This window comes from Sinohyriopsis cumingii, chromosome 15, assembly GCF_028554795.1.
Source record: "Sinohyriopsis cumingii isolate HCF-2022 chromosome 15, ASM2855479v2, whole genome shotgun sequence".
Lineage (NCBI taxonomy): Eukaryota > Metazoa > Mollusca > Bivalvia > Unionida > Unionidae > Sinohyriopsis > Sinohyriopsis cumingii.
The window spans coordinates 102,486,560-102,590,232 of NC_142975.1; the positions used below are offsets into that span (position 1 = coordinate 102,486,560).

The following is a 103,673-nucleotide window of genomic DNA, read 5'->3' on the forward strand; positions in this document are numbered from 1 at the left end:
GGGAATACTCTACATCAGTGAAGTAAGTAGACAACTAAGTGGCAGTAGGTTCTACTAAAAACTAGACCATGGTCCAACACTGGAATATGCAAACACCATCACCAGTATTATTGACGAGGTGTACCAAATCGGGCACATATACCAGCAAACAAGAAACTACTTAAACCCAGGAAAACCAAGGGCAGGTAAATTTTATCTTCTACCTAAAATCCACAAACAAGGAAACCCGGACAGACCTATATTCTCCGCTAACGGTCATCTTACAGAAACGATATTATAATAGTTGGATCATTTTATGAGACTACATGTCCACAAGTTACCATCATTTCTTCAGGACACGACCGATTACCTCATAAAAAGCAAAGCAAGCTAACCATTGCAGTCAAACACATTGTATGTTTCCTTAAACCTCACATCTTTGTATACTAACATACTGCACAACAAAGGGATACAGGCGTGCGGAGAACCATGGGAAGCTAGAACTATAGACAATCCACCCACACACGTCCTAATACAACTCACGGAGCTTGTCCTACGACTCAACAACTTTGAATTTAATGAAGAAAACTACCTCCAAATTAATGGAACCGCAATGGGTACAAAAATGGCCCCTTCGTAATCTAATATTTTTATGAGAAAACTGGAGGGTCAACTTTTAGCATTGATGGAACTTACACGGAGAACATAATTGAAGAAAAAAACCAAATTCTAGATGAAATTTAATGTAGAACAGCATTAGTTGTACAATACAAACGTGCATGTCTTGTCGCCAGTGCAAGTTGTGGAATCGTATTGGCAAAAACAGTTGGTCTGGATTTGGATATAATTGCATCCGCCAATTAAAATTGTTGTCGGGCCAATATTGTCTGTAATTGGTGTTGCAACTTGTGCTGAAACATCATTTCGATACCATTACAATCACAAGTGTGGGTCTTTTCAGCACTTCTCGCGGCAGCAGAAAGTAGTCTCAGGACGGTTAACTTATTAGTATCTCCGAGCTCGACACTACATTGTTGAATATGGAAAAGCGCTACTTCTTCATTCTTAGTACAGTTGAATAACAATCCAGAATTTATCAAATATAACAGTATTTCATAAATGTATGATATTAATGAAAAGCAATTGGTACAATGTTACTATTTTTAATGTGATTACAATTTACTGAAAGGTCTGAAAATCATTGACAAGTATATTAATGGACCTCCAATATTTTAACCATCTTATATCAAGTCTTTTATTCTTTTTCACTGGATGGAGATACCCAAATCACCATTACAAAACTGCTTAATTGGAAATCGGCTTTAGCGTTAAGTTTTGTGGGGAGTGATATTGGAATTTCATGATTTGACATTGCAAAACTTTGCATCGTATAGACATGTCCCCTGTGCGAACAGAAAATAAAATATTATCTGAAAAATCTTGCTTTGTAACAGCTCAAATGATTTTCTCAAATTTATTAAGTGAACTCTCATGACCTGAAATTATAGTATTAGCGTTTTTTGCGTTAATTTAATATATGACTCATCCTGTTAACAATACCTTACAGAGCAGTACGTACATTCTTCTTTGAATGCACATTTCTGAAGAACAACTCTAGATTACATATACATATACTTAACACTTTTAAACAATGTCATATACACCATAAGCCCCGATTTTACGAACATGTTTATATGGGAAATCTTCAATACTTTTCTAATAATGTATATGACTTTATATGTATATGACTTTATGGAGTGCACTAGTAACCATTCTCCGTACCTACATAGCTGGCATGAGTGCTAAAGATGCTAATCAACCCGCACCGACCCTAGATGAAAGATACATGTATTTATCAACAGGCATATTAAAATAAATACCAAATTAGTTTAAGTAGTGATGAAAGTAAGGCCCTAAGAAAATGAAGAACAGAACTCCACTCAAACAAAACAATATACATACCTATCCCAATAAACAGCTGCTGCATACACACAAGTAAACAACCGAGCACCAAATTATGCATCCTTTAGAAATAAAATATTGCTAAAATAAAATAAAGAGTTCCTATTAATTTTATTTAATTTTTTTGTCATCCGTATATAAAATACACACTTACTTCCACGTCTTTTTATCGAACGATATGATGGCATCTTCTTCTTTAATTATAAAGGATTTACAAGAATCTTGAACATGTATAATTTTGTTAAGCAATAATAAATATTGTTTCATTGTTGCTGACAAAATATTCCTTATTGTGAAATATTACTGACGAAATATTTCTGATCTGTAATAGACGGAAGCATGTAAAGTCAATACATGGAGGAGTTAGAGGTTTGTTTGTATCTATATATGCTGAGAACAAGTACAAATGTGGCTCAAAAGTTCATATATAATGTTACTAACTTACCTGGACTGATTACACATTTATTGTTTTAACTTATGCCGACGCTTTGGTTAGATACTGCAAGTAATTGGATTATGTTATGTTCCTAAAGCTGAATTATATCAAGAAATCAAATTGCCATTGCACCTTTTAAATTCAGCAAAGCTCATTATCCACAAACATATGTACCAAAATTTAGTATGAAACAAAACAGACCGATGAAAAGGTACTTCCTAACCACTGATTTCTCCCCTACTCGACAGGTTTTCTTGCATTTTCAAACTGAACTTATGAAGATATTAATACAAGCAATTCAAATAAAATGTTCACAATGATATTTAGAAAGAAATTTCACTTTCAGTTCATGAAACGCAGCCAAATATTTGCATCTTAATATTTTCAATTTTGAAACGCAAGATGGCATGTGCTCATTATGAACTGTTTACTTTTGGAAATAAAATTATAATCGTGCTGCAAGTTATGTAAGTCTATATTCATCCGTTGCGAATTTCAGACCATACTATACCTTGTTCTGTCCAGGTATACGTTCGTGACTCAAAAGTATTCTCTTCAACTGCAATTCTATGTAGAAAACACGCAAAGCCACGTGGCTGTTAAATTTAGTAGAATGATCAGTCTTAAACAATAATATGTCCGCTTCTGAAGCGGCACAGATGAATTTACAAAGACAATGTTGAATAAAACAATGACAGAAGTCTTTTGCTCTGTGTATATATTCTGCAAATTCACATAGCAAAGCAAGCTCTCATGAGTCTAAATATAATATATATTTGTTTATCTCTATGTATGAAACCATGTGAGTTCCAAATTATGTTGCTGAATCCGGTTAACGTTTCATGTGTCACTTGGGTCGGAAATCATAAATGCAATTTCATACATGATGCAGACACCTTGGATATGTTTGACTGCCATTGTCTTTGCAAGTAAGTCAAATATGGGCAATGTGTGCCAACGTAGAGGCCACTACTTTATACCACATCCGCTAGGGAGCCCTTGCCTCCAATAAATGGATAATTAAAGATCTTAATGCTTTATCTTACTGCCCGCCTCCCATGCCGTTATCTTAAACCATCCGGTACGAATTTTAGACCGCTCCTTTTGTAACCAATAGAGGGGCCGCCAAAACAGTTCTGTAATATTGTTAGAAATGGAAGTTTACCAACTTAGAATGTTATCGTGGCGACAATCTAAGAGTTATCACGTGGCTTTGGCGTTTGTATGTTTCAAAATGATGTGCATGCGTTGGTGCCACCCTTAATCGGATAGTCCGAAATAACTTCCCTTTGCAAAGTATCGAATGAATTTATGGAAGCTGCAAGTTTTTTTCTTGTTAGATGTCGGATTCGCATCACATTTGTATGCAGATATGAAAATTTATTTAAAATAATAGAAGTTCAGTTACGAATTATATGAGATGTCTACAGTTACATTAATGATGCCTTGCCAAATATATCACTTACAAAGAGCTTGTTTAAGTGTGTTACTAAACAGTGGATGATCGTTTGGATACACGCTGTATCAAACTCATTTCGAGTTATGTCCCCCCACCACCAATATCGGCTTATTCTTTATTCAGGACAATATACATTAGCAACGAAATTTACAAGACTTGTACTTACAAGACAGCATAAATAAGTTTTGTCAGGTTTACTTTTCACTTTTGAAAAGACACGGCATTGCGTCCGCCATCGAAGATCTTTTGAAATTCGAAATTCGGGTTACATCTTGAAATACTTAGCGGGGTGAAATTGTGAATGTACTCAGTAGATATATGCATATCCGTGGGATTGAGAGCTATTGGAAGATGCTTTTCTTTTAAAATCTGTCGATCTAAAAAGCACATCAACCGAGTCCGGACCAAGATTCAGTAATAGTGATTCAGGTTTCACGTCGCATTAGGCTACATTATTGCAACATCCAACATATAACCTGTTTAAGGAAGCGGAAACGTTAAAAAGTTCAAAGGACGAAAAGGTAATGAATGGTACTTTCTGTTGTCATTGCACTGCTGTAAGTTTTTAGGATGCTTGTACCAGGTTCATGCTTAATAGTATGTAGTGGCTTTCCAGTGATATCATCTCAAAGAAGGTTACTCTCATCAAATATATATAAAGTTCGTTATATATGCGTACAGCGCCTGCATGAAAAACTCATATCGTTGCACTATGTCTCTATATAATTTGTTGGAGGTTTGTTATTTACACGTAATGGTATAACGTGTTTGAACTGAAAACAGTAATAAATCACCATTGAGTTGCTTATCGATTGCCGAAATGGCTGCGGACATTTATCCACGCCAATGCATTACCAGCCATGGCAGGATTATGTCGTACAAACGTACTGATATCGGTAATTAGTATGGCTATGTTGATGCTACGTACAAATATGACCTATACCTTCAATGTGGATCTGTTTCATCGCTCGCAGTATTCAATTCAGACAAAACTGCCCTTTCAAAACATAGATCGTCATCCTTTTGATATTTAATATAGAAAGCCGTGGTATATATTATGTCGTCGATATATAACTTGACTAACGAATGAGATATACACAGCTGAACATCGTACTTACGTTTAAAATCCTTCCTGACCCTACTTTGGCGAATATTTCCAACGTTTCAATAACCATTGCGAACGCTTTGTTTAGTTCGTCGTCAGGGTTATCTTTAAATGAGCTACATTTATCTTGTTCATGCGTACATAGATAGTTGTCTAATTGAGAACTTTTTGTGTTATAGCCTTTTACGTTAGCGAGTTAGGAAACCTAAACCGTTTAAATCGTGGTCAATTTTTCATTAACATCTGATGACTGTACCAACCCAGATATGCCTTTAGATTTGTCAACGTCTTCATCAATTATAAACGTTTTAGATTGTCTGTAACTGTGTTTGAGTTGTAGGGATCGGAAATGGATCCTTAATATCCCATTGGGACGCAATTATATTAATATTGATTGTATCTTTCTAAATGAGATATTCAGCATCTTGGATGCCAACTTGCTCACTGGCGACTCGGCTAACATCAGTAGCTTGAAGTTGTATTGTACTATGTAGAATAATGATCTATTTTATATTATAGTCTGCACAACGCTTATGTTGTTGTTCCTGCAAGACAATTTCAGAGGCAATTACTTTATCGAGATTTTCCGGATACAAGTTTGAAAACAACATCAATATATTTTGTATAATGCAACATACGCAATAATCAAATCAATCACATGTCTATCATTGTATTTAGCTGGACCATAGCGCATGCCTAAAACGTAAATGAGAAAGAAACAATGCTTGAAAAGAAGCAATTGACGAGAAAATTCTCCATATCACAATACAATATTATAGGTACGCCATTACGAATTACTATTCCATGACTTATTTTAGACATGTCGATACATGACTCCGTGTAATTGTAATCTAGCCATAGCCTCTCAATGATGTGTTACAACTTTCATCAGCTCGTAATTCGAGCAGCACTTAACTATGGCAAGAACTGATTTTGTCTCTCTCATGTGTAAGGACAACATATTTGGTTTTCATATATCTGTGATACAACTAAAGCGCTATATACCTGGTACCGAATTGTTTCATTTTGATAACTTACTGAAAAAAGCATGAAGATTAGGTAATCATATCGCATATAGAAAAACCACAAAACCACAGACTTGTTGCTGAAAGTACAGGAAAATATTATTGACTTTAATCACAAGGTAAATGACCTGTATCTACATATTTGGCAACATTTATGTTCGACAAGGTGTCCAGTCTGTTGAAAAGTTGTTTTTTTTTCTTCGGACTTTCAGTACTTTTAATGACCGATGCCAAAACGTATCCTTGGTTCATTATGTTTCGTTCTTTTAATTTACACACACACGATACTGGATTAAGTTCAAGAGATTGTTTAGTTTGCTTAATGATATGTGTAAAATATGAATTTTCTGAAAAGGTATGGCTATCGGGAAGGTGGCTGTTGTTTACATATGCCTACCACCATGCAATACAAAAAATGTGGGCTTGTCAATTTTAGTGGGATAAAAACAGTTCTGGCATGGAACCATAACTCCAGGATTCACTCCCTTAATTATTATGTTAACACGTATATTCCGATTTTAATGACGATTTTCTGCTGCAATTATTTATTTTGTATATCTTTTAAAAACGGTTTTGAAGTACCAGTGCTAAATATATCAAATTGATGAACACATTCGTCATTGAGTGGTAAGTCGATGCGCCTACGTCTTGTACAACTCGTAATATTGATAATAGTTCAATAATGTTGAATGACACATCAGCATATGATACTCATTGTTTGGCATATACAGTTGCACTGAAGTGTGTTCCAAAATGACACGTTATGTAGCAGACACCCCGACTGGTCTGAGTAGATATGAACACAAAACCTTTTATCTTTATGAGTATAACCTACTAATCCTAGATACACCACTTCTCTTTAAAGTGAGGTCATTCAAAACTATTTATCGATTTTACCTATCTGAAAATTACTGTCTAGCACTCCACTAAAGAGTGACAGATTTGATAAAATACCGTGCAAAGATTAAGCCCTTGCATTTTACCCTCGGTATTTCACACTGCTAATAAGGCTCTGAAAAATGTAAATGAAATACTACATGCATTTGTCCAAATTACCAGCATGCTTAATTTGTCTCCTGACTGTGCTATGATTGATGCCAAAAAGAATGCAAATTGGCAATACCATAAATCATTATCTAAATATTACTATTGTTGCAAATGATCGTTCAAAACATTACTTAGAAACCATTACTCACTATGTTCATGGCTATTGAACACTAAACATTATTTAAAAGCTTGAAACTCAGATGATTAAAGACAACTTTAAATTATCTGGAAGTGGATGTAGGCAAGTATGTTATTATACAGTAACCACGTGCCCATGGAGACAGCGAACGCATTCGCTAGTGGCAGAACAATCCATGGGAGACATATTTCAAAGTATCAATCCGCATTTGACAATGCATTACTTGTGTATAGAAAATGCTCCTTAAACATTACCATTAAATACCGTTTTAAAGGTCTATAACGGGTAAGGATTTAAGGGATTTTAATTTTGAGTGGACATTACCTAATAGAGCCTTAATCATGAAGCCATCCATGTTAGTATAGAAAGATTTTGTAACAAACAGCTGCATAGTTAGATCAGTTAGTTAATTGTTCAATAACTTGTCTGTATTTAAAAATAATCTTATAATGAGTTTGCGTCATATTAGAGACATATTTGCCCTAATCTTGTCCAGTTTACTCAAACATTCCACTGCACCGTGCGGGGCCCCGAGTGGTCTAAAGCGTTCTCAGTTACGGATGACTGCCATCTCATCTCTTTCTGCGTGGATTCGAGTCTCGGATTCGGCCATTGTGGGTACGTGAGAAAGCTTGCCAATATCTTCTCGAGGGTCGGTGGTTCTTTCCGGGGATTTCCCCGGTTCTTCCTCCACCATTACTGGCGGCAATGTATAGCCTATCATTTCAAGAAAATGGTGTTTAACCCTACAACAACAACCACTGCACCGTGCTGGTGATTGTACTGGCCATATACTAACTTCATGCTGAAAAAAATCTTCATGGCTTTTAAAAAGGAACTAATAAAGGAAATTGTAAAAAGTCTTGTGGACGAATCCTTATATGGTCGAAGGATTGGGTAGGCTTCAAAGCAAACCAAATTGCTTAAAAATATTCATCTTCAGATTTGCACATAACTATCTAGTGCTGCCCATCCTATTCAATCAAGAAAATGATATTGTCAATTACTGAGTCTCTAAAGTTGTTGTTGACATTGCGAATAACCAGTTCACTCGTTTTCTCGTTTGAGTTACTTTTATGTCTCAGGTAACTAGTCCACATTGTTAACTTTATCATCTCTACTTTCAAATGGACCAAACAGCTTTTTTATTTCATCCACAAAAAAATCTAATAAACCAAAAGCTAAAGTATGTATTAAAAGAGAGTATATTGTTTACAAAACAGTTCCTAATACGATACAATGTGTAAATGCAGTTGTCGTGTAGTATGAAAAAATAGGGAGAAAAATATTGCACTTGTCTGGCAATGTAATTTTAATGGAAAAAGAAATTGGTGTATACTTAAAACCAGTTATTTAATATTGCTCCTCATAAATGTAAAAGTTATTTTTGTGGACAGACGTTGACGTATACACATCTCTCTGGAATACAAACTTGTTATTAAATTATATCACTCATACATACCTATTATTATTTGGACTAGTTATACCATCTATGAGCATAACCATGTCATTCGTTCACCTAAACATGCCACCAATGAATACGTGCATGTCATTATAGGAACTAGTCATGTCACTATTGTAATAGCCTTAGTATGGTCGGCATACGCATAACCATATTATTAGTTACAGCTAGGCATTACAGATTACGCACGTTTCGCCTTTTCTTGGTGTCTGTTTCAGGGTAAGCTTGTCTAACGTGTGTAAGTGAGCAAGCTTGCTAGTAGCATTATGAGTGTCGGCTGTTCCTACCGGGGTTGTCCCATGTTCTCCCTCCATCAAATGTACAGTTTGGCATGTATATCCAATAATGTGCTCACAAATGGATTTAAACGCCACTAAATCAAATAAAACTAATTTGTTTTAACTTTGTAATGGATACAAAAATGTTCGTTTGCAAGAGTTAAGGTTGTGGCCAAACATGCTTACTGTTCTAAGATTTAAAAAAAGAAAAAAAAAACATAACTTTGACAGACAATCGCACATTGGTGTCACGTTTGCTAAGCCCCAGTCATGTATAAATTATAATCCACCTATATTGGGAATATTTAACCGGTGCGTTACGTTTGGTCTATATAGATTGTTGAGGGATTAGTTTTGAACTCTTACTCATGGTTACCATGACCAGTCAGAGACCGGAAACTTGAGCTGGAAAGGCGACCAATTGCATCACTTAACAATGGCTTGCCGTATCACACCTATATGATAAACGTTTATTCAAAGATCAAACGAATGAATGTCCGCGGGGTGAACGAGGTGTGTTCTTGTCTGTCCTCAGGTTTACAGAGAGCAAGATGGATATTGTCCGCTAAGTTTGATTCGATCGATCTACAGAGACATCCAATACAAAATTGAGATGTATGGCGTGATTTCACTTCAGCCACGAAATGATAACTTTCATCTTGTAAGGAAACATTTGGTATTGGCCTAGGAAGACTGCTCATCAACAAGGTTACTTCGACAAGAAATCTCTCGTAATCTGTCTGTTAAATTTAGAAGTATATTCTAGGGAAAGACAAAGCTGTAAAAAGGTCAGTAAGTTATTTCCTCGATTTTTGCAGAATATTATGGCATCATAATTGTAATTACATGTAGTATGTATACTTAATCACTAGGATATTTTACTATGTAGAATTACCTTTGTAGAGTTTCATTTGCATGCGTATTTGACAAATGAGCTTGAGCCTACATAGAAAATTATTAGATACGAGGCTAAATTATATAGATTGTTAGCTTGGGGGTCATAATGAATTTTGTAATTCGCTATTAGGTTATTTCTTAGTAAACAACTGGATTTCTTAATGTGTTATGTTAGAATTTAAACTGTTTGAATTATGAATTTGGAAAAACTTTGAATCGTGTAAGATTAGTTACTATGGAGGTTTGCATATATCCGAGCATGGATATTTGACTATTTGTTTACTTTGTATTAGTGTACGGTAAAGAAATGCATCTGATTATTTGTGATATTGTTTAGTATAACAGGATTAGGAATATTTACTGATGTGACTTATGTATTGATGTATGTGTAAGAAGTAATGGGTACCGTGCTGTATTATGACGTTAGTTTTACCATATTTGAACGTATGTATATCTCGTTGTGAATGAATGCGTGATCCAAGAAATTTAATAATAGTTATATGTTGACAGGCTGTGCATGGTGTGAGATCAGAAGGCTAAGGGAAAATATTCTACCGTCCTAGTGTTTTCAATGGATGCATATTATGGGACAGAGAACTTCCGGGTCCATTAAGTCCAGTCTTAAAGAGGTGTAGATGGACTTGAAATTTGCCGAAATTGTCGAAGTCCACAGAAGTGCAGTCTTGAAGAAGAAAGTGGAGGAAGAGCAGAAGGAGTCTAGAGAAGGTCAAGGAGGAGTAGCAGAAGGAGTCTAGAGAAAGTCGAGGATGTTAAATAATTGGGAGGAATGTCGGGAGGAAGAGAAGGAATTGGGAGAAATAGGAGAGAGAAAGGATACAACAGATGAGTAGACATACAAGGACAGGTGGAAATCAAATATCAAACTGCTAATAGGGGCCCCGAGTGGCCGAGTGGTCTAAAGCGTTCTCCGTTACGGATCACTTCCATTTCACCTCTGTCTGCGCCGGTTCGAGTCTCGGATTCAGCCAATGTGGATATGTGAGAAAGCTTGCGAGTAGCTTCTCGTGGGTCGTGGTTCTTTCTGGGGTTTTCCTCCACCATCGTGTGCTGATAAATGTCGTCAAACCCATCATCAACAGCAACATCAAATTGAATATTTACTCTAAACTCTAACTTTCATGCTATCACTTTGTGCAGTTTTATGCAATATATACCGTCCCTTTTTAATACCTTTTCATCATTTTTCATTAACATACAACATTTACATCCCCCGTTGATTGGGAAGCTTTATTTTGCACCATTACCATCTTACCGTTTTAATTTCAACTATTTGTTTTCTTTATATCACTGGTCGATATGAGACTTTTTATAATTTTTAAAAGATTATACATATAACATTTTGTTTGGCGTTAAAAAGCCTAACAGTGCTGGGGCGCCGTTAAGATAAAATCAGTCAATCAATCAAACAAATTGCTAATCAAGTGATGTAATAAGCTTATTAAAGAGTCGAGCGTAAGGAGTGTAACTGGAAAGTTGAATCACGTGATTATTGTATTATATTAAATTGTTATTAATTGAATTTGTTGTTGTATAGTTAACCATCTAACCGTCGGCATTGCTGACTAGGGGCTCTAAGCTTTAAATAGGTATTTTGCTAATCTAACTTCCAACAAAATAGAGCCTGGGTGGGACGTCCATAATAGTTTAAATAAAATAATGGAAGCACCCCACCCCAACCATAACAATTGTCACAATTGACCATACAAATTCTCAAATAGTGTTACATTATCTTGTTAATAGTTTGTGTATCGACATATACTACCAAACAAATACCGTAAAGTGATAAAAATTAAAGACCGCAAGGTCTCCTTGACAAAATATTGTCATTGAATGAAATTCAATAGTCTTTGTAAAAACGTAAAAGTGTTTTTTCCATTAATTATTTTGAATAGAAAGCAGGTTATAATGGAATAATATTGTTAATTCTAGAGCTGCAGAAAAGTCAAAACCATAAATTATAGATTCGTATGATACATCTGTTAAAAATATGTATCAATGTTTTATTTTTTGTCACAAATTATTGCATCTCCTTCTAATGGTTGCATGTAAAGTTCAACCAACATATGACTACCACTTAAGTTTTGCCATTGTACAGACATTCTCCTGTGACTTTATTTCAGTTTTCCGTACCATATAATTTTGTTGCAAATTAAATTGCAATCATTATGTTTATTATAATAGATTATTGAAACGTTCAATCTTTGAGTATGGTAAAATATGGTTCACGATTATCGCATAACATTGGTCTATAATAAATCCATATGCATAAATGGATTTAGTGTAATTTGGATTCCATTGTAACAGTGCACATACACTGATTCATTCATTTTAAATCTCTTGGGTACACTCTAATTTAATTGTGCTATTTGTTCTTATAAATAAAAAATTAGCTACCAGGATTACGCTGTTTATGATTCACATCTCAATGATATAAATCATTCACATATAATCCTCACATTGCATTCCCTGTAAAATTTCATATTCAATTGAAAACAATCCGTTGTGTCACACGCTATGATACAGCCATTCAAGATATTGCATACACGTGCACGTACATCAATGAATACTAAATAAACGGCTATAAACAGTACTCATCAGAACCGTTACCAGCCAAATCTGGCAAGAGAAGCTTGTAAATTAATTGACCACAATTAGGAAAAGGAACATTGTTTTAATGGAAATAAAGAATATTTACCAGGCATTTAAAGCATATTTATGTCACGTTCATATTTTGTTGTATTGATTTAAAGTAAGTGTGGTGGCATGTGGAGTACTTATAAAAATATATGTATATATCAACTGTTCGAGAAATTAAAAGTTTAGTTTTATATATCATGACAGTCACATGATGTATATCACTATCAGAAAATTGGCAGTATGAATTCGTTGTAAGAGTGAGAACAATGAGACTACGCGTGTTGGAGGTATAACGTAACTTTACAGATGGGGATTACACATGGGCTAGGTCAGATGCAATATTAGGCTGGACAAAGTCATCTAAATATAGTATATTGGACATATTATTATATTTCATTCTGGATGAAATGGATAGCTGGTGAAGGTTACATTTCAAAGGGAGTTGGGCGCAGACATTCATGCTGTAAGGATTATCCGAGAAAGCCTGTTTTTGTAACGTTCTTGAAATTTCTCTAGTAGATACTGAGACCAGTAAAATAAAATATGAATACATTATAACAGCCCAGTCTTGATCGCACCAAGGAACACACAAGTGGTGTATTGACAACAACCAAAACGAAAATTGAGAATGCAGCTAATGCCTCTTAGTTTTAGATATGATAGTTTAATGAGAGAGTAAGGCCTACGTTTCTTACTGACTTTCAATTTAATGTTGTTATTAGTGATATTTATTATCTGATATAAAGGATGTCAATAAGAAAGTCATCAGAATGGCTTCAGTTTATCGAATTCTTCTAAATCCTGCTACTTGTCATCCATGACTCGTATCGTATATGTACCTATCTACGTCTTGCATGGTAGCCTAAACTTCAGTTGCGCAGCTAGATTTTTGTGTTAAGGGTCATCAGCGTACCGTTGGCCAGACACCTGGTGCCGATCTATGGCACTTGAGAGCGACTGCGTGTATACCACGAAGAAAACAGGGCCGAGATCAGAGCCGTGTAAGACGTCTATAAATATTGGACGATTATCCTTGAATGTTTTCCATTTACGTTCACAATTTGTATCCATTTCACTAAGTAGGATTTGAACCATGTAAGGTTGTAATGTAAGTAGAAGACTGTGGAGACTGTGAAATAATATATTTTGACATGTTGTGTTAAAGCCTGCAGACAGGTCAAGTAGGGTGAGGACTGTAATCTTTCCAATAGCCAAAGCCGAATGAAGATCGTTAACTCCTCTTATTAAGTTAGTCTCAGTATTATAGCAAGGGCGATATGCAGACTATACATATCAAAAAAGACTATTCGAATTAGATGAGATACAAGTCTGGTTTTCTAAAAACTTTGTCTTGACTGAATGGTTAGAAATACGGCAGTATATCAAATTTGCAATTGTTTTCATCAATATCCAGCTGCATACCACAAACTTGGTTAAATTCTAATATATATTTATGAACATATTGCATGGAAATAAAATTGTATAGTAATTTATGGACTCGCTGCATGGAAATAAATGTAATAGCAATGCATGAAGCTACTGCATAGAAATAAAATGATAATTTCCAACAAATAGGGAGAAAGGCTAATACAATTCCATGACGGTCTCTTCAACATCAAGCTGCCAAATACATCTGGTTGAAGTTAAAACTGAATGGAATCTCTCTACATAAAAAGCAGATGAGTTTGATCTCTTTAATGCTTTCTTTGTGTTTCTTTATTTCCTCATGTTTTATTAAATTTATTAATCTAAGCATATTATTTAAAACTAAAAAGTCCAATGGATGACCTACCCTCCATCAGCCTTTTTCTACCACTGTGTGTACTCATAAGGTATGAGATTAATTGACCAAAAATGAAACAAAGGGATGACAGGAAGCATCTGTCTACAACGAAAACATATGATGATTATTTACAATGTGACCAGTTCCAACTAATGGTCTGAATATCACAGTCCAAGAAGACTTCAAAATCAAATGTAATGGTATGAAAATAAGATCAGATTAGAGGAGCAACAATTAATGCCCCATGGGTTACAGGAAGCAACTACCCATTACAGTTACTTGATCATAATGACTGGTATGAGGTAGAAATGAGAAACAACATGTCGTGGGAATCACCAAGTAAACTTGAGACAGCAAAGATTGATGAGTCATTATTTAACAACTACGGACAAGGTGTTTTCTCTGTAAACATCTCACATTGATTATAACAAGGATACCATTAGCTATCCTAATGTACAAAGAAAATATGCAACAAAAGTAATGTAATTATGATAGTTTATATGCACTTTCTGGAGATCAAGTGAAATAGGAATAGGTTTTCATTTCCACTTGTGTACAATGTTAATATGTATGTTAACACATGGCCATGTCTTTGCGAAAGAAAGATGTCAATGTATATGCTGTTAGTGGTTTATACCATATTAAAAGGGAGGCATATTTGTGATAAATGTTTACATATGGTCAATACATAACTTCCCATATCCAGGCAATACATTATCCAATGTATAAAACACTTGCAGCTTTAAAACACAAGTTGTTACAAGTTTGTATATAGAAGTTAAGCCCAACAGGCCAGACATTACACAGAAAATGAAGGTGAAATCAGATTTTAATAATGAATTGGTAAATGATGTGGACTGAATACGTGTGAAAAACATTACTGTTAGGACCCTAAATCTTATACAAAGTGACAGAAAGTAGTGAAAGCCAACGACGTTTGTAAATATTCAACAAATAATTGATTCCATTATAATACAAAGTGAAAACATAATAAAATAATCCTAGGCATTCTAATACAAGTCCTAATCAATAACGTTCTGAATAGAATAAACTTCAGTGGTATCCCAAATTATTTCCAATACTGAAGGTGTTGATGTGCCTGTTGTGGCCGGTACTCTCCAATGTACTAATGTATTAATGACTTCAATTGTAGTGATGTGCCAACAGTCTTTTGTTGAATCACACTAGTATAATCAAAGGTTTCCTTGTTTGATTTATAATTCCCAGTTGATATTTCTCTCAAGAATATAACTGAGCACTTTGTATTTCCAGAGAACAATAAATAATATCACCTAAATCAAAATACCCATAGAAAAATATGATTTCTGCCCTGCAGTTCTGTTATTGCAGTAATACAATTTTTGCATTAAACAAGGTATTACAGAACAAAACTGAGTCACAAAATATAAACAGGATGAGGACCAAAGTTCATTGTTAAAAAATTCTGAGTTATATTTAGAAAGACAGTTACTAAAATTATGTATCTAAACACAACTACCTTGAGTTAGACCAACATAAATATGTTTACCTCTATTGATAATGATCCTGATATAAAAGCCCCACTCTTTGTAAAAAAAAGAAAATCTAACGGTGAATTAGCTGTTTAAAAAAAAATCAAAAAGTCTGGTAAGGTAAATACTGAACTTGATTTCGGACAAGGTTTGCTACGAAATACAATCTGACATAACCAACAGCAGAAAATAAATAAAAAACTTGCAAATCATGTAAATTATATAAACATAACATTTACAGTATCATATGGAAGATATTAGCTTTTCAAGTTGAAAGAGTACAACTTTTTCATGACCTACAGAAGTTTGTGGTTACCTTTCTTAGCTAGAACTAACAAGACAGAATAAGCCAACATAAGTGAATAACAAAAACTGTAACAGATGAAGTAATGTGCACAATACATTTACTGAAACTGAAGTTTGCGGTGAATGGAATTTAATTTAAAATACCATTTGAAATGTATATACTAGTAGATGATGACTGACTGTATCGATATGCTTTAGCAGGGGATTTCATGTTAAAATTACACTCGAATAGTATATGCTAGTAGATCATGACTGATTATAACCGTTTGCATTTAGCCAGAATTTAATTAATGGTAAATAATGATAACATGATCTTCCATATTTATACGCCAAGTATTTGAGCAGAAGTCAACAACTTTGAATGATGACAAGCTTGTTGAAACTATATATAGTTTTGAACCATAGTTCTGAACACATGCGATGTAATCTCTTAAGAAAGGACACAATCCCATGAATGTATTTAATAACTTTATGAGATCACAATTTCAGGAAATTAAAGTCTGACTTTTAGTGATCCATTTCGAACATATTCAATGACAGCTATCAATATTCCAGATTTTATGAATCATTACAAACTTGAAACATTAAAACCTTCCCAGTTATCGCGTTCAAAAAATAATGCATTGAGAAATTGTTAGAGCTTGATCAAATTTTACTAAAAAGCCCAAATCTAAATGCAAAGAATGATTAAACTGTCGTTTACATATATGGATTCCCAATGAACAAGGGCTGAGACAAGCAATGTTTATGTCATTCTAAAAACTAAATACAGAATTACTATACAAGTGATTACAATAATAAACATGCCGCAAATCAAAAAAAATGTCATTTCATGAAGGAACTCCCATGCATTCAAGTGAACAATGCATTCAAGTGAACAATTTAGAAGGTCTTTATGCTCTCAACAAATAATGAAAGAGACGTTTCAATAGTATTGATAAATATTTTGCCAAAGTAAGTCCAGGTTCAAATTTAGCTCAATTGCATATTCATTTAATAGGACATTTGCATTTGTGACTGGTTATGTTGTTTATAGTGAGCTGTAGACTATCACAATAAATAAGTTAACTGTCATGCTATGATAGTAAACGATCTCTGATTGAAAGTCGTAACACATCATTTGTACCTGAGCAACTCACTGTGAACAAATAAATTACTTAAAGTCATTCAAATACAGCTTATCTATTGCTGAGAAAATATCCTGAATGATATCAGCCCAATAGGAAATGTGAACATCACTCAATATTTAAAACTTATAAATAGTGTTAAACATGTTTTTGTTGAGAACTTACTTAGTAGCGGAACAAATGAAGAATTTTACAGAAGAACATAGGTTTCTACAATATTTATGATTAGGCTCAAGAGAATGTATTATATTATCCAGTCAATATTGAAAAAAAAAATGTAAATGTTATAAAAAATAAAGATAAAGTAATTCAAAATGAGATTGTATTATATGTGCAGACAGCACATGTAAAAGCGAAAACACCCATAAAGCATGAGAAAAGGGCTTAATAATAACATCATGGAAACAGTGAAACTATCTTACATATTTGGGGGTGCTAAACATGATCCATAGATGTGGATTACTAGCGTGGAAAGAGGCCGGTATTGTAGTTGATGAAATTAAGAACTTAATGAAAAACCAATAATGTATGGAGTTGTTCATTTTGGGAGTGCTAATAACTTGTCTACTACCTAAGGAGTAAACCATTGCGGAACCAAGAGACTACATTGCAGCTCATACAGGAGCACCCGACAAAACCTTATCATTTGAAAACTTGTGAAGTTTCGTTCTGTGAATACGGTTGCCAAATATTAAGTAATGCATTAATGACATCTGTATATATGGGACGTGGTTAGAAGATGAATTCAATCGCTGTAATCAACAAATATAACACTTTATGTTTTTAGACGCAAATATTGTAGAGAGCACAATATACGATTTAACTCCCTAGAGAGGCAAAAGTGACTTACAAATAAGGCTGAGAAAAGACAAATGAGATGATCACAAAGATGCTTAACCATATTTTTCAAGTGCATTGCTCTAATCTCAAAGTTTCAGGAGGCTTATTTTTTAACCCTTAAATTTATACATTGTTAAATATCAACATTCTAGTTGTCCTGCTGGGGAAATAATTGTATAGTAGCAACACTTGGTATCCTTATCAAGTTATGCATTATACTCTGCCTGTGCCATTATCTACAGAAAGCCAGTATTCAAATGTTTAGCATTTAATTCGGAAATATCTTTTAGATGCTTCACAAACTGAATACTTAGATTTGTCACAACTAATCTTAGATTAGTTGTCTGATACAACTGTTGTACAATTAGAGTTTTGTTAACGTAGTCTACCATATTGATACAATTCTTGGTGCAATTTTTGAATTTGCAAACACTACTAAGCTTCACTTTACACAATCTTTATTATCATTATTATTATTATAAGTAGTAGTAGTAGTAGTAGTAGTTGTTGTAGTATTTAATTGTATCACTCCTGACTGAGCGAATGTACTTACCATGTGCATTTGTTGGATATGCCAACAATGCCGAACTAAACAATTCAGTTTGTATTTTACTAATGTGAACGATTTTAATTTCAAGGTCAGTCGCTATTCGAATAACTGTGCATTATGACTTAATCGATTAGCATTACATTATATTTTAATATAAGCCCAAAAATTCATACATGCCAAATCATCTGAACAATACTGAACCTTTAAATATATTGGTCATAAAATTGTTAGGTTTCGCTAAAACCAAACAATATTGACATTTAATCATTAATTAGCCATGTAATTCCTCCCTTGAACTGAGAAACCCTGATATTTTTTGCATGTGTAAGAATTAAATTGAAGTTGATGGACGACATCTGTAGGTCAACTGATTTATGTAGAAAGCTGGTACACAAGATCCAATGACATCGCCTTTGCAAGCGTCTTCAGCCCAAATTCTCCTTTCAAAATATTTATGCACCACATCTGATCACTAATATTCAGACTGAGTCTTATTTCTATTTAATGCAGGCTTTTTTCGTCTAAGATCCACTTAAAAAATCGGGCATGTCTCTCTTCATTCCCTTTTGAATATGGGCCACTTGAGAATGTTATTATTAATTTACTCACTAATCAAATTTTTCGAATGTGTCAGATCACTACTTAAGAACACTCTCGAAATAAACGGAATTACGAGTGACTTATGTGATGGAATTAATGGGTTGTACCATTTAATTTGAAATTGAATAACGTTTAAATCTAACATCTTGGGTATTTCAAAGAAAGTGTCATGTCAAAGAGCTTTTTAATAAATCATTTCCTTCCTGACAAATATGAGTTAATTGGAAGAATTAAATTTATGATAAACTGCGGCATTGGGGCATTAATAGCTGACTAATTACTATCTTATATATATGGTAGATGTAATTATTTACTTGCATATTTCAGAAATGAAAAAGAAAGAATCATTCATTTCAATAGTGACTTAACTGGAAGTCCCTATTGTTATACTACTGCAAGATGATATAGGTATACATTTTCGAGTTACCTCGCTTAGACTGAGAACTTATTAACATTTCTTAAGGGAGCTTATGCACATACAGCAGGGAAATACTGTTACGAGTCTATGCTCTTATAATAAATAATAGAAAAGAGTGAAAAGCAACAAGCTTTGTAAAATCCAACAAAGACTTTATATCTTTAGAATAATAAGTGAAAATGAAAAAAAAAATAACTGAGGTACTGCAAATTAAAATATATAATCATAAAATTACAGACACAAGTCCTAATAGTTTAAAGTTCTCAATGAACTTTAGAGAAATCAAAATTAAATCCAGTGCTGAAGTGTTGATGTGCCTGTAATGACCTGTATAATCAGCCAACAGTCTTTTGTTGAAACACATACTTATTTTAATTCAGGTTTTACTTCACTATAAATCCCAGTGACTGTCTCTGTACACGAATACTATTTTGTATAAGCACTCCGTATTTCCAGAAAAAAATATTCACTGAGTTAAATCAATGGAAGAAAGAAGAAATAAATTCAAGCTCAAATGAGCACTAAATACAACAATGACCCATATTGGCTCTGCATGAGTGAATAATATTTCCAGTGACAAGATTGTATAGTCCTCTACTTGACAATTAGCATTTTCTAAACACACATGCACACAACAAACAAAACTAATGGAAAATAACCCTCTAGAAAGCTCTTAAAGTTTAAGAAATTAAATGTTTATTAGTATTATTATTATCAGAAAGTATGCTACTAAAATTATAATGCATCACCTAGACAAGTTAGATGCGCCGGATACAATTTCCGGGAACCCAAATAATAGACCCAGACTGAAAGAATAGACATATTTACTTCCATTAATAATGATCATGTTAATAAACCCATATACATGGGAATATTTAGTTATGTATTAGTTCTTTACAAGATAAAATAATAAAAGAAACAAAAATTCATGTTAAGTAAAAAATAAACTTGATTTTGGACAAGGTTAAGTCCAACATACAAAATTACATTACAATAGCATATGATGAAATTACAAGACATTTATATTTAAAAAATAACTTACTGACAAACAATGCAAATTAAATATACATAACAATATAGAATACAATTTATACTGTTATGTGATTATGAATATGAATTCTAGCAAAAATTCTAGATAAATGTCATACACTTTGCAAAAGCTTCATGTCATCACACAACTGGAATATAAGACTTTTGAGAGCTGTAACTATTTGGGAGATTACTTTTGATTCACCATAAAATTCATCATTTCTTTCTTTGGTGATGTCATTTTTATAAACCTGATAAATAAATAACAAACTCAACAATTCCTACGACTATTGCTGCCAGATCCCTCGTAAGTTTGCACTGGACGGAGCAGTGTCCACTCCACACACCCTCATTTGAAAACTAAAATTATGGCTAGAATATGCAAAATAGTGCAACCCTACTCATATTGCCCATCACCTTGTACAACAATCTTGGTTACTAATGATGATATGGAGATGGTAGGATGTTAACGATAAAGACAGCGATGGCAATGGTGATGATGATGATCATTAGTATTTCCTTTGATTAGCCAGTAATGTCCATCTTTTCTCAGTTATACATTTAAACAAAAAATTATGTATGGGAGAAAAAAATACAGGAAGAATACGGCCTTCATTAAGTTCTGGTCATAGTCATGCTCGGCAATTTAATTTTATATGTACTGTTTGCAAGACTGTTGGTCTAATAAACTCTTAGTAATGCTGTTTTCCATGACCCGATAGAGAGAGAGAGAGAGAGAGAGAAGAAGGAAGTTCAAGCTCTCTTGAAAGAGGTGTCACTTTGACGGCATATATATGGCTGCATCAGGGGAATATGGCGATGTGGAGGTATGGGAATCACTGTAACGATACAATTCTCTTTGAATGGACTTTTTTATTGAAATATTCAACATATAAAATTACATTCCAATATCAAACTACATAAACTTAAATTACGGGTATAAGAGATACATATAAAACTATGCTATTCCTTCACTTACCGACATCATACATTTGTATAATTTCTGCCTTTTAGAATATAATACAGAAAATTAAATATCAAATAAATTCCCGATAGCTAAAGAATCTAAAATTCAATATTTCAGACAAATAATGCAATCAATATAATGTATTGAATTTAATCTAAAATGTCATCATATTAAACTCTATTACTTAAGAATATTTTATATCTAAATTAACCATTACTGAGTATGAAGTTTGTAGAGAAAGTTATTTTTTTCCGTAATCAGTAATATTATTACAAGCAAATATAACTTCTTTAAACAATTAAACTTTCCAATGCATTATATTAAAGAATAATAAAGAACTTTTAACATAATCCAATGTTGCAACGTACCGATCTTAGATTAACATGTTAACACTAAAAATCCCTATACTATATAAAAAAAATTGTACACAGACGACAATCTTACCTGTAATGATACAAGCCTCTTTAAGATTCTGATGAGTGGACTAGTTCGCCACAAATCCTGATGCTTTTTATACACAGTTTCTCAGGACACAGCCAAATATGGTCATACACCTAGTTATTGCGTTTTGCCAGAATCTCAAAGTGAGGCTCCGTCGTTTATTACATACTATCGTCTGGGTCTATGTACGTCATTAGACAAACAATTCTGCCACGTCAGCTCATTTACCAATTTAGAGGAAATCTTTGGTATTTAGAACCTGTAGATATGCTATGCATCATTGCTGATTATAGGCTTTTATAATTTGGCTGCTCTTTGAGAATTAATGTTAATAAACATCCCATCACCTAATTCCTAGCCCTATCACCCAAATAATCCCTTTCTGGTATTAATTATGACTTAATCTAGGACAGCCATTATTTCAGTACATGCCATGCCCTAACTATTTGTGATTGAAATTTGATGAGTCAAAGTTGGCAGCTTTGTGGAACATTTTATCTGATTTCATGCCCTGATTCTAGTATTCATACTGTAATATTACCCAATGCATAGCCTGGTTGATTTGGTTTGGTGGGTTTGGTCAGCATGTGATACTTGGTAGAGAATATTGTTTGGTGAAGGAAGAACCTGGGAACAACCAACCACCAACCAATATGAAGCTGCTGGCAAGATTTCTCATATACCCACAGTGGCTGAGATGAGGCTCAAACCCATGTGGACAGAAGGAAAGAGATACAAATGTCAGGGATCTGTAAAAGCATGTGCCTCAGACGACTTTGCCACCCTGGTTCAAGTACATAAGTAATGGCCAAGAAAAATCGCACTGTGATGCATTGCAAACCACATTATAGTTTTGCAATATTAGTAGAATAGAAACAATATCCTATCCACTCACACTAAGTGGAATATATATATATATATATATATACACATACATACATACATTTCATAAGAGAATGTATAAATATTGTATTATTACAACATTACAAAATAGCTCTTTCATTTTTATTTGAAAGAAAAAATACAAAAATAAAATACAAAACCTTAAAATTTTCAGATGTAATACAACGGCAGCAATTATTATCCTGCAAAATGTTTCAATTTCTATTCACTAGGTAACACAGCTATGACTGAGTATGATAATAGTATTGAAGATCGACTGTTTAATATATTAACTGTACTGGATTTTGTATCATTCAGTAAATCATGTAGTTTTAATAAATGATTAAAAACTGTTTAATTGTTTAATAGTTCTTTGTATTATGATTGTATCTGTAACTAAGATAGAAAGAGTATGACAGGAGTATTTTTATCTGAAATATTACGTCCTTTATTTGGCTTTAAAGTTCAAATTAGTGCATGTCCTTCCTTGATATTAGACCATGCATGTCTTGCCTTGATGTCCTTCCTTGATACTGTACCATGCATGTCTTTCCTTGATGTCCTTCCTTGATATAGGACCATGCATGTCCTTCCTTGATGTCCTTACTTGATATTAGACCATGCATGTCTTTCCTTGATACTGGACCATGCATGTCTTTCCTTGATATCCTTCCTTGATATTGAACCATGCATGTCTTTCCTTGATGTCCTTCCTTGATATTAGACCATGCATGTCCTTCCTTGATGTCCTTCCTTGATATTGGACCATGCTTGTCTTTCCTTGATATCCTTCCTTGATATTGGACCATGCATGTCTTTCCTTGATGTCCTTCCTTGATATTGGACCATGCATGTCCTTCCTTGATGTCCTTCCTTGATATTGAACCATGCATGTCCTTCCTTGATGTCCTTCCTTGATATTAGACCATGCATGTCCTTCCTTGATATTGGACCATTCATATCTTTCCTTGATGTCCTTCCTTGATATTGGACCAAGAATGTCCTTCCTTGATGTCCTTCCTTGATATTGGACCATGCATGTCTTTCCTTGATGTCCATCCTTGATATTAGACCAAGAATGTCCTTCCTTGATGTCCTTCCTTGATATTGGACAATGCTTGTCTTTCCTTGATATCCTTCCTTGATATTGGAGCATGCATTTTACCAACTTATTTGTACCTCAATGGTGTTTTATCTCACCGCAGTGGAAAATGGATACAACTACAGATATATTCACAGAGCCATTCCTCAAAAACTATATTGAGGCAAATAACTGCTGCTAAAAGTAGATGTCTTCCTCAAAAAGGAAAGAAAAAATGATCTTGGATTTTTATAGAATGCAAACATAGAAACTATTTTAGATTACCATTCATGGTTACCGTGTGTAAAAACATTTGACGCTTAATATAAAATTTGTAGACATAATTCTGTACATAAATATTAAATTGGTACAAATAAAATAAAAACTACTATATTTATAAATAAATCCTTAAACAGCATGCCTCTATTGTTATGTATATCTTATATACCTAACTCCTGTCCATTTCTTTTTTAAGTTGTATTTTAAATAATGTGAACAGTATGTTTACATAGCTCAATTTTGTCCATGAGTGTAAGTTGTAAATATAATGTTTACATAGCATTTACATTTGGAACATTCTAGGCTCGATCTTGTTTACAATTAAACTGGAATGTTTCACTTTATTTTGTGTCCTAGGTCAAGTGTGTATAAATAGGAAGCTGATAGAAACATAATTAAATTCCCGTTTAGATCAGACTCTTAGAATATGTTTGTGACTAGAGTTTATAGTTGTGCTTTTGGAATAAAAAATAATTGGAGTGAAGTTATTTATTTATTTAATTTATTCACTGGATTACTAAAGTGCTCATTGACTTTTGGATTAAAGCATTACTTTAGATTTTTTATAGCTCAAAGACATTTTTGACTGGAAACTATTCGAATTTATTCAGAGCATTCTATAATTTGACTTTTTATATCTCAAAGACATTTTGGACTGGAAACTATTGGAATTCATTTAGAGCATTCTATAATTTGGACTTTTATAGCTCAAAGACATTTTGGACTGGAAACTACTGGAGTTCATTCAGAGCATTCTATAATTTGGACTTGTTATAGCTCAAAGACATTTTGGACTGGAAACTATTGGAATTCTTTCAAAGCATTCTATAATTTGGAAACTATTGGAATTCATTCAGAGCATTCTATAATTTGGGCTTGTGTCAGGACATTTAGGATTAATAGGAAATTTAGTTCATAAAACTATTTTAAATTTTCATTTTACGGAAATAAATAACATACTGACTTTTAATTATATTGTTGGTTTCACTTCCTTTCTGGTTTTAGTTATTATGTCAATGACCTGGTTATCATAACAGTGATCTGTTTATTATACCAGTGATCTGATTATTATGCCAGTGATCTGGTTAATATTAGGCCAATGATCTTGTTTTTTACGAATGTATTGATATGTCAGAACTATACTCAATAAATATAAGTAATCTTAATGGTACTATTTGTGAAAGAGATTTTAAAATATTTGCCTTCTGCAATAATCCATGTGAGAAAAGGTTTAACAATATATGAGCAACGTGGCAAAAACACAAAATTTAAAAGATCTCAAATATTGCAATAGCATTGTCAATGAAAACCCATTATGTTCTTATTTCAACATTATCTGTATACAGTAACAACTACATATCTTGATACAAATATATATTCCAATGATGCTAATGAGGCTATAAACTTGAAACAATAGCTTCTGAAGCTCTCCGTTGAATTTTAATGGTACTAATTAGTTGTGTCATTTCTTTGTATCCAAGTATTTTCATATTTTTCATCAGAATCTGTAAGTAACCAGAAAAAGTATATTAATAAATGACTACAAATATCTTTGTATGCATCTGAATAAATAATTTATAAAAAGATTTTAAAAATTATATGAAACAAAAATCTCAGTCATAGTCTCCACAAGCTAGGAACTAGTTCTGAAAAGAAAAAAAAACACTGTTGTCTTCTGCTGCCTCTGACAGAGTTGTTATAAAATAAAAAAGCAGATATATAACAAAAAGAAATTGAATCATAAAGCATCTTAAGGTCTCTCTAACTCTGATAACACACCATATACAATATTTGGAGAAAGACAGACAGACACATGCACATAAAGTTTAATTGGTTGGTATTCTGCTGGAAACTACACACATGTTGAATTTTATCCTACCTGCAACTCAGCAAATTTTTAGGTAAGCATCATTAAATGTAGGTAAAAGTATATAATTCTTCAAACTTTGTCAAACACTTCCAACCAGCCCCAGTTGAATCAAACATACCCAACCAGCCCCAGTTGAATCGAATACTTCCAACCAGCCCTAGTTGAACCAAACACTACCAGCCAGTTCATTCAACTTCCAACCAGCCCCAGTTGAATCAAACATTTCCAACCAGCCCCAGCTGAATCAAACACTTCCAACCAGCCCCAGTTGAATCAAATACTTCCAACCAGACCCAGTTGTATCAAACACTTCCAACCAGGCTCAGTTGAATCAGGCACTTCCATCCAGCCCCAGTTGAATCAAACACTTCCAATCAGTCCCAGTTGAATAAAACACTTATAACCAGCCCCAGTTGAATCAAACACTTCCAACCAGTCCCAGTTGAATAAAATACTTATAACCAGCCCCAGTTGAATCAAAAACTTCCAACCAGCCCCAATTCAATCAAACACTTCCAAACAGCCCCAGCTCAATCAAACACTTCCAACCAGCCAACAAAATAACTCTTTTCAGAATCTGAACTGAAGAAATTTAAAAGTTATCTGTATACAAGATATTAATTTCTTATTTACGTTAACTGGGCACCCTTCTATCCTCATTAACATAATCATAAAAATTTAGTGCATGTTTACAAAATAAACGCACACGGCTCAAGACGCACATGATGATAAACATGTAACATGTAATAAGTATAAACTGGGTTTTTTTCTTGATTATTTGCATTTGTTTTAAGAGCAGTATATATAGCTAGATTCTACTTCATTACTGGCATCTTTTCTAAGAGCAGTATATATAGCTAGATTTTACTTGATTATTGGCATCTTTTCTAAAAGCAGTATACGTAGCTAGATTAGACTTGATTATTGGCATCTTTTCTAAGAGCAGTATATATAGCTAGATTTTACTTGATTATTGGCATCTTTTCTAAAAGCAGTATCTATAGCTAGATTCTACTTGATTACTGGCATCTTTTTCTAAGAGCAGTATCTATAGCTAGATTCTACTTGATTACTGGCATCTTTTTCTAAGAGCAGTATCTATAGCTAGATTCTACTTGATTACTGGCATCTTTTCTAAGAGCAGTATATATAGCTAGATTTTACTTGATTATTGGCATCTTTTCTAAAAGCAGTATCTATAGCTAGATTCTACTTGATAACTGGAATCTTTTTCTAAGAGCAGTATATATAGCTAGATTCTACTTGATCACTGGCATCTTTTCTAAAAGCAGTATCTATAGCTAGATTCTACTTGATTACTGGCATCTTTTTCTAAGAGCAGTATATATAGCTAGATTCTACTTGATTACTGGCATCTTTTCTAAAAGGAGTATATATAGCTAGATTTTACTTGATTATTGGCATCTTTTCTAAAAGCAGTATCTATAGCTAGATTCTACTTGATTACTGGCATCTTTTTCTAAGAGCAGTATATATAGCTAGATTTTACTTGATTATTGGCATCTTTTCTAAAAGCTGTATCTATAGCTAGATTCTACTTGATTACTGGCATCTTTTTCTAAGAGCAGTATATATAGCTAGATTTTACTTGATTATTGGCATCTTTTCTAAAAGCAGTATATGTAGCTAGATTCTACTTGATTACTGGCATCTTTTCTAAGAGCAGTATATATAGCTAGATTTTACTTGATTATTGACATCTTTTCTAAAAGCAGTATACGTACCTAGATTAGACTTGATTATTGGCATCTTTTCTAAAAGCAGTATATATAGCTAGATTCTACTTGATTATTGGCATCTTTTTCTAAGAGCAGTATATATAGCTAGATTCTACTTGATTATTGGCATCTTTTCTAAGAGCAGCATATATAACTAGATTCTACTTGATAACTGGCATCTTTTCTAAGAGCAGCATATATAACTAGATTCTACTTGATTACTGGCATCTTTTCTAAGAGCAATATATATAGCTAGATTCTACTTGATTACTGGCATCTTTTCTAAGAGCAGTATATATAGCTAGATTCTACTTGATTACTGGCATCTTTTCTACGAGCAGTATACATAGCTAGATTCTACTTGATTACTGGCATCTTTTCTAAGAGCAGTATACATAGCTAGATTCTACTTGATTACTGGCATCTTTTCTAAGAGCAGTATATATAGCTAGATTCTACTTGATTACTGGCATCTTTTTCTAAGAGCAGTATATATAGCTAGATTCTACTTGATTACTGGCATCTTTTCTAAGAGCAGTATATATAGCTAGATTTTACTTGATTATTGGCATCTTTTCTAAAAGCAGTATCTATAGCTAGATTCTACTTGATTACTGGCATCTTTTTCTAAGAGCAGTATATATAGCTAGATTTTACTTGATTATTGGCATCTTTTCTAAAAGCAGTATCTATAGCTAGATTCTACTTGATTACTGGCATCTTTTTCTAAGAGCAGTATCTATAGCTAGATTCTACTTGATTACTGGCATCTTTTCTAAGAGCAGTATATATAGCTAGATTTTACTTGATTATTGGCATCTTTTCTAAAAGCAGTATCTATAGCTAGATTCTACTTGATTACTGGCATCTTTTTCTAAGAGCAGTATATATAGCTAGATTTTACTTGATTATTGGCATCTTTTCTAAAAGCAGTATCTATAGCTAGATTCTACTTGATTACTGGCATCTTTTTCTAAGAGCAGTATATATAGCTAGATTCTACTTGATTACTGGCATCTTTTCTAAGAGCAGTATATATAGCTAGATTTTACTTGATTATTGGCATCTTTTCTAAAAGCAGTATCTATAGCTAGATTCTACTTGATTACTGGCATCTTTTTCTAAGAGCAGTATATATAGCTAGATTTTACTTGATTATTGGCATCTTTTCTAAAAGCAGTATCTATAGCTAGATTCTACTTGATTACTGGCATCTTTTTCTAAGAGCAGTATATATAGCTAGATTCTACCTGATTACTGGCATCTTTTCTAAAAGGAGTATATATAGCTAGATTTTTCTTGATTATTGGCATCTTTTCTAAAAGCAGTATCTATAGCTAGATTCTACTTGATTACTGGCATCTTTTTCTAAGAGCAGTATATATAGCTAGATTTTACTTGATTATTGGCATCTTTTCTAAAAGCAGTATCTATAGCTAGATTCTACTTGATTACTGGCATCTTTTTCTAAGAGCAGTATATATAGCTAGATTCTACTTGATTACTGGCATCTTTTCTAAAAGGAGTATATATAGCTAGATTTTACTTGATTATTGGCATCTTTTCTAAAAGCAGTATCTATAGCTAGATTCTACTTGATTACTGGCATCTTTTTCTAAGAGCAGTATATATAGCTAGATTTTACTTGATTATTGGCATCTTTTCTAAAAGCAGTATCTATAGCTAGATTCTACTTGATTACTGGCATCTTTTTCTAAGAGCAGTATATATAGCTAGATTCTACTTGATTACTGGCATCTTTTCTAAGAGCAGTATATATAGCTAGATTTTACTTGATTATTGGCATCTTTTCTAAAAGCAGTATACGTAGCTAGATTAGACTTGATTATTGGCATCTTTTCTAAAAGCAGTATCTATAGCTAGATTCTACTTGATTATTGGCATCTTTTTCTAAGAGCAGTATATATAGCTAGATTCTACTTGATTATTGGCATCTTTTCTAAGAGCAGCATATATAACTAGATTCTACTTGATTACTGGCATCTTTTCTAAGAGCAGCATATATAACTAGATTCTACTTGATTACTGGCATCTTTTCTAAGAGCAATATATATAGCTAGATTCTACTTGATTACTGGCATCTTTTCTAAGAGCAGTATATATAGCTAGATTCTACTTGATTACTGGCATCTTTTCTAAGAGCAGTATACATAGCTAGATTCTACTTGATTACTGGCATCTTTTCTAAGAGCAGTATATATAGCTAGATTCTACTTGATTACTGGCATCTTTTTCTAAGAGCAGTATATATAGCTAGATTCTACTTGATTACTGGCATCTTTTCTAAGAGCAGTATATATAGCTAGATTTTACTTGATTATTGGCATCTTTTCTAAAAGCAGTATCTATAGCTAGATTCTACTTGATTACTGGCATCTTTTTCTAAGAGCAGTATCTATAGCTAGATTCTACTTGATTACTGGCATCTTTTTCTAAGAGCAGTATCTATAGCTAGATTCTACTTGATTACTGGCATCTTTTCTAAGAGCAGTATATATAGCTAGATTTTACTTGATTATTGGCATCTTTTCTAAAAGCAGTATCTATAGCTAGATTCTACTTGATAACTGGAATCTTTTTCTAAGAGCAGTATATATAGCTAGATTCTACTTGATTACTGGCATCTTTTCTAAAAGCAGTATCTATAGCTAGATTCTACTTGATTACTGGCATCTTTTTCTAAGAGCAGTATATATAGCTAGATTCTACTTGATTACTGGCATCTTTTCTAAAAGGAGTATATATAGCTAGATTTTACTTGATTATTGGCATCTTTTCTAAAAGCAGTATCTATAGCTAGATTCTACTTGATTACTGGCATCTTTTTCTAAGAGCAGTATATATAGCTAGATTTTACTTGATTATTGGCATCTTTTCTAAAAGCTGTATCTATAGCTAGATTCTACTTGATTACTGGCATCTTTTTCTAAGAGCAGTATATATAGCTAGATTTTACTTGATTATTGGCATCTTTTCTAAAAGCAGTATATGTAGCTAGATTCTACTTGATTACTGGCATCTTTTCTAAGAGCAGTATATATAGCTAGATTTTACTTGATTATTGACATCTTTTCTAAAAGCAGTATACGTAGCTAGATTAGACTTGATTATTGGCATCTTTTCTAAAAGCAGTATATATAGCTAGATTCTACTTGATTATTGGCATCTTTTTCTAAGAGCAGTATATATAGCTACATTCTACTTGATTATTGGCATCTTTTCTAAGAGCAGCATATATAACTAGATTCTACTTGATTACTGGCATCTTTTCTAAGAGCAGCATATATAACTAGATTCTACTTGATTACTGGCATCTTTTCTAAGAGCAATATATATAGCTAGATTCTACTTGATTACTGGCATCTTTTCTAAGAGCAGTATATATAGCTAGATTCTACTTGATTACTGGCATCTTTTCTAAGAGCAGTATACATAGCTAGATTCTACTTGATTACTGGCATCTTTTCTAAGAGCAGTATACATAGCTAGATTCTACTTGATTACTGGCATCTTTTCTAAGAGCAGTATATATAGCTAGATTCTACTTGATTACTGGCATCTTTTTCTAAGAGCAGTATATATAGCTAGATTCTACTTGATTACTGGCATCTTTTCTAAGAGCAGTATATATAGCTAGATTTTACTTGATTATTGGCATCTTTTCTAAAAGCAGTATCTATAGCTAGATTCTACTTGATTACTGGCATCTTTTTCTAAGAGCAGTATATATAGCTAGATTTTACTTGATTATTGGCATCTTTTCTAAAAGCAGTATCTATAGCTAGATTCTACTTGATTACTGGCATCTTTTTCTAAGAGCAGTATCTATAGCTAGATTCTACTTGATTACTGGCATCTTTTCTAAGAGCAGTATATATAGCTAGATTTTACTTGATTATTGGCATCTTTTCTAAAAGCAGTATCTATAGCTAGATTCTACTTGATTACTGGCATCTTTTTCTAAGAGCAGTATATATAGCTAGATTTTACTTGATTATTGGCATCTTTTCTAAAAGCAGTATCTATAGCTAGATTCTACTTGATTACTGGCATCTTTTTCTAAGAGCAGTATATATAGCTAGATTTTACTTGATTATTGGCATCTTTTCTAAAAGCAGTATCTATAGCTAGATTCTACTTGATTACTGGCATCTTTTTCTAAGAGCAGTATCTATAGCTAGATTCTACTTGATTACTGGCATCTTTTCTAAGAGCAGTATATATAGCTAGATTTTACTTGATTATTGGCATCTTTTCTAAAAGCAGTATCTATAGCTAGATTCTACTTGATTACTGGCATCTTTTTCTAAGAGCAGTATATATAGCTAGATTTTACTTGATTATTGGCATCTTTTCTAAAAGCAGTATCTATAGCTAGATTCTACTTGATTACTGGCATCTTTTTCTAAGAGCAGTATATATAGCTAGATTTTACTTGATTATTGGCATCTTTTCTAAAAGCAGTATCTATAGCTAGATTCTACTTGATTACTGGCATCTTTTTCTAAGAGCAGTATATATAGCTAGATTCTACTTGATTACTGGCATCTTTTCTAAGAGCAGTATATATAGCTAGATTTTACTTGATTATTGGCATCTTTTCTAAAAGCAGTATACGTAGCTAGATTAGACTTGATTATTGGCATCTTTTCTAAAAGCAGTATCTATAGCTAGATTCTACTTGATTATTGGCATCTTTTTCTAAGAGCAGTATATATAGCTAGATTCTACTTGATTATTGGCATCTTTTCTAAGAGCAGCATATATAACTAGATTCTACTTGATTACTGGCATCTTTTCTAAGAGCAGCATATATAACTAGATTCTACTTGATTACTGGCATCTTTTCTAAGAGCAATATATATAGCTAGATTCTACTTGATTACTGGCATCTTTTCTAAGAGCAGTATATATAGCTAGATTCTACTTGATTACTGGCATCTTTTCTAAGAGCAGTATACATAGCTAGATTCTACTTGATTACTGGCATCTTTTCTAAGAGCAGTATACATAGCTAGATTCTACTTGATTACTGGCATCTTTTCTAAGAGCAGTATATATAGCTAGATTCTACTTGATTACTGGCATCTTTTTCTAAGAGCAGTATATATAGCTAGATTCTACTTGATTACTGGCATCTTTTCTAAGAGCAGTATATATAGCTAGATTTTACTTGATTATTGGCATCTTTTCTAAAAGCAGTATCTATAGCTAGATTCTACTTGATTACTGGCATCTTTTTCTAAGAGCAGTATATATAGCTAGATTTTACTTGATTATTGGCATCTTTTCTAAAAGCAGTATCTATAGCTAGATTCTACTTGATTACTGGCATCTTTTTCTAAGAGCAGTATCTATAGCTAGATTCTACTTGATTACTGGCATCTTTTCTAAGAGCAGTATATATAGCTAGATTTTACTTGATTATTGGCATCTTTTCTAAAAGCAGTATCTATAGCTAGATTCTACTTGATTACTGGCATCTTTTTCTAAGAGCAGTATATATAGCTAGATTTTAATTGATTATTGGCATCTTTTCTAAAAGCAGTATCTATAGCTAGATTCTACTTGATTACTGGCATCTTTTTCTAAGAGCAGTATATATAGCTAGATTCTACCTGATTACTGGCATCTTTTCTAAAAGGAGTATATATAGCTAGATTTTACTTGATTATTGGCATCTTTTCTAAAAGCAGTATCTATAGCTAGATTCTACTTGATTACTGGCATCTTTTTCTAAGAGCAGTATATATAGCTAGATTTTACTTGATTATTGGCATCTTTTCTAAAAGCAGTATCTATAGCTAGATTCTACTTGATTACTGGCATCTTTTTCTAAGAGCAGTATATATAGCTAGATTCTACTTGATTACTGGCATCTTTTCTAAAAGGAGTATATATAGCTAGATTTTACTTGATTATTGGCATCTTTTCTAAAAGCAGTATCTATAGCTAGATTCTACTTGATTACTGGCATCTTTTTCTAAGAGCAGTATATATAGCTAGATTTTACTTGATTATTGGCATCTTTTCTAAAAGCAGTATCTATAGCTAGATTCTACTTGATTACTGGCATCTTTTTCTAAGAGCAGTATATATGGCTAGATTCTACTTGATTACTGGCATCTTTTCTAAAAGGAGTATATATAGCTAGATTTTACTTGATTATTGGCATCTTTTCTAAAAGCAGTATCTATAGCTAGATTCTACTTGATTATTGGCATCTTTTTCTAAGAGCAGTATATATAGCTAGATTTTACTTGATTATTGGCATCTTTTCTAAAAGCAGTATACGTAGCTAGATTCTACTTGATTACTGGCATCTTTTCTAAAAGGAGTATATATAGCTAGATTCTACTTGATTACTGGCATCTTTTCTAAGAGCAGTATATATAGCTAGATTTTACTTGATTATTGGCGTCTTTTCTAAAAGCAGTATATGTAGCTAGATTAGACTTGATTATTGGCATCTTTTCTAAAAGCAGTATATATAGCTAGATTCTACTTGATTATTGGCATATTTTCTAAGAGCAGTATATATAGCTAGATTCTACTTGATTACTGGCATCTTTTCTAAGAGCAGTATATATAGCTAGATTCTACTTGATTATTGGCATCTTTTCTAAGAGCAGCATATATAAGTAAATTCTACTTGATTACTGGCATCTTTTCTAAGAGCAGTATATATAACTAGATTCTACTTGATTACTGGCATCTTTTCTAAGAGCAATATATATAGCTAGATTCTACTTGATTACTGGCATCTTTTCTAAGAGCAGTATATATAGCTAGATTATACTTGATTACTGGCATCTTTTCTAAGAGCAGTATACATAGCTAGATTCTACTTGATTACTGGCATCTTTTCTAAGAGCAGTATATATAACTAGATTCTACTTGATTACTGGCATCTTTTCTAAGAGCAATATATATATAGCTAGATTCTACTTGATTACTGGCATCTTTTCTAAGAGCAGTATATATAGCTAGATTCTACTTGATTACTGGCATCTTTTCTAAGAGCAGTATATATAACTAGATTCTACTTGATTACTGGCATCTTTTCTAAGAGCAATATATATAGCTAGATTCTACTTGATTACTGGCATCTTTTCTAAGAGCAGTATATATAGCTAGATTTTACTTGATTATTGGCATCTTTTCTAAAAGCAGTATCTATAGCTAGATTCTACTTGATTACTGGCATCTTTTTCTAAGAGCAGTATATATAGCTAGATTTTACTTGATTATTGGCATCTTTTCTAAAAGCAGTATCTATAGCTAGATTCTACTTGATTACTGGCATCTTTTTCTAAGAGCAGTATATATAGCTAGATTCTACCTGATTACTGGCATCTTTTCTAAAAGGAGTATATATAGCTAGATTTTACTTGATTATTGGCATCTTTTCTAAAAGCAGTATCTATAGCTAGATTCTACTTGATTACTGGCATCTTTTTCTAAGAGCAGTATATATAGCTAGATTTTACTTGATTATTGGCATCTTTTCTAAAAGCAGTATCTATAGCTAGATTCTACTTGATTACTGGCATCTTTTTCTAAGAGCAGTATATATAGCTAGATTCTACTTGATTACTGGCATCTTTTCTAAAAGGAGTATATATAGCTAGATTTTACTTGATTATTGGCATCTTTTCTAAAAGCAGTATCTATAGCTAGATTCTACTTGATTACTGGCATCTTTTTCTAAGAGCAGTATATATAGCTAGATTTTACTTGATTATTGGCATCTTTTCTAAAAGCAGTATCTATAGCTAGATTCTACTTGATTACTGGCATCTTTTTCTAAGAGCAGTATATATAGCTAGATTCTACTTGATTACTGGCATCTTTTCTAAGAGCAGTATATATAGCTAGATTTTACTTGATTATTGGCATCTTTTCTAAAAGCAGTATACGTAGCTAGATTAGACTTGATTATTGGCATCTTTTCTAAAAGCAGTATCTATAGCTAGATTCTACTTGATTATTGGCATCTTTTTCTAAGAGCAGTATATATAGCTAGATTCTACTTGATTATTGGCATCTTTTCTAAGAGCAGCATATATAACTAGATTCTACTTGATTACTGGCATCTTTTCTAAGAGCAGCATATATAACTAGATTCTACTTGATTACTGGCATCTTTTCTAAGAGCAATATATATAGCTAGATTCTACTTGATTACTGGCATCTTTTCTAAGAGCAGTATATATAGCTAGATTCTACTTGATTACTGGCATCTTTTCTAAGAGCAGTATACATAGCTAGATTCTACTTGATTACTGGCATCTTTTCTAAGAGCAGTATACATAGCTAGATTCTACTTGATTACTGGCATCTTTTCTAAGAGCAGTATATATAGCTAGATTCTACTTGATTACTGGCATCTTTTTCTAAGAGCAGTATATATAGCTAGATTCTACTTGATTACTGGCATCTTTTCTAAGAGCAGTATCTATAGCTAGATTTTACTTGATTATTGGCATCTTTTCTAAAAGCAGTATCTATAGCTAGATTCTACTTGATTACTGGCATCTTTTTCTAAGAGCAGTATATATAGCTAGATTTTACTTGATTATTGGCATCTTTTCTAAAAGCAGTATCTATAGCTAGATTCTACTTGATTACTGGCATCTTTTTCTAAGAGCAGTATCTATAGCTAGATTCTACTTGATTACTGGCATCTTTTCTAAGAGCAGTATATATAGCTAGATTTTACTTGATTATTGGCATCTTTTCTAAAAGCAGTATCTATAGCTAGATTCTACTTGATTACTGGCATCTTTTTCTAAGAGCAGTATATATAGCTAGATTTTACTTGATTATTGGCATCTTTTCTAAAAGCAGTATCTATAGCTAGATTCTACTTGATTACTGGCATCTTTTTCTAAGAGCAGTATATATAGCTAGATTCTACCTGATTACTGGCATCTTTTCTAAAAGGAGTATATATAGCTAGATTTTACTTGATTATTGGCATCTTTTCTAAAAGCAGTATCTATAGCTAGATTCTACTTGATTACTGGCATCTTTTTCTAAGAGCAGTATATATAGCTAGATTTTACTTGATTATTGGCATCTTTTCTAAAAGCAGTATCTATAGCTAGATTCTACTTGATTACTGGCATCTTTTTCTAAGAGCAGTATATATAGCTAGATTCTACTTGATTACTGGCATCTTTTCTAAAAGGAGTATATATAGCTAGATTTTACTTGATTATTGGCATCTTTTCTAAAAGCAGTATCTATAGCTAGATTCTACTTGATTACTGGCATCTTTTTCTAAGAGCAGTATATATAGCTAGATTTTACTTGATTATTGGCATCTTTTCTAAAAGCAGTATCTATAGCTAGATTCTACTTGATTACTGGCATCTTTTTCTAAGAGCAGTATATATAGCTAGATTCTACTTGATTACTGGCATCTTTTCTAAAAGGAGTATATATAGCTAGATTTTACTTGATTATTGGCATCTTTTCTAAAAGCAGTATCTATAGCTAGATTCTACTTGATTATTGGCATCTTTTTCTAAGAGCAGTATATATAGCTAGATTTTACTTGATTATTGGCATCTTTTCTAAAAGCAGTATACGTAGCTAGATTCTACTTGATTACTGGCATCTTTTCTAAAAGGAGTATATATAGCTAGATTCTACTTGATTACTGGCATCTTTTCTAAGAGCAGTATATATAGCTAGATTTTACTTGATTATTGGTGTCTTTTCTAAAAGCAGTATATGTAGCTAGATTAGACTTGATTATTGGCATCTTTTCTAAAAGCAGTATATATAGCTAGGTTCTACTTGATTATTGGCATATTTTCTAAGAGCAGTATATATAGCTAGATTCTACTTGATTACTGGCATCTTTTCTAAGAGCAGTATATATAGCTAGATTCTACTTGATTATTGGCATCTTTTCTAAGAGCAGCATATATAAGTAAATTCTACTTGATTACTGGCATCTTTTCTAAGAGCAGTATATATAACTAGATTCTACTTGATTACTGGCATCTTTTCTAAGAGCAATATATATAGCTAGATTCTACTTGATTACTGGCATCTTTTCTAAGAGCAGTATATATAGCTAGATTATACTTGATTACTGGCATCTTTTCTAAGAGCAGTATACATAGCTAGATTCTACTTGATTACTGGCATCTTTTCTAAGAGCAGTATATATAACTAGATTCTACTTGATTACTGGCATCTTTTCTAAGAGCAATATATATATAGCTAGATTCTACTTGATTACTGGCATCTTTTCTAAGAGCAGTATATATAGCTAGATTCTACTTGATTACTGGCATCTTTTCTAAGAGCAGTATATATAACTAGATTCTACTTGATTACTGGCATCTTTTCTAAGAGCAATATATATAGCTAGATTCTACTTGATTACTGGCATCTTTTCTAAGAGCAGTATATATAGCTAGATTATACTTGATTACTGGCATCTTTTCTAAGAGCAGTATACATAGCTAGATTCTACTTGATTACTGGCATCTTTTCTAAGAGCAGTATATATAACTAGATTCTACTTGATTACTGGCATCTTTTCTAAGAGCAATATATATAGCTAGATTCTACTTGATTACTGGCATCTTTTCTAAGAGCAGTATATATAGCTAGATTCTACTTGATTACTGGCATCTTTTCTAAGAGCAGTATATATAGCTAGATTCTACTTGATTACTGGCATCTTTTCTAAGAGCAGTATATATAGAGAGATTCTACTTGATTACTGGCATCTTTTCTAAGAGCAGTATACGTAGCTAGATTCTACTTGATTATTGGCATCTTTTCTGAGAGCAGTATATATAGCTAAATTCAACTTGATTACTGGCATCTTTTCTAAGAGCAGTATATATAGCTAGATTCTACTTGATTGCTGGCATCTACTCTAAAAGCAGTACATGTATATATAGCTAGATTCTACTTAGATAATTATTCAGATTTTCATAAGAGTGCAAAACCTGATGACCATTATACAGTGTGAGTGACAATAACAATTCCTGATGAATACTGTGATCTGAACTATATTCAAAACGTGCAATATCAATGAAAAAAAAATGGGTATGAAAAATAATCTTTGTTGGTGTTTGAACCAAGACAAGGAAATCCCAGTAACAGGGTTGCAGACACCCCCCTTTGCAGAGCCACATGTGGAAACAAATAATATAACTCTTTGACAGGGATTTCCTTGTCTTGGTCAAAAGGCCTACAAATAATATAACCCCTTGAGAGGGATTTCCTTGTCTTGGTCAAAAGGCCTACAAATAATATAACCCCTTGAAGGGATTTCCTTGTCTTGATCATAAGGCCTACAAATAATATAACCCCTTCCTAGTCTTGGTCAAAAGGTCAAGAAATAGTATTAATTATCTTAATCACATGATTTGGATTTACTCATTTTAATTTCTGAGTAAGTACAGTTCAAGAAAATGAAAATAAATTTCTGATGACCTTACCTTTGGATGTTTGGGGAATCTTCAGTGAGCTATACATCTGGATGTCATTATTTTCATACGGGTGCAATTTTTCATAGGAGTCATTTTCTGGAGACCTTAAATCAGAAATTGCAATAATTACTGGATATGTCAATACTGCTGACAATTAACAGTTAAATAGAAGTACTTGAATGTAAAGTTCACTATATTTTGTTAAAAATTGGTTCAGCAACTGATTACTTCTTGCCAATGATTATACTCCAGTGGCATATGTACACGTATAGGTTTTATACTCCAGTGGCATATGCACATGTATAGGTTTTATACTCCAGTGGCGTATTTACATGTATAGGTTTTATACTCCAGTGGCATATGTACATGTATAGGTTTTATACTCCAGTGGCATATGCACATGTATAGGTTTTATATTCCAGTGGCATATGTACATGTATAGGTTTTATACTCCAGTGGCGCATGTACATGTATAGGTTTTATACTCCAGTGATGTATGTACATGTATAGATTTTATACTCCAGTGGCATATGTACATGTATAGGTTTTATACTCCAGTGATGTATGTACATGTATATGTTTTATACTCCAGTGGTGTATGTGCATGTATAGGTTTTATACTCCAGTGGCATATGTACATGTATAGGTTTTATATTCCAGTGGCATATGTACATGTATAGGTTTTACATTCCAGTGGCACATGTATATGTATAGATTTTATACTCCAGTGGCACATGTATATGTATAGGTTTTATACTCCAGTGGCACATGTACATTTATAGGTTTTATGCTCCAGTGATGTATGTACATGTATAGGTTTTAAAGGTTTTATACTCCATTGGCCTATGTACCTGTATATGTTTTATACTCCAGTGGCGTATGTACTTATATCGGTTTTATACTTCAGTGGCATATGTCCATGTATAGATTTTATACTCCAGTGACGTATGTGTATGTACAGGTTTTATACTCCAGTGACGTATGTACATGAATAGGTTTTATACTTCAATGACATATGTACATGCATAGGTTTTATACTTCAGTGACGTATGTACATGAATAGGTTTTATACTTCAGTGACGTATGTACATGAATAGGTTTTATACTTCAATGACATATGTACATGCATAGGTTTTATACTCCAGTGGCATATGTACCTGAATAGGTTTTATACTCCAGTGGCCTATGTACATGTATAGGTTTTATACTCCAGTGGCATATGTACATGTATAGGTTTTATACTCCAGTGGCATATGTACATGTATAGGTTTTAGGGCAACATTAAATGAAATGAAACAAAACTGATTTGTTGATTTCTTATTTGAATATTTTATTTATATTATCAGTAATACACTTAGTGGATTAAAATTAAATAATTGTAAATATCACTGTATTACATTTTATTCAATATTCTTATCAAGCACCTGTACCTTAAATTGGCATTTCTGTTCTCTTCCAATGCAATATCTGGTGAAAAATGAAAAGTGCAGGATACAGCATTATAAAATAATTAAAATACTATAAAAATTAGAAAATTGATTTCTTGATCGGAAATTTGATTTATTTCATTTGTAAATACATGTAATACACAATGATGAAAATAAATATATTCATGTAAATATCAATTAATGATGATTTATTACATATTCACATATTTCTGTACATTATATTGGGGTTTCTATTCCCTTCAAACATGATATATGGGGTTTCATTGCCCTTCCAACATTATATATGGGGTTTCTATTCCCTTCTAATTTGATATATAGGTTTTCTATTCTCTTTTAATGTGATATCTGGGGTTTCTATTCCCTTCAAAAATGATATCTGAGTTTTCTGTTCCCTTCTAATGTGATATCTGCATTTTTATTATTTCCAACATGATATGTGGGGTTTATATTCCCTTCTAATGTGATATAAGGGGTTTCTATTCCCTTCAAACATAATATGTGGGGTTTCTATTCCCTTCAAACATGATATCTGGGTTTCTATTCCCTTCAAACATGATATCTGGGGTTTCTATTCCCTTCTAATGCGATATCTGGGGGAAAATTAAATGTGCAAGATACATCATCTTAAATAATTGAAAAGCTGCAAGTTAGCCAATATTCCTGACCTAAAATAAAATTTTAAAGAAATGGAAATGAACTGTCAATGACACATCTTCCCATTCTAGCAAAATAATTACAATTTTGCATATATATATATATATATATATATATATATATATATATATACATGCTTTAGTTAATAGGATAAGCACTCTTTTGATAAATAAATTTTGCTTCGTGTGTGGAAACGTGAACTGCAAAGCATCCCTGTAAATTTAAGGTAAACGATGAAAGCCTTACTTTTTAAATACATACTAGTTGTATTTTTACTGTTTCGAATGCTGCCTTCTTAAAAGAAGTATTTTGATTTGTTATTAGTTCACAACTTCTAACATATTTGCATTATATCTGAAAATAAAAAGTAAATAAAAGAGAACAAATGAAAATAATTGCATTTGCTTGTGGCTGTAACCATTTGTTAGCTCTTGAATCTGAACTGATACAAAGTCCTACTGCATCTTGCCATACTGCATGTCTATATCAATAAAATATACCAGAGAGACATGCAGTCATATATTGCTAATGGAGCTCTTTTACGATCATGTAAACATAGCATGAAATACTGTTCCATATTTTTATTTTCATTGAACTAGAATACTATCCAATTGACTATTACAAGTACAGACTTAAATTCTAAGTTGATCTTAGAGATCATCCTGTTTAATTTTCAAGCATATTTCAAGGTACAATTGAAACTTTTACTTGATAAGTCAATTGTTCAAAAAGACAAGCTGAAGTAATAACCACTTGGGAGGTTTAACAGCACACTCAGACACAATAATAACATACTACCACAGATGGGATTAATTCTCTGACAACTAAATGATCCAATTTCTTGTCTTCTTTTCCGAGGTTTCTTCTAACTGTTGATTTAACTAAATTAACAAAGTACAAGACCCTATGTCTTCACTTCAAGTAATCACCATTTTCAAATTAATCTGTACATGTTTGGTAAGATGTTCCATTTTATACCCACTATTAAATCTTTAATGATCCGAAGCATTACTAGCTATGAAAGATTAATTTGGTCCCTGAATCTTTCCTAAAATTAAAATTCTTACTGTCACAGCCTAGGCATTGGTCATGTGAAGTAAGGGGAGAAGAACTAGAATTCTTTGGCACTGGTTATGTGTAATTTAATGTATCTATGAGAATGAAAGCATACATACACACATAATTTTGCCAAATATATGGACATAACTGAATGTAGAGGAGAGACATTGGTCATGTGAAATAAGGGGAACAGAACTAGAATTATTTGGAACAGGTTAATTTCAAAGAGTGAGTATCTATGAGAATGAAAGCATACAAACACACATAAATTTGGTACATACTGAATATATGGACATAATTGAATCATTAACTTTATATAGCCATCTTATTAAAATATCATTCAAAACATACAAGTTAAAATGACACTGTAGACTTATAAAATATATTGCAAGAAATAAAAGTTAATTTACCATTAAGTTCTAGGTACTGGCTTGCTTCAGTTTCTCTGAAATGGAGTCCTTCATACACTTTTTCACTTGCTGCATCTTGTTTGACAGAATTGGCTTTTATTTGACTTCTACTCATGATTGATATGGAATAAAATATTGTCTTGAGAAATCAAATGTCTTTTGATGTGTAAAATAAAACACGTTTCTAGCTTTGACTAATAACATGTTATGATACTAAACAGTTTTTTGCACAAACTCTTTAATACACAAGCAATCCACAAGTTATACACAAGCAATCCACAAGTTATATATTTGTATCATAATTGTATGGAAATACTTAATGATGGATTTCAAATAAATAAATAAATATATCACTTGTACTGGTAGCACTTTTTTTACAGTATTGCAATTTTGTCATGTCTATAACTGATTTGTGTCCTGTCTGATGTGTGGCCAAAATTTAACCAACCATCAACCATTTACATCAGATAGTATCTCTAATTTATTTGAATATTTTTGTTTCACTGCAACATGTAAATATTTGTTATGTACATGGGTCAGTCCTTTTTTGTATGTCTTTATGCATGTGATTTAGAGTACCCCAATGAAGATCTCTTTAGTTCACTGCATAGGGAAACTTTGTGAATTTTCTCCCTTAACTTTTTAAACAATTTTGGATAATAGTCATGCTTTGCTTTGCATTAAAATTTATTTTGAAGTCCAGTGACTATTCAAGCAATATAACTAAACATGTAGGTATGTTTCTTCTTCCATTCCATTATGTTGTCTATGGCTCAACATTTTGCATTTGTTTAAAAAGTTGTGAAACATAAATGCTCCCCAGAATTGGCTGCCTATGATAAATTAACAAGCAAACTAATTATTGCACATCTATTTAGAACACAACTGAAAGAGGGTGAGACCATTTCTATCTGAAAGGAGAAAGCAAACATACACCTGGATGTCAAAAAGTACATGTTAATGAGAAATAATGATTTTGGTAGAGGGCAAAATCTTGTTATTCCAACATTGATGTATGGGGATATTAGGGTACCACCACCTACAACACTGAAGTATGGGGATATTATGGTACCACCACAAATAACATTGAAGTATGGGGATATTAGGGTATCACCATATATAGCACTGAAGTATGAGGATATTAGGAGCACCACTTACAACACTGAAGTAGGAGGATATCATGGTACCACCACCTACACCACTGAAGTATGGGAATATTAGGATACCATCACCTACAACACTGAAGTATGTGGATATTATGATAGCACCACTTACAACACTGAAGTATGGGGATATTAGGGTACCACCACCCACAACACTGAAGTATGGGGATATTAGGGTACCACCACCTACAACACTGAAGTATGGGGATATTAGGGTACCACCACCTACAACACTGAAGTATGGGGATATTAGGGTACCACCACCCACAACACTGAAGTATGGGGATATTAGGGTACCTGACCACCTACAATCCATCAGACTGCCCAACCATATTCATACCTCCTTCTTATCCTGAATTTATGATTCCCAGGTTTGAAACAAAGCAGCTCTTTTGTCCACAAGTTTATATATATATATATATATATATATATATATATATATATATATATATATATATATGCACTTACTGATAGGTATAATAATCACATTTTATTTATGTTAAGTAACTTTGTTTGGCTAATGTCAGCACAGAATAGACATGTAGTTTACTGGTTCCCAATCTAAAATACCAGTAAGAATTTTTTGTGTGCAAAAGTAAGCAAAGTCACTTTAGAAATTTGATATCCAGCAAAATGAGAGAGAGAGAGTTAGTTTGGCTGGTACACCTGGAAATGCAGTTGAGTAATGACTAATCCATTCATTTTATTAGCTTGTGTTTAAGTTTAAGTATTACAGTATTTCAATATCATTTATTATAAAGAGCACTGAACCATTAAATCATTATAGCTATTTACTTATAGCAAATCAAAAGTATATCTGAAACAAAATGACAACCATGTGTATATCTGAAACTTAAGATTAAATTTATAAATATTATTCAATAATTTATGTCAATGAATGAAAATAAATGTTTCTTATTACCATTTTGTGGTATTTTGATGAGGGCAACTATCAAGGTGGTACAGCTGTAAATTCGGGAGCTGCTTGTTGTGTGGATAAATATAAAAGTTTTTGTATTTAAGTCTTTATCTATTTTAAGTTTGTATTTGCAAAATATTCATACCATTATTACCTGCTGGACTGAACTGGGTCAATCAAAGGTATCATGACTTAATCTTAAGTATTGTGTATGGATGAGTCAAATGTCTACAAATTCCATTCTTCACAGTCAACATGTTATTGTAGGATGGCAATGCTGTACTGACTTGACTTGGAAAAACAGTGGCAATGTAACTAATTTCTAGTTTTGTATTCACCCAAGTCAATTACCTATGCCTTCTATTCTGCATTGTCCATATATTCTTGTAAGTATTGCTTTCTTTTACATTTGTGTTGATCCTTGGAGATGTTGGTTGTGGAGGAAAATTTAGTTACAAACAGTGTAGTGAAGAGGATCAAAACAAATGCAGAGTGAAGAAGCTTATATTAATGAATATAATGTTTAGGGTTAAAAGTCACTATTAGTACATACTAGGTCATGCATGTCAGTACTGCAGTATAGTACGTTGACAGCCATGTTTACTCCTATATCCCGAAGAATATGTCTGAATTTCATGATGTCTAGATGTTAAACACCGATACAAATAGGACAACAAAAACAACATATATCAAAGACATGGGATTAGGGATAACATTCATTTAAATTATTTATGTTTTGTCAATTTAAAGCTGAAAAGGAACCTTTTATTTAATTTCATAGCATATAGTATATTTACAATATCTTTTATGGTTTAATTGTAAGACCAGAGGAGCTAGAATCTAGTCTGATTTCTAGTAAGTCATGCATGCAAAGGCTGACCCTGTTAAAAATAATCACTGTATAGACACCTAATAAAAGTTTTAATTTATTATTATTATATACCCATAGAATATTTTAATTTATTATTATATACCTATACAATATTTTTAATGTATTATTATATACCCATACAATATTTTTTAATTTATTATTATATACCCATACAATATTTTTAATGTAGTATTATATACCCATACAATATTTTTAATTTATTATTATATACCCATATAATATTTTTAATGTATTATTATATACCTATACAATATTTTGTAAAATGTTCTTATCAATATTTAATCAGACTCTTAGGCCCTCTGAATGTCATTCCTTTATAACACTGATTTTCATCATACATTACTGTATCCAATGCAAAATAATCTATAATATACAAAATATACAATACTAATGAGTCTGATTCAAACAAATTGACAGGCTGGGGATTGTTATGCACTGCCAGTGTGCCCTTAATAATTTATGCCAATATTATTCTGTAATCGAGTCTTGTAATACTGAAATGTGTTGTCTTCATAATTTATGCCAAAATCATGCTGTCTTCGAGTCTTGTATTACTGAAATGTGTTGTCCTTCATAATTCATGCCAATATCATTCTGTTTTTGAGTCTTTTAATACTGAAATGCGTTGTCTTCATAATTTATGCCAGTATCATTCTGTCTTCAAGTCTTGTAATACTGAAATGTGTTGTCTTCATCACAATTAATGTTCAAACATTGTGGATCCATTTGGGTCGAATTGTGTTCAGGGTAAACTGATGGCACTTTAACTTGGTGGATCTATTTGAGTCAAACTGTGTTCAGGGCATACTGATGGCACTTTAACTTGGTTCCAGAGTTATGCATGGCATGTGAGTACTTGGTATTTACTCATGACTTTTGTATAATGATATTTCTGCCAATAATTTATTGCATGTACACAGTTATTATTTCTTTTTACTTATGAGCTGTTGTCAAATGCTATCCTAGTTTGCAATGGATTACCTCCTTGGTCATGCAAGGAGAAGAAAGGCATATTTATTTAAATGGAAATACCTAGAAATTAGTTTTCATTATGCCATATTCTTTGTGGACAGAAGTAGTGGATTATAGTAAATGCCAAGAAGGCATCATCTCCATTTACCCATATTCTTAGTGGACAAAAGTAATTGCCAAATATTTTTTTTTAATCTTGAATATAATTTGTAATTAAATTTTATCTTTCCAATTTAACATATTGGTGTGATGTTTGACACTCTATTATTTATAAATTGTTTATGATAGAATGACAATATTAAAAAGAAAATAATTAAAATATACCACATCTTACAATAAAACATTGGAAAATCTAGACTGACAAGATTAAAATGAAATAATTAAGATAAATGATCAAAATAATGCAAATTTGACATTCAAATCATATATTTAAAATTGTATCGCAGGACTCCAGGGTAACAAAGACCGTAAAGACATACACAACAATAGAATGCTCAACCAAATGAATTAAGGATGTAGATGCGCACAAACATCTTGGTGTTTTCTCTCAAATGACTGCTCATGGCGCAAACAAATGAACTTTATATAGGAAAAGACATAGTGAAGAGTTAATGTAATGCGTAAACTCAAATTCCATCTTGACAGGAAATTGTCAGAAATTATATTTACGTCTTTTATACCATCCATTCTGTAATATGGAAATGTCATTTGGAACAACTGAACATTACTCGAAAACAAAGAATTACAACAATATAAAATGAGGCAGACTGAAGAAAAATTAATATCTAATGAAGCACTACATCGAGATATATGATGGGAAGGTCTTGAATCCAGACAACAAAAGAGAAACTTACATTCTTGTTTAAAATGACAAATGGTTCAAGCCCAATAACGTTAGTTGAATTTAGAAGAAAAGAAATAACAGTATTTAATTATTTATTATTATTATCAGCCATGAAAATGAAGTCATGTTTAAAATTGTTGAAAGAACAAATGATCTGTAAAATATTTAATGACTCAAAAAATTGATCTTAGAATAAATGTGTACATAATTATGATAGTGCATTAAATCAGAAAGATAGGTTTTAGTCCAAGTTTTGTCTGACCCTTGCCACCCTATTTTTGATATTTGGACATTTTATGTTGGGGTGTAGGATCATGAATCATGAACTAAATCCTGACGATTTCTTGAGGGTATATCTCAAGGAAAAGTCATTAAAATTTGCTATGCTGGCTACCCTATGCTGACACCATTTGGTGTCGACAAATTCCACTTTTTTGATAGGCGGTTGACGCTGACCCGAAACCCCACCATAAATGTCCAAATATCGAAAATGGGGTGGTAAGGGTCATAGGAAACTTGGACCATTACTGCTTCAGTATACTCATGAAAAGCTATATTACTTTATTCATTTTCTTTAAGTTCAGCATTTTATAATTTAAAAAATTGTACTAGCATGCCGTATTATCATGTGTTTGTCCAAAATTGCATCTGCATTCTACTTTTAGAAACAAGGTAGCGATGTGATGGCCACTGTTTACCCTTGCAAACCCTGATAGTATATGCCCTTCAATATGGGTATAAATTTATGTACCATATTAAAATGATTAATGCTCATGCAAGTTGTAAGTTGATATTAAATAGTACTTAAACAGGATTTCTTTTATTTGCTACCTGAAAAGGAGGTATGGCATCCATCATATTGATCCCATGCTCTATTTCACCTGTTTCATACGAATTTGCAAATATGCAAGCATCAGTGTTCTATTAAGTTTATAAAGGATGTCATGTCACATAATTAAAATAAATGTGGATACATGTATTTTGTCCCAAGTAATCAATTTCCATCTCTAGCAAATGACATGGAATGAATTGGATATTATTTGACAACTTTGCACTTTTTTAAAATTTAGGGTTGAAACAAGTAAAGATGGAAATTCACAATCACCAAAACCACCAAAACAGCTAAGCAAATAGCAACAAAATAGACCACCAGATGGCAACACCAAAACAGACTAAGACGGTAACACCAGAAAAGTCCAAGAAGATGGAGACTGTGTGGGCTGTTGTAGAGGAGAGATTGCCGGTGTTGTGACAGGAGAACCCATCTGTGAGGTACAGACCTAAATCAATCGATCCACAGTGCAAAAGAGATTCTGAATGGCAGTGCCTGGAAATAAAATTCTTTCTGGTCTAGACATAAACTGAGATATTTGTGCTGTGCAAGAAAACATCAGGATGTGCAAGTGAGCATCCTAAAGGTAGATGGAGATGGCCCCAATCAAATGGATGAAGAGTGCTCCAGCTGAGGAGGTTGTCTCCATTGTGATGGATTCTTCCAACATAAACTGGTTGAGCAGAGAGAGTTCCATTAAGATTCAAGATTTCTTGCATTGCTTGGTAACCAGGAAAATTGGAAAGCAAGAGGACTGATCGTTCCAGACCCCCTCGACTAAAACTTTCGGTCAGCATGCTAAAGATGTAGCTGGGAATAGGTTGTCATGCAAAACCTAGGTTACAAGTATCTAGGTTTTCTGCTCTAAGGCATCAATTGTTTCGATAAGAAGGCGTGACAAGGCTCCCATATAAATACCCACTTTGGTTACATTGGTATCGAAAGAAGGACATTTGATAGATCACATCGGGGAATGTATCTACTAGCTAGAATATGAAACAAGGGTCTCAATGTTGAGGAAGGAACAGACCATCTTCTATGTTTTCCAGCTATATTTGGCCATGATAAAACTTCAGTGATAATTCCTCAATCGTGGATGAATGTGGGAGAAGTAAGAGGCCTGGTTGAGCTGGTATCCCAGAAATCTTTTCCGAAATAGAAATAATCCTTATAGACTGTGTGCCCAATGGTTTGGGCTAAAGTCCAGGGGTAACAGCTGGTAAACCTCATTTACCATATTAGCAAAGGACCAAAACTCTACTTTGTCATCCTTATGGATGAATGGGTGGGCCTGACAAAAGGTGTTATTTCCGCAGCTTCTGTCTAGGACTAGCTAGAATCAATGAGGATAGAGAGTGCATCATCATAATCATAGTCAATGACATTCTGAGTTGTAGAGTGGCTGGACATCACTGTGTCTCTTGATGGAAGGGGTATAGGGACACTCTGCACCATGGTCTCTGGTTCATCATGAATTACAAAGGGGCAATTATAACTTATGTGTACCCTAGATGATGAAACACCTTTAGCCTTCTGAAAGGACGCCACCTGGTGATGAGGTGATGGTGGGACACAAGCCAAAGCATCACCTCAACTGTGATAGAAAGATTTACTTGCCCATGGGTGCATAATGAAATAATTGCCCTGAGCTGGAAGGCCCCACATCCCGTAAGGGTTCATAGGTATAAATGGGAACAGGGGAATACCAATGCGGTCCCCATGACCAGCCTGAGACCTGTGTATGGATTGCAAAATTCTACACAGGGTGGGATGGTAGATGGGGGAAGCGGGCAAAGCTCGGTCTATTCCTCTATCCCCAAATTGAGAGGTTGATGAGTGACAGAGAAGACCTAGTCTTCAACTTATCTGTCACTGTGTGCATCATGGGTATGGTGTTTTGACTCCTGAACAGAAATGGGCAACACATGTATTGCGGTGGTCTATCTGCCTCATGGGAGCAACCTGCTGATGGGAAGCCCTTAAAAGAACTAAGTTTTAATGGGGAAAAGGCTACAATATGTTTTTTCAGAAAATGGAGCAGACAGTTGAAACACTGTGACTAATTAAAACTTGCAGAAGAACACTACTTTATGTGGTAAGTTGCCACAGGCATAATTTCTCAGCTGACCATTCTGGCAGACATCTATGTATGGTGTCATTGTAAAAGAAAAGTAATATCTACTATCTGCGCATAATCATGTGACACGGAGAGTGGTGTGTAAAAAAGTAATTATGACTTTTCTATACTCTGTGGGAGGATGTATTCACATCGAACTGACGGCAAGTTTTTGGCATGAAAATAAATGAGCTACACAATATCAGCAGGACAAGTAATTACTGCTATTGAAGAAGTAATCACTGACATTAATATTAAACAAGTAATTACTGCTATTAAACTACCAAACTTAAAGTACACAATGTAGTGTGAACTAAATATGTGTCATAACATGTGTTAACTTTTAAAGCTAATTATGTCCGAACACTACCATTTAAGAAGTTATTAATATTGTCAGTATTTTGTACATATTTTAAGTAAATATATATTTATGCAAATGCAAAAATGACATGCCAAATGTTCTTTAATGTTATTACAAATCATAAATGAAGGATAACGTGAAAAACTGAACAGTGCAAACACAAATTATTGAATAGAAAACAGAACATTGTAAAGAATATTAAAATATTTACATGCAAGAAAGATAAACATTCCTTCACTAATAATGTGACATGAGTGTGAATGGTAAAGGTAATGGGTCAAATATCAAATCGGATATGTTACGAATGCAAAGCTATAAATTTATTGACTTTTGTGATTGATGATTAAGTTTTAGTATAACTGATGGTATAATTGATAATGATTTTAATTAGACCATTTTATTCCCTGAACTTAATTTGACTTATATGGGTCAGAACAAAACTGAAATTGTTTTCATTGGTTGAAAACAAGATAAATAATAGCTAGTGAAAACATATAAAAAGATGACATCATGCCATATAAAAGAAAATATTAGTTTTTCTCAATGTAATATTTTTAATAATTAATGCTTTTCAAGAAAAACGAATGTGAGCAGGATGGTCTAGACAAAACTTACTAATTTTATGTTACAATTGAAAGAAACACCATTAAAATAATATCAGCTTGAAGACTATTGTGGATTCCAAGATATTATTTCCAGCTAGGATAATGTCAGCCCTGTTAAGGTACTCTTGTTTGTTAAATAATTATTTCTTTTCTTTTCATTGCTATATCTGAAATACTGTCAAACCTACCACAGCATCCACAAAGGATATCAAGCTAAAATGTATAATAATTATGAACCATCTTCTTTAGTTTCCATCCTTATCTCTTCTCTTTATAAAACTACATGTCAATAAACAAAATGTAGTGCCTAGTGTAGCATTTATAAATAGGCGTTGCTGTATTTATTTGTACATGTGTAGATATTCCAGGGCACCAAAATGATTAGTTTCTGTACCAATCATTTAACTTTCAATAATTAAAGATAACACTACAAATAAAACCTACCTCTCTTGAAGCTCTCCATCAATATCATCTGAAATAAACAGATTAGAAAAAGGTCAAGAATTAGATATATACACAGATGAGGAGATGGAAATCAGTTTCATAAAACTGTCTTCATCTGAATTTAGTACAATATTGTGTAAATTAGTGCACTATGGAAGTGGAAGTGTCAATCAACTTTCAGTCACAAGAAAACAGTATTGCAGACCCTCTCCTACTCGGCCTGTGGCAATCAATCAGCTTTCAGTCACAAGAAAACAGTATAATTGTAGACCCTCTCCTACTCTGCCTGTGGCAATCAATCAGCTTTCAGTCACAAGAAAACAGTATAATTGTGGACCCTCTCCTACTCAGCCAGTGGCAATCAATCAGCTTTCAGTCACAAGAAACCAGTGTAATTGTGGACCCTCTCCTACTCAGCCTGTGACAATCAATCAGCTTTCAGTCACAAGAAAACAGTATTGCAGACCCTCTCCTACTTAGCCTGTGACAATCAATCAGCTTTCAGTCACAAGAAAACAGTATAATTGTGGACCCTCTCCTACTCAGCCAGTGGCAATCAATCAGCTTTCAGTCACAAGAAAACAGTATAACTGTAGACCCTCTCTTACTCAGCCTGTGACAATCAATCAGCTTTCAGTCACAAGAAAACAGTATAATTGTAGACAATCTCCTACTCAACCTGTGACAATCAATCAGCTTTCAGTCACAAGAAAACAGTATAATTGTAGACCCTCTCCTACTCAGCCAGTGGCAATCAATCATCTTTCAGTCACAAGAAAACAGTATAATTGTAGACCCTCTCCTACTCAGCCTGTGACAATCAATCAGCTTTCAGCCACAAGAAAACAGTATCATTGTAGACCCTCTCCTACTCAGCCTGTGGCAATCAATCAGCTTCCATTTTATTAGCTCGAATGTGGTGTAAATGCAGTATTGTCAAGTATGATATATTTTTAAATGACTCAATTCCTCATCCATCTTGCCTTAACATGCATCAGCTCAAATATTAATATCATTTCTCTTTTGAATGTAGACTGAATGACGAGTAGAAAAATGTAACTTTTTTCTTTAAAATCTCAGTCCTCAAAACTAATTTGAACCTCTCAACTCTTTTGTTAGAAAATAAATCTTGTACTGTTAAGCAATATCTCTTTGCTGACAGAAATACAAAAATGCCTTATAAAACAACAATCCTCACTCTAACATAGCTTACTTTGTATGTTTCCATTTTCCACTTAATATGTATAGTGTAATTGCTAATTTCATAATGGTAATTAGTTACATCATCAACATGGTTTTCATATATGTGTACATTTCTCTCATATGCACATACTCTTGTCATTAGTTAATAAGGTCAAGGAATGCATGTTGAGTCCACAAAGAAAGCAATGGTGTGAAACATGTTACCATAAAGTTGAAAGGACTGAGTAAGAGTGTTGCAGAATTAACTGTCTTAGCATCAACAATATCCATCAATGGGTTTAGAAAATATAAGCTAATGAAATCAGAGATAAATTGACAACTGCATAGCTCACCTCTGCTTTCGGAAGTCTTCAGTAGAAATTATCACGCAGAAATAATTTAAAGAAACAAATAATATTGGAGCCTTGTTCAAAGAGGGTTTCAAATGCAAACTTTTGTTCATTTTAATAGAACTTTTCATTATTTGAAAATTTGAAATTTAAACATGGAACTTGCTCTATACGGCCATTATTGTGATGATATACTTGTAGTATTAAAACACATACCGACCTACATACCCACCCACCCACAACCCACCCACCTACCGACTCCAGAACAGTATAGAAGACATATTAAAAGAACAAAATGAACATTCTTTTCTAACTTACATCAAAGTTGAGGTAATAAGTTGATAATACATAAAAAAAAATATTAGTTAAAAATATATTTTGTTTAAATCAAGTTTCTTAGATTCTGCTTGAAAAGCCATTATCATTGTCCACTAAAAGTCACCCATGACTATAGTGTGGTAGTAATGTATACAATCGCCTAATTTGATGGTTCTAGTGAAAACAGTGCTTGAGACTCAAACTAAGGCATTAAAGCACGAAACATGGTCACAGTGACCTCCTTTTGTGCACAGCATTTATTACTCATCAAATAATATTTCCTATTCGAATAACAGTATGAATATTGGGTGCTAATATATATTTTGCATTAAACCCCAAAAACAAATCAAGGGTAATAAAATGTGAAATGTTGGACACAGTAACATTCCTTTATGTCAATAATGTGGTAGTGAAGAGATACATATAATTTTCAGTTTGATGATTCTAGCATCAAGAGAGCTTGATAAATAAACTTAAAACATACTTTAACAATGTCAACAAAGCATGAGTATAGTATATAGTTTACACTTACAAGTTCTTCTAGAAGATGCAGTTGCTCACCAAGTTTCACGACTAAATGCACACATTTAATGATTATATAGCAGTATGGCCTGCTATGAGAGACCACCTCTCTTGAGAAGCCATATATTTTTGGCAAAAGCGGTGGTCTCTCAAGACAGGTTCTACTGCATGCATATATATATATATATATATATATATATATATATATATATATATATATATATATATATATATATTTATATATATATTGTTACATATATTAAAGTTATATTTGATTTGATCTGATTGTTTGTGGGTTTAGGAATGTAATGTAATTTTGTTTAGTAGGAACTCAATATTTTCCAGAAAATTCAGTTTAACCTGAGTTTTCCTTAGATACGTGATAATAGAAAAAAATTGTTTTTATTTTTGACAGTTCCTGGCCTTGATTGAGCGTCAAGTAAACAACTCTTTCTATGAATAAAATGATTGGTTCTTATCAAGGACATACAGGAGCTATGCGACTTTTACATGTAAGCATGATCACGTCATCCTCTATTTCGCAATATATTTTGCAATTAGGCATTTCCAAAATTGTGAAATACTTAGTATTAACAATGACGTTTAGAGAGAGGAGCAAGTCCAGGGCTTTTAAACACTTGATGTCAAGTTGTTTTCTTTTATTGTGACCAGAAATGAACTTTTAAGTTTTGAGTTATTAGTTAATTTTTGTCTAAAGCATTTTGACTCTCAAAGATTAATTGGTTTCTCTGGAAATATTATTGTATTCATGCAAAATTCTTGAACAGCGACATTTATTGAAAATTCTATTTTGATTTCCAAGAACGAAGGATAAATTATTGTGCTTATACAAGGAACTGTAGACGTCAACACAGGAAATCTCAATGCCTTCCATCTTGGATTATTCGTCGGTACTCAAACTTGAAATAATTAGAACATTTCAATATTATGACTGCAAAAACTTTATTAGTGGGTTCTTCTTGTAATAATTTTGGATTAGATTCTGGAAACCACAAGTCCTCATATTTTTCATTTTTACAGTATTTTTCCAGGGAAATAAATTATTTGTTATATTTTTAAAAGCTTGTTGTTTTCATTCTTTCTTGTATTACACTGGTCAACAGTGAAATCATTACTGACTTGAAAAGGCCCTAATCTGTAGTATTTTGGTGTGCCGAACACGAATATAACCGTGAAAAATTTGTATTGGCTCTCGTTTTGAAGATATTCATATACCTCATTTTCTATGTTTCACTGTGTAAATTTCTCCAGTAGGACTGCAGCAACATCCGGAATAATGATGTAACATTGCATAATACCATCATGCTCACATCATCCACAGTTGATTGCATCATTTTCTGATGCAATGCAATACTAATGCCATGCGGCTGCTGAAGTAAGTTGACGTCAGCAGTGTACTATACATGTGTAGGCCTATTATACTAATGCCAGGCGGCTGCTGAAGCTGACGTAAGCAGTGTACTATATAAAGCCCAATCAGATAGGTTCAGCATTTAAAATATTTTAGACGTTGTGCGAGACAGTTCAAGCTACTGTTACATAAAACTTATTATTTTATCCATTTACGTACAATAAAGAACAGTAATGCCTCGAAAGTGTGTTAATACCGCGGACAATTTTTGCTATATTTGTGGGGAAGTGACATTTGCCAACCAGAAGAAAAGTATCAATTCTCAAGTGAAGAAGGCATATCATCTTTACTTCGGATGCAAGGTTGGTGACCAAGACAAGCCTTGGGCTCCGCATATATGCTGTGCTACATGTACAACAGCAGCAGAGGGGCTGTACAGACCGAAACTTTTTGCACAATAAACCCCTCCAGGAAACTATTCCTCGATAGAGGGCTTATTTCGACGAAATAAACCCTTCTATTCAGAATACAGGACAAAAAAAAATGTCCCCCGAAAACTCGAAGAGTTTCCAGGGACAAACTCGTTGAGTTTGCACTGACAACTTGGGTTACTTCAATAAATCTGAAACAGTTTCCGTGGCGGGGTCGTTATTGAAAAATCCATGGGTCGGGTCCATCCCCTCTGCTGCTCTGGGAAATGAGTTTCCAAGGAAAAACATTTTTATGTTAGCGGAATTAAATCATTGACAAATAAATAATGGCAAATATTGGAGAAGCACATACGACTAGATTAGCTCGAGAACGTCTCGAAGCAATTCAGAAATTTCTTCCTGTCCGTGATAGTGTCAGACAAAAATTACAACTAAGACAGCAAGCACGGGAAGGCTTTGCAGAGACTACGGAGGAATTATTTAAACCCGTGACCAAAGCTACTGAAAAATCCGCAGCTGTTACCAAAGAGGCTTTAATAGAGCAAAGGAAAATTTTACAGGATATTTCAGCTGGACTTAAACCCCCGCCTCCACCCGATGAAGTTGTTGTGTCAGTACCTGCTGGTAAGCGAGTAACAGGGAGAATTACTGACCCCGCCAAAAGATTTACGCCGGATTATATTGAACTTCTTAAAAATGTACCAGAAGAGAAATTACCTGAGACAATACTGTTAGGATTGATTAGAAGAGATGTGTCTTTAAACCCAGAACACGGTTCTATGACAGATGATAATTTTATCAAATATTCGTATCGTATACGTGAAAATAAAAAACAAATCAGCAGGGACGATACAAAATACGATAGACTTGTAGATGCTATACGTAAACTTGAAATTCCACCATCGCAACCTCAAGAAGAAAAATCACCGTTGCAACACACAGAACGACAACAATATCCTTCACGGCGAAGAGCAATAGATCCTGACCTAACTCCGTTAAGTGAATACGAGGCTGCATCTGAAGGAAGTCCGCGGGGCCAAAAATTCAAACAAACTAGGTCGCCGATAATTAGCTTAACAACATCTTCTGAAAGTTTGCCTCAAGACATTTTATCCCCAAGAATTGTACCATCAACAGGGGAGGGTTTAGGATCCGGTTTTATTGCCTGCCCTAATAATATCATCGATGATGTATCACGGTTGGAAGTTCTCATCGGAGGAAGACGTGCCGGAAACAATTCTCCGGAAATTATAAATGAAGCCGCAGATATCTGTCAGAGACTATTTCAGCGTGGCATCATGGATATCAGCATCTACCAGGGGCTCATTGATGAACTCGCAGACGGTTACCACAGCGACTAATAATTAAATTTGCTAGCAAATTCAGTTAGATAAACAATAATTAAATAAAATGATACTACACGATTCTTTTCGCAGACCAAGAAGTGTCAGAGTAGTAAACTCACGATTACCAGTATACGAGGTTGTTTACGGAGATGGAGTCGGTGATGTTGTTAGGGATTTAGTCACAAGAATCGCTCCGAAAGCTGGACCGTTAGCAAAACAATTCGCGATGAAAGCCGCTGATGTTGTCAAGGATAAAGCCATTGGCACTGTTGGTAGTCTTGCCGGGAAAGCATTTCAATCAATCAAGGATCGACTAGCACAGCTGATACGAAAAAAAAACCCAGTCGAGAGGTTGGTGCCAGTAAAACTACCATCCACTGAAGCTATGCCGGCAAATGTTAGTAGCGTAGTAAATAAGGCCGTAAATCAGAAATTAGCTGAGATCGCAACAGCAGGAATTACCTCCAAAGCGTTGCAAGATAGTGTAACTGCTAATTTGATAGCTGGTAGTGGTTTCCGGTGACGATAACATTTTAATTAGATCATCACAAATAATAATAATGTTTGCACGAAAATCCAATGACGCGTTTGATATGTCCAAACCAGTACTTAAAGATGATTCTGTACGTGATTTTCAATATTATTCTTATGAAGCACGTGATCCTAACCAACGCGGAAGAATTGAACTACAGGTCCAGGATACAAGTAGATACGTCTTGCCCGCTGAGGCCTTCATCGAAGTTGAAGGTAGGCTTTTAAAGAATGATAACACTAACTACGGAATCGGCGACCGAGTTGGATTTGTTAACAACGGCATCATGGCGTTATTTAAATCCGCTATTTACATGATAGATGGAAAAGAAATTGAAACAATTCATGATAACGTCGACGTTGCCACAACAATTCTCGGGTTGGCGAGATACTCGGATGATTACACCAGATCAGCCGGACCATCAATGATGTTTGCAAAGGATATAACCGACAGCCCCGAGAACAGGAATGTAACAATGAATAATGCCGGTGACGCAGTTGCATCGATGAACGAAAATTTTAATTTGGGTTTTGCAACACGTAGATCGATGTTAAGTGGAGATGAAGAGTTCTCAGGTGTGATTCCATTGTCTCACATCTTTGGATTCTGCAGAGATGTCCACAAGGTCATATTCGGTGCCAAACACACAGTTGTACTTGTGCGAAAACCTGATGATAATGACGCTATCTGGCGAGATGCTGCTGTTGCCCCTGGTCAGGTAATACTAACTAAACTGTGGTTGTGGATGCCAGTGTTGTCTCCGTCAATCACCGAAGAACAACGACTGTTGTCTTTCATGGACACGGGCGGTAAATCACTGCTATCCTGGAAAACAACAACCACAGACGTTATTCAGGGTGATAATGGTGGGTTGTTTACATGGCATATATCATCGCAACAAGGAGTATCAGCACCACGACATATTTTCATTGCATTTCAATACCGTGCTAGAACAGATAGCCAGGAAAGAAATCCAATGGTATTTGATACACTTGGAGTTTCTGAAGTTTCGTTGAGAATAAATGGGCATCAGGAGCCATCTGAGGATATATTAATAGATTTCGAACATCATCGTGTCGCACGCGCGTATCATCGTCTGATGTCATTTATGGGGCGCGACCTTAATGTAGACACTGGCCTGCAAATATCACAGCGAGACTTTATGAGTTTATATCCGATTTATTACTTTTCGCTGGAACATCTTGATCTGGTTAAACAATCTGTTGTCGACCTACATTTCCGAGCTCGTGTAGGTGTTCCTGCTGGTGGTTACAGAGCGATTGCTGTCATACTCTCCGATAAAGCAATGCTGCTTGAAGGTGTTGGCGGACGAATGAGGGTCATCGACGCTCCAATCGAGAATATGTAACGCAATTAAAATCAAACTTAGGATATAATGTCATACAGTCATGTTAATGTCACCTTGACTTCCGGTCAAACGAAGAAATTGCAATCAAAGAACGCAAGCACGTGCGGGACATCAATAACACTAAAACAAGATCAGATTACTGGTGGTCCAAACAAATTGTCGTTGACTAATACTCAGCTTAAACATTTTAATAAGGCACTAACAGCAAAAACCGGTGTCCGACTTGATTTCTCTGCTGCAGCTATCAAGGACATGACTAAAACCGGTGGAATATTTCCTCTTCTCGCAGCAATACCGGCGTTGATTGCCGCGGCAGCACCAGCCGTAGCAAAAGCCGCAGCACTCGGTGCAGTTGGAACTGCAGCTGGAATGGCACTAAAAAAGGCAACGGGAAAAGGATACAAGAAAAAAAAGGGACGCGGTCTAAGACTACCAGGAACTCCACCATCATGGTATCCAAAAAAATTCTAACGCCGTTGAGCAATTTTGATTTACTCGATGCTGTTAAAAAATTGCGTGTAAAACATTTCAGAGGCGTATTTATGCGAGATCAATTACCGCAACGACCGAATAATCTAGAAACTGGCATTATCAATCTCGACAACAAAGATGGTCCGGGAACTCACTGGGTTGCTTACGCGATCGATCCACGTGGAATTATCTATTTTGATTCGTACGGTTTAGCACCGCCAGTTGAGTTTCTCAAGTATGTCAGCAGATTTTCTAATGTTCCAGTGTGGCAGTCGACGTTACCAACACAAACATTAATTGATCCGCCCATTTGTGGGAGGGAGGTTTTAAATGTTCTTGATGCAATCTCAAGAAATCCAGCAACTCCTCCTCATAAAGTAGTGTATGAATATACCGCATCGAGAAATGCTAGCATTTGAAAAACAGCAATAAGAATAATGGTGGATATTTACGGAAGACCTTTCACACGAGGAGGTAAACCAAGCACAGATGCTGATCTCTCAAAATATGCGACCAAAGATGAAGTCGATAATCTTTTGAATATAGCTGGAGTTGACCCAGATGAAGTTGCTATTTTCCAAGACAGGCAAGGAAAACTAAGAACGAGCAACATTAAGTGGAATGATATAATTCGCAGAGTTCTTGGAGCTACCAAGGATAACTTCGTTGCATTTAGTGATGGCGGCCGGATCAAGGACTCGAATATATCAATCGCAAGCATCAAAGACAGTATTGATAAAGGTGTTGATAAATGTATGAAAAAAGCCGGTGACACGATGACAGGCGAACTCAGCATGAGCGGCAACAAAATAACCGCGTTAGCGAATCCCGAATCCGACCAGGATGCGTCAAACAAACAATACGTGGACATCGTCAACGGTAAACTAAATACGCTGCGTGCAGAGCATGATGTTCACGTGGGCGCGTTTACAAGATTTCGAAGAAACTTCGTAAAAACTGATGAGGTCGTGGATAAGTTCTTTGGGACTCCTCCAGTCGTCGATGTAAAACTCGCTGATGTAAAGACCGACATTAACACGATCAAACAAACACAGCAGGATATCGTATCGGGTATTCCTGATATCGTTAACAAAACCAGTTTGATTAAAGTTCCCACTGGAGTTACTCCGGGGCATATCACCAACATCGTATTCACGGTATCATCGGGATTCGCAACATGGTCACGACAAAATAACACTATCAAATATACAGCAACAGCCACCGGTGTTTACAGGTTGTCTGTGTTTTCAGCCGCTAAATTTGAAATCTTCACAACATATCCTTGGAGACATTCCACCGATAAGTATTCCGGGGTTTGCACTGTAATACTAAACAGCGGAACCGAGGAAACATTTATGCTTGAAGCCGAGGACGATAGTTTAACAGCAACATCTTACTGGTTTTGTTTGGAATTCGTCGCTGCAACGCCTCAATTGGTTACCGCGTAATTGAATAATGTCAACGACGCCAGATGCTCAACAATATCGATACAATCAAGTCCGTGAGTGGCAATCTGAGTTAAAAACTGTCATCGAAGTAACTAGTCAAAAAGTAAAAAAATACAAGCGCCGCATAACAGTGCTGGATATTATGGTTTATTCAGTATCTGCCGTTGTTGCATCTGCCGGAGCAATACTGTCAGCGGTCACTCCGGTAACTGCAGCAGTCGCCGCCACGATCTGTGTTTCCGCGGCCACAACAACAGCTGGAGTTTTCGGCATCATAGCAAAAAAAATATCATCATGTGCTAACACAAAATTACACGATTACACGACAAAATTAAATACAGCCACGACCGCATATCAGAAATTATCATCGCTGATATCATCATCGTTAGACGTGCAAAGTAGCGACGCTACGATATCAGATTCTGAATTCAAACTAATGTCAGATGCGTACAATGACTATTTGAAAACTAAACAAATAAATAATGTCAATAGAACTGCTTCAACAAATAGTCACAAACACAACACCGGTAAGGACCACAATGATCTCAGTGTCCTCGACGACACCAGAATTCGGTATTAATTTTCGAACTCCAATTCCAGTGAGTGAAATCGTGTTAGCAAAGCTCAGTGTGTATCACAGCTGGCCCAATGTTAGGTCGGCATCATTTGGTGGTCTGCAGCCAAATAATTCATTCGTGTTCGGGAAAAGCAAAGCCGACTCCGGCGAACAGGGTGAACTTGACTGGAATACAATTACACTTCCCACTGGGAGTTATCAGATCGAAGAAATCAATAATGAGATACAACGCCAAATAAAACGAATCACCGGCAAGGAAGCCAAAATATCTATAACAGCTCATGAACCAACGCTGTCTGCGGTCATTGAAATCTCAACGCCAGGATACGCCGTGGATATTTATAACAGCTCAATCCGAACATTAATAGGATGGCCAAAGGCCCCCGAGGTTAAACCTCGTCCACCAAAACCTGAAAAATCGGATTTTATGACCTATAAAGAAGCACTACACGACCTCGAGTACAATTATTATTTACTCCTTGCAGATCAATTACTAGCAAGAAAAAGTACTTTAATGCCCGATACTTGGAGTATAGAAGCTCCACGTGTTAAGGGGGGGCAGGAGCTCCGTGTTTACCGTCTAGATGATATAGAATCTGAATTATTTATTCCGATCAATCTAGTACATAAACAACAGCTACAATTCCTGCGAGTATATTTCCAAGATTATATTTCTGATTTAACAAGTCCGCGTGATAATATTATCACAACCATAGAAAAACTAAACAAACTCGCATCGGCCATGGAAACTATAAATCTAAGAATAATTCAGGCTTTACTGGATCTTAAAGACTATATCGATGATAATTATAGACAGATAGCCAGAGCAGATTTTGCAATTAAATATGGTATTCAAGTGAATGATATTTCAGATTTTAAATTTCCTGGATATAACGTGCCCGAGCTGAGAAAATCAGTCTCTGATCTCATCGATCAATCTTTCGAAGATATTCTTGCCGCGTACGAACGAATAAAACCACAACCTGTTATTCTCAAGCACGACAACAGTACAGCATCCGATGGCAGACACATCTCACCCGGGATCGTAAATATCACAGATGTTATTGCGGTCAATCTTGTATGTGACGTCATCGATGGCAGTTACAGCGCATCAGATACTACGACGGCACAACAGGGGTTTATCCTGTATACGTTCACACCAAGAGACCCCCCTGGTTTTCTGATTGTGCAAGAACCAGTCAATCCGGTCTATCTACGGTGTCATAACCCGTGGTTGTCAACGATAAATTTCAAACTCACCGACCAGAGGGGGAATTTGTTGGACCTGCGTGACGAGACTGTTAGTATAAACTTACTGGTGAAGTCCTAAGTCAAGGGATCCATAATATTTATAATAGTTTTTTTTTCTGCACTGATCCATTTTCGTCATTTTATCGTGCAAATACCCTATCAAAACCAGCATAAGTTATCGTTGAAAGTGCTAGCACGCATTTAAAAAAAAACGGTTGTGTATAATGTATCAACCCGAGTACATTCATGCACGAGTTCATATTCATGATAAGCAAATTCTTTACGAGGCAATAAAAACCGCATTTCAAATACAGACATTCCCAGAACAGTATTTCCCCGTTAAAATAGTTATTGACGTGTATGGTGACGAAGACTTCTTGTTAACTCCGTCACAATTAACAGAGCTACAGCAAAATCATATGATCATAGTTTGGTGTCAACGAGAACAGATTATGAACTATTCTCATTCCTGTATTGATGTTGAAACGCTTAAGCAAATCCTGAAAATCTGAAAGCGCCCTTCACTTGAGAAACTCTTTGAGTTTCCAAGGGCAAAAAAAATAATACACTTTTTTTTTTACCCGTGGAAATGTGCTTTACACTCCAAGCGGGGGGGGGGGGGGCGCTAGCGTTCTCAGGTTCTACTTTCACTTTGTGCTGTGAGTCACACGCTATGCGGTTTATACTTCCTTGTCGGCCTCGTAGTCAGAAACACTAGTATTTTTGTCAGAAATGCAAGGCATTTCCGTGTCTAGATTCTTTATATAACCTTTTAACCGTCTCACCCTGGTGCTAATTAATTTTCGAGTCTCATACTCTTGTGACAATCCAAGACGAATCTTCTCAACTGCACGGCACAGTGGAATAAATTCAGATACCTGATTTTCAGTTATCCCGGCAAGTGATCTGTAAACACGATCTTGCAAACCCTTAATGAACCTATAACGAGCAGGGAGATTGTTCTTCCCCAAGCGTGATAGCTCATTCAAGGATTCAAAATCTGACATAATTGTTTCAGTGTCTAGTAAAATATTAAAACCTCGCTGTTGTAATTCTTTAATTTCAACAAGTATGGTATTTATATTTTCGTGATTCATATTATTATATATTTTTATATTTTTAATAGAAACACTTTGCATGAGAAACGCTAGCTTTCCAAAACAAAACGAGACAGTCGGAAACATTTATCCCCTGCAAGGGCCTAGATCGTCAAATAACGTTCTAGAACCCCACGAGGACTGCTTCCGACATGACAATACAACATGTAACACGAAACACTTTATCCCCTGCAAGAGCCTCTAGATCGTCAAATAACGTTCTATAGGCTCAAGAGGACGTGTTTAGTGAATTGACAAGGACAAACATATAACACGTAACTTATCCTAAGGACGGACCCCTCTGACTGCCAAGTGACTCAGAGGCACATTTATTTACAAGACGAGACAGCCCTGGCTTCTAGGATCGAGTTCTCTAGCAGGCCCGGCAAACATTTATTTGACAACACAAACAACCTTTACCTCTGATTCGAGTATCACAGCAAGCAAAGGTACAATGAACATGTAATCTTATCCTAAGAGACGGTACAGAACAGACAACCTTTACCTCTGATTCGAGTATCACAGCAAGCAAAGGTACAATGAACATGTAATCTTATCCTAAGAGACGGTACAGAACAGACAACCTTTAACCTCTGATTCGAGTATGACAGCAAGTAAAGGCACAATGAACATGTAATCTTATCCTAACTTATCCTAAGACCTTATCCTATGACGACACAAACATACACAGGTGGGTCATTTTCTACGGTCAGCAGCAGAGCAAAACCATCCATTGAATCGACCATTGGATGGTGCACAAAAGACACCCGCCATTGGCGGATTAAATTTATGGTTTTGCTTGCGCGTGCTGACTTTCGATCGACCCAAAGGTCTTAGGGAGCGATTTCGTATATAACCCAACTGTTACTTGCGAGTTGGAAATTCGCTCTAGCAGTGGGCGGGACTTGTTTAAAATATTTTAATTGTATGTTTTCTTAAGCGCGGTCATATAACAAGCACAGAAGAGCAAAACAGTCGGATATATTCAGTAAAACGAGGATATTGTTTGTAAAAAAATATATATTCTACGGTAAATAAATGATTACATGTTATGAACTCGATAAAATATTTTATCAAGGTGGCTTTCTTAGGGGGAGCAAATCCTCTGACCAGCAACGACAACTCTGCAAAGCGTTACACACTCTCGGAGGAGTTATCGTCGTTTGTGTCAACGATAAGAGTTATATAACAGAATGAAATCTTCTGTTTGAGCTTCTTTGAAAATGCTGTTTTGTAGATCCCATCTGCGACATGCTGTACAGAAGGTGGACAAATACCGAAATACCTACCGGCTGCGCTCATTGATTGAAATATTATTTCTTCACGAGTCTCAACATTCACAGATTTCACTGCTCTTCTTATAGCTGTTTTACATTTAACTCTTCCTCGTATGGTATTCTTGCTCTGAGTGATCGCTTGAAGGTTTTCAATACTGTTATCAAGTCTGTTCCCGTTAATATGATCAATGACAAGGCCTTTAGGGATCTCTCCGTTAAAAACCTCATAGACGAAACGATGACATAAATACCTCCCTTTCCTAACAGTAAATCTTAAATAACCAGCATTATCAACTGTACCAACTTGTTTCCTCAGCCTGTAGTTTCTCACTATGCCATCTCGGTTTGCCTCATAATTTGGAATAGTTGGATGTCGGACGAATTCTTGATTCATTATACTATAAGCAAATCATTGTCTAATTCATAATTTGTCTGAAAACTTATTTATGTAATCACGCTCGCATTTGAGAGCGTTATCACAGTCTGGATTTTTTTTATCATAATACCGTTTTAGTTCTCGATAGCGTTTTCCACCACACGCTGAACATAATTGCGTTTTTCCTCGTACTCCAATGCCGCATCTGATACACGGTATCGGTCCTAGACTCCCACCGCGGACCTGTTGAGCATGTTGTCCACAGTATTCGCCTCTGCAGGGTTTGCTACACGGCGCTGATGAATTTAGTTTGATCCACTTGCATTGGTTCATCATATAATATATTTGTCTATTTAAATATTTGTCTTAATTATAATAATGGGTTTTGAAAGACTATCCAGAATAAAACCCATATCAGGTTCTAGATTCGATCTTGACCGGTTAACCGCTGATCCACGACGAAGAGAGTTAGCAGAGGTAATTGGTGTTATCAAGAATGCCAAAGAAGAGTTTCGTCGTGATGGTGCCGCACACACGTGGTCTTCGTATAAAATTATCCTCGGAAACGCGAGCGTTTCTCGGGAAATGCAAAGCATTTCTCGTGACCGTATCATTGATGCTACCATGAACGATACAATCGCGCGTAACATAATTGGGTATCTCGACGATAGAAGATATTTCGTACAGATAAAATTTATTGTTGGAGTCGGCGAGGGAACGTGGATTATCAGAGACAAACTAGACCCTGTTCTTGATGCCAGAGGCGTTCGTGGAAAAACCGTTCTGTTAAGTAAAGACTCAAAACCGGGAGTACTTGTTGGGATTGATATACCATATTATGCCAGAGCGTATCCTGTGACCGCAGTTGTTTATGGAATTTATCCGATGAAGAAACCACGCGTTGATAAACTCAAACCGATGAAGGTGTCGGTGTTGAATTGTGTAGCTGAGCGAGTAATGGAACATTTTAAAAATGCAATGCGAGGAAACGGCCTAACACCGCTAAGACAAACTAAAATAACAGCGTGGGCGACACGAGTAGCGGATAAAGGAGCGTCAATAAATGATGTTGCTGAGCTAGAGCGATTACTAAAATTTCCTATAACGGTTTCATCGTTAACCGGTGAGGTATTGTATGAGTGTAAATACAATTCCCGTGGAACACCAATAACTATTATCGATCATAACAGTCACGCCTGGACTGACTCGGTTAGGATATTTCCGCAAGACCGTGTTGTGAAGTATTATCCGGAATTGCAAAGCAATTCTGGGAGCATGTTTGATTTTATTTATCAGATAAGTAAAACCGATCCAGTGTCTGTGTGGTTATTCAGAAGTAGCGAAGATGGAGAATATGATCAGTTTGTGAGACCCAACGGGGAAATATACAGAACAATGGCGTTACAGCAGGAAATGAAAAAACTCGCAGAAAAATATCATGCTGGCAACACTGATACGTTACTGACACACTGTTTTACTGTCCCGGGTGTTGTCGCGCATGTAGCCCGGGAACGAAATTCATGGAGACCAACTCCGAAAAGTTTTCTTGCTGATATCCAGCAGAGCTGTGTCGAATACGGACACGGCGGTTTGTGGAATACTCAGTATGATCACCGCGGTATGATATCCGTGGACATGACGGCGTGTTATCCAGGAAGTTTCCTTGGGCGTGGAGAATGCAGCGAATATTTTAAACGGTTTGGCCACGCTGGCAATACCATGACAAGAGTAGCTGTCAACGGTGTTTTACCCGATTTTGACTTGACCGGATTTGCTTGTGTGTCGTCGTTTAAATTCGCTAAGGATTTACATCCTGTGTGTTATGTTTGGTTTGGCAGACATTTCGTTGAGAAGCGATGGGCACCGATAGTGTTATTGCGATACATGCTTGACAGTCGAATACTGTTGTCGCTGACGGTCAGCGAAGCGATTATATGTTATTGTCGTCAAACCGAAGTTTGGTTGCCAACTCCAACGCCGGTTACGTTAGAAGAAGTCATCGAAGATTGGTCACGAGAATATCCAGAAACTTCTATCGACGCTATCATCAAGAAAGCTCCTGAAGTACTTAAAAGCAAACTCAGAAATGATGAAAGCACAGCAAAAGATCTAGGACGAAGAATAATAGGGAAATTCACTCAAGGTGGAGCGTATGATCATAAACAACATCACAGTCGATTAATCATGGACAAGACTGAATTGGATCTTATTGTCGCTGATGCAGCCACGAACAACATGTTCTGTAACCGCAAAGATGTGTTTCTGTCAAACGGGGAAAAACTAGGGACTGTTTTTAGTTATATTGACGGAGAATCATCTCAGTACATACATTTGAGATCTTCGATGCTGGCTTATGTATCCATAAATTTGTTGTCGATGATCAATAGATTCCCTGTTGCCGCAGTGAGAGTTGCAACGGATTCATTTTATATTGATAAAAAACACTCAGCGCTGTTGGATAATGTTATATCGGATGATCCATCGTGGGGCTCGTGGAGAATAAAGAATGAAATGTTACACGGATATTGTAAATCGGCTGATGTTGAAATCGAGGATGAGTATCGCAGCGCAGAAATATCTTCGATGGTTTCGTCGGGGGCAACTTCGTTGTTGCCGCCGGTGCACGATCCTGTTACAAGACACAAAACAGTTTATCTGAACGGTCCTGGTGGTTCTGGTAAAACAACTCGAGCGATTGAATTATTTAGAAACTCTGACATGATTGTGCTAACACCCACACACAGACTTGCCAGGGAGATGAGACAACGGGATGTTAACGCGTGCACGTATCACAGTTTTTTCAAATACAGCGGCGGCACGTGGACACCTGAACGAATGGGAACGAAATATATTCCCGAGAAAATCATCTGGGATGAGATAGACACTGTGCCGTTGGATACATTAAAACAGTTTCTGGATTGGCTGCTAAAGAAAAATACCGCAGTGGTGATGTGCGGCGATCATGGTCAACCACCCCCATTTACAGGTGAATCTCCACACGAGTGGCTGAAAACTTTTGTAGATTATTATGAGGAAATAACTAACGATGTTAGAGCACTCGATGAAACGCTGAAAGAGTTTAAGGCACTGATCAGGCTACAAACCAATAAAGTCCAGTGTGAGATAATGCGTGAAATAATTCCAGAGACTTCGCTGAGCGACTTTTGGGAAACGTGGAAACCAGGTGATTTAATTGTGGCAAGTAGAAAGATAGTCAGGGACACACTTCAGCAGCGGTTATTTCAGTTACATCAGAAGAAATTTCCCATGTTGCCAGTGCCGTTGTGTTATAGACCAGCTGATACGCGATTGCAGAATATTGATGTTGATATTCCAGGGCGCCTGACTGCGTCGGGTCCGGAGAAACAGAATTTAGTATTAAATGATATTGTCACAGTTGATGTTGATGCTGTTGAACAGGCACTGAAAATGAGCAAATCCCCGTGGACGCTAGGATACGCTATGACCATCCACAGTTCGCAGGGACTAACTATTTCAGATACAACAGTTTGGATTGTTGATGATCGCATCGAGTGGTCAAATTTAGTTTATTTAGCCGTGTCAAGAGTAAGAAGGATAGGTCAGTTACGAAGAATTGTATTAGATGATGTTGTCAACGACAGCTCAATCGCTGATGACACAATAAGAAAGAAATTAGCCGGTTACAAACAGAGCGACAAAAAAAATGGTAGAGAGTTTGATCCCAAACAAAGTTTGGATGTTGAATTTGTAATACAATTACAACAACAGCAGAATAATCACTGTGCGAGTTGTAATTGTTTATTGCTGTGGCAGTATTCGAAAAACGACCCAAGGCAATTCACCGTAGATAGAATAGATAGCAGTCGCGGTCATACACGTGAAAATGTGATGTTGACCTGTCTTGAGTGTAACCGACGCAGAGGTGTTGCTGCAGTTATTTAAATGATTGAATCACTTCAGTGCGGATCACTTTAGTGATCGGGGTGGTAATTGTGTATCCTCGGGAATCACCTGAAGTTGCTCGCGTTTAAATCCGCGTTGAGGAGCAGTCGAATCTAATCTGTAGATTGCGTTTCTCCCAGTTGATCTGGTTATGCTGGATATCTTATGTGTAGTAACACTCCATGTGGGATCGGTTGCTCTTTTTTTTCCTCCTTCTAGTTCGCCTGGTTCGTATAAATACCTAACGGTGACATTACCCAGCAGTGGGGACGCTAGCGTCCCTGGCTGCGTTGAAACATTTTGTTGCTGTTGTCCGCGTTCACTGACGCGGGGTATATATTTTTTTGTGATTGCATTTACAGGTCTCATGTTTGTTGTTCTGGTAATTTCATTATTCAGTGCGGCTATCACGTTTGGCAGTCTTGCAACCCATTCACGAGATCTCGTATCGTAAATGAATTCCCTCGCGTACTGGTATCCGAATAATCTCTCAGCGAGTGTTCTATTAAATCGCTCAACAATTGCCTGATCCCGATGAATTTCAGTATGTCCTCGTCGTATGGTAACGTTATGCTGCTTTGTCAGTGATGACACCGCGCCCTGAAATTCCTTGCCAGGATCAACTTGTAATAATCGTGGCCAGTTTAGAGGTCCTCGTTGATAAATTCGTTTAAACGCAGAGGCGACTTCGGACGCTGTTTTAGTCGCTAACGGTTCTGCTTCTTTGTATCTACTGGCAACATCAACTACTGTTAGCGCGTATTTGTATATTTTTCTACGGACAGTATCATGAGGCAGGAATAGTATGTCAGCCTGATGAACTTCATTGGGCACACTAACATCAAAATGTGCAAAGTTGATTTGTCGAGGTGGTGGTAAGTAGATTTGCCATATTGCTTGTTTTGATAGCCAATTTTTGGCAACCTCGCGTGTTACTGATGCCGCGTTGGCGAGTTTATTAATTGCTGAGTTACCTCTCCAGTATCCGATTGGGGAATAATAAATCGCTTGCATTTTTATTTAATTATCCAGCGCCTAATACTAATTTAGATTTCATCGCTGATCTTACTAACCAATTAGCGAGTGACTCCTTAAATGATTTATTTTTTATGGCGCTTAGTGCATGAATTAATTTCACATCCGCGATATGCCTGTCTTGTAGATCTTTACTTCGATAAGCAACATCATGTATGTGACACGCTGCGTCGATAGCGTTTATCGGATACTCTCCCGGTTTTGGTTTAGATTGTTCATCAAGTCTGATATCTAGTCGGGTCCCTGGACCGCAGTAATTGTATCCTGGGAGATGTTTTTCTCCGGGATACTTTGCCCAGGGAGTTCCGGGGAGCTTTCCAAGTTTGGCTGCAATGTCACCTCCGCTAAATTCTCGCTTTTTTTTTGAAATCTAAATTTTTTTGTGCCACATCGCGTACACTTACCAGAAAGTGCTTGTCTGTTATTTTTTGTTGTAATGGTTGTTAGATCATTCGTAGGGGTTCGTGCCTTACACTTCACACAATATAGATCCATAATTATTATTCTTTATATACAAATGGAAATTACAGATTTTTCTGCGACAAAAAAGAAAGAGCCAGTTAAGCATAATTCAGTGCTACCAAACTCTATCCGCGCGATTATAATTGGGCCATCCGGTTCAGGTAAAACACAGCTGTTGCTGAACTTGATAATGAAGTGGATGAAATGGGATAAACTGTATTTGATAGCTCCATCTGTAGATGATCAACGATGCTATAACGTTATAAAAGATTTTAATGAGAGTGCAAGCGCGCTGAGTAAAGACGGTGAGGATGTTGTTGAATTTATCACTGATATCGAAGAAGCCCCCAGCGTCGAGGATCTTGATGAATCAATTAACAACCTAGTAGTGTATGATGATGTTATGTTGGACAAGCAAAAAAATCCCGCAAGAATATTTTCCCGGGGACGTCACAAAAACACTGATGTGATTATGTTACTCAGCGTTATACACAAATTCCTAAAGTAATCAGGGATAATTGTAATCTTCTTGCGATATTCAATGGAGTTGATACACATACACTGAGAAATATTCATCAAACCTGGTGTGGTGGCGATATGGATTTAAATAAATTTAAAAATTTCTTCAGTCATGCTCAAAGAAAACCTCACGGATTTGTGACAATAAATTTACACGATCCCAGAACAAGATACCGTATTGGACTTGATACACTATTTGCAACATAAAAATGTTTTTCCTTGGAAACTCATTTCCCAGAGCAGCAGAGGGGATGGACCCGACCCATGGATTTTTCAATAACGACCCCGCCACGGAAACTGTTTCAGATTTATTGAAGTAACCCAAGTTGTCAGTGCAAACTCAACGAGTTTGTCCCTGGAAACTCTTCGAGTTTTCGGGGGACATTTTTTTTTGTCCTGTATTCTGAATAGAAGGGTTTATTTCGTCGAAATAAGCCCTCTATCAAGGAATAGTTTCCTGGAGGGGTTTATTGTGCAAAAAGTTTCGGTCTGTACAGCCCCTCTGCTGCTACAACACAGCTTTCACAGTGGTTGAATTGCAAAAGGTCATCAATGCCGTTTGCAGTCCCAATGGTGTGGAGAGAGCCAAGCAACCACCTAAATGACTGTTACTTCTGCTTGGTTCCTCCTCTTTCCGGCGGAATAACGAAGCGAAAGAAGTCGAGAATAGTCTACCCAAACATTCCGTCTGCATTGAGACCAGTTCCACATGGTGAGGGACTTCCTATTCCAGAACCTCCAGCAGAATATTCTCTTGATTCATCTGACGAAGACAAAGGTGAGTCGACCTGTTCTTCTCCTGGTCCATCAGCATGCAGTGATCCAGATTTTCACTGTGGTGCATCATCAACCCCACACAGAATAACACAGGAAGAACTAAATGACCTGATTCGTGATTTGGACTTATCAAAGAACAAGGCAGAATTGCTAGGATCAAGACTCCAACAATGGAATCTTCTAGAAGAAGATGTCACAATTACTGCATATCGAAAGCGCCACCAGCAATTGGAGCCTTTCTTCAGAAAGGAAAGTAATCTGATATTCTGTTCCGATATTGAGGGCCTCATGAATGCTTTAAAAATCACTCATGACCCACAAGAATGGAGACTATTTGTGGACTCTTCGAAACTGAGTCTCAAGGCTGTGCTTTTGCACAATGGAAACATTCTTCCATCTATTCCAGTAGCGTATGCTGTCCACATGAAAGAGACATACGATAACTTAAGGCAGCTACTGAATTCCATTGAGTATAACAAGTACAGCTGGCACCTCTGTGGTGATTTGAAGGTAGTTGCCCTTTTAATGGGACTGCAGCAAGGATATACAAAATACATGTGTTTCTTATGCGAGTGGGATAGCCGAGCAAGGGAAATGCACTACATGAGGAAGGAATGGACTCACAGGCAGAATGTAGCCATTGGAGAGAAGAATATCCAACACCCAGCTCTGGTTGAGGCTCAGAAAATCTTGCTACCACCCCTTCACATCAAACTAGGTTTGATGAAGAACTTCGTGAAAGCCATTGACCGGACTTTGCCAGCATTCCGATACCTGCATGAAAAATTCCCTCGACTCAGCGAAGCAAAGATTAAAGAGGGAGTTTTTGTGGGTCCTCAGATTCGAGAGCTTTTCAAAGATGACCGGTTCAACAACTTGCTGGAAGGTGACGCGAAACAAGCATGGAATGCTTTTCGCCTAGTTTCTACAAACTTCCTCGGAAATGTTAGGGCAGAAAACTATAAGGAACTAGTAGAAGACATGTTGATGAAGTATAAGAAACTTGGCTGCAATATGTCTCTAAAGATTCACTTCCTTCATTCCCATTTGGATTTCTTTCCTAGCAGCTGTGGTATTGTTAGTGATGAACACGGCGAACGTTTTCATCAAGATATCGCAACAATGGAACAAAGATACCAGGGAAAATGGTCCACTACAATGCTGGCTGACTACTGCTGGACACTCCTCAGAGGTGCTCCCGAACAGCTGTACAAGAGACAGGCGAAGAAATCTAAGATGTAGTCAATGACTTGATTTTTTATAGGTAGGCTATTACAGTTGACCTTTTACTATTGGAATGCATTTCGTTATGTAAACATTAATTTCTTGCAGATTACAAAAAAACTAGAGCCAATTTTGCAATTTGACTGTCATATTCGTGTTCAGCACATAAAAGTTGATAAGAATTGACTAATTTTATTTCAGTAACATGACTTTTGTAAAAATTTGTTGTCCAGTGTTATTGTTTATTCGAGCCTAAACATGTAACAATATATATATATATATATATATATATATATATATATATACACATGTATATATACTATAAACCCATTTTGTCATAAGCTAAATACAACAACTTAATCTGAGCCAATATAGAAAGAAATGTCGGTCACAATGACTTTCTTTGTGGTAAGGTCATGGCAATAATAGAGATACATGCAATTTATTCTAGCAAAGAAATAAAACTTAACACAAAATAAAGCATGAACTATGTTTATTTACCTAATTTTGTGGTTAGTGTTCAGTATTCAACAGGACGCATTCCATCACCATATTTCATGAATCTAGTTACAGTAGACCCCCTCTTGAACAGCCCCCCTCACCAGTGGCCACCCGCTCCTTATGGCCAGAATCCATTGGCACCGATGATTTTCTGTTCAAAAGTACCCCTCACGAAATGCAACCCGGTTAACGCGGCCAGGGGACAGCATATTAGTGCAATAATATCAAACTTACCCCTCACAAGCAGCCGCATTTTGTTTCAATATGTATCGAGAACCAGTATTTTATTCATAACGTGTGTTAAGTAATCATATTTCTGTTTCCCGATGTCAGGTTTTCTTTGCTGAAAGAAGTGTTGACTAAAGTACATGTACCACTAAGGTTGATATTATATCATTTATGCTTCACGGGAAGCCACAGTTATTCCATAAAGCAGAGAAAGACTCATATTGTAATCGATACGAAAGTGTATGTACATGTAATCCAATTAGCCTTACCGCTCTGTTATCATAAGATATCTGGTTTAGTCAGTGTATCACCCAGGGGTGTAAAATTTAGGGTAAAAATCTCTTTGATGTCAGAACTGGGGGTCAAATAAAAAATGTGGAGGTCAAAAATGTACTGACAAATTTTTATATGACTCATACTTTTTCAGCTTCAAATATGATATTGCAACTTGCACAACATTCTCTCTCTCTCTAAACATACAAATAAATCAACATGCACAATTAACAAACAAATGCATTGTCCATTCAAAGAATAATTTTATTAGTTCATTTTTCTTTTAAAGCCGTTCTTTTAACAGTCTCCTTATAATCAATATGAAGCAATATTATAGCCCAACACAGTACATACATGCCAATACAAAAAGCCAAATAAATCTTTTTAACAAAATGGTAGTCAAATTACTGCCTTTCATAAAATGTGTACTATCATCAGTTTCATTGTACTTCGTCCTAGAACATATTTATCCAAATATCAAGGAGGATAATGATTATCTTCTTTCTAATAAGTTACACTTGAACTTTAAGATCTGTCTTTTATTGCAGCAAAGTTAAAAAGCAACAAAATCTGCAATGACCCGCTGACTTTGTAATCCAAATAACGCATTTGTCTCTGCAAGTTTACTGATTTCTTTGTTGTGAAAGAATGTCTTGGGTTATAATGTGTTCTCCAGATATCTTGTGGCGAACGAGGGCAGATTTTTAAAAATTCTAAAACAGTGTCAAGAAAGGATTATTCACTTTTGCTGTCTTCGCAATCACACGATCATAAGTCACACCGGTAATCCTAATGTATGAATACCGTATTCCAGTCAAGGGCATTATTTTTTCCAGTTTTCATTAAAGTTAGATCCACAGTTACTCTTTTGTGTTCTGCTTCTTTCACTTTATTCGCTAATTGTTTTTAGTGCACAGCGTTTTAATCTGGAGATCACTTTCTAGTGCATCAAGCAATGAGATTAAACATCTAGATGACGGCTTGCTGAGCTTAATGAAAATCGTGTGAGAGCTCGCGATATATGGGGAAGCTACTCCGTCATAACATTGCCTATGTTAGTCTGGTTCATTGTTTCGAATGTTCCCTGCGTTGCACTATGCTATATGAATAGATGAGCGCAAGGCAAGGAGCAAACAAAGCAGGGAACCAGTCAATGCCTATGCTCGAAGAAAATACGATGCCATTCATTGTTCAATGCATTTGGTATGGGTTGCTTTCACCGACGTCACGATCGAGTACGCAAATACCCACAATGCAATGCGATCGCACTTGCGCCGCCAATATGAGTCCCAAACAAACCTTTGTCAACATTAGTAATCATGTATATTCAAGATAATAATCTGATTTAACTCTCGATAAGGACATTTACTTCATTGAAACAATACGTATATTAAACTTGAAATTAAGTGCCTTATAGAACGAAAATAAAACTAAGGCTAGAAGTTCCCTTGCTTTTATCGAAAGACATAATAGTGAAGCTGAAATGTAATCATGTATATTGCTATCAAATAGAAACTCATTCTTGTTTTACAAACAGGCAATATTTACATTTTTAAAAAGTGTGTCGTATCATATCCCTAAGCTTGTCATCTTGAAAGAGTATTTCCGGACAATGAATTTCGGGATACAATATCAGTTATGAATTAAAATTTTACAGCATGTGATTTATGCCAGAACATATATGTACAAATACTTTTCGCGACAACAGGTGTTTGAACCAAAGACAGTTGACAAACCAGTTTAATTAGACTGGTCAAATATTGTATTTGTTGTGGAGATGATCAACGTAGGATGATACTGAATTAAAGTGATAACCGTTCAAAAAGACGTTATATCTTCACTGTATTCAAACGAAACACATGCAAAACAGAACATGACTTTGTGTCGAATGTCAGAAAGAAGTATTCCTGAAATGCTTTTAGAAATATTAAATTATATATTTACAATTAGCTTTTTAATTTGAAAGATAACCAAATGATTGATTTCATCCCATGAAAATTAAAAATGTATTAAATGTTTCTGCTTGTTTGTATATCCATTTGTTTATGCGTTTGTTTATCAATCGATCTTTTTGCTTATGAAAGAATAACAAAGATTGTTGAAATTGAAACGTTTTACTTAAGAAAACAAGTAGAAAAGTCACGCATTCTGTCTCGTGCGTTTGACATGCACAACATAATGTGTTGTATTATTATATTCTTACACACAAAATGAGACGTGCCTTCATAATTATGCAGGAAGAACAATGTTATTAGGTGCCGATTTGAGGGGTTAGGGGCTCAAAATGGCGGATATGGAAGTACACACGTTTTGTGATGTCACGTGAAAACAACGGATTAAAGAAATCCTGATCACATTATGAAAATCCTTTGCGTCAAAAAAATGCACAGCAACAAAATGTGTGCATCAGTTTTCTCCAGCGTGCGTCCCTGACGCACAAATGTGTGCAAAGGGAAACACTGGAAACTTTAGTCACTTCGATAATTGTTAAAATTACAATTATTGAACAGTAGTAACAGCTGAGACGTGGCAGCATCGATGTACAATACACAAGTCAGTAGGAAAATGGTTTGATAGCCTTTATGGCTTCCCTAAGTAACATGTTCATTTTGATAATTAGTGGTTATTACTAATGACACTAATAATCAAAATGACAAATCCTAACGGCCGCGAGATCAAATCTGCATGATGTTAAATGGTACATATCAAAGCCGTTTTGGCTTCACTCACTTAGTGTAAAGAAATTTATGAAAACATTAGGGTACCAGACTGCGACTAACGAATCACGTGACAAGATCACTTCCTTTAAAAACAAATTGTTTTGTCAGTATTGTAGTTGGCAACATGAAAAATTTACTGAAAAAAGATCAACATTTCATGAGGAAAAGAAAAATTCTCAATTTAGAAGAGAAAGTGGAAGTAATTCAACTGACCGAGAGGTGTGTGTGTGTGTGTGTGTGTGTGTCGAGGATCCTTGCAGAAAGCTATAATGTCCAAAAGACTCAGATAAACAATATCGTGAAAGATAAGGAAAACAAAATCTGCAGAAGTGGGAAGGTGAAATGGACAAAGAAAGGAAGACTGTTTGAGCCAGGAGATGTTTGTATCCTGGTTTGAATGACAAGAAAAAGCAACAATTTTGTCAGCTGAATTGAGATATGACTTTACCGAAAGTAACAGATGGTTGCACAGATTTCAAGTGCGACACAATATTATGTTCTGTTCTTAGTGAAGAATCAGCTGATGTTAATAATGAAGTTGTCGAAGACTGGAACAAAAGACTAAACGATATATGCAGGGGATATGACAGCAAGGATATTTTTAAGTGTGATGAGACTGGTTTTTTTGTTTAGACTGTTACCAACAGAGTGACAGATGATGTGATCTGTAACATAATTATAAAGACAGTTTTAAAACTATATCAATGGTTATTTATAACATTCTTTTGAAAATGATGACACAGTTTGTTTTTATCTACAACATCAACATGCATGTGACATTTTAATGAAAATATTAAATGTTTTAAAATTAAATGTACTTGTGACTCTCTTCATATGTATTTACTATTCACATTTGTCATCCCCCACTAGAAAGGCCACCCTCATTATAAGGCCACTTCCCTGCTGCAGTAGGGGTGGCCTTATAAGAGCGGGACAACTGTATAACAGAGTGCTAAAACTTTTTGATCTTGAGCTATTGCTGGAAGGGTGTGGTATCAATATAAATGCATACAATCGTCCAGTTTGATGATTCCAGCATAAATAAACTTAACTACAACATTTAAGTCAGTGAAGCTGAGAATATAGGTCACAGTGCCCTAATTATGTGATGAGAGTTTATTACTCATCAAGATACATTCCCTAAAGTTTCAGGAACCTAGATATAATGGTATATACAGATAGCAATATAAATTTAACACAAAACGGAACTTTATACTAGTAAAATGTGCAATGTCAGTCACATTCAGTATTCTTTTGTGATAAGGGTATAGAATAGAGATGAAAACAGTTGCGAAGTTGGATGATTTGAGGAAAATACAGAACTTAAGAAACAAACTGAAAATAATAAAATATTAAGCAAAGTTAGTGAATCATAAAATACAGGTCATAGTGACCAACATTTGTGATGAAGGTTTAGTTACTATGTATACTTGATTTAATGTATATTTGATTTAATTTAATATGTGTTTGATTTGATTTGCTTGTTTGTGGGTTTTGGAAACTTTTTATTTTCTTTGCATGTCAATGTAATATAATTTTGTTTACTAGGAATGTGATATTTTCCAGAAAGTTCAGTTTGACCTGAATCTTTACATAAATATCTAATAATATAAATACTGTTTCTATTTTTTTCCTTAGTTCCTGGCCTTGATTGAGGGTTAAGTAAACATCGTTTTTCGCGGAGTAAAATGATAGGTTCTTATCAAGGACATACAGGGGCTATGATTTTATATGTCAAGATGATCACGCGATCCTCTATTTCGCAATTAGGCATTTCCCATATTGTGAAATATTTAACAATAATATTGATGTTTAGAGAGTATTGGGGGTTTTAAACACTTGATGTCAAGTTGTTTTCTTCTGTTGTGACTAGTTTTGAGTTTTTGAGTTTTATTTTAATTTTTTGGATTGTAAAAGATTAATTTGTTTCTCTGGAAATATTTTGTGCTCATACATAATTCTTGAGAAACAAACATTTCTTAAAATTTCTATTTGGATTTCTAAAACCGAAGGATTATTTATTGTGTTTCTACAAGGAATTGTAGACAACAACATTGAACAAGATACAGCGTATGACATTGCCTTCCTTCTCGGACTGTTCATCGGGACTCAAACATGGAATCATTAGAACATTTCAATATTAGGACTTCTAAACTTTTATTCGTGGATAATGTTTGGATTAATTTTGGATTTGATTCTTAAAACCAGAAGTTCATACTTTTTCATTTTTACAGTATTTTTCCAGGTAAATAAATTATATTTTTAAAAGCTTGTTGTTTTCACTCTTTCTTGTGTTACTGTTTATTCGACCCTAAACATGAAATACAGGAGTAGTACTTACCTAGATGCATCCACGCTCTTTTATAAATCAAGGTATAGCATAATCTATACATGGTAATGAGGATGTAGTTTGTCATGAGCTAAATGCAAACACTTAAAGACGCTATTATTGTGTTAACATGTTGTTAGTATGTACAAAATGACTCTAGAATTGTAAGAACAGAAGAAAGGATGCTTTGTTGTTGTTGTTGTGGGGTTTAATGCCCATTTTCAGCACAAGATAGGCTATACATGGTGGTCAATATAAATGGCTGAGAAAGAACCAGGGGAAGCCACGGAAAGAACCACCAACCCACAAGAAGCTACTGGCAAGTTTTCTCACATACCCACATTGGCCAAATCTGAGACACAGACAGAGGTGATATGGCAGTGATCTGTAATGGTGAGGGTTTAGTTTTCTAAAGAGAAAACTAATAAAGCAAAAATGCTTTGGAAATGCACAGAACATGATAATCATAAATGTTGTGCATGCTGTTATACAAAATATGGAGACATGGCTAAATATCAGCAGACAGTAAAATCTCTAAGGTGGGAAAGTTTAATTTCATGAAGACAAAGCAAATGATTAATGCTCGTGCTGCAACTTCATAGGAATTAATGCATCAGACTGGATAATTGATTAAATCAACTTTTGTCTGCTCACTGTTATTTATACTTTCTGTTTTGTAGTGTGATAGCTATTAAGATGGCCAGGATTTTGGAGGTCATGCTTATGTGAATGTAAATAGTAACATAACCAATATAATCATCTATTCAAAAGAGAACAAAATGGAGTATGAAAACATTTCTTTTCTAGTCTGACACATAACTAATGACCATTTAAGGCCAGTTATAATCTTCAAACAAAGTCAAGAATCAAGACTAGTTTTAAAAAGTACTTCTTACTATCAGTTGTTGCAAATAACAGAAGGCTGTTGGCATCAAAGCATGCTTCTCATTCATGAAGAAGAGTATCTGTTGTAAATGAAGATTACAACAGCATTCAATAAATGACAATAAGTGCAAAATATTTTTAAAATATTGCTAATCTTAAACATACCAGCTGCTGCTTTGTTTGAATGCATGTGTCTTCTCCAAAGAAAAATGACTACTCCTATTACCAAGATAACACCAACACCTCCCCCAATTCCTCCAGCTATTCCAGGAACTGACAGTCCAATAACAGCACCTGTATTAGGCTCTGAAATATTAATATGATCTTTCATTAGATTCATTATGAAATTTAAATACAGCTAGGCAGTCTGAATTGCATGGTTCATTAAATATTCGCATGCTATATACAAATATGTCTGATATGATTGGAATACCAAACTGTGTGGTCAGAAAGCAAATAATGCAAGCCTTGGCAAACATGCAATATATTTATCCACCCAAAATTATGATTTCTTAATGATTACATTACATTATATTGCTTATAACAATCTGTTAAAATGCCCCGGATATATTATAGATCTCAAAAGTCAAAAAGAAAGGATTATGTGACAAATCTTGATGCAATGAGTGATTTTATCCAGCATTGGATTTTGTATTTGGAACCCTCATTAACTAATTAAACAAATATGCAACAGACATGAACAGATACAGTCACACACACTCGCACACACACACACATAATTGCATGCAATTAGCAGACGATGAATTCACTTGCCGTCCACTAAAAACTTCCAACACTGATTTTTTAAATAAGAAAATATGAACAATAAAGCACAAGAAATACATAAACATATGGTTCAAATATTTTATTTTGCACTCAGTTTTACAAAATTCAAGCATATTCAACGACAGGGCAACTGATAGCTTAGGGCAAGTTTCTGCCTGTATAGAACATTTTGGGGAAAAAGGTCTATCCCCCTTCCTTCTAGACCCAACCTCATAAGATGAGGTAGAATAGCAGTCCACAGGTATGAACTCAGTATTTGCGCCCAGAAATCCATGGTTGCATGTAGAGAAAGAACCAATTACTTCCTTGTGGCAGAAGCCCCACATACTACAGGGATTAAGAGGAATAATAGGGAGGGGAGGATGTGGATTCAATCCATTGCCCTAATCAGCATCTGTAAGCTGATTCACAGTCCACCATCGGATTAAATGGTGGTGAAAAGAGAGGGGACTTGGCCCAATTCCTGTCTCTATATGATATTGGCTCCAAAGACCTATGCCTGGTGCTGGTCAACAGGACTTGACGCCCAGTTACTGGTACCTGGTGCCTGCAAACCTGGTGAGGACTCTACAGGCGAATCAGATCGGCAGGAAAATCCATCACCAGAACTGATTGCATAGATACGAATATTCCCTTATTCAGGGAACACGATCTTGTCACCAACAATGGATCCATGATACAAAACATTACTCAAAACCAGCCCTTACTGAGCAGTAGGTGAGCAAAATGTGCTGCTTCCCCTTCCAGGGGTAGATATGACTTGCTGTCTGCCCTTTTGGATGCAAGAGGGTACTGCTACTCCCTGAAGGGAGGGCATTATTCGCTCTCCATCATTTTAACCCAAACATTAAACATCTGCTATATATTCCAGTTCCCTGTTGTTAAAAAGGATGCAATCTGTTTTGAATTGGTTAAAATTAACAAGCCTGAAAATTGCACAATCAAATAATTGTTGAAGACCATTGCTTAAGTGCATCAGGCGATATGCATTGTAAAGTGGAATCCTCTGAAATCTATCATTTTAAACTTTCAACTATATTATTAATATCTGTAAAACAAAATGGGACTTAATACTGATCTCTGAGGTATTCCTGCTGTGAGTTGGTCATGGTTTAAGAATTCATTTCCAATCATATGTCTCTGAGAATTTATCATATATGCATGCCAAAAGATTTCTTTTAATTCCATGGCTTTCATTTTATTTATTAATCTGCCAATTACTCTATCAAAGGCTTTAGATAGGTCACAGAATATAATGCACTACATTTCATTTCAGTCAATTTCATTACTGATGCTGTAATAGATATCCATGAGATGGTATGTGGCTGAATGACCAGGTATAAAGCCAGGTTGTAAAGAGAATCATTTTCTCAAGAATAATTATAATGTATATTTAAAAAATCTACTAAAATATGTTGACAATGATACACAAAATAAAAATGGGTCTCTAACATGATGGTTTATGACATTTTTCTTGAATAGTGGCACCACATTTGTCATTTTCTTTTTATTTGGAAATTTTATTAAAAGTCTTCAACATGTCCAAATTAAAACTTTGAATAATTCACTTTATATAAAGGCATATATGAATTCGAAAGGAACAATACAAACTTAAATGAATTATGCATTTTCTTTGGATGAGAAAATTTCATTATTTATAGTGCTTCTTTTGAATGATTGGTTGACTCTATTACTGTGCAGTTAAATTTGTTAAAACCTGTTGGCAAGTGATTAAATTGTAATTTTTCCAGCACTTCATGGTAAAATGAATAAATTTGTATAATTCATTTAGTGTTCACTGTCTACAGTGAATGATTACATATAAACAGCATTTCACAAACAGAATTAAATAGGAGACAATTTAAGCAGGACCTTAAAAATAGTCTCCTTTTCTGAAATACAATTGTTTACAAAACTTATCAATGTCTACAGGGCCATGTGCCATTATTAGCCCATGTAAGTCAATTAAAAACAAATGTGTATGACCATTTTTATTTTTTTTCTGTGACTAATGCTTTGGACTAGATTAGTAAAACAACATCCCCAGGACATAGGAATTCAATGCTGCACCAAACACAAACTGGTTTGTCAAAAATGATCTATTTTTCAATGTCTCTATTATAGACTGTCTGGTTTTTCTGCTCATATAAGGCTTCCATCAGAAATATTGGTGTTAAATACATACTGAATTTGATCGACTGATGAAAATAATTTACTACAAAGCTTACCATCTGAAATGCATCAATTGTCAACAGAACATACTGTTGAAAATAATATTAATTTTGGACATGTGAGATACCCTCCCATGTATTCATGGCTCTCAATATATTGACCTATTCTGTGCTTCACTTGAAAAGATGTAATATTTATGCATCGGGCTATGGAAATAAAATGCATTACTTTGGACATTTTCTGACAGCATTTCATCCAAGGAACACGGTCAGGTTTAAAGCTGGTTTTAAAAAAATTCAAAGTAACAAGGCCACTAAATGGCAAGAGATATTAAGCAAAGTAACCAAATCTGGTAAAATAAAAAGAAAGAACTACCACATTTTATAAAAATAAGCGATCATATTAAACAGAAATAACAATGAATAGGACATTAGATGTTTACAACATCTCTTTTATGGGAAAACATACTCAATAATTTAGAAATAGGCTATATATATGGGAATTTCTTGAGAATCTGTTTGAGCAGCAAGTTGACAAGTTGGCTAGCACATGATACAGTAGGTGTGGAACAACTTCTTGCAAAATTGGAAACTTGGATTAAAATGCAGTATTGCTCTAAGGTAAACATTTCCATCTTTTAAATAATGTATTTATTTGTATGATTGTAACAGATAACTATTGAACAGGTTTTTCTGGGTTATAAGTTCAATTAGGTCATGGAATGGGTTTTTATGTTGACATTTAGAAATCACATTTTTATATCCATTTAGAATAGAAATGTGGGATATTTATGAATATACAATCCTTCATTAAAGGACAATGATTATATCATTCTTCCTCGATACAAAGTAGTTTTTCAAACAAAATCGTAATCCAAACCCTGACAAAATAACACTTAGCTATACAGCCAGATGCCCAAGTGGCTCTAATATTGCTCACCTTGCCATCAAGTCATGAGAGCCTATTTGTATTACTAGTGACAGTCATAATAGTCAGCTGATCAGTAATATGTGTGCAGAATTATAAGACATAATGCCATAATACTTCTGTGAATAAAAGTCAAAATCTTTCAAGCATTTTTTGAGAAACTGTTTATACTTTTGGTATTTACATAACAATGGCAATATTGAATCATGGATCTGGATCATTTTGTTCAAACATGGAAGGACCACATGGACATATTATTCCATTTCTGTATGCAACTGGACTTGCAAGTGATATAAAAAAATTAATCTTAGAGTAATAAAAACATATGTAATAAAAACAAATACACATTTCATTCCCTCTGTTACTCTGGAATATTAACATCATCTTCATTTATTTAAAATGTTTTTGCCATTTATATGAGTTTGGTTTGGTTTAAGAGTGAATGTGAGTGTTTATGTGAATTACATGTGACTAATGTAATTAAACCCAAAGGTCCTACACTTCAATACAACCCAGTAATTGTTGATATATTTTGCAAATTTTGGGGGGTAATAACTTTGGAGATATAGTAAGAACTTCTTGCCATATTTAAGTGAATTAAATTATTTACTGGAAATGCTGAATTAATAGGTGAATTTTGTGATATTCCAGGGTTGGAAATTTTCAAATATAAGATAGTCCTTTTTAATTTCCTATTTTTAAAGAACTTTCATCTTAGGAACTAACTTAGAAAGTTAGAACAATTCGTTTATTTATTTTTCTGCTGGTTTTGTTTGGAGAAATGGATTGATAAGGTAGCTTTTGCATGATTCTTTTTTTTATTTTTCCATATAAAATATTAATCTTGAATTTCCTTAGTTGTGAAAGAATTTGTTTGCTTACCTCTCTGACCTATATTTTGATATTTGAACATGTTGGTCAAAGGGTTCTAAAAGTTGTGAACATGGTGGTTTAGAGTTTTTTGAGAAATTCTGAAAATGGTGGAAGTATTGGACAAATGGAGAGTATATATATATATATATATATATATACACAAACACACACACACTATGTATATGTATGAGTGTGTGTAGTGATTGTGTGAATTATAGACCTGAAGGACCCAAACAATGCAGTATATGTTCCTTGTAAGAATGAACAGGAAATAAATCTAGGAAGATTTTGTTTGACCTAAGTCAGATATCTAAAAATTAATACTATCACAGTTACTTTATCAATTCAATAATTCTGGTAATATTCAATAATATCTCCCAAAAGAACTCACCTGCTTCAACGTAAACTGGAACTTCCTGTGAATACATTCTTATATTTTTCTTGTTGACAGAAAACATTCTTAAGACATATCTGCCCGGTTGTAGCTTCTCAACTTGCACATGAAATGTTCCATTAGGAAGTCTGTATCTCTCATCCATCTCTGATAAACCATTTATACTCGTGTTTTTCCAGGATTCATCCAAACTTCCTGATGGTTTAAATTGGATTGTGAATGTTTGTGGATGTCCTCCATTGAACCCAGGAACAAATACAAATTCCATGTATTGTCCTACCATTTTGTAGAAGTAAAACTGTTCTACTGGGGATAGCGGTGCTGAAAGAAAGAAGTCCAAGGTAATTTGATAGAAGAATAACCTTCAATATGAGTGCATGAAACGCCTGTACCACTGTTATTCTCCCAGCTAGAATAACACATTCAGTCACTAACATATGCTATCTACAGAATCATGCAATTCAAGGGAGTCAGACAAAGAAATATTGCATGAAAACCCATTTGAGATCAATAAAACCTGATTACATATAAATCATCATCAACATATTTTGATGAATTCCATGGCCAGTGAATTCAAAGGAACTTTCGATATTAATTTTATGATTTCAAACATTGGAATCTTAAGTTTTTTTAGATCAGCTGAGTTTATAACAAACATATCCAATGTTACCAGATGCAAGGCAAAGATCTGATGTACCAACAGTAGATATTTTATAATGTTTTATCTGTATGAGGACAATATTCTAGTTTTCAAAATACTGAATGTTACACTAAGGAGTGAGTCTCATATCACAGTAGATTTGAAAACTTGTACAATTATTTGTGCATGCTGATAGAAAAATATGGATATATGAATTAATCAACATAATGTTTATTAGAAATGGTTCACAGTCGATTAGTTTTGTTGTACTCCTTACTGTCAAATTTCTGACATGACATTATGTCTCTCAAATTTCTGCCATGCGCTGTCTCAAGCATTAATCAGTTCCAAGTGATATATTCCTCGCTAGATGGTTTCCACTCATTATGTTCACCTTGGGGTGTTGCTGCCTTCCACACCTCTGTCAGCAATTCCAATTTCAGGTCAATAACTGACAGATATACAGGTATGATACTCTGACAGGGATTAATACTAAATATGTGAGTGTTCTGAGTGCTATGGGATTATAATTACCATCCACATACAAAGGTATAATACCCTGACAGGGATTAGTACTAAATATGTGAGTGTTCTGAGTGCTATGGGATTATAATTACCATCCACATACAAAGGTATAATACCCTGACAGGGATTAATACTAAATATGTGAGTGTTCTGAGTGCTATGGGATTATAATTACCATCCATATACAAAGGTATAATACCCTGACAGGGATTAGTACTAAATATGTGAGTGTTCTGAGTGCTATGGGATTATAATTACCATCCACATACAAAGGTATAATACCCTGACAGGGATTAATACTAAATATGTGAGTGTTCTGAGTGCTATGGGATTATAATTACCATCCACATACAAAGGTATAATACCCTGACAGGGATTAATACTAAATATGTGTGTTCTGAGTGCCATGGGATTATAATTACCATCCACATACAAAGGTATAATACCCTGACAGGGATTAATACTAAATATGTGAGTGTTCTGAGTGCCATGGGATTATAATTACCATCCACATACAAAGGTATAATACTCTGACAGGGATTAATACTAAATATGTGTGTGTTCTGAGTGCCATGGGATTATAATTACCATCCACATACAAAGGTATAATACCCTGACAGGGATTAATACTAAATATGTGTGTTCTGAGTGCCATGGGATTATAATTACCATCCACATACAAAGGTATAATCCCTGACAGGGATTAATACTAAATATGTGAGTGTTCTGAGTGCCATGGGATTATAATTACCATCCACATACAAAGGTATGATACTCTGACAGGGATTAATACTAAATATGTGAGTGTTCTGAGTGCCATGGGATTATAATTACCATCCACATACAAAGGTATGATACTCTGACAGGGATTAATACTAAATATGAGATTGTTCTGAGTGCTATGGGATTATAATTACCATCCACATACAAAGGTATAATACCCTGACAGGGATTAATACTAAATATGTGAGTGTTCTGAGTGCCATGGGATTATAACTACCATCCACATACAAAGGTATAATACTCTGACAGGGATTAATACTAAATATGTGAGTGTTCTGAGTGCCATGGGATAATAATTACCATCCACATACAAAGGTATAATACTCTGACAGGGATTAATACTAAATATGTGAGTGTTCTGAGTGCCATGGGATTATAATTACCATCCACATACAAAGGTATAATACTCTGACAGGGATTAATACTAAATGTGTGTGTTCTGAGTGCCATGGGATTATAATTACCATCCACATACAAAGGTATAATACCCTGACAGGGATTAATACTAAATATGTGAGTGTTCTGAGTGCCATGGGATTATAATTACCATCCACATACAAAGGTATAATACTCTGACAGGGATTAATACTAAATCTGAAATTGTTCTGAGTGCTATGGGATTATAATTACCATCCACATACAAAGGTATAATACCCTGACAGGGATTAATACTAAATATGTGAGTGTTCTGAGTGCCATGGGATTATAATTACCATCCACATACAAAGGTATAATACTCTGACAGGGATTAATACTAAATATGTGTGTGTTCTGAGTGCCATGGGATTATAATTACCATCCACATACAAAGGTATAATACCCTGACAGGGATTAATACTAAATATGTGTGTTCTGAGTGCCATGGGATTATAATTACCATCCACATACAAAGGTATAATCCCTGACAGGGATTAATATTAAATATGTGAGTGTTCTGAGTGCCATGGGATTATAATTACCATCCACATACAAAGGTATGATACTCTGACAGGGATTAATACTAAATATGTGAGTGTTCTGAGTGCCATGGGATTATAATTACCATCCACATACAAAGGTATAATACCCTGACAGGGATTAATACTAAATATGTGAGTGTTCTGACTGCCATGGGATTATAATTACCATCCACATACAAAGGTATGATACTCTGACAGGGATTAATACTAAATATGTGAGTGTTCTGAGTGCCATGTGATTATAATTACCATCCACATACAAAGGTATAATACTCTGACAGAGATTAATACTAAGTATGTGAGTGTTCTGAGTGCTATGGGATTATAATTACCATCCACATACAAAGGTATAATACTCTGACAGGGATTAATACTAAATATGTGAGTGTTCTGAGTGCCATGGGATAATAATTACCATCCACATACAAAGGTATAATACTCTGACAGGGATTAATACTAAATATGTGAGTGTTCTGAGTGCCATGGGATAATAATTACCATCCATATACAAAGGTCAGTCCAAATAAATTTATTAATTACTAGTGAGCAGCCCAATAATTCAGGTGATCAAAATATTGATGCTCCAGCAGAAACCATGCTTGAAACAGTTGGTCTCCACCTCCAGGAATGTCAGGAAAAAAGGTAGAGAACAACTTGTTGGTCTACAGACTACTATACAGGCAACCAATCAAGCAAGCCACAGTTAGCCCATTTATTTATCCTAATATGGCCAAAGAATTTGTAAAAGAAATATGTACTGCTTGCACATTTTGTAATCTTGTAGCAAGGATACCTAGTTAAGCAATTCAGCCGTCTATATAAACAGTTCTTGAAAAATATCATGCATGCAACTCATGCATCACAAGATACCATGCACTAAGCACCTAGGACAACTGAACACTTGCTAAACAATCTGCTGAACATTACACTGCATAAATTAAGTAAGGCATACAAATAGATTAGCTATACGAAAGTGCACTCATCTGCAAGCTATACTGTTCTATGAACATTTAGGCAGACCAGAGTTCTTAAAAAATATTAACTTTACTATAACTTGTGACAATCTGACAGTGAGATTTACAGGGTGATCTGTGCAAACAAACACCATTAATCAAGTCTGTATCTTACTTAGCATCTGTGTAAATGAAGCAAGATATTCCAGACTGTTCTCTATTTGTATTTGCTATGACTTGAACAAAATCCAAGACATTTTGTCATTTGCTTCTTAGGTATCAAATATGTACCAGCTAACAGTTAAATAAAATGTATACACTGCATCTGTTAACATTTTTACATACACAACTTTAAACTGATTTGCAGATGTTTGTGTATATCATTGCACTCCAAGAGCATCAATCTGTAAACATTTTTTGCAATTCCCACATTTGGGCATCCTGGCATCATCTCTGGAACTGAGCTGAAATTAATGAATTGGCTTTGAAATAAAATGAAAATAACAATGATGGGCACACAAAAAAGTATATAACATGCAGGCTCATTGTAGCAGTTTCATCAGGCAAATAATTTGGTAAGCTAAAAGGTAAATTTCAAGAAAGGTAATATTATCTACTTTACCTGATGCATTTAAATAGACACTGAGAGTTGTGTTTCCCTTGTTGTTGTACAGTACCAGTGTATATTGGCCAAAGTCGGACTCCTTAAGGTTAATAAAGTCAAGAACTGCTGCCTCTCCGTGAAGAACTATGCTGGTGTTGTAGAAAACTGTGGATGCATTGGCTTCTGTGTGGTAAACCTGTTTGTCTGTATCATTGGCTATTGGAGTGTTGTTCCATGTCTTGAAGTACTTGAGGTCAATTATTGAAGGGTTGCTGTAGAAAGGTACCCTTATACTGGCAGACATATTGGTCTCCCCAGTAAATGTTGTATCTTTTACAAAGGTCACAGGAACCTCTTTAATATTAAATGTACACTATGTAATACCACCTGAGCACAATTAGGTTCCATTAAAAAGAGGTTAAGCATACTACTAACAAAGACATTCAATGCTATAACTTGAAGTTTATCTTTTAAAAAATGTTGTATCTTAGAAGGATAAAGCTCATAATGTGTACACATGTCATGCCAACAGGGAAACAAAATAATGGCATTGCTGCACCACAATCTGACATATTTTTTTAAAATGTTCAATAAAAACATATTTAAGTTCTTATTTTATTAATCAAATACATATTCTTTGTTCAGTCTCAAATACTGGTCTGCTTCATGAGAGAAAACATAATTACATGTGCTTACATATAACTTCAACAACAATGGATATGTTAACACTGGGAAGTCCATAATATATTGTTATGACTTTATGGTCACAAAGTAATTGAAAAAGGAAAAAAAAACATCAAGCTTTATTAAACTTAACAATTTTATTACCAAAGTTCTAAATGCAAATGTGAGAGGAACTTAGAGTATTATGAAGTAAATCCAAACTAAACCTTATAAAGGTCATTGAAAGTCCTCGAGGAATGAAATGTTCCTAATAAGTTTCAGAACCAGAAATTTACTGATCCTACAAGAACCGAAACATCAATATTGCATTGTCCGGAATTCCTTCACCTAATCTATTACAGTTCCACAATAATATTAATGTCCAAATAATGAGGACTTTCCATTTCCATTGAACAGTCCAAACAAATGTTATTCCTCTCTAATAACATCTAAGTACAACATAAAACACATCCGCAGACTTACAACAGAAACACAAGAAGTAAGAATGACTCCAAAATCAGAATGAACTGATTGTTCAGTTCTCTCTTTATATATACTTTCTATTGCAACTATATTTTGCAACAGACCCCATGTGACAGAATATATTACTCATTTTATGTCTATGTTAGATGTTTCAGTTTTCCAGTTTGATTTAGAAAAATTACAATCCTGCCAAGGCCAACACTGATGACAAATTAGCTGCCCAACTAGACCAAATCAACTGTAATGGCAAACCTGGTCTGATCCACACTGGTACCTTACCATGTCACTATGATTGCACATCAACTGAAATTCTGTATACTATCAAGCACTGTTTCTGAATGACAAGGCAACTTTAACAAGCCCTTGCTGTGTCGTGAACACCCATGTGCATGCATTCTGCCAAAGGCAAAATGTCCACATATCAGATGATTAGTTCATGTTATCAACAGCAGCACTGAATAAAAAAGAGATGACTTTAGTGTAGAGTGTGATTATTAATGGCAATGCCACAACTAAAGACCTCTTCCACTCCAGAGTCTTTGGCCCTCCAGCCTGGGTAGTTGAAGATCTTTGCTTCTTTTGTATGCCATGCATGTCTATGGCCAATGGACATAGAAAATCCATGACTGAACACCTTTTTCAAGCCATCCATTTACAAGTTTAATATTAATGATGTGTTCTTTCATACTGGTGCCTTGAGCTGATCAAGTTGCATTTTGGATCAGACATATGGGAACATTTCTAGTTACCTTTACCTGAAAAAGTTTCAATGTAACCTTACATTCCTTTCTGATTGCATTCCTTATTTTCACAAGCTGGAATTTACTGAAACCAATATTAACAACGTGATTTGACACTATTTAAATTATACTGTTCAATTACGAGTTTTCAACTGGTACATTAATTATCCTCATCTGGCCACCTGTATCCTCCAATGACAGTCTTGTCAGAAAGTATGACAGCAGTGACATGTGCTTTGATGTGCATGTCAACCAAGGTGTTCCAACAAAAAGTAATAAATCAGGTGCAATATAATTAAGTTTTTCTGGGAAATCTGCAGAACCATGTCACTGTTTTTAAGCTGGTGACTGTACAACCATTCATTATGATACACATATGCAACATAATTGTTGAAACTAAGAATTTTTTATTTTGTCAATGGATTCTTGATGACTGTTTAACTACAGAAAAAACTTACGATACACTTAACTGTTCAACAACACTGTAATAGTTTCCTGTCTATCATTCAGCTGAACCATATCTTGAAACACCACAAACACATGCTCAAGTGTGCTGACACATTGTTGGGTTCTTATTTGCAATGAAAACTGTTGAATGTTGCTTTGTATTGAGTCTATGGTGATTCTATGGTGAACATGAGAAACGACAGAATGCATGTGCCTCAAGACCGCATATATGATAACAAACATGACTGCGTGGTCAGTGAAAGGATATCATAGATATATCCACAATATCAGTACCAATAACTTTGCAATCAAGCATACAAAAACATCAAGTCTCTTCGAAATTGTCCTCAACACTCTATAAATTCAGTATAGTAATTTGTGCTGATGAGTACATCTTCAACTTCTACATCTGCAGCAACTGCATGATTCTAAGGTCATCTGTGAAAAAGCGTTGATGGTCCAGTGGAACTCAAGCAATTGTAGCTGTATCTGTCAAATCCAAGAACCATCGCAATGTCAACATTCTCCAAAGAGTTTGATTTCCTGTACATTTATGACATAATGTGTTATTGAACAGTACATAGCTGCAATTCTTGACAAATCCAAATATCGCTCGCTTGTACAAGTTTTCAATTGATTTCTAAAAAGGACACAAAAATGTTCTCCAAACATAGTTTGATTTCCTGTCCGTTTATGACATAATGTGTTATTGACAGCACATTGGTGCATTTCTTGACAAATCCAAATATCGCTAGCTTGTACAAGTTTTCAACTGATTTCTAAAAAGGACACACAGCTGAAAACACCTAGATTCATCCTTCACTTGAATTCTATTCCTCCAGATTGATTAGGTTCCCTAACCAGGTACAAATAATACTGAAAAGTTTGGACGCGTTGATCTACCAAGACAAAGATGCATCAATAACATGGTATCAGGAACATCTTCAAATCAAAACATACTTTCTACATTATCAGTTTTGTCCAATTCTTTTGCACAATTGTAATTCAATTCCATCTTCCAGATTTGCAATCATCAAATAAGTACTGGCTTGTGCTAACTCAGCCAGATATAAATGAGCAGTTTTGTTGATTATACTGACTAGTTTGAGCATTGTATGATAGTTGGGAGAGCAACTGTTTTTGTACAAGCAGGTTTCTTTGATGGCTTTTGTGATATCCTCAGTGCATTCTGCGTTTTTTCTGCGGACATACGGTGTGTAAAATTAATGCAGAATTTTCCATGTATTTCTTTTCAGCAGTCAACTTCAGAGGGAGTGTTAGTCATCCTGTCTATAATCCATGAAAATGGATTCCACAGCAGCGGAGAAAACAACTGGCTTTTTAATAGTAAATTTTCTTTATGAAAAGCTATCCTGGATAAGAATTACATACTTTGTAAAGAGCTTCCTTCACAAGATAAATGCTGCATAATATTCTTTAAAAAAATACAGCCTTAATAGACCTATTCATTTATTCCAACTTGTATAAGAACTGTTACAGCACTTTCTTGCAAATGAAATATGAATCATACAATACAGCTAACATTTATTTTCAGAAGCCGACACATTGCAGTTGGGCTGGAGAGAGTGGAGAGAATTCAGAAACAATCCCTTCACTACCATTTCTCCATGCGTCCTGACAGTTGCCATGGCAGCTTGTGGGGAATTGTTTTTGCATACCATGCTTTATGTTAGAGACGTCAAGGATGACCACCCCAGAATGAATATAACCTCTATCAAATGGGCATAGCTTACTGTATCTGACCTTTGCTAGCATGCTCTTTAGAAGTTAATGGAGAGCAAGGTGCCAATTTATCTAGAACATTGTTATCAGATGATTATACACATGTCCTAGTTCTAATGAAGACTGTGTAATAGATATACAGTCAAACATATTTTGGATAATATTAACATAATAACATTGCCCCCAAAACTGTACTAATACTACTGTACTTTTATCATTTATAAAAGGCTAATTGACACCATTTGCAGTAAGATTGCACTTTTACTTTATTCATTGAAATCTGAACAAGCTTACACACTGACTTGATAAGACCTTGAACAGTATAAAGTTATGCTACTGTTTAAACATGAAAAATAATCCTCAGAGGAATGTACATTTAAATTTGCAACGACAGACACTTCTGTCTTAAAAAATGCGATCCATGTATTTATTCCTTAGAAAGTGTCACCACAGTCATGGATATGAATGTAAATGTACACAGCTACAAACTTAAGTTCAATTCTAACTGCATTTATGCTGTTAGGGACTGGTCATTTGATTTATGGGACTATACTGATCATTTTCATTGGGTTATTTGTTATTCTTTCATTCATCACAAAATAAATTTGTTTGAAATAAAATAACCCTTTAGAAACTTAAATGGTCTCTCCCCAAAAAGGACTGGGGCTGAGTTGATGTTCTGCAGAAATAAAGGTGATGACCATTCTAAACACTGTTACTGTTAGTATCAAAAGATACTTTACAGCTAAAAGTATGGTCCGCCATTAACAATGGAAGTTTGGTAAACTTTCATAATTAATCTGACCTCAACATATTGTTGAAATGGATAATAATGTGGAAAATCTTCAAATCTCAAAAGTTTAAGAAAGTGCCAATGGCTCTATTTAGAGCACATTTAGTGCAATTAATCCTATTATAAAAATGCTCTTAATACTATGTTTAACTTATAAGAATGTACATATACATTCATGCCTTACTTCAGCTGCAGGTCATGCAATATACTTTATTAGGTATCAAATGAAATTCATTAATAATTCACTCCCTGGAGTGAAAATAGTGATAGCTAAAGATAGATATAAAACATTATGCAACAAAATCGCATTCATGCCAACTGATATGAAACAATATTGCACATACAGGCACCATCATGCCTCTAAACATGTTTTGGTCTACATCAGTAAAACTTAATAGCTGACCACTACATGCTAGTCTCCCCCCCAAAAAAATTATGTGGGCACCCCTGACAGTACTGGTTCCACTAGTTCCCCATGAATTAATTCTCAGTAATATATTTTACTATTTCTTCTGACATCCAATCACGGGATTATAGAGGGTCGATGTAAACTCGAGAAAGTGTAGTTCCCACTGTAGTTGCATGAATATACGAAAACAAAAATTACTCCTCATAGCAAATCGACCCTTGTACTAACGTTCTTGAAATCAGATCTGTGGGCAAGGCACTACATAATGTATATCAGTCTCCTATATGTGTATGTGTGTGTGTGAGGTACAGAGAGAAAATTATTAAGATTTTACATCTTTACTTTAATATAAAATATTTTATATTAATTACCAAACGGTAAAACCTCAACCCCAACACATGCAGTTTCACACATACTTTTTGAAGATGATTACCAACTTACATTGTTACTAACAGGGTGACAATTGGAGTAGTAAAGTACAAGATGCCAAGTCAGATGGCTTTGTGTAGTGAAAATGCACATTTCCAAAGCTGCAATTTACATCATCTTTTGATGCTAATATTTTATGACAGTCAGAGGAGCCTGAAAAAGTATTGTTGTGTAAATGTATATTCAGTCTCATAACTGTGTGTGTATGAGAGTGTGTATGATTTAGATTTTTAAAGTAGCTTTAGGTATTTTCAGTCATATCACTACAATGTCTGCAGTGTGGCAGTTTATGGTCATGTCTAGCACTGGGCCTTCATGCCGCAGACAATTAGCATCATGTCCCACCCAGTCACATTATAATGACACCAGGCAGACCAGTCCTAACACTAACCACTTAGTGCTGAGCAATAAGCGAGACAGGTGCTAGTACCATTTTTATATGTCTTTGGTATGACTCAGCTGGGGTTCGAATCCATGACCTCCTACATCCACAGCAGATTCTCTGACCACATAAGCCACCAGATAAGTGCTTAAGGACTAAACATAATTGGTTCACATTTAAGTGTAAATTCAGTGTTTTCTTTCTTGCTGTATTTTTAAAAAAGAAACTGCTCTTATCTGGAATTTAATTGTCCATAACTCAGAAAATTGCTTTTCTAATTTAAACAGTAGGACAAATTTACACTGTTCAAGGGAAGCTCAGTAAGGTGTGCCTCTCATCAAATTGGCGCGTAAGTTTTCCAAATGTACAAATTATGCATGACTTTCAAAATTAACTTACATTGTCTAGATATGATCACTGATTGATGAAATGGAATTTGATTTTAAATCAATCCCGATGACTTGGTCTATCCATGGATGTTCTTCATTGAATGGCTTTTCAAATGCTAATCAGTAATGCTTATCAACTATTGCAGGTGGAGATGCCATCGGTATGCAAGCCAAGGTGCAGTGTTGTTTTGTACGCATTTTATTGCTCTGTTGCAGAGGGATATCACAGAGCGAAAGTGGAGGGGATTAAGTCCCTATGCATAGGGTTCTGAAAATACATGTAAGCTGTACTGTGAATATGAATTAGGAATAAACAAAATCATAACCCGATATGTAACATTGATCCTAGTACTGGCTCTAGCCATAGCAGGGGCTGGGCTGCATTTTGGATGAGACAAAAATGTATTACTAGTCCAAATTTAATTTGCTTCATAGCTTGTTTATTTTAGATACACATATATCTAATATTGTCTAGAAAACCTGATGATTCTGCAAAATATCTTACTCATACTAAATGATCTCTGTTCCCAACTCTCTATACTGGACAATGCCACCACCATGGATACACCACATAAATATTATTTATTATTTTGTTGTAAACATGATATACATTCATTGGTAAAAATGGTTTTCTAAAATACTGTCTTGCTAAATATTCAAGATGTACCATCACTCCTCACCAACTAGACATTGCTATCACAATTATTATACATAACCTTAGGTTGATCAATAGACGCTACTTCCAGTAGACAAGAAAATCAAGCACTCAACATAATTAGCATGAAATTTTTGAGAATGACACATTTAATCATCCATACATATCACAGCTGCAACATGGATCAACATTAACTTTCAATGGTGTTCATGTTTTATTATGAGGAAACTTTTCATAATGTTACTTCTTTACTCCAATTATAATCATTTAACTTGAATCATACATTTTCACAGTATTTCAATACATTTTATGTCTAACTTTGGTAATTATATGATATCATATTATATGTGTGCAATTACAAAACCCATTCTGATACAGTAGGTTTGTTAGCAACAAGTATAAAACACTTTTGAAGAAATAAAAAAAATGAATCCATACCTAGAACATCTATTTGAACTTCCTTCGACTGGATAATGCCTCCATCAGGTCCTGTCATACCATTTTCAACAGAACATATGTAAGTGCCCATGTCTGCAATAGTGATGTTTGGAAACGTGGCCACTGATACTGACTGATTGTCTAGAGAGCCTTTAATATGTCGCAATTCCATGTTTCCTAATTTGTGAGTCCAATCATAAAATTTGTAATCAGCAGGTTCACCATGGGCTGAACATGTAATATGAACTTCAGAATTTACTTCAGCTATTGGTGGTGTTATCTTCACAGATATATCTGGAGCATCTGCAAATTGATGACTATTACAAATTAATAAAATATAGCAAGAAAACGATTTAAGAAATTTTATCAACATTCCAACATAACATAAGGTAAAACCTTGTATAAAACTGAATCTTTCATAGCTGTGAACATAGAAAAATTGTGAGAAAATTAACTTTACTTCCTTCTCAAATTTAAATTGTTGTTAGTCGTAAAAATTGGTATTACAAATATTTGTTCCAACACTTGAGATTTGCAATGTCTAGTTAAAACCTCATGACTTTATATCATGAAATCTCATATATCAAATGTGCCTACACCAACACAATGACTGAGTCAAAAGTCAAGGAAAATAGTGTTTCATGAGCAAAAGATGCTTGGCACTGATAAATCTAAAGAACTGTATTATGCACCTCAAAAACATTACATCATCATGTGATGAACAAAGCTGTACTCAAAAGAAACGAATTTAAGCTAAGTAAGTCGGTGTATGGTTTCTAAATTTTAGTGTGGATTCAATTCACTTTGTGAAAGCCCAGGAATGTAGAATAGGTCTGATGTATCCCTCTACAGTCTTCGTGAATGTAGAGTAAGTCTATCCACACATGAGACCTATTCAGCATTCACCTGGGCTGCAGGGGACACATCAGAACAAGTTATACCACTCACCTCCGGCTTTTCATTTTCATTTCTGCATTAATGTAGCAATGATGTAAACAGTTGTTCATGTATATTTCATTGTGTGTTTGTGAACATAGTAGTAGTTGTAGCTACATAACAGACGGCTTCAGTTAAGAGTTTGTTCTCATTGTAACTAAGTTAGCATCTGAAAATAATGTGATGTCATTTAGGACCAATTACACATCATACACCATAAGACCAATTCTAAAAATAAAAACAATTTTGATATGACTGGATAGGGGGTTTAGCAATAAGACTTGCAAGATAGCTGCTGTCACAGTGGCAGACATGATGGATATCAGATATCAGATCAGCACAAATTTTCTTTCAGGCATACTAGACAACACAAGAAGTCCTCTGATGCTTATAATGTGGCGCTCTACAGTTTCATATTTTGCATAATGGTAGAATTTAAAGGAAAAAGAATTTCCCAGGATTTTTTCATTAGTTATAATGGCTATATAATAAAAACTTTGTATATCTTAGGTGTTGTTAAATGAACTTTTCATTCCCTTTATTTTTATATATGATTGATGGGTGTAATTTAGGTTCTAGCGTATACAGCTTGGGCTCACTTATGATGTGCTCGTATAAAGAAACTGCTAGCTCCGCATGGTCATTTTCACTTCCTGGACTTCAAAGGTAAATTGTAGAAAAAAAGAGATGATAACATTTTTTACTTTTCAAATATTTTGTAATTGGTTCATTGCACTTTCAGCAGCTGCTATTGTCTACTTCAGTAAAATTCATTTTCCCTATTTTAATAACTGCTAAAGTTAGTGAACTTCTGATTAATTCTGGTCAATTTGTCAAGCACATGGGAGCATCCATTTTCTTGTACCATGTGCTTAGATCATGTACAATTTCCACAAGTACAGTATCCAAAGAAATGTCAGCCACATTACATAAAAGTAGCATGAAGGTATGCCAACATTATCTATATTGTGAATGTTACAAATGCAACAACTTCACCTTACCTACGTCACTCTCTCAAAAGTACAAAATGACTGGAGAGCGCCACCATAAAGAGCATTAGGGTGTATACCCATGGAATTATATTTATTGCTGTTTGTATTAATATTGGCTCATTTAGTTTATATTCACTAAATTTTAGAACTTAAAATGTGTCTTTCATTCCAAAATCTGCTTTAATTAAGAGGTTGCAGGTAGGCTTGAAAAGAGTTAGGTCCCTTGTCATTGTACACAATTTGGCATTGACTAATGGCAATTAGAAACCTCTATGTGTACTTGTTTTTAAAAATGTTGCATTAATTTCATCTTTCTCAAGGAAAGTTATATCAGTTCTTCTTTGAACTGATAATAATATTGATATTTTTTCTTTTTTTTAATTGTCAAATAAAACCATATGCACAAAGATGTAAAAGAACCACAACAAAATTCATTGTCGTGGTGTTTAATATTTTTTTATTTTCAGATAAAACATTCTATAGTATCATATGGTCATGGTTTATTAAGATATGCCAGAAATATTTCAAAGTAAATTAACAGCTCAAGAATTAATGACATTTAAAAGAGCTTTTGCTCGACATACACAAGTCACCAGCAAGTGTCACATCTGGACAGGCTCACATAACTGACATGGTTATGGAATAATTTATGTAACCTTTTGTGGGAAAAGAAAGATTGTTTTGGCTCACTGACTAAAGTTCTATGTAGAAACTATGGTAAACTCACTACCATCTCAGTGTGAGGTATCGCATTGATGCCATACAAAAACATGTATAAATCCTGATCATTTATCACTTGAACCAAAAAGAGTAAACATGGCTAGAAAATCATGTAAAGCCAATGGTGAATGCCAAGGCCATAGGGGCTATGGGAGGTGTGTATACAGTGATAGTCAGGTACATTTAATATTTGTTAAATTGTGTTAATTTAAAGGATCTAAAGTGTATCAATGTTCATTGGTTACAAAATTATTTATTGAATTGGCAAACATTGAATTTTGTATAAGTTTTCTGTTGCATTTTTGTTTGCGTTTGATGTAGTGTCTATACTTTTATTGAAGACTCGATTTCCTCTCCCTATCTTTTACTATCATGTGCTGAAATACTGGATCAGATTTATTAGAAACAATTCCACGAGACTTGGCCTGTTGGAGTGTAGACTTTCCTGTACCATACACAGAGCTAGGAAGGGCTGAATGACATAGCGCATCAGAATTTCTGCTCCATACTGACGACTTAGGTGCATATGTAAAAATCCTATTGTGCAAGCTTTCACTTATATTTGTGTTTAGAAGGCGTGAAATTTTACTTAGCTTGACATCTGAGAGAAAATGTCTTGGTACCGATTCAAGCTTTTCAATATCATCAGAAGAAAGATTTAAATGTTTACCATATGGCAGAATTTTGACGAACAGGATGCTAAATGGGCAAGGCAGACTAAGGAAGTTTTTCGACAATTTCCATGCTTATGACTGAAACAATGGATACTATTTTGGACTGCTGCCTTTGCCTTTGCCAAAAATGCTTCTTCAGAACTGAAATACTGTTGTATGTGTACAAGCTCAAAATGTACTCTTCTCCTAATAGCAGTTGCCAATTTTTGTTGAAACAGATGTTTGTCCTTATCAGGGAAGGGGCCAATTAAATGTACATTTTTAACATGTTTTTGAAGTGTGTGCACTGCATGCACATAGCATGTAAATTGTCGTATGGGTCTCTGAACCTTAGCCGAATGTTCCAAGACAGTTTTTTTCAAGCTGAGCGCTTGCATCGCAAGTTAAAGAATCAATCTTTAGTATGTTTAACAGTTCAAGCTTATTTAAACTTTCCTTTGCTAATTTAGTTTCTGTGGAGGACATCGAGTCTTCTGTGCGATGATGTTTTTTGCAGTTTAAGTGTATGCAGGTTTCTTTCCCCACATAATTTGTTTGCAATGGACACACAGAGGGGAAGTTTTCTGCTTGTGGAATGTTCCATGAATATAGCCACATACTGTGTGGCAGACACCCCCCACTCTGAGGTCTGTGGTTGTATGCAGTGTCTGTCTGTACATGAATGCCTTTGTATGTTAGCTGATTAACCTCATGAATAAATTTTTTATTTGCCACTAAAGCATATTCATTGACAGTTATTACAGTACTAGACAGTTCATTAAGTTTCTTGTATAAGTAGTGAGAAGAAGGAGGTTGAATGTTCAGACATGATATGATAAATCTTAGGTAAGACACTCTATCTTTGGTCTTGTAGCAAGAAAGTGCCAACATCTCATTTAAATTTCCTGTGACTGGGCTTCTCTTTCTCTGTCCCTGGTACTTTTCTGGAAAGGCAGCATGTTCTGCTTCCTGGAGATTGCAGTTTATACATTCAACTGTTAAAAAGGCACACAGTCCTTGAGTTTTACTTGTATACATCTCTGGACTGTATCGCTTGCAACTTCCAACTCTGTCATGCATTATGCGCAATGTATCAAATATTTAGTTTTGGTATGTTGATTATTACATTTCCATTGATGCTGTCAACACTGGTTGCTTCCTCATGTGACCCAACAATGAAGTTTTCTTCATTTTTTTCTCTCCTTTTCAGGGCGAAGCTTGGATGCCATTTATTTGGACCACAGGATGGTAGTGACTCTTCATACACATCAAATCTTGGGTGCTTTATTAATGGAGATGCAGAGCCAGATTGCAACCTAGATCCTGGTTGGTCACTCTTGGATATGTGTACACCATAGTTCCATGGTTGACTCTGTTGTGTGAACTCTTGTGGATGCTTTGCTATTCTTTTAGGTCTTCCTGTAGCCATGTTTTCTTTGCATGTAGCTAATGTAGGTTGATGTAATATTAGTGACGTCATGGTTACCAATTGTAACATGTTGTGATGGGTCTAGACAGGATGTGACATCATAGTCAGGCTGGGACTTGAAATTGTAAGGAAGCAATACCCCCATGTATAAAAGTCTGCATGTTTGGAGGTTTTTAATTTGTTTGACCATATAATGCAGTCAACTTATTTCATTTTCATTGTAATCAATTGTATATGTAATCACCAATCACATTCCTTGCCCATGCAATGGTCTCACCTGGAGTTAATTCCCCCTGACTCTTCGTATCAATTATTTGGCAAACAAGCATTAGTACAGATTCAAATTAGGTTACTAGTAACAAAGAAAAAGTAATTATTTACAAAAATATATATATTTTTGTCTACTGTTATGAAGTTATAGCATCAAGGGCTTATTTTTCTTCGTCCAATGCTGGACAACTTTTGCACTATTGCCTCAAACTATATGGACTTTTCCCCACTTTTCTCTCTTGATTTAAATGCAAACATGACCAAAGTATAGTATGCAACTTGGGAAATTATCAGAATACATTATTTAATGTTGTAATTGAAAAATAAAACAAATAATTCATATGTATTTTACTCCTGAATATCTTTCCTTCATGTAAAAGTTATAGCATTTCCCAGTGACGTTAGAATACAGTTCTGACGTCATGAAGCTACATTCAAGCTACTTCAGAGAGGCATAGTAAATTAATTATATGGTTGTCATTTGGAAGTAAATACCATGTATAATATATCAAAATCTTTGAAACTGATTACAGAATCAGGCAAATAATTTTATAAGTTGACAACATATTTTCATTGGTTCTTTAATGTGGCGCTCTACAGCTTCATATTTTGCAT

The 103,673-nt window shown here is 34.8% G+C and overlaps 1 protein-coding gene and 1 long non-coding RNA gene across 2 annotated transcripts in view; both read right to left on the minus strand.

The window, feature by feature from the left end:
- The window catches only part of LOC149782394 (uncharacterized), an 18,994-nt gene extending 16,960 nt beyond the window's left edge, over nucleotides 1-2,034 (minus strand). The window contains exon 1 of the long non-coding RNA XR_016414587.1: nucleotides 1,942-2,034. This is a non-coding gene — a long non-coding RNA (uncharacterized LOC149782394). The remainder of the gene's footprint in view (nucleotides 1-1,941) is intronic.
- Nucleotides 2,035-23,012: 20,978 nt separating this feature from the next.
- On the minus strand, nucleotides 23,013-98,357 carry LOC149782395 (uncharacterized). Its single transcript, XM_089933783.1, has 9 exons — nucleotides 98,059-98,357; nucleotides 90,506-90,841; nucleotides 86,021-86,344; nucleotides 81,037-81,177; nucleotides 52,076-52,103; nucleotides 42,928-43,034; nucleotides 40,787-40,823; nucleotides 39,366-39,460; nucleotides 23,013-25,766 (listed from the first exon to the last, which is right to left on the minus strand). The coding sequence occupies exons 1-9, from the start codon at nucleotides 98,228-98,230 to the stop codon at nucleotides 25,711-25,713; spliced, it is 1,296 nt and encodes a 431-aa protein (XP_089789909.1). The 5' UTR covers nucleotides 98,231-98,357; the 3' UTR covers nucleotides 23,013-25,710.
- Between the last annotated feature and the right edge of the window lie 5,316 nt (nucleotides 98,358-103,673).

Excerpts from the sequence above, each read along its gene's own strand:
- LOC149782395 (XM_089933783.1), bottom strand. The coding sequence starts at position 98,230 with ATGGAATTGCGACATATTAAAGGCTCTCTAGACAATCAGTCAGTATCA. Across the intron at positions 86,345-90,505 it reads TGTCTATTTAAATGCATCAG|CACCGCTATCCCCAGTAGAA; the intron begins GTAAAGTAGATA and ends TCTTTCTTTCAG. Across the intron at positions 40,824-42,927 it reads CCAGTACCTAGAACTTAATG|ATATTGCATTGGAAGAGAAC; the intron begins GTAAATTAACTT and ends ATTTTTCACCAG.